Source organism: Ursus americanus, chromosome 20, assembly GCF_024610735.1.
Source record: "Ursus americanus isolate L20-20 chromosome 20, mUrsAme1.1.p, whole genome shotgun sequence".
Lineage (NCBI taxonomy): Eukaryota > Metazoa > Chordata > Mammalia > Carnivora > Ursidae > Ursus > Ursus americanus.
This window is the reverse complement of record NC_142146.1, coordinates 36,964,087-37,099,745: the sequence shown is the minus strand read 5'-3', so window position 1 is coordinate 37,099,745 and position 135,659 is coordinate 36,964,087. Positions and strand designations below refer to the sequence as shown.

At 42.7% G+C, this 135,659-nt stretch overlaps 1 long non-coding RNA gene across 1 annotated transcript; it reads left to right on the top strand.

Annotated features, from left to right (window-relative positions):
• The first annotated feature begins 28,636 nt into the window (after positions 1-28,636).
• Positions 28,637-121,183, top strand: LOC123788496 (uncharacterized). The gene is made up of 4 exons (XR_006778515.2): positions 28,637-28,765; positions 34,223-34,378; positions 119,356-119,425; positions 120,819-121,183. It is a non-coding gene; the product is annotated as an uncharacterized LOC123788496 (long non-coding RNA).
• Positions 121,184-135,659: the final 14,476 nt, after the last annotated feature.

Sequence of the window (135,659 nt, the reverse complement as noted above, 5' to 3'; positions counted from 1 at the left end):
TAAAGTTGCTCACAGTTTAGTGGAATGGACAGACGAGTAAATAGGCATAACAAAGCACGGCTGTGATAAAGGGAAGCCCGGAGTGGGGAGGAAGAGTGGGGTCCTAGAAGGCAGAAGAGCTCAGTGAGCTGCGATCGGGGGAGATTCCTGCAGGAGGTGATGTTGGAGCCCAGCCCTGGAAGGCAGACAGGGAGACAGGGAGGGGTAGACACCTGCACAGAAGAAATACCCTGTGTGGAAGCATGGAACAGGGGGCGAGCTTTGGGACCCGGAGACAGGAGGATGACACAACTCATTTCCTCTTTTGGGCCGTGTTGATCAGGATGACCTTGTTTACCTGATTGCTATGGCCCGCCCTATCTTTTATTAGCTCTCTATGGTCTAATATAGAATTCAGCAGCTCACCACAGGAAATCTTCGTTATCTGATGCAGTTCCTGAGGTCAGGAATTGGAAGCAGCTTGGCTTCCGGTGCTTCTGACTCGGGATCTCTGATGAAGTTGCTGTGAAGCCGTCTCCTAGGCCAGAGTCATCTTAAGGCTTGACTCAGGTTGTAGAGTATGCTTCTCAGCTCACGAAGAAGGTTGTTGTCAAGCTTCTCACCGTGTGGCCTCTCCATAGGGATGCTTGTAACATGGTAGCCGACTTCAGAGAGAGAGGGAGAGAAAAGAAGGAGGAAGAGAAGGAGGGGGAGGGAGAGGAGGAGGAAAGGGGAAGGAAGAAGAGAGCCCATAGAAGCCAGTTTTGTGTAATCTAATCTCAGAAGTGGCATCCCATCACTTCTATCACATGCTGTTGTGACACAGACCAGCCATGGTGCATTACAGGAAGAGACTACACAAGAGTCCAGGAGGTGGGATCATTGGGGCTATTTTGGAGGCTGGGTACCACATATCCTGTGGTTAAACTGGATTATGTCACCTGTGATCCAAGGTGTCATACTACGCAGACTTGGTCTCTCAGGCAGCCAGTTGGCTTCATTGGGGCCCCTCATCTTTACCTGGAGTTTCTTAGCACTGGGTCACCTTTCTTAGAAAGGTAGACATTTCCTTGCCTCTTCCTACTTGGGTAGTAGGAGTTTTCCTTTTGGCCTCTCAAATCTTTTGTTTCTAGTTTGTAGAAGTCCCTTACTTCTCACCCCACTCCTAAGGGATTTGGGACACACTCTGAGCCAGATGAATGACCAGGTCTTCTCTGACTCAGCTAACATTATGGGGTGCCTGGGTGGCTCAGTCAGTTAAGCGTCTGCCCTTGGCTCAGATCATGATCTCAGAGTCTTGGGATTGAGTCCCACATCAGGCTCCCTGCTCAGCGGGGAGTCTGCCTCTCCCGCTGGCTGCCCACCCCCCCGCTTCTCTCTCTTTCTCTCACTCTCTTTCTCTCTCTCAAATAAATAAGCAAAATCTTAAAAAACAAACAAACAGGTTTACCTTCTGAGAGTCTAGGTGTAGCCAGGGGATGGCTCTTCTTGAACCTTATTACTCAAGTTTCATAATTCCAAAATATTAAAAGAATTTTCAGGAAGAGAAGAGAAAGAGTGCTGTTGCTCACATCTTGGGGAGGTGGTATATGTGGTGTGGTGAAAATAACATGGGCTTAGGTTGCAGACAAACCTGATTCCATCATTGACCAAGGTCTTTAAACTCTCTGAACCTCAGTTTCCTCATCTGTGAAATGGGTTGCTCTGAAGATTAAATGAGATAATTCATACAAAGAAAGCATTTGCTGGAAATACATTGTAAAAGTTGAGACTTTATTTATTGACTTAATATTTTTTCCCCTCTTCATGGTACTGGTTTTAGTATTATCACTACTATCTTCTTTCAAGATCCAACTTGATCCTTACCTCATTTCTATCACATTAATCTAACCAACATTGCCATCTCTGTTCTCTAAACTCAAATTGCACTCTGAGTCAGAACTTCATCATTTACTACTTAATTACCTATCATCTTCTGTTCCCTTCTACTTACTTTGTGTCAGTCTTGCCTTGGCAGTTAGATTTTAGTCTTTTCCTCTAGTAAAGCCCAACCCAGCAGTAACTCCGTAATTGATTGACAGTTGTTCAAGATACCACGTATCCTTGCGGGGCTGGCTGCAATGTGAATCGCCTGCTGTGAACTCCAAAACTTTCAGGAGAAGAAAAGGGAAGGAGGAGGGAGCAAAGTAGCTAAGTACAGATGCTATCAAGAACCTTTGCATATGAAATTTCGTGTCACTTCACTTGCTCTGATTTTGTCGAGTTTCCAAATGAACTGCTAAAACCCTCAGTTCAGCTAGCAACCAGCAGGGAAGCCATCAAACCAGATGGGATTCATTTCTTTAAAACAGTGTGAATTAATCTTACTTCTGCAGAGGAAAACAGGCTCTCACCCTTTAAAATGCTTCTTAAAATATACCAGCCTAATATTAATCTGAAAATATAATGTAAATAGTTCTTCCTGAAAGACAGCAGTGCTACTATTTAAAAAAAAAACCCCAAACCCATGTTTCTTTGCCACAGTTGACAACATGTTTATCAAGGTGGAGACTGTTTCATAATAAGGGAAGAATGGTTCCATTAAGGCATCAGCTTTATGGAATCCAGTGGCTGGCTTCAAGTGCTATTTTAGAGCCTTTATGACATGTATAAATGTCAGTGTTGACAGCTCTAGCTTCCTGTTACCAAATGTGAATAAAATTAGTCCTCATTTTAAAAAGTAACATATTATATAGAGAAAGTTGAACTACAGGGTTGGTTCATTAATGCACCCATTCCCTTTCTAGAACCTGCCATCGCAAACGGGAAGGACTTCCAGCACAGCATGTAGTATTGGAAGTTTTGCAGAAGAATAATATAGTAGCAGTGCTCTGGTAATGAGCTAAGCAGTGGGTTATTTTGTGGGTATCTGGTGAAGCCAAGGAAAGACTATTCCCCAGAAAAATTCATAGTCATAAATAAAAACATGAAAGAATTTCATTGATTTCTTCCAGAAGCCAATGAATCCTAGGTTAAGAAACTCTAGGGTGAAGTTGAGCAAGGAGATTGGGGTTTTAGAAGAGGCTGGAAAATCAGGGATGGCCTGAAGGGTATAGCCAGCGGTGTCTCCTTGGCTCCCTAGAAACTGGCATGGAGTGCTCGGGGAATGTTTGAAAGACCCACGGTTAGAGCTGATGTCTCTCCAAGCTCATGACACAGTCCGACAAGTCAGTGGCTTTGTTACAGGATTATAGGGTTCTTGTCTCATGGAGTCGAAGAATGAATCTCACGGACACAAAAAGGTGAAGTGAAGTGAAAGTTTATTAAGTGAAGGTGAGGGCAGAAAGCAAAGCAGCAGCTCTCTAGAGTGAGAGGAATCCTGAATGCGTTGCCACTGAGGGGGCTTTTCGGGCAGTCTATTCAGACCTGACTGGGAAGCGTGTGGCCTTGAGTTTCTTGGGCTGTCTTGGTTTGAGCACGGACTATTGATAACGCCCTTAATGACTTAATTCTTTGAGGTTTGGCATTTTCTGTGATACACTGCAGCCACCAAACAAAAAACTCCCTAACATTTAGGGCCAGGTGGTCTGTTTCCTTATCTCTTGTTCACTCTGGCTTAGCGGCTTCTGCCTGCCAGGAATAGTTTCAGAGCCCAGCCAGGGGCCCCCTACTTCTCCCTGCCTGTACCTTAACCCTTTCCTTATTCAGCTTTAGGGAAGAGCACCAGACAACCTCATATGTAATCTCTTTTGTCCTTGCTCGTGTTTGTCCTTCTGCGGAGCAAACTTAGCTTTAGGATTACCGGTGGGTAACAGCTAGAGGGGCTGTGCCCTCCCCTGACCTCTGATCCTGTTTGTGTGGGGAGAGAACCTAGACGCAGCCAGAAGGCGAAACAATGTCCTTTGGCTGGTGGTTCTGGTTCTACTCTAGGAATTCCCATGCCCTAAGGTGCTCAGTCTCCTACGAGGGCCCACTTTGCAAGTCTCACCTTTTCCACACGGCATTTGGCAGCCTACTAGTATTTTCCTTTTCTTCTTGGCAACATGCCCACATCTTTGGTCCTGTGATCTCAGGAGGCAATCTGATAAATGAATTCACACCGGCCAGCCAATGTATAAGAACTCAGCTGTTCCTGAAAGGGATGATTCTGTTGGTGTGCTACTTTGATTGCCAGGACAGGCCAGTGGGGGAGGCGTCTTGTCAGTGGAATAGGCCCGCCCAGGGTAGTGACATCCTCCAATGAGCACTGTATGAGATTTTGGAGCTTTGGTCTGGGTTTGGGTCCTGGCTCCCCCACTAGCCAGCTGTGGGATCAAAGCCAAGTCATGTTAATTTCCCTTTCTCTAAAGTGGGGAAATAACTCTTCCAGCCCTCACAGAGTGGTGGGAAAGAATAGCTGAGTGTGTAAATGTAAAAAGACCGCTGGGCATTTGGTAAACATTTAAATAAATATCATGTGTGGACTAGTCTTGTCACAGTTGGGGAATAAAGGTTGTGGTGTTGTGGAAATAAATCCAAATAATCCCTGAAATTACTGAAATTCTGGTATCTAGAGGTGAGGTTTAGAGATAAGTTTCAGAAATGCTTGAACTCTGTGGGGCTTCCCTACCTCCTAAACCCTGCCTCCACTAACCCACATGGGCCTCAAGGCCTGCCAGCTGTACCCGGGAGGCCACCCAGAGAACCTCTTTGGACATTCTTGAACGCCTCCTCGGGGCCTGGGCACCACAAAAGCAGGAGTCCATGTGGGGAGGAAAAAGGGAAGAAGCGTGGAACGAGACTTGCTCTTTGTTCCCTTTCTTGTCTGGAAAGTGGCTGGGAAGAGCAGAGGCTCCATGTGTCTTGGGCATTTGTGAAGGAGAATTGTGAACAGACAACTTGATGTCCATGTCAGATCACATTCAGTTAGCCCCCGAGGATGTCCAGTGCAGGGCCTTGTCTTTGAGAGGCCCCCAAGTAGGGGCAGCTTGAGGGAGGCCCTTGCTGACTTGCCTTAAAGTCTAGGGATGCAACCCATGCATTCCAGATAGTTCTCTTAGCTGTCTGTTACAGAAATGGATCTTGTTGAGAAGCATGGGGGGAGAAGCAAGTGGAGTTCATGTCAGACATAGTGGGAGGTTTAAGTGGAAGGATCCTACAGGCAGCTGACAGTGCTCCCAGGGGAGAGAGAGATTTGGAGGCCACCAGCCAGGAGGTGGTCGGTGAAGCTGTGGAGTGGCTAAGCCCATCTGGGAAATATGCTGAGTGAGGGGAGGGACTCCTACATGAGTCAAAGCCAGGGCGGCAGGAGCCGGGGTGCAGGGTGCAGGAATGAAGGGGAGCAGATAATTCTGTGTAGTATGTGTAGGTAATATCAGAACAGTAACAACACTGACTCATTGTCAGACAGCTGCTTATGATGATGGTTCAGGTGCAGGTGATTCTAAACAGTATCAATGATCAAATTCTTCCTTCTGATGGGGCAGAGCACTCCCACCACCCCATCCTTGGTACATCACCACCTGTGTCCCCTTGCACCTGTTCACTCCTTGCTTCGAGAATGACTTCCCACATGGCACACCACTCTCCGGGTGTGCTCTGACCATGTGCTGGGCCTGGGTTTGCCAGAAAGGCTTGAGCAGAATTACAACATGGCAATCTCAGAAGAAAGAAGACAAGACCTTCTAGAGATGGAGACAGGTTCCTGCACCCAGATCCAGTCATGCCTGATGATTTCCCTAAAATGTTCCTTTAAGAAACCATCAAATTTCCTCTCATGCTTAGTTTGATTTGAGTTTTTGACACCTGCAACAGAAAGAATTCCAGGTATATAAATACCATGTTAGTAACTATAAGCACAGGAAATTGCAAAAGCATTTGGTCGTATGCAGGTGTTTTGCTTTTCACCTAGTGACAGGGGTAGAGGCTATGATTTCTAAGTTTTTCCCGGGTTTGGTGACTCCTGATCCAGTAAGCAAACAAACACACTGGCAGGTCACAGAAATACCTTTCTGTACACACCAGAACTCAGTAAAAACCCGCTTGGACCCCATCCAAGGCAATTATTGACAGAAGCTCCCAAAGCACATAATTATAGGACCACGGTGCTGGGACCTGCGCCATGGGGGCAGCTCCTGAGTGTAACCCGAGTGTAACACAAAAAATCACTGAACTAGTTGAACCTGAATTTAGGGTCTTAAAAATGTCCATTGCATAAGCTTAGAGGGAGGAGATCTGAATCAACAACATTTCACATGAGAAAGCTTTGAAGATATAATTTTTAAAAGAAGCAGAAGAAGCTGTCTTAGGGTTTTTAATTTATCCCAGGTCCAACACTAGCCAGTAGTTGATATGGTGACTAAAAAAAACCAAACCTTTTCTCCTGAAGTAGAAGGATGATTCCAGCACCTTCAGACTTACTGGGTCCTTATGGCTCATGATCTCTTCAAGGAAGAGATTCTTTTTATGCCCAGCAATTCCCCCAAATGGCTGTGACTAGGCCTGCTTGTTTGGTTCCTCTGCCTAACCCCCCATGGAGTAGGAGGCCACATGTTCCCGGAACAACAGCTCCACATAATCCCATGGATTAGTAGTGCTAGGCAGTTCCACGAAAACTGGAGGTGGGTTGGTAGAAGGTACCAAATGTCCATAAGAATCCTGTGAGTTCAAAACTTCTCATTGCTGCTCCCTTTTTTTTTTTTTTAAGAATTTATTTATTTTGGGGGGAGGGGCAGAGGGAGAAGGGGAGGGGCAGAGGAAGAGGGGCAGAGGAAGAGGGGGAAGGGCATAGGAGAAGGGTAGAGAGAGAGGGGTAGAGGGAGAGGGGGGAGGGCAGAGGGAGAGGGGGAAGCAGGCTCCCTGCTGAGCTGGGAGCCAGATTTGGAACTCCCTCCCAGGACCCTGCGATCATGACCTGAGCCAAAGGCAGAGACTTAACCAACTGAGTTACCCAGGTGCCCTCCCTTCTTTTTGACTGCTATAAAGACCTGTAAGTTGGATAGAATCTGTTGTCCAATCAGGTTGCCCCCCTCTTCTCTAGGCTGGAAGTCTGCAAACTACATTTCCCAAAATCCTTTCTCAGCTTTCTTCTGTTAGGATCTTCCAACAGAAAGCGCTGGCCAGAGATTGGAAGGTGGGAGAAAATGAGAAGCCAGTTCATCCCCACATTTCTGGAAGTACCCCTGGGTACAACTATTTGGGGCAGAAGCTGGGGCCAACCAGTGCAGGCTCCTGGGTATGGCGGCCTCAGAGATGCATGTTCCTGGACTCCGGGTGACAACACTATTTTCTCTTCCACTTCTTCAGCTCCAGGGTTAGTAGCTGCTTTCCGCAGTTGTTAATTTTTTGGTGATTTCCCTCTTTGGTCCTTCCAACACCTTGTAACCAATTCTTGGTATTAACTTCTCTTTGTTTAAAATCTCTATGATAAGACAGAAATACTCTGTTTTCCTAAGTGTACTGATATGGTTTTCATTTTATTTTGTTATTAAAAATTCTTTATTTTTCTGAGGTGCCTGCGTGGCTCAGTCTGTTGAGCACCCGACTCTTGGTTTCGGCTCAGGTCATGACCTCAGGGTTATGAGATCAAGCTCTGTGCTCAGCGTGGAGTCTGCTTGGGATTCTTTCCCACTTCCTCTCCCATCCCCCTCTGCCCCTCTCTCTGCTCGCACGCACACATGTGTGCTCTCTCTCTCAAATAAATACATAAATCTAAAAAAAAAAAAGAAATTATTTTTCATTTAAAAAATTTAACATTGAACATTACATTCAAAAGATTAACATTTTTTAAAGTGTACGGTTTAGTGACATGAAGGTCATTGACATTGTTGTGCAACCATCACCACCATCCCATCCATCTCCAGAACTTTTCCATCATCCCAAATGGAAACTCTGTACCCATTAGACAGCACTTCCCCGCTGCTAACAACCCAGCCTCTAGCAATCACCATTTTACTTCTTGCCTCTATAATTTGGACTACAAGTACAATCTATGATATTTGTCCTTTTGAGACTGTCTTATTTCACTGACCTTAATGTCTTCAAGGTTCATCCATGTTGTAGCATGTGTCAGAATTTCCTTCCTTTTAAGGCTGAATAATATTCCATCATATGTATCTACCACATGTGGATTATTCATTCATCTGTCAATGCACACGTGGTTGTATGACAGCTTGCTAGGGCTGCCATAACAAAGTACTACAGACTGGGGGGCTTCAACAAGAAAATCTATTTTCTCACAGTTCTGGAGCTAGAAGTCCAAGATTAAGGTGTTAGCAGGGTTGATTTCTTCTGAGTCCTCTCCTTGGCTTGTAGATGCTGTCCTCTGCCTGTATCTTGGTATTTCTTCTGTGTGTGTTTGTCCTAATTTCTTGCTCTTATAAGGACAACAGTTGTATAGTGACCTCATCCAACCTTAATTACCTCTTTAAAGGCCCTGTCTCCAAATATGGTCACATTCTGAAGTACTGGGGGTTAGGACTTCGACATGTAAATTGGTTAGTTGGGAGGCACAATTCAGTCCATAACAGGTTGCTTCTGCTATGTGGCTATTCTGGATAATCCTGCTATGAACATATACAAGCATTTATTTGAGTCTCTTCGGTATATATGCTAGAGTGTACGGTAATTTTATGTTCAATCTTTTGAGGAACTGCCATGCTGTTTTTCACAGCAGCTGTACCATTATACATTCTCACCAGCAATGCACAGGGTTCCAATTTTTCCACATCCTGTCTCACTTGTTATGTTATGTGTTGTTTTGTTTTGTTTATAATAGCCATTCATCTTTATGGGTGCAAAGTGGTATCTCATTGTGTGTTTTTTTGTTAAAGATTTATTTATTCATTCATTTGAGCGGGGGGGAGATTGAGAGCCAGCAAGCATGAGTGGGAGGGGCAAAGGCAGAGGGAGAGAGAATCTTAAGCAGACTCTACGCCAAGCGCAGAACCTGATGTGGGACTGACTAGATTGCATGACCATGAGCTGAAACCAAAAGTCAGGCGCTTAACCAACTGCGCCGCCCAGGCACTCCTCTCATTGTGGTTTTGATTTGCATTTTCCTAATGATTAGTGACGTTGAACACCTTTTATGTGCTTACTGGTCATTTGTATATTTTCTTTGGAGAAATGTCTACTCGAGTCCTTTGCCGACTTTTATACATTTTTAAAGAAATTTTATTGGGGCTCTTGGGTGGCTCAGTTGGTTGAGCGTCTGACCCTTGATTTCAGCTCAGGTCATGATCCTGGGGTTGTGGAATCAAGCCCCACATCTGGCTCCACACTCAGTTCAGAGCCTGCTTGTACCTCTCCTTCCCTCCTCCTCCCCCCCCATCTCCCTTCCCCTAAGTCCCTCTCCCTGTGCACGTGCACACACTGTCTCTAATAAACGAAAAAAACTTTAAAAAATAGCATTTTTGGGGGTTTCTGGGTGGCTCAGTAGGTTGGGCAACCGACTCTTGGTTTCTGCTCAGGTCATGATCTCATGAGTGAAGGGATGGAGCCTGGCATGGGGCTTCAAGCTCACTGGGGAGTCTGCTTGAAGATTCTCTCCCTCTGCCCCTCCCCCCACTCATGTGCATGTGCGTGCTCCTGCACACGTGTGTTCTCTCTCTCGGACTCCTAAAATAAATAAATACTTAAAATAAAATACCATTCTTCAGCTTAAATTCAAATACCACGGAGCAGTCTCCCTGACCGCCTCTCTATTTAAAGCTGCCCGCACCAGTTACTCTCATTGGTATGATTTCTTTCCTTACCACAATTCATAAATCATCTTCTTCCTTCATGTGTTCCCTTGTTTTACTAGAGGAGAAGCACCGTGATTCATCTCAACACAGCGGTACAGGCCACCACCACTGGATGAGAGTTGGTACAAAAGATAAGCCTGTTCACCTTTGTAGGTGGAGAGCAAGGGTGACTCAGTGAGGGAGGTAGCAGGGCAGCACAAGGGCATTCTGTGAAGGCATTTGGTGGCTCCCAAAGACAGACCTCCTTTAAGTCAGACTTTGACACATTCTAGCCCTTGTGGGCCTCTGGCCAGGATCATCTACCAGGCTGATTTTGTTCTTCTTATCAATGTTGCCTGAGTTCTGAGAGTTGCTGTGTGAAAATTGTCCCAGTCTCAGAGATAACTCTGGGGACTTGGGGGTCTTTGAAGAACGACTAAGAATGGCTAGTGTTTTCATTCATTTTTTTTTAAGTGTTTTCATTCATAAACAGAAAATGGAATTGAATTAGGTTTTCTTCCTTCTGAATTGTGCATGCCAAATCTTCAGAGATCCAGGCTCACTGCTAAAAAAAAAAAAAAAAGTTTAATCTTCAAAGTTGGAATTAAGGGCTATAAAAAGCAAAATTGTGAGGGAGTCCAAGAAGCAAGAAGTACTATTTTATTATCATTTCCTTAGTTTTTAATAAAATCTTAAATTCTAAGAAAAAATGCTGTGTATTAATCAGAAAACAGGCCCCTTGCAAACAGCTGTGGAAAAGGCTGAATTGAGAAGGGTGAAGAAGCTTTATACCATATGTGAATCTCTCAATGCAAGAAATGTGTAAAATTACTGCAGGGCAACAAGACATGATAGCTTATTTATTTAATTGAGTCGAGAGAATCATAATTTTCTTTAAGCCTCTGAGCAAAATATAATGTATTCTAGCACTCAAGAATAATATGCAAAGAGGCCACAGGGCAGAAAAGAGTATTGGAATGAGAATGGGGTCCCCTACTTCCTGGGATGGTGGAGCGGAGGGCAAAGGGAAGGTTGGGGCAGCCTCTATGATCCTTGTTCTCCATCTCTCAGCGCCATTCTCTTCTGGGCTCCGGGTCCCAGTGGCAGGACCTCCCCACCATCCTCACTCCTTGTTCTCTGGCATCAGTTGGGTCCAGCCAATGGGAAACACTAGCAGAGGCCTGGGAGGTGGAGGGGGAGAGAGGTCCGGTATTTATACTGCCCTCCCCCTCCCCACTGTGGTCTGTTCCTCCATGGCCGTGAGAGTGGGCATCGCTTCAACAGCAGCTGCACAACACGGGAGCTGGTTAGAAATGCAAGTTCTTGGCTCCTTGGTTCCAGGGGGCCCCAGCAGGCTGTATTTTAGCAAGCCCTCCAAGGTGATTTTGATTCTCTCTGAAGGGTGAGAGCTGCTGATGTATGACCACGGTTCCTGGTGGGCAGACCTTCCTCTGCAGTCCCTGCGTTTACTAGACTCTAGTAATTCTGTCGCCTTCCTCTGTCTTTTGGGTCTGGGGGTAGAAAGGGCTTCTCTGCACGGCTAGTACTTCAGTAGCCCTTGTCAGTTACCTTATCCCTGCCTGTTAGTGCCTTTGTAAAATCGCTTCAGCGAAATCGTTTGAGTGCACTGCCCGTCTCCTGCTGGGAATGTGACTGATACCCAGGGACACCAGCTGTGGGCAAAGGCTGGAAACCAAAGTGTCCACGGATAACAGTGGCGTGGTCAGATTAGGACAGCGGAGCAGGGATGCCCGGGAGTGAGCCCCTACCTCGTGCCAAGCATTTGCCCATTTAATGCACACAAGCGTCCTAGAGGTAGGTATCTTTTGTGTTTGACTGAGTCAACTGAGGCTAATAGGGAGGATGGCTGTGTGCCTGGGAAATGCTAATACAGAGGAGAAGCCCCCAATGGCTGGAGAGAGGAGCTGTGTTATGGGGAGATCAGAAGAAGAAGAAGCGGGGACTCCTGGTTGGGATCAGGGTGCTGTCTTTCCCTCTTGCCTGGGAGTGTCTTGCTGGCAGGTATAGTTTCTGATATACAGTAACTCTTGTGAGATGGGGAATCACACACAAAAGCCCCACCCTGTGGTTCCTCTGCTTGCCTTGTCTATGGGGCTCAGTCCTGCATCACAGCTTTGACCACTGCTCTTTCCCAGCTCAGGAGGTGTTGCAGGAATCTAAAACAAGTGGGTTCAGAAATCGAAATGTTTTAGAAATCTTAGTCGAATAGGGATGCATTTGACTGGCACAGTGTTTGGCGGACATGTTGGCAAGGGCAGGGATGCTGAATACCCTGCAAAGCCTGGGATAGCCTGGCTCAGGGGGAAAGTGCACATGACTCCCAGGTGCCCTGCCTGACCTTCAAGTCGGTGCAAGATTTCTTTATAATGCTCTGAGCTGAAAGCCTCCTCCTGTTTTATATGTAAGCACAAAAGTATTTTCTGCTGAATTTTAATAAACACTGAATTTTCCAGGGGTGCAACTATTGTGTAAATCAAAGAAGAATGTAGTTTGTTTTGTTTGGAACTTTGCCAAGGTTGTGGAAGGTGTTGGAAATCATGTCGCTGTTGGCAACACTGTTGGACTTGATGCTCAATTCAGCTCGCCTTAATGATCTACATTTACAACTGCTGCCCTCGTATTTATTTAATCCTGATTTTTAAATGCCAAAAATAAAGAAAAAGTGTTGACAGTATGTATGTTTTAAAGCAAACACAGTGGAGATTATGCCCAGTTGCTAAGGAGAGGTGGGCAGTGAGGTAAGAATTTATGGATGGGAGCTTGGGAGCTCTTTTAGGTAGAGAGGTCAAGGAATCCTTTCTGTGGAGGTGATGGGTGCTGAAGCTGAAGGGGTACCAAGATCCAGCTGTGCAAAGGCCCTGAGGTCGATATAGCTGGGCATGTCCTAGGAGCTGTCAGAACACCATGTACAAATGAGTGGTGAGAGAGACCAGCAGGGAGCGAGACTTGAGAAGTGAAAAGGGGCCTTGAAACTGCAGTAAGGATCTTATTCTCTGAGGAGTTATTGAGGGGTATGAACCAGGGGGTGACCTGGCCAAAATGATCATTTAAAAAAGGTGAGGCCGCAGGCCTGGGCCAGGGATAGTAGAAGATGAGCCTGAAATATTTTGCAGTGCCAGAAGGCAAAGAAGTATTCAGGAAGAGATGGGAATGTTTCAAAAGAGCACAGGAGCCATCTGGAAAGAGCTCCCAATGACCAAATCCGAGACAATTGATACAACAAAATAAGGAGTAATAATAATGAATTATATCTCATATAATAAAATAAATACCTATGTGTTTATACTAAATAAATCAATAAATCAATAAATGGAACAGCTCTTCCTTACAGGAGATTAACTAATTCAGAAGAAACGATGGATGTAGAAAATCATCATTTGACAAACACCACGGTGATAATCTGTGCACACAAGAACGAAGTTTAGTGGGCAAAAGTATGATGAGAAAGAGGACTGTTTGCATGGTCTCATAGTATCTCCCACAAGATTCTTTTTACAAAGGGAAAACTCGTGAATTTATAGAGAAGAAACCTGGAGATACCCCTTTAACCAGGTGATCACTGGTAGCTTTTGAAAGCTACCTGTGTCCTCTCCCAGCTGAATCATCTGTCTCTGCACTGTATATATGTATATACATATATATGTATATATAATGTATATGATATATAATATATATAATGTATATGATATAATAATATAATAACATGTATATATATATAATTGTATATATTTATTATATATAATATCCAATGCCAGTTACTACATTGTCTTTATTACTGCAGCTTTGTAGTAGGTTTTAAAATTGGGGATTGTGAGTCCTCCAACTAAATTTTATATTTTAAAGACAAAGGCAACAAGACTTATTTATGAATATGATGGGGAGTATGGAAATATTACAACCTATGGGACTTTCTGGAACCTTAGCCCTTTGGAAACTGTGTTGGCCAAAAAAGACTCTACTTGCTTTCTGGTGGCTCTTTGGGGGTCACAGGAGATCAGCCATTTTCTCTAAGTGGATGACCCAGAGGAGGGTCACCTTGGCAAGCAGCCAACATAGAGAAATTATAGATTTTGTGTCCCTGTTGTTTAGAGAGCTTAACAGGAGAGAACAAGTGTAATATTTTAGTGTTGCCCCGTTGTTGCTAGAAACCAATCCCAGAGAACAATGTGTGGCAGTTCTGTGTTGTGGATTTAGGCGGAGCTGGTCTGCTCAGTGTGGTAGTCCCTAGCCATGGTAAGTACTGAGCACCTAAAATGTGGTGAATACAACCGAAGAACCGAATTTTAATTTCAATATATATATATATATATATATATATATATTTATTATTTTTTTAAAAAGATTGTATTTATTTATTTGACAGAGATAGAGACAGCCAGAGAGAGAGGGAACACAAGCAGGGGGAGTGGGAGAGGAAGAAGCAGGCTCATAGCGGAGGAGCCTGATGTGGGGCTTGATCCCAGAACGCCGGGATCACGCCCTGAGACGAAGGCAGACGCTTAACCGCTGTGCCACCCAGGTGCCCCTAATTTCAATTTATATTTAAACACCGAAACTTTATTAGAAAATGTTTAAGTATGTTTAGAAGAATTTGAGTATATAATTCACTTTTTCAACTGTGTGTTTCATAAAATCTACAGACCAAGTATTTCTAATAAAAATTGGTGATGAGATTTTCAGGTTGAGATTTTCAGGTAGTTTGAAATATCCACCAGATTTCAAAGACTTAAAATGAAAAAGGAATACAGAATATCACACTGATAATTTTTTTTTTTAAGATTTTATTTATTTATTTGACAGAGATAGAGACAGCCAGCGAGAGAGGGAACACAAGCAGGGGGAGTGGGAGAGGAAGAAGCAGGCTCATAGCGGAGGAGCCTGATGTGGGGCTTGATCCCAGAACGCCGGGATCACGCCCTGAGCCGAAGGCAGACGCTTAACCGCTGTGCCACCCAGGCGCCCCCACACTGATAATTTTATATTGCTTACATGTTGAGTTGATAATAATTTAGATATATTGGATCAAATAAGATACTTTATTAATATCATTGCTTCTTTTTACTTTTTTTAAATGAAGCTACTAGAAAATTTAAAATTATATTCCGGCTTACATTGTATTTCTAGTAGACAGCACTGCTCTAGATGTTTTCTCTTTTTTTTAGGATTTTATTCATTTATTTGATGGGGGTGGGGGAGACAGAGAGAGAGAGGCAACAAGCAGGGGGGAGAGGCAGGCAGAGGGAGAATCAAGCCTCCAGCTGAGCAAGGAGCCCCAGTGGGGCTCCATCCCAGGACCCAGGGATCATGACCTGAGCTAAACGCAGACGCTTAACCAACTATACCACCCAGGCATCCCGCTCTAGATGTTTTAATGATGAGAGCCCATTGCCATCTTCAACTACAAAGATAATCACACAGCAAAGGAACTGCAGTGACTTTGCCATTGAGATCTAATGTTCCAATTAAGTGGAGGCTATAAATGGGAGAAACAAAGGCAAAGCCTGGCCTGGGTGCTAGAGGGCACCATGCCCACTTCTCCTTCCTCCTGTCCTCAGGTGTCCTCTCGGCAGGCCCTGGCTGCCCGTTTACCGCTTCTCTTTTCTAAGGGAAAGGAGGTAAAGCTCTGCAGCTTGTCTGGTCCACTTCTGGTCTCCCCTTTTCCTTGTCCCCTCCCAGCCCTTCCTACTCTACCACCTATCTCCTCTGGAGAAGCATAGGAAAGAAACTTCCAACTCTAACAGAGGGGTTGGCAAGCTTTTTCTGTAAAGGATCAAGGAGTGAATAGTTTAGACTCTGGCCAGAGTCTCCGGCACAACCACCCAGTTCTGCTGTTGTAGTGCAAAAATAGCCATAAACAAATGGGTAGGGCTGTGTTCCTATAAAATTTTATTTATGGACAGTGAAATTAGAATTTCATGTAGTTTCCCCATGTCATGAAATATTCCTCTTCTTTTGATTTTTTTTCAACTCTTGCAAAATATAAAATCCATTCTAAGCTCATGGGCGATACAAAAACAGCTTGGCAGGATTTGGCCCTCGGGTCTGGATGTGCTGACCCTTCTCTAAAGTGTAAGTGAAGACTCAAATATAATGAATTACCCTTTGGGGAATATTGGGGCAGAACGATCTTTTCATTCATTCATCTTACAGCTCAGTCCCAGTCAATAGGAACTGCTCAGTTCTCTGCCTGAGTGATTGAAATTTCAGGAATCCTGTCGAGGTAGGAATGTTAAACATGAAAATCATAAGAAGACCTGCACATCAGGAGGGACTTCTGTGTGGTAGTTGGTAATCGCTCTCAGGCCTGGGAGTGAGGGCTCCCTGCCCTGAATCCTGTACTTTAAGGGGCCTGCTTGGGCCCTAGTCTGGCTTTGCCCTCCCCAAGAGTTGAAGAATCCACAAGGCAATGAGGACATGCCTACTTTCCATGCTTCAGGTCTTGGGACCCCATAATCCATGCCCAAAAAGTGACCTCAAGTCCACTTTTACGCTGGTGTGGCCCCTGCCCTGGGGCTGTTCTCCTGTGCACAGATCACGTTGTCAATGTGCTAACACACCTGGGCCCAAGGGATGGCCAAGGGACAGCTGCTTGCAAGGCGCAACAGGGCTTGGAAGCACGAGGTAGGGCTTGTGTGTGCTGGGGGTGAGTGAGAAGGAAAGAGGGTGGACCTGGGATATAGGGTCAGGGACAGCTTCTTCTCTTTGGCCATATGAGGCATAGAATTCTAAATTTAAACCTGACTTCTGTTATGGCAGCAGGATAAGACATATTTTAATTAACAGTGTGTTCGTTTGATTTATAACTTAAATATTGAGACATAAAATATACGGACCTCCATTTGTACCCTTACCCTAAGGGTGCAGATGTTAGAGTAGGTCTGTTTCTACAGTGAATTTAACTTTGAAATGGAAGTAGAGGGCGGGGGCAAGTCAGTAGTCATAAGCTGGCTTGTTCTGGCTGGTGAGAGCCCTGTTGTGTATTTTTCGCAACTCTGTTCTGTGATACCATGTGGGTACCTTGAAGTCGGCCAAAGAGGGGTATTTATATCGTGGAAATGGCAAATGCTACAAATCAGAACTTTTTTGTTTGTTTTGAGAACTGGTTGTTAAACATTTACCAGCACACGTCACACTGTGTAACTGCCACCAGTCTGGGACAGAGCTTCGTTGTCCCTTCCTTGCCCCATATAGAATCTCTCCTCATTTCCTATCCTGAGGACAGCAGACGTGGAGAGATTCCCTTCAAGAGATGTGTTCAGCGATCAGGTGTGACTGTGAGGGAGCATACGGAATCATTCATTCATTTGTAAAGATTTCTGAAACACGCCAAGTTCCTGCTTGTCCTGAGCCACAGGTATGAGCAGAGCCAGGCTCCGAGTCTCGGAGCTTCATGCCTGTAGACCTCTCACTTCGAACTGCTGCCGATTTTTAATCAGCTATAGCAAGACATGAGCATTCCCACCCGCATACCTTATGTTTGCAAAACATTTCTAAATTCAGATAAATGTATAACATTTTCGTGGTTAAAATTCAATAGACATAGTTTGCATCGTTCATCCCTGGATTCCTTTCCCTGAAAGGAGCAAAAACTATGGTTTTCTCCTCTTATTTTGCATGCCTGCCCTCTGATGGTGAATTGGGAGAAATACATGCAGATTCTCCTCAATGTCGTAGTTTCTGGAAGACGGGTTCATAAACTCAGCCACCTGCTGGCTCAGGCAGGAAACGCGGAATGAAGGCCGGATGTGATAAGAACAGGGAGGTGTGGGGTAGCCTGGAAGACTCAGGCGTCATCTAAAGGGGAATGAGGCTACTCTTTCAGGGTCAAAGGATACCTCTAAGACTTGGAGTCTAGAACACAGTTCACAGTCTAGCAGCCGACAGACAGATGCCTTTCGTTTGGCCTTCAGAGTATTTCAAAGCAGTTGCATACGTTAAAAAAATGTTATTTCCAGCTTTTTGATAAAAATCTGAATATTGGGCAACCCCAAGTTCACGCTGCCACATGGCAACAATCCAGTGTTATAATGATTGTTAAGAGAAATTTTGAAGATGGCAAATGACATTCAAGAAAGAGCAAGTTACTGTGATTTTCCCAAAGCAAGAATTATCTCTACAACACCCCCCAAAAGTTATGGCCTTGTATTTTATGTTTTACAAGTTCTAGAAATAGGTAATCCATTATTTTTTATTTGCTTTCAATTTTTTATTATGTGGTATTTCATGCAAACAGAATCACACATACGCATATTATAAGGTATATAGAATAATGAAATAAACGGCCTTTTCTCTGCCATCTATCTTAAGAAATAGAAGAGTACCAATACTTTTGAAAGCTACCTGTGTCCTCTCCCAGCTGAATCATCTGTCTCTGCACCGAGGGTAGATACCACTCTGTTGACTCTATTCTTGCTAAATTCTTAGTTATTCTGAGAATTATTTTAATAGTTCATTTATTGTCACTTGGGTTTTTTTCTATTCAATCATTTCATTTGAGAAAATTAAGTCTTATTTTTTCCTTTCCAATCCTTAAATCTTTTATTTTTCTTGAATTATTGTACAGATTAAGTTCTTTGATTCAATGTCGCCAAGAAGTGGTAATAGTAGGGGCATCCTTATTTTATTCTTGATTTTTGAAAATGCTTCTGTTTCATTATTAACTATGATGCTTGCTATAGGTTTTGGTAGGCACCCTTTAGTAGGTTAAATAAATCTTTCCTATTTCTAGTTTGCTAAGAATCACGATTAGGAATGGGTATTGAATGTGATCCAACGAGCCTTTTCTGCAACCATTAGGGTGATCATAGATTTATCTTTAACTTTTTATTAGAGGGATTTTCAAACTACACAGAAACAGAGAGAATGTTATCATGAGTTGTCATGACTCATCACCCAGCTTCAATAATGATCAATTTCCTGCCATTCTTACACAGTCTCTTCTCCCGACTTTTTTTGGTTTGAGTGTTTGAAAGTAATTCCCAGGCGTCATGTCATTTAATCTGTGAGTACATTAGTGTGTACCTCTAACAGAGAAGGACTTTCAAGAACACCCATGATGAGCCTCCCTAATAATAATTCCTTAGTATCACCTAATATTCAGGCTGAGTTCAATTTTTCCTGATTTTCCAAACTATTGTAATTTTATTGTTGGTTCATTTAACTAGGATGCAAAAACGTGCGTAATTTCATTTGGTTAATGTTCCTTTTCTTTTTTTTCTTTTCCTTTTGCCTCGAAGAACGAATGTTCTTCCCTTTTTCAAACACTAGTTCCATAGTTAATATGTTTCTTAAATCTCTTTTAGGATCAAAGTTTTCTCTTCTTTTTAAAAATGCTATTTATTTGATGAAAACAATCATTTGGACTATAGAATTTCTTGTCCTCTGTATTTATGATTTAATTTTTGAACCCTCATTTTACATGTTTTTCCATCCCTTGTATTTCTGAAAAGTAATGATCAGAACGAGGGACTTCGTTAGATTTAGGCTTTTCCTTTTTAAAAATGGTTAAGAATTTGAAATATTTATTTGGCAAAATTCCTCTATAGGTGGTGCTGTGTACTTTCTATTATATCACATCAGGAGATAAATAGAATCTGATTGTCTCACTTCTAGTGTCTTCATACTGATCATCTGGTTCCATTCTGATGGTGCCAGCCTAACCCATCTGTTCTAAAGTTTCCCACCTACCTTTCACCCAGTGCGCTTGGCAGTCATTGTGGATCATTATCTGTGTCAGTGATTTCATTAGGGATCGCAAAATAGTGATTTTCTAAGTCATTAACTCTTCCTACATTTATTAGCTGTGATTCTTTTATAAAGAAGAATTTTCATCAATTATTTGGCTACCCTGAAAAACAGTCTAAATAGGAAAGAAAGGTTAAATGCTTCATTCTTATCTTTTATGTATCAACTTCAGAATGAGTTGGCATTGTAGTAATCTTCAAAGACATTAATGATGGCATAAAATTATCATTATAAATCCATGAATTTTTATATATTTGTTGTGTTTTTTAAAGTATATTTTTACATATTTGGTGTGTCTCAACCTACTGAAATCATTATTATTTTTGATGCTCAAATTACCCCATCTTTGGGAATTCCTTCAAGTTGGCTCCAATGTGCTACGGATGTGCACCCAGTAGCCTTTAAGTTCCTTGATTTCTTTTTTTTTAAAATTTTTTAGAAGTTCTATTATTTTCTTCCCTTTCTCTCTCTCTTTCTTTCTTTTTTTTTTTTTTAAGATTTTTATCTATTTGTCAGAGAATGAGAAAGAGAGAGAGGACACAAGCAGGGGGAATGGAAGGCAGAGGAAGAAGCAGGCTCCCTGCTGAGCAAGGAGCCTGATGCGGGACTGGATCCCAGGACCCTGGGATCCTGACCTGAGCCAAATGCAGACGCTTAACCGACTCAGCCACCCGGGCGTCCCAAGTTCCTTGATTTCTGTTTGACAAGATGGACCAGGCTGTTTTTGTATATTTCCTTCCACAGATGTGGGACAAGTTATTTGTCCAAAAAGTTTTGATTCTTTTTAAAGGGTAATAATATTTAGAGACCATAGTCTTGGGGTTAGAGTTGTGTTTATCAATTCTACATCTTTTAAAAATAGCAATACCGAGATTACAACGAACAACAAGACACCTGAATGCAGTTTTGGTTACTTTTGATTTTTTTTTTTGACCTTATAGTCTATCCTACTGAGGATATACAGTCAAAGTATTATGTTTAAAGTCACTTGGAATAATTCTGTGTGGTTATGCTACCAACTTCATATAGAGTTAGATTGCTTTGTTTTAGTTTTTAATTTTGGGGGATTGCTTCTTATTTTTCTATTCAATTTTGTGTTTTAATTATATAAAACATTACATGATTCCAAAGTTAAACCAATGTTAAAAAACAGAATTTGACTCAGTAAATTTTAAAGATCTTATTGGCTTTATTCAATGATTCATGAATTGAGTAGCATTCAATCTCGCAGATAGTAAGGAGCTCTGAGGAGGTGTGCAAAATGAAAGACTTTTGCAGGCAGAAAGGAACAGGAACAAGGATGTTATAGTTGACCAAAAAAGTGGATTGGTGATTGCAAGATTCCTTTCCTCTAGCAGTTGGCTTGGGTCTATCAGGCAGATGACTTAACTAGTGCTGATGGGGTGGTGCCTGAATGATTGGTTTAAGATTCCACTCCTGGAAGAGTCAAAATTATAATTAAGGTAAGTCACTGTTTGGTGATATGGGGCTTAGCATAAGTGACTCCAATTTCTGGTGTTGTCTTCTTTTTAACACCACAAAACAAGGTACCTTCAGAGAAGTCTAGCTGCCAGCTCATTTCAGCCCATCTGTTCTCTTCGTCCCTTTTTATGTGCCCATTTATTATTAGTTTTAGTTTATCTTCTCATTGCTGTAATGATTTCTGACACTAAGTACCGGAGTTAGACCAAACTTCATAGGTTAAGAGTACAGTACTCCACAGACTGGCCCTACTTTGGACACCAGCCACAAGCTTGGGAGTTTCCAAGGCCACCCCCACTTCCGAATAACTGGCTAAGACTTGGGGGTTTTCATAACCTGCACAGTTTTGATAATTTGCTAGAGTGACTCACAGAGCTCAGGAAGTGCTATATTTACAATTACAATTTTATTATGGCAAAAAGGATACAAATCAGAATCAGTCAAAAGAAGAGATGCATAGGGTGATGGCAGGGAGGGTCTCAAATGGCAAGCTTGTGATGTCCTGTCCTTGTGGAGTGAGGAAAAGTCACACTACCAGCACACTGATGTGTAGCAATATGCAGAGTGTTGCCAACCAGGGAAGCACACCCAAGTTACACTTTATTGAGTTTTTGTTGGGATTTCATTTCATAGTCATGGTTGATTCAATTATTGGCCATGTGATTAAATTCAGTTTTTTTTGTGGCATTTCTCCCCATCCCTGACCCCCCCCCCCCCAAGATTTGGTTGATATCACCTTGTTCAAAGCATTAACCCTTTAATTACTGGGTTGGTCTTTCTGCGTAGCCAGCCCCCATACTGAATCATCATCTTAGCATAAGCTCCTAAACTCATGGCCCACCATGAGTCATCTTGTAAGCATAAACTCAGAGGGGGTCTGAGGGGCCAGCATGAGTAACAAAGACCCTCCTAGCACTTAGGAAACTCTCAGGGTTTAGAGGCTACTTCCCAGCAATGGGAGACAAAGGCCAGCCAGATTCTTAACTAAACAGACATTACTTATTCATTTTGAAACTATAAGAAATTATATTTTTCCTTTTATATTTTAATTTAATGATTATATTAATGCCTTTTGAACGTTAAATATACTTAGAATTCATAGAATAGATTCAACTTGGTAATGAATATGTTATATTTTTCATGGATTTCTGGATTCAGTTTGCCAATATTTTGTTTGTAATTTTTTTATCTGTGTTAACCTTGATTATTTTATTAATGCATACTTTTTTTTTTAAGATTTTATTTATTTATTCGACAGAGAGAGACAGCCAGCGAGAGAGGGAACACAAGCAGGGGGAGTGGGAGAGGAAGAAGCAGGCTCATAGCAGAGGAGCCTGATGTGGGGCTCCATCCCGTAACGCCGGGATCACGCCCTGAGCCGAAGGCAGACGCTTAACCGCTGTGCCACCCAGGTGCCCCCATACTTTTTTTTTTTAAAGCAGGTTTTTGTTTTGTTTTGTTTTTTGTTTTTTTGTTTTTTTTTTTTTGAGAGAGAGAGAACGCATACAGGCATGGGTGCACATGTATGGTAGGGAGGGGGAGAGGGAGAGGGAGAGAATCGTTTGGATTTTTTTTTTTTAAGATTTTATTTATTTATTTGACAGAGAGAGAGAGAGACAGCCAGCGAGAGAGGGAACACAAGCAGGGGGAGTGGGAGAGGAAGAAGCAGGCTCCCAGGGGAGGAGCCCGATGTGGGACTTGATCCCAGGACCCTGGGATCACGCCCTGGGCTGAAGGCAGACGCTTAATGACTGAGCCACCCAGGCGCCCCTAATGTATACTTTTGATATCAAGGTTACAATAGCTTCAAAGAATAAAAATGGAGAATTTGAAATGCCTCTTCTCTTAGAGCTCACCTGTCACTCTATCATCTGGTCTCGTGTGGTATTTAATTTGGGGGAACATTTTAAACTACTGGCTTAATTTCTTTAATTATTGTAAATCTATTTAAACTTTACAAAAAAAAAAAACCTTTCTAACTGAGTCAGTTTTATCAGGATAGATTTGTTGACACAAAATAAACAAACGTTTTAGAATCTCTAAAAGTAAGAGAGAGAGTTTTATTTGAGCCCACGTTAGGACAGCTGCCTCTTCACAGGGAAGCAAAAAACTCTGGAACATGAACAGTTTTTACAGGGTTATATACTTTTCTACATCTTGTAAAACCTCAAAAGGTTAACACAGGAATGACAAGTTTCAACATCAAGGAATGTAGGGAGTAGGAGCATTAATCAATATCTTAAGGACAAGGGTTTTCCTTTAGGCTACTCATTTGCGAAGCAGGTGTATGAAGTATGCGTGGTGGGCCAGAAATCAGGCTTTTGATTTAAACAAAGTTTATGTATAGTCACGGTGACTTAGAAAGAAATCTAAACTGGCTTCCCTTATATCTCAGGCCTTTAGAGAGTTTTTTCTTCCATCAGATTTTTCTGGGAATTTATTAATTTCACTTATATTTTAAAATTTACTCATATAATGTTGATCAAAATATGTTTTTATTCCTTTATTTTTAAAGTTTAGTTAAATTTTTATTTTTTGAAATAATTTCAAACTTACAGAAAAACTTAAGTTTATACAAAAGAACTATATCCTTCACTTATATTTGCCTACTGTTAATATTTTGCCACATTTACTTCATCATTTCTCTTTCTCTCTCTCTCTTTTAAAAGATTCTATTTATTTATTTGTCAGAGAGAGAGAGAGAGGGAGGGAGGGAGGGAGAGCGCACGATCAGGGGGAGCGGCAGGTAGAGGAAGAAGGAGGCTCTCCGCTGAGTAAGGAGCCTGATGTGGAACTTGATCCCAGGACTCCAGGATCATGACCTGAGTCAAAGGCAGATGTTTAACTGACTGAGCCACATGGGTGTCCCTCTCTTTTTCTTTCTATATATATATATATTTTTTTCTTTTTTTCCCCTTGAATAATTTCAGAATAAGTTGTACATATCATGCCCCTTCAAACCTTAGCACTTCAGTACTTATAATTCCTAAGAAGAAGGGCACTCTCCAACATAATTACAGGAAATTTAATGAACTCAGGAAATTTAATATTTATTGAAGTTTTAAACAATTTGGCATTATCTAACATATAGTTCACATTCTACTTTTGCTAGTTGTCCCAATAATGTCTTCTATAGTGAAGGGGAGCAGAATTTGTCTCCCCAAAATTGACCTCTTTGCTATTAGGATTATTTTATTTTTATTTATTTTAAAGATTCTATTTATTTATATGACAGAGAGAGTGTGCACACGCATGCAGGGGAGGAGGAGGGAGAGGGAGAGGGAGAAGAGGACTCCCTGCTGAGCAGTGAGCTCCATACTCCACAAGGGGTTCAGGGCTCAATGGAGGGGGTGGGGGGATGGTTCGTCTAGGGACTCTGAGCTCCATCCCAGGACCCTGAGATCATGACCTGAGCCCGTCAGATGCTTAACCAACTGAGCCACCCAGGCACCTGGTATAAGAATTATTTTAGACTGATTATGTTTCTCTTAAGCAGACAAGGAAAAGCTTTGAAAACTGAGATGTTATCCTTTTGTAAGAGACATTTACATTTATAAGGGAAATCTGTATTTGTAAGGGAAGGATGACTGAAAATCTCTAGAAGGTCTTACCAGTGGAGAAGGCAATGACTTAAGTTTGCATAACCACCTTACCCTCATCTACTGTACTTTTCCTGGTAACTTCCCATAACTGGCTCCCCCTACTTACCCCCAACATCCTTTTGTCTTTAGCCGGCAATGGAATTTAATAAGGTGGTGGTCTGGGCCATTTCTTCAGGGAGTTACTCAGTTTTCTTAGGAATCTCCCATGTGTACAAGAGGTATAAATGTTACTAAATGTCTTGTTTTCCTCCTGTTAATCTGTCCTATTACAGAGAGTCTCAGCCAAGAATCTAGAAAGGTAGAGGGAAAATTAATTTTCCTCCCCTACAATAGCATTATTTTCTGGTCTTTGATGTAACTTAAGGTTGCATTTTGTTGTCATCCTTCTTAGATTTCCTTTAACCTGGAACAACCTCACAGATTCCTGGGTCTTTCAGGACATTTCCATTTTGGAGAGTACATGGTAGTTGTTTTGTAGATGTCTCATGCTGAGTGTCTATGTTTCCTCATGGTAAAATCTGAGTTATGCATGTTATAGGAGTACTACATAATATTGTTTGCTTCTTAGTGTATAACATTGTAACGAAACCCAAGTTCCCATGCTTGATGAACCAGTCTCACTGAGACATCAAGTGAGCAGCAAGGAAAGAGTTTATTTGAAAGGCTGCCTCCCCAAGAGGGAGAGTCAGGGATATTTAAAGGCAAGCTGAATAGGGACTGGTAAAGGGGAGAGGAGATACCTGACTCAAGATCAGACAAAGGAAGTTGCTAAGTGGGGCCAGGTCAATTTCATTTCGCTGTGCTCTAAGAGGAGGTGAATCTTGAGTTCCTGCAAAACTACTAAATTAACACTTGGTTATCGGGTACCAAGCATGAACATCACCTTGTAGAAACAATGTGGCAGATGGCATTCCCAGAATAAGCAGATTTGGGAAACAGAGTTGCAGCTGTGCTTATCTGCCCTGTTTACCCTTTCTTTGGTTACTGGTTTCAACATCACAAGTCAACTGATGTTGATTTGTGATGTTAACTTTGATCACTTGGTTAAGGTGATGTCCAACAGTTTTTTCCGCTGTAAAGTTGCTATTATGCTGTCTGTATTAAATAACTAATTTGCAGGAGGTACTTTGAAGCAGTGGAAATACTCTATTTCTCATCAAACTTTCACACATGTGTTTTAGCGTTCATTATTGATTCTTGCCTGCACCAGGCCTTACTATGATGGTTGCAATATAGTGATTTTCTAACACCTTCATTCCTTCTATATTTATTTACTTGGCATTCTCTTGTAAGGAAGAATTTCTCCTTCTCCTCCAGTAATTTATCTTAGTCTTTTTATATCTCAACAGCATCCATAGTATTTCTTCTTTTTTATTTGCAATATTGTTTATTTTTTCTTCCTCCAATCTTGCCAGCATACTGTGTATTTTATTAGACCTTTCAAAGAACCAGCTTTTTGATTTGTTGATGCCTCAGGTTTGGTTCCCCCAGAAGCAGACTATCTGTGGCTTGCAGGCAGTTGGGCTGGCCAACTATGCACTATGAGCAGAGAAGGCAAACCCATAATTAGAATATGTATTATTTCTAGTAAGGATGGATTGTTTCTCTCAGGTAGAAGAGATCCAAGATAATGAACTTGCCATCAAATAGTTGCTTATGTCCTTGAGGGATTGTACCATATCAAGGGCTCAGCATTAGTCTGTACAGCTGATGGTTAGGCACTCAGCTGTGCTGATAGCTAGATTAGCCTTGGTGAAAGGGAGCTTATGACATCAGACTACCATGACTAATCCATTCATTCATGGGCTCCTTTGTAAGGATTGAGATGGCTGAGGACAGAGGCATTCACTGGCATTCACTGGATGAGTCATCCTGTCTACCGGCTTAGTCAGTGCTTCTTCTGCACACATGCTTTCTGGGGGGGGTGTTGATGTGGGGTGCAAAGATCCACAGTCCATGCTCTTATTCCCATAGCTCCATCCACCTGCGTTTTCCTCAGACATCCTTGTTCCCAAGCTTCCAGTCTTGCTCCTTCCAGACCCTTGACCAAGCAGCCAAGCCATTTGCCATTACTTGGAAGTCTGTGTATATCCTACGTCAGGTCACTTCTTTCCCACACAAAGGCCATGGCCAATTGCACTTTAAACTCTGCCCACTGGGAGGATGTCTCTCACCACTCTTTCTCAGAGCCCTTCTGCATGGCAGCAGTCCATGTCTGGCTTATGCCAACACATTGTGTGGACCTAACCATTATCAGGCCTTTTATTTTATTTTTCTCCTCTATCAGCTGGTTGTAGATGTGGGCTGATGGTGAGCTGCAGTGCAAGAGAGGCAGGGTACATCAGGTGCCTACACCCTGTTGTATACCCTACAAACAGGTGTAGACAACCTGTTCACCCAATTTGCGTGTTTCCTCCATACCTGCTTGAGCCTGATTCCAAATGTATTACTTTCATTTCAGAACAGGTTGCAATTTTGCCTGTCTCAGCTTATGATTTGGTGGGTCTGATAACTGTGCCAGCTTATGATGTTCTACAGTCACTCATTTTCTCCCAGGGTCCAGTATTGTGCCAGAAGATGTTTTTTGAGTATCAGATCGTTCTCTGCTGTAGACAGCATGGCCTTTCTCCAGAACCATATGGGTCTGGGCTCAACCCTTCTCTAAGGGCTTGCTGAAGACTTACTCCATAGAGTGTCCTTTACGGCCACAGATGCCTCTAACATCACTGGATTGGCCAGACCATATGCCCGCAGTAGGGCTGCTTGTACTGCAGCCCGAGTCCACTGCAAATCTCCCTCTTGCTCTGGGTCCCACTCAAAACTGGCAGCCTTCTGTGTCACCTGAGATGGGTATTCCCAAGTATAATATATGCTATATCCAAAGTCTGAATCAAGCATTGTGTTTTTTTCCGAGTGGTCGGTGGCACAAAGTTCGGTAGCTTGTACTTTACTTTGGAGAAGATGTTTTGGCATGTTCCAGACTATGGGCTCCTAAAAACTTCACCAATTGAGGCAGGGGTCTGAACCTTTGTTAGGGCTTATTTCCTACTCTCTGATGTGAATGTGTCTTTCTGGGATGTTCAGAGTGCTTGTCACTTCCTAGTCACCATGTCTAGTTAATGTGATATCATCAATATAGTGGACCAACCTCAGAATATCAGGATGGTTAAGATTCTTCCAGATTTTATATTGTGACAGAACAAGAGAGTTAGTAGAGCCCAAGAGCAAGATTGTGAATGTATACTGTTGTCCATCCCAGGTGAATGGGGAGTCATTTGATCCTCCTTCCGGATGGGGCCAGACCAATAGATGTATTCCAAGTACTAGAAGCTGTGCTCATCTGTTCTAATAAAGATACTTGCAAATGGGGCTGTCTGTAGTTAAGTTTACAGTGGTCTACCATCACCCGCTATGATCCATGTGGTTTTGCAGGGATTACAGAATGAATGAAAAGGGGTGTTACGTATCCTTTAAGTCTTTGAGAGTGGCACTGATCTCTGTCATTCTGTCTGGCACTTTAGGCACCCTGGCATCAGTGTCACCTCACAACTTGTATACAACAGCACTCAAAAGGTTTGGTGTTCCCCCTACCCCAGCGTATAGCTACTCTGGTAAATGATGGAGGTCCTTTTAGGGGAAGAATTAGGATAAATGCTACTATCCTTACTGTGCAGGCTTCTATGGGATCTGGCTTCCCCTTTCCTAGTTGTGGTCTGGGATTGAGCAGTGTCTGCCTTCTGTTCACTAGCCCTTGGTCAGTTTTAGTTCTGTAAGTGAAGCAAGTGTCCTTTTTTTAGTGGTTTCCTTACAGACGTTGTCATTTAATATAACGAAGCCAGAGTTACTCATCTCTCCTCCTAAATCTTAGTTCATTCACTGTAACATTAATCTCCTTCATTCAGTTTACATCTATTTTTGTTTGCTATTTTAAATCTATTTTGTATTATTTTGTTAACCCCACAAATTAGACATTATTTATTATTCTTTTACATAATTGATGCTTGTTTAGAGCCATCCAGGTACCCCTCTTCTTTGTTCCATAAATATTCAGCTGTTTCTCATGGGCCCCTGGTTTACTCAAGTTTGTTAATCCCTGTCTTGATGCATGGTTCCAGGCTCTACATGTGGCCTGACCCAGAGAAGAGTGGGAATATTTTTTGTTATGAGTTGGACTCCGCACCTGCTTCCACATGCCATCTGTCTGCATTACATTGTTGTTCGTGTCGAGTTTATAGACAGCCAGCCCCTTTCTGGGTATGTATATATATTTTTTTCCATAAAAACTTTTGCCTACTTTATTTTATTTCTGTAGACCTGAGTGGATGTCTTCATATTTACTCTTGCAAAAATTTATAGTCTGTTGTCTTTTTGGACCACTCCTTCCTCATAGGGAGAAGCATTGAGCCTTGATTTGAGTTTTAGCCTGGGAGGAAGGAGGAGCCAAGAAATAGTGAATTCAGGTAGCCTGGGTTCCAATTTCAGTGATGTGACAGAGAGCAAGTTACTTAACTTTACTGAGCCTCCCCCACCATCCTTCTTGCTTATAGAATGTAAACTCAATGTAAACTTCCAATTCCAATATTCTCAGTGCCTTTCATAGTGATTGACACATAGTAGGTGTTCAACAAATGCTTGCTGGCTATATGATTGAATGAAGTAAAATACCTACTTTGCAGGGGTGTTGTGAGGTTTAGATAACATGTCAAGTGCCTAATAGAGGCTAGGGTATGGGAGGTGCTCAACCAAAGGCAAAAATTCTTATCAAAAAATGGTTGTCTAGGCCAAGGTGCCTTGCAGCTTTCTACACCTTCCAGGATGAGAAAAAGCACAAACCATCATTTTGGGTTCTGTCGGATTACCAGGCTTAAACTGTCACACAGTTCACATTTTCTATGAAGTCCCACTCTACCTGGAGTGCGTCTGGACTGCCTAGCATTGCACTATCCAATACAGTAGCCACTGGCCACGTGTGCCTATTTCAACTAAATCAGTTAGAACAACAACAACAACAAATCACAAGACTCAATCAGAGTTGTCACATTTTATTTTATTTTTTAAAAAGGTTTTATTTATTTATTTGAGAGAGAGAGAGAGGGAGAGCACAAGAGGGGTGAAGGGCAGAGGGAGAAGCAGACTCCCCGCTCAGCAGGGAGCCCGATGCAGGACTCGATCCTTGGATCCTGGGATCATGACCTGAGCTGAAGGCAGATGCTTAACTGACTGAGCCACCCAGGCGCCCTTAGAGTTGTCACATTTTAATGCTCAGTAGGCACATGTGGCTAGTGGCCGGCACATTAGACAAAGCTCCTCTAGAATATTTTCATCATCGCAGGAAGTTCTGTTGGATAGAGGTGGTCTAGAGTCTGCGGGGAAGAGAGGAATGTGATAGAGTATGGGGCAAGACCATAAATTAGGAGGCTGAATACAACTGTGATATGACAAGCTCCTGAACTTCAGAAAATGGAGAGGAAGGGCAAGCCGTTGGGATATTTTGAATAAAGCATGGGCAGAACCTAGTGGCAGAGTGGAGAAGGCAGATGGCACAAAGGCTCTGGAGCTGGGCAGGGTTGAAATCCTGGCCCCATAGCTCACCAGCTGTACTGACTAGCCTCATCTCCAAGCCCACTTTCTCATTTGTGAGATGGGAGGAATAGTATTTGCACAAGGTGGCTGAGAACATTAAGTTAGGAGGACTTGATTATACAGAAAGGCTTAGCACAGGGAGTCGTAAGGAAGGCGCAGTAAGTGGTAGTCGGACTGCTATTAAAGTTCTGGTTTGGGCATCTGGGTGAAGTGGTGTTGATTGAGAATCATTTCTTACTGCACAATTCCTTTCTGCTCTTCCCCAGAAACTCCAGTGCTCTCTTTCTCCAGAGGCCGCAGTGCTATAGATTTCTATATGACTCTCCCTGGCAAGGTCCTAAACATTGGGCAATTTTCACCTGTCAATATAAAATTCGACCTATCTTGGGTTCTATTCCCAAATCTGCAAGATGACTTAAAATCTTGGAGTTAAGTTCAGGTGGGAAAAGACCAAAATGGTTATGTATCTCCCCTCCTCCCCTCAACCTGATTTTTTTAAAAAAGATTTTAATTATTCATTTGAGACAGAGATACAGAGAGGGAGAGCATGAGCAGGGGGAGAGGCAGAGGGAGAGGGAGAAGCAGGCTCCCCACTGAGCCAGGAGCCTGACGTGGGTCTCAATCCCAGGACCCTGGGATCATGGCCTGAGCCGAAGGCAGACGCTTAACCATCTGAGCAACCCAGGTGCCCCCATCAATCTGATGTTTGAAACCCTTCTACAATAAGATTATCTACCACGATCCCACAATTCTAATAATAACGTCCATATCTGAAGGTCTTCGGTGGGCTAGCACTGTGCCAGCCACTTTACAGGAGCTGTCTCATGGCTGTATGTTGCCCCTCTTCCCAGGGGAGGAAGTTGGGGTTCAGTGAGATGCAAACAGTCTGTTGTTACCATCTCAGAGGTAAGAGTTGGAAGATTTCTTCAGCTTGATCATTCCCGTCTGTCCTTTCTGCGGCTCCCTGTTTCCTTGTGGTTCTCGGCTAGTCAGATCTCAGTACATTTCACTGGAAGTGTGAGAAGGGGGACAATGGGGAAACCCTTGCCCTTGAGGCAGCCAGGCTGAAGGTGGAGGTCATGGGGCAGAGAGGGGGCAGCTAACCCTCTGTAGGGAAGAAAGTGAGAGCAGGGAGTGTTCCTGCTTGGGGTGCGGTTGTGGGGCTCTGTGCATTCCCTCCTGTCCTGGGCCTTAAAGAGGAAGCAAATCCTCCCAGCGCAGGCAGCGACGGAGGTGGCTCTAGGTTCAGTGCTGCTTTCTGGCCACTCTAACTCCAACTCCCATTGTATTGCTCTCTACACAACTGATAACTTTTATTCCCCTTAGCAACTGTGAGTTAGGTATTATCTCCACTTTATGGCTGTTAAAAACAAAGCCCAAAGAAGTGAAGTGATTTTTCCACATAATAAATGGCGGAGCTGAGATATGAACTCCTGACTCTCCGAGGTTGCGCTCCTCTCTAGTTTTTTAACGAAACTAATAACATTCTTTCTATAATGTGTTACTCTAATTTGGTCTTTTGTAAATTCAAGAAAGTTCCCTGTAACTGTTACTACTTTTTTTTTTTTTTTTTTTAAGATTTTGTCTCTTTGAACATTTTGTTGAATCAGCTGCATTGAAGAAATCTTGCCAGCAGGTAGCGACACGAAACCAGTAACTCAGGATACTAGTTCCTGCTGTCTGAGGTGGGGGGGGGGGGGTGAGGGCATGGTATTTGCCGCTGTGTCCTTGGCAGGGTGGGTGTCTGGCTTCCTCTTGTGATTTCCGGGCTACTGGGTTTTCCACGCCTGCTACCTGGGGCTCAGCCTGGTTTCCTAAGACTGTCAGGACAAATTCTTCACCTTTAGCTTTACCCAGACCCTCCTGGGCTGCTGAATGTTTGAGTCCCTGCTTCTTTTGCTCTTCTACTCCCTGCCTCCTAATCTTCTCAAATGAGTTAATGCTCCTTACTCTACCCATAATGCTCTTCCATATTCCATGCCTTTGTCCCTGCTGGTCACTCTGCCTGGAGGACCCTTTCTTCCCTCCCCCGCTGGTTAATCCCTTCTCATCCTTGGGGCCCACTCTGCTCCCCTTCCCCCATGTCCAGGCTGGGTGGGGTCCCTTCTTCATGCTTCTGGCTGTCACAACACTGGTGGCCCTAGGTCGTACTCTTTTTTGCTTGGCTGCCTTTCCCCTAGTGCCCCATGAGGGTAGAAACTATGTCCCATCCTTCTCGGGTTATTTCTACTGCTGGACAATGGAAGAGGTACAGAAAAAATTGTTGATGAGTGAATGAACAAATGAGTGCTTACAGAGAGCCAGTGACCTGTCAGGGGCAATTCTATGCAAGGGCCTTTGTGGAGCCCCAAAGTGCTGAGTGTCTTGTGGACAAGAGCAGTCATCACCAGGGAGGGTGGCTCTTCTTGGCCTGCAGGGTAGATGGTATTTGTTTTCTGTGGGGGGCATTTCTGGCTTCATGGCGACAGCCTCTTTGCATCTCCTTAAATACCTCCAAGGAAGGATGCATTTTCTCAAGATGTAAGGAGGAGTAATTTAAGTAAGTGGAAGGAAAATGCATTTTAATTGCATTATTATACTAATTTATGTTTCCTGCCCCCCTTGAAAAAGTGCTTTTTCACAGTGTGGAAGCACATTAGGGTTGGGAGTTGAGACTAATTGTTTCAGATGGCTGCTGAGAGACAACGGGCTTTGTTTTTACAGCTCTCAAAGCAGGTGGGTAAACAGGCCCATTCATTCCTCTGCAAGGCCAGATCAGGCTTCAGGACTCAGGGACCACACCTGCAATGTCTGCACTCCCAGCACAGTGCCGGGCACATAGTAGGTGTTCAGGAACAATTTGCTCAGTGGATACATGAACGAGTAATAGAGAAACAGGGCTGGATACACAACTGAGGAGGATTCAGCATGATTGGGTCTCTTCCATAGTATGGTCCTGTGAGATCTGGTTGTAGGGAGGAGGAAGTGACTGGAGAAACATCTCCTGGGGTCCTATGTGCTGTTTGATGCAAGGCAGCCACTGGACACTTTTTCTCAATCTTCAAAACCACCTGTGAGGTAAGCCCGGTTTACAGATTAGCAAGGTGAGGCCCAGACCAGTTAAGTCACTTGTCCCAGGTCTCAGTGTCAGAGAGGGGCCAGTATGGGGACCAGGTGTGCTGGATTCCAGCACTCAGGCTTTCCCCTCTTCCTGAGTCAGGCTTTTGCAAATAATAGCTATGGCATATTGAACACCTCCCAGCCCTGAGGGTAGACCTTGGGGCTGTGCTTTCCACAGTGGTCGGGATACTCTGCAGGGGGACCACTTGGGGCCAGCTCCCAGTGCCCAGGCCAGGCCCACTGGAGTGGACTCCAGGGCCCTCTCAGTGCCTCAGGCCAGATTCCTCCATCCACCAAACCTTCACTTCTCTGTTTTTGTCTGGTTGTTGTCTTGATTAAGCTACCATTGTTTGTTTGTTTCTTTAAAAAAATTTTTTTAAAAGGTTATTTATTTATTTATTTTTTATTTATTTATGAGAGAGAGAGAAAGGAAGAGGAGCAGAAGGAGAGGGACAAGCAGACTCCCCACTGAGAAGAGTCTGATGCTTAAGGGATTGAGCTACCCAGGCACTCCTTGGTTTTTCCTCTTCCTCTTCTTCTTCTTCTTTTTTTTAATATTTTATTTATTTATTTGTGTGAGAGAGAGAGCACAAGCAGGAGGAGTGACAGGCAGAGGGAGAGCGAGAAGCAGGCTTCCCACTGAGCAAGTAACCGGATTCCAGACTCAATCCCAGGACCCTGGGATCATGACCTGAGCTGAAGGCAGCTGCTTAACTGACTGAGCCACCCAGGCATCCCCCTTGTTTGTTTTTGACAACAACTTTATTGAGATATAATTCACATACCATATAATTCACCCATTTAAAGTATACAAGTCAGTGGCTTTTAATATATTCACAGAATTATGCAACCATCACAATTAATTTTAAAACTCCCTCCTCCCGCAAGGAGCCCTGCACCCTGTAGCTGTTATCCTCCAATCCTTCCAGCCCTAGGAACCACTCTTCTACTTTCTATCTGTACAGATTGACCTGTTCTGGACCTTTCATATACAGCAGACCCCTTTATCTGTGGTTTCACTTTCCGCAGTTTCAGTTACCCGCGGTTGCAAAGCAGATGACCCTTCTTCTGACGAATCTGCCGAAGGTCAATAGTAGCCTAATGTACTACGTCAGGGCGCCTGCGCCACTCGCCTCACGTCATCTCCTCACGTAGGCTTTTTATCGTCCCACATTATGACGAAGGGTGAGTACGTATAATGCGGTACTCTGAGAGACCACATTCACGTTACTTTTATTACGGTATTCTGTCATAATTGTTCTATTTTATTTTTAGTTATTGTTATTAATCTCTTACCTTGACCAATTTGTAAATTAAACTTTATTATACGTATGTATGTATAGGAAAAGACATAGTGTGTGTATACATAGTGTGTACATATATGTGTGTGTATATATATAACTATATAAAACTACATATATATAAAACTATATATATATAAAACTATATATATATATATATAGTTTGGGACTATCTGTGGTTTCAGGCATAGGCATCTGCTGGGGGTCCTGGAACGTAACCCTTTGATAATGGGGGTGACTACTGAAAATGGAATAGTATGCGGTCTTTGTGACTGGCTTCTTTTATTTGGCATGATGTTTTCAATGTTTACCCATTTTGTAGCATCGGTATTTCATCTCTTTTTATGGCTGAATAATATTCCATCATTTAGATACGTAACAATTATCAGTTAATGGACATTTGGGTTGTTTTGACTTTTTAGGTATTATGAATAATGCTGCTATGAACATCGGCATTCAGGTTTTTGTATGGTCATGTCTTCATTCTCTTGGATATGATATCCCTAGGAATGGAATTTCTGGTCAGATGGTAGTTCTATGTTTAACATTTTGGCAAACCGCTGCACTCTTTCCCAAAGTAGCTACACCATTTTACATTCTTGCCAGCAGCAAATGAGGGTTCTGATTTCTCTGCATCCTTGCTAACAGTTGTGATTATCTGAAGTTTTTATTCTAATGGGTATGAGGTGGGTGTCACCAATTGTTGGAGCATCTCAACTACTGGAGTGTGAAGATAACTTTTTCTAATAACTGCCCTCCAGCTGTGCTATGTTGATCTCCCCTTTCTTCCAGTTGGCAATAGCTGTCCCATCATCAACATCTGGACCAGATTATACAAGTTTTCAACTATTTCCAGTTATTAGAAGTGTTTCATTCCAGTATTAAAGACCGAATCCTATTCACTTAAAAAATGCAATCTCATATCTAAATCAAGGCTTTCTCGGGACACCTCCATGGCTCAGTCAGTTAAGCCTCTGCCTTGGGCTCAGGTCGTGATCCTGGGGGTCCTGGGATCGAGTCCTGCATTGGGCTCAGGGAGCCTGCTTCTCCCTCTCCCTGCTGTTTCCTCTGCTTATGCACTCTCTTGCTCTCTCTCTGACAAATAAATAAATAAAATAAAATCTTTTTGAAAAAAAGAGATTTATTAAAAAAAAAGACTTTCTCTCCCAGAACTGTGTCTCTGAATTTTTTTTTTTTTAAGATTTACTTATTTATTTATTTGACAGAGAGAGAGCACAAGCAGGGGGAGCAGCAGAGAAGAGGGAGAAGCAGGCTCCCCCCTGAACAGAGAACTCGATGTGGGGCTTGATTTCAGGACCCCGGGATCATGACCTGAGCTGAAGGCAGATGCTTAACCAACTGAGTCACCTAGGCGCCTGTCTAAATGTTTTTTCTTTTTCTTTTTCTTTTTTTTTTTTTTTTTGAGGGGAGATGGGGGAGTGGCTCTGTCATTAGTCACCCTGTCTTCTTTTCTTTCCTAAGTTCTGGCTCCTCTGTTAGGGAATGACAAGGCACCTGTCTCCTTATTTGGTGGGAAGATGCTGTTGGTCAGTGCTGCTTCTCCAGTCCCACTCAGCTGGCTGTTAGTGCCCTCTGTGTGGAGAACACCCAAATGCAGCTTGTCTTTGGGGATATTTCATTGAGTTCCTTGGGGGCCCTGTGGGAGCTCCTCACCACACAACTCTCTCTGATGTTGGAGTCCTTGTTCCACCTGATGTCTCCCTCCACCAACCCTGAGACCATGCTTGGGCAGCCCCCCTCACAGACCCTCCCAGTAAATGTCTCCAGCTTGAATCTCCACTCTAAATGGGTCTCAGCGGGGGAGAGGGGCTCAAGGGCTGGGGTGGGAATAGCCTTTCCCTGCGGTCACTGTGTGCCTCCAAAAGCTGAGGAACCCACACCTCTCATTCATTTCTCTTCTCCCACTGACTGCAGTGGGTGAGAGTGGCAGGAGGAGGTGAGTATTGGGACAGAAACCCCTCAGAAGGCCCTGTGAGGAGTACTGTCCCCACCACTGGGGACTTTCTGAACTGCTGAATGTAGGGGATTTCATTGCCTTTCCCCCTGGACTTTGGACCTAAACAAGGATACCAAAAAAAGGAAAGAATCCCACCTTCCCTCATTACTTTCTGTTCTGTGGGGGCAGGGAGGAGGCTCTCCAGTGTACCTGGGTGGGGTGAGGAAAGGCCCCTTCTCAGGAAACTCAGATGAGGCAGATAATTGGTGATTTCCATGGTTGTAAATTCCAATGACATTCCAGTGAAAATGTACGAAAAGCATTTCTGAGGTGGGGGTCACAATTGCGGAAGCATATGTAAGTAGAGGCACAGGCGATTGAGAAAGCCCTCCAGAGCAGCCCAACATGCTCATCTTACCCCTTCTCAACACTTGCACACCCAGCCTGGATGGGGTCAGTTTGCATCTGCTGTTTCCTAGGCCCTTTCTCAGGGTCCTAGCATGCTGACTAAGAGCCTGCAACTAGATTCACACTGCCTAGCTTCAAATCCCTGGCTGTGGGACCTACAGAGACTCGTTGAACATTTCTAGCCTTTGGGGTTCTCATCTGTCCAATGGGAATATTAATGTTGTCTACCTCACAGGCTTGTGGGCACTGAATGCATATGTGTCTTAGTCTGTCAGACTGTTAGAACAAACTACGATAGTCTGGGTGGCTTATAAACAGCAGAAATGTATTTCTCATAGTTCTGGAGTCTGGAAGTCCACAATCCAGGTGTCAGCAGGTTCATTGTCTGGTGAGGGCTCTCCAACTTCTTCTTGGTGGCCATTTCTTGCTATGTCCTCGCATGGTGGAAGAGACAAGAGAGATCTCTGAGGGCTCTTTCATAAAGGCACTACTCTCATTCATGAGTGCTCCACCCTCACAACCTAATCACCTCCCAAGGGCCAACCTCCTGATACTGTCCCATAGAGGGTTAGGATTTAACATTGGAATTTTGGGAGAATGCAGACATTGAGCCGCAATGTGCTTTATTTGGAGTCTGTACAAGTTAAGCACTCAATTCTTCCTCCCCTAACTCCATCACAATTTGCTCTTAATGAATAATTTAATATATGAATTTAAATCATTACCTTCACCAATTGCAGAATGAAAAACTGTTTCCTGGTTTAGAGAAAGCCAGTAAGAGGGGAGAGAAGCTGTGTGGAGAGGTATGGCAGCGACCTGTCTACCTTTCCCACCATCTCACCAGGGCTGCTCTCTGCCCATGCCCTCCACCTGATCACATGGACACAGACAGAGTATAGATGCAAGAAGAGGTCTCATGCTTGAAGATGCCTGGTCTAGAGCTGTATTACAGAATTCAAATCCAGCCTGATTGAGGTGGTATGACAGTAACAAGAAGGAAATTTTTTAAAAAGCTCTGCATTGTATTTAGATATAGAAAATAGTGGAAACACTTTTAATTTGGTTTAAACTTAGTATAAATTTCTTCAGAAGGGAAATCAAATTATAATTAATTGCCCATTACAAAAAGGGAGACCGCTGGGATTGTATGAGGCAGGAAAACAATTTTAAAATGTTCATTTTGAGTTAACATCTCAATAAGTCATAAATACCATTAATGAACTATGAGTATCTCCTACTCTTATCAAGTTTTATGACCTTCTACAATTTTCTTAAACAACTTTCACACTTAGACATTTATACAAATAATGGGATATCATTTAGATGAGTAAAAATGAGCTCTGTAACAAGAAAATAACATACGAAAGGGAATCTGACATCTTCCTTAGGACCTTCACCTCTGTTGGTCATCCAGCTAACTAAAACCTCTTTGCTTAGTTCAGAAACTTGAATATTTAGTTGTCTTATCATTTTATATCTTTATTTTAAAAGTGCTTCTGGGGGCGCCTGGGTGGCACAGTGGTTAAGCGTCTGCCCTCGGCTCAGGGCGTGATCCCGGCGTTCTGGGATCGAGCCCCACATCAGGCTCCTCCTCTATGAGCCTGCTTCTTCCTCTCCCACTCCCCCTGCTTGTGTTCCCTCTCTCGCTGGCTGTCTCTATCTCTGTCAAATAAATAAATAAAAAACCTTTAAAAAAAAAATAAAAGTGCTTCTGGGTCCAAAGAAATGGTTTCCATAGTTTCCTCTTAGATAGGTAGGGTTTTTGTATCAGAGTGAGGGATAAGTTCTCATTTACTCGATCTGCCTTGTCCTATTTCATCCCAGCAGGCTATAGCAAGCTCTCAACCACTGGCATGTAGCTTTACCTCGCTAGAATCTGGGAGAGGGCATCAGATCAGGCTATCAAAAATTCTGGCTGCTTTATATGTAAGGACTGAAGTCAGTCTCTGATGCCTCAGTGGCATCAGTGCCTCAGTGTGTCTCCTGCATCCACATCCCTTTGTGATATATCCAGATGTCCACCTGCCTATCTTGCCTGTTAGAGCAGCCTTCTTTGTCATCTTTGTTCTACGAGAGCTGAGGGAGTTACGAATTATGCTCCAGTTAGGAATTACGTTGCGTAGGGCCTGTCCTTTCCCCCATACTGCATCCTGCCAACTTCTACTTAGGCAGTGCCTGGCTCTGTCCCTATGTTGACTTCTGTTTCTCGGCAGCGTGAAATGGTTTGACTTTTCCCCATACCCCACTCACGTATCTGCTTATAGTCTCTGAAGCCATACCACTTTACCATGACATATTTAATTGTCAGTGTCTGGCCTGAAAGGGGATGGGTTGCCCAAATGTATTAATAATCGTATATTTCTTGTGCTTTCTCTTTCTCTACACACACACACACACACACACACACACACACACACACACCTTAATCTTCAATATAAAGCTTTATAAATGCATGGGAAAATATAATTATTTATTGTATCTTCTTTCTGTGTTTACTTTCCTTCATCTTTAGTAGTTTTTCCCATTTTTTGTTTTTTTTTTTGTTTTCCCCAGGTTGGGTTTGAAGTGGTAAACTCAGTCCTTATTTGTTTGAAGTAATCTCACTGTGAAATACTAATTTAGCTGAGCACAGTGTTATAGGTTGACAAGAGTATTTTCTCAGCATTTTGAAGCTATTTTCCCATAATCTTCTGACCTTTGTTGATGGTATTGTTGATGCTGTACCAGCCTAATTATCATTATTTTGTAGGAAATCTGTTTTGTGAAGTCTATATTAGTCTAATTGCTATTATTTTGTCAGAAATTTGTTTTCTTATCTCTTGTTGCTTATAAGATTTTCTCTATGTCTTGGGTATTCTGTAATTTTGCTATGTGTATAGGTTTACATTTGTTTAGATTTTCTTTTCTTCATACTCACTATAGTTCTTAAATCTGAGAATCCATGTCTTCATCAATTCTGGAAAATTCTCAGCTATTATATCTTATCATTTCTTCAAATATTACCTCCCTCATTCATATCTTTTCCTTCTGGAAATCCTACTAGATATAGGTGGGCATTGTCATTCTATCCTCAGCCCTCTTAAATGTTCTTACATATTTTTATCTCTCTTTATCTCTTTGTCCTGAGTCTGTGGAATTTCCTCAAGTTCATATTTCAGTTCACTGCTTCTCCATTTGGCTTTGTCTAGTACTATTTTGCTAAACCTGTCTCAAGTTTTTAAAACCTTATTTTGATGGGTGAACTTTTTAAAAAGCTGTATTGAGATGTAGTTCATATATCACACAATTACCCATTCAAAGTGTACAATTCAATGGTTTTTATTATAAATGGCTGAATTTTTAATGTCCATGAATTCCATTTGTTTATTTGAAAAACTTGCCCGCTTTTTTTTTTTTAAATAATACCTTGTTCTTCTCTTATAATCCCAATTTTTAAAGTTTGGGTTATTATTTTAAACACATTTATAATCTTGGGGCACCTGGGTGGCTCAGTCTGTTAAGTTTCTGCCTTTGGCTCAGGTCGTGATCTCGGGGTCCTGGAATTGAGCCCCTGATCGGGCTCCCCACTCAGCAGGGAGCCTGCTTCTCCCTCTCCCTCTGCCCCTCTCCACCTCTGCTCATGCACTCTCTCTCTTTCTCATAATAAATAAAATCTTTAAAAAACCACATTTATAATCTTTATTATATTGCCTTGTTATCTGAAGTTCTTGTGAGTGTAAGCATTATTTTTTTCCTTTAAGTGGTGTTTGTTGGTGCGCCTGGGTGGCTCGGTTGGTTAAGAATCTGCCTTTGGCTCAGGTCGTGATCTCGGGGTCCTGGAATCAAGCCCCTCATCAGGTTTTCCACTCAGCAGGGAGTCAGCTTCTCTCTCTCCCTCTGCTCTCCCCTTGCTCATGCTCTCTCTTGCTCACTCTCTCCCTCTCTCTTTCAAATAAATAAAATCTTTAAAAAAATTGTGTTTGCTGAGTCTCAGGTTGGGTTTGTTCATCATTTGCCTTGTAATTTTGGGCTTATCTTCAGTGGACATTTATCTGTTAGAATCATCTACAGTGTGGGATGAAATTGTGTCGTTCTATAATAGTTTTTCATTCACTTCTATCAGGGGCCCTAGGGATAGTGCCAGCTTGTAACAAACTTCTATGCTAATTTATCAGTTTGTGTTTTTCTGTACTATACTGATCATGGAAATTTTAACTCTAAAGCTATGTGAGGTATGGGCCTGTGATTATAAATTCCCAGGGAAGATTTTTTTCCTACCCAGTTCTCAGAGGTAGATAGGTATCCTCTTTTCTCCCTGTACTTAGGGGTAGATTTTTTTTTTTCGTAACATACTATCCCAAGAGTTTAGTCCTTTGATGGTCCTAGCTTCATGTGGGCTTCTAAGCTTCATCTCCTTACTTTCTTAGGCTGATGGTCTCATCTCACAGTGTCCTCAGATGGCATTCAAACCGCAGCCCTACATATGTCTCCCGGAAGACATATACAAGTGTTCACAGCAGCTTTATTCATAATAGTCTTGAACTGGAAACAACACAAATGCCCATTAACCATGGAAGTGATAAGTAAATAGTGGATTATTTTTACAGTGGAATGCTACACAGTAATGAAAACAAACTGCTGGTACACTCAATAACATGAATGAATGTCATAGACATACTATATAATAAAAGAAGCCAGGCAAGAAAAGAATAGTCAATGTATGATTCCATTCCTGTAGAATACTAAAGCAGGCAAACTATTCTTTGGTAATGAGTCAGAATAGTGGTTACACTTGAGGGGAGATATTAACTAAAGGGGGGCTTGAGGAAGCCTGTGGATATATTTTTTAAAAAAATTATTTTAGGGAGAGAGAAAGAGAGTGAGGGGAGGGGCGGAAGGAGAGGGACAAGCAGATTCCACACTGAGTGTAGAGCCTGTTGCAGGGCTTGATCCCACGACCCTGAGATCATGACCTGAGCTGAAGCCAAGAGGCAGATGCTTAACCGACTGAGCCACCCAGGCACCCCTTCCGTGGATATATTCTATATTCTGATCTGGGTGAAGGTTACATGGTTGTACACATATGTAAAAATACATTAATCTCTACACTTAAGAATTGTACATTTTACTGTATGCTAATTGTGCTTTAATAAAAAAGTAAATAAAAACTAACACTCCATGACCCCAAACAGCCATAAGGTAGCTAACATGCCTCTCTGGTTTTGAGTTCCTTTCAATTTCTGGGCCTTGGAGAGGCCCCCTTCTTTTCTGTGCATTCAGCTGAGAAGGTAAAAGAATATTTGTGATGTATTCTCTAGAATTCCTGCTGTTTCTTTGAGGATGGCTCACAAGAGTCCACCATATTGCAGACCTAGAAGTCTTGGGTTTCCTTCTGACTTAAATCACTTTTGCATGCATGTAGCAGATGCATCCAACAGAGTACGAAGTATTTTTAGCATAGGCATTTCCCTCTCTAGGTGTTCACAACAAATCACTTTGGGGCAGATTTGTGTTCAGGAAAAGCCCTGGTGTGGGCTCTTTTGGTTAGATATAGTGGAAGTCTCCCGGTGATCTGGTGAAAGGACAGAATAGGACCTGATGTGGCCTGATGGAGATGAACCCTATCAATGATTCTTGCATTTAAAGCTGATTTGGGGAGAAAAGCTGTGCAGATTTGCATAAAGGTCAAGGAGTTTCCTGTGGGGGAAGGCATTGAGATTCTGATTCTCTCCATTAAGAGGTTCAGCTGTACTAGACCTTCTCTGAGGGATTGCAATGATCTAGTCTGAGGTCTTCCAGTAAGAAAACAGACATCCTCTGGGGAGTCTGGAGTGGTGACCCAGGCTCAAAACTGAGGTCTAATGGATCATGGAGGGGCAATTTCTGACACAATGTATGGCTGAGGCGGGAAGCCCTTTATGACCCAGACCCCCTTCCGCTAGAGTTAAAATTGAGAAATACTGGCTGTGTGTGTCATGTAACCTGAATGACTGCAACATAAGAACCAAGCATGAGAGCCTGCATGGCCTGTACAGGGAACTGGAACAATAACAGTGTCACCTCTGCCGTGGACAGAGTATCAACCGATTGTGCAGGACAAGTTGTTTATAGCAACCCTGCAAGGCAGAAACACACTCAGTGATGGATGAAAACTGGGGCTTCCTTATGGATACGTGAGACTTTCTAGTTCTCACGTCACCTGACTTTGAGAAGTAGAACTGGACTTCTCAGGATGAATATACTCCAGCGATGTGGCAGACTCAGGGGCTTGGTTAACCCCAAAAAACCATCTACAACTTCCTCCTCCCTTGCTTTTCTCTACAAAGAGGGTGATGAACTTACTCAACTTCCCAGCTTCCCTTGCAGCTATGGTTGTATGATCAATCTAGTTCTAGCCAATAGGATGTAGGCAGAGTTCCCATTCCAGGTGAAAAGACAAAATCTCTTTGCCCTTTGCTCTTGCCCCCTCTTCCCACCCAGAGGCATAGCAGCCTTCCTGTGACCACCAGAGTGAATGACAAACTGAGGATGCTGAGCCAGGAGCCTGGATCCTTGAGGACATCTTCAAGCAGTGGTTCAATTCTGGGCTGCCTAACTGGATTTCTTATAATGGGAGGAAAATACACCCCTTTTGTGTAAGGCACAAAATTAATTGGATTTCCTGATACTTACAGTAGAACCCATTCTTAAGGCCTAAGGGGGCAGACACTGTATTGCTTCATAACAAGGGCTTGCCACTGCTTGAGTGATTAATTGGAAAAACGAAAGAAACATGCTCATGTTTGTAACCTCAGCTGGTTATGTGGATCATGTAGGCATTATCTCATCATTCCCAAAATAGCACTATGACAGAAGCAAGGCAGGCCCAATCCACACTTGATACCCTTGGACACTAAAGCCCAGAGATATTCAGTGAGGGATTTTCTAATTATAAAGTAATACAGGTTCATTGTACACTCAGTGGAAAACATAGAAAAGTATAGGAACAAATTACTTGAAATCCCTTTCCGCCCCCCACAGAACATTTTATTCTGGTCTTTTTCTTTTGTGCAAGCACACATCAATACACAGACTTTTGGATTTTTTGTTTTTTTCTCAAGTGACATTCCAAAGGTCACACAGATTGCCACTGTGGAAACCAGGATGGAAGCTGGGATTATGGTGTCAGGACTAAGCACAACCATTTTGCTTAAGAGATAGTAGACTATGGTATAACTTATTGGTGTTCACTCTTCAAAGAATAAGAAGAGAGAGGATCCAGAGGCGGCCAGGGAAGGCCATCCAAGGACTGTGGTGAGCAAAGCACTGCCTTGTTTCTAGTCTTCTTTGTTTCTTACTCAGAATTTTCTTTGTGGTGACCTGGCTTTAGTGGAGCACAGTGACCATTGTACAAAGGTTGTCTTGTTCTCCAGGATGGGCCAGTGGTCAAGGTCTTCTGACAGGCCTTGGGGGAATGGTCAGCAGAGTGGGGGCACCTCTGCCCCTTCCTGCCAATTGGAGTCCTGGAGCCCCAGAAGGCTTAGAGGAGAAGGAAGGAGGAGGTGGTAGAAAGGGATGGTCAGAGGAGAGAAAAGGAGGGAGGAGAAAAAGGAATAACAGTCATAGAAAAGGCAGAGCTCTGTAGACCCCTGATAGATGGGTTTCTTTCATTCCTATACCCCAGTCATGCTCTCCTGGGCCTGCATTTCTGTCCCAACATGATATTAGCAAAACACACACAGCCCTGGTTTCAACTTTTTCTGCTATTACCCGATGTGACTTTGGCAGATTCTTTAAATTCCTTGAGATTCTGTTCCCTTCTGTGTGTCATGGGATGACAGATGAGGCTACCGCAGCAGTTAACCGGGGGCGAGGTGGTGGTGAGAACCTGACACTTGCCTCTCCCTGGGTAGCGATGCCTGGTGGGAAGCAATAGGGTGCCCTAGCCTGCCTCAGAAGTGGGCAGAGGTGGTCTGTGCTTGCTGAATTCTTTACTCAGAGTATGCAGATTCTGTCTTCTAATCTGATTGGCACAATTCATATGGGGGAGGGAGATAGGTCTCTCTAAGGCTCTCATTTACATATGGTAAAGGCTGGTTAGGAGAGAAGGCCAGCATTTCAAATCCTCCCACAGTTCCTGCTGCTAGAAGGCAAGAGCCAGGGAGATGGACTCGAAGAACAGGGATGTGGCTGGGCTCCAGGAACTCCAAAGCCAGTGTCTCAGACATTTGCCATCACACCCACTCTCTCTCTTTCTCTTCATCTCTTCTTTTTTTCCTCTTGCCGCCTTTTTGCAAGTATGCTTCCTTTTCTTCCTGCAAAAAGGCTTTCTTCACCTGCTAAAACATGGCACCTCCAGAGGGTTACACGTTACAGCCTCAGTGACCAGAGAGGGCTGACCTGATTTCCTCTCTGGTCCCAATTCTAAAAATTCTAGGAAAAGGTCTCACTGGCTGAACATGGATTGGATGGCCACACTTTGACCAATCACCTAGGGTCATGTAAAAACTCTGTAGTCCCTTAGGATCCAAATGGATGGACAAAGGAGTGGGGATTTAGATTAAGAGGTGCTAGAAGGCAATTCCATAAGTGTTCACTAGGGGAATTCACACGTAGGGAGTGTTTTGGGGGATAGGAGAAGTCTCCAGAAAAAGCTGGTTAATGAGAAGCTCCCAGAGGCACCCAAACAAAGATATGTTGAACAAGGAAGTCTGATAGTCAATCCTAAGCTGTTTTCTTTGTTGGGATGTAAAACTACTCAGTATCCTCAAACACACTGCAAAATCTGCCCTATGCTTTTTAATGCTTATATGAGTGATTTGGGTGAAATAAGTGTCTGCATCTTACATACTGATTGGTGCCTAGTAGAAGGGAGAGAGAAGTTGCAGGATGTGGGTATGGTAAGGTAAGTGTGCTTGGAACTAGAATTTGCTTCAAGAATATGAACTCCCTTGAAAATAGCAATGGATTTTCCATAGAATGAGGGGAGCTGCTTGAGCCAACTTTATGTAAGTACCAGTGGCCTGGGCACTCAGCTGACATTTGTGTTAGTAGGCTAAATGGGGGTAGACGCTATATCACAAATAAAAAATAAATAATGTAACATGTACAGAGTTTAGTGTTTAATAAATGTGCAGTAAACAGTAGTTTCTGCCTCCCTCACCCATCCTACTCCCAATATTCAGGGACATGATTTTAAATGCTTTCTAAGATTTACTTTTGTGTGAAAGAAAATATTTTTGAAAGGGTAAGGGTTTTGGAAGTAGACCTAGATTTTCATCCATTTTTGTCTCTTACTGAGTAGTTTCTACGATTTACGTAACCTCTGAGATATCTCTCTCTGCATCTGCATCATGGGGGTAATGATGCCACCTTCAGGGTATGGGTGTAGCAGTTAGGTGAAAGCATGCAAAGCACTCCAGTGCCTGATGCACACATTGGTGCCCACTAAACAGCGATTCTATCCACTTCCCATGTTTCTTTCTCATTTCCCCAATTTTGCTACAAGCTCCTCTAGGGCAGAAGCCATGTTTAATAATAACATGGAGTTGTTTTATTTTTAATCCCATATTTCTCATATGATTCTTCTAGTGGTCCTGTAAAGAAGGCAGAACAGTCTTATTTCTCCCACTTTAAGAAGGAGCTGACAGAGGTGTGCTTAGCATACAGCCTAGCACATGTCAGTTGCTTAATGTTTGTTGAGTGAATGTTGAACGTGTAGGCACCCTGTGACTACTTATTGAATGCATCCACTTCTTTATTCATTCATCAAATATTTATTGAGCACCTGCTATGTGCCTATCTGTGAACAATAGCAAAAGTCCTTGCCCTTGTGGTGCCCACTTTATAGAGAAGTAAATTAGTAAATTAATGACTAAATGAATTGAGAAGATAAGGAAGAGTTTTTGCTTGGATTACAGCTGGTATAGACTGAATGTTTGTGCCCTCCAGAATTTCTATTGAAACCTGATCCCCAATGCGATAGTTTAGGATGAGGGGACTTCAGGAGGTGATTAGGTCATGAAGATGGAGCCCTCATGAATGGAATTAGTGCCCTTATAAAAGAGACCCCAGGGATCTCTCTGGCCCCTTCAACCATATGAGGCACTGTCTATGAACCAGGAAGACAGCCCACACTCAACACCAAATCTGCTGGCACCTTGATCTTGGACTTCCAGGCTCCACAACTGTGAGAAATGAATGTTTTATTGTTTAAGCTACCCAGTGTAGGGTAGTTTGTTATAGCAGCCAGAATGCACTAAGATACCAGTCCTGGATATTTTATTTCTGAACTTTGAAAAAGGAATGCTTGCAGAATTTTAGAATGACAGATATAGAAGGGACTTTGGGGTAACATCTAGTCCAAATATGCTTTTTAAAGCCTGAGAACACTGTGTTCTATTGAGAACTTACTACAGACAGCCAATTTCTTTCTTTTTTTTTTAAAAAGATTTTATCTATCTATCTATCTATCTATCTATCTATCTATCTATCTATTTATAGCATGAGCAGGGGAAGGGGCAGACGGAGAGGGAGAGAGAATCTCCAGCAGATTGCACGCAGAGCCTATCTCCTGAGATCAGGACCCGAGCTGAAACTGAGTCAGACACTCAACCGATTGAGCCACCCCGGTGTCCCTACAGACAGCCAGTTTCTAAAGCAGATACAAGAAGTACTTCTTTGTATCTCCAATTCCTCAAAAATATTCATTGGCTCCCAATCTCTTTCTAGCTACCATTCTACTTCTCTACTTCTAAGACTTGAGGGAAATATTATATATATATATATATATATATATATATATATATATATATATATATATATATATATATACCCTGTCTCCATTCTCTATGCTCCCACTCCCTCTCCAGCCCACCCCTGTCCTGATAGCACACCTATCTTGCATCAGAACTGCTCTGGGCACAGTTGTCCATGGCGCTCTTCTGTTCTCATTGTAATTGACCTCTCGGCAGCTGTGACACAACTACTTCTTCGTAGAAACACATTTCCCTTTGGTGTCTATGGGAACATTCTGTCTTCCCAATTTGTCTGATCTTTCTCCATCTTCTCTGTTGGCTCTTCTCTTCTACATTTTGAGTTTCCTTATGAGTCAGTCTTTAGGTCTTCTTCTTATTTACCTCCATAGATGCTTCCTAAGTAATCTCATTGATGCTCTCAGTTTTAAATAGCATCTATATTTTGAGATCTTCTAAATTTCTATCACCAACCCAAATTTCTAATGAATTTGGACTTAAATATCCAAATGCCTGCTTACCACTATAATTTCTCACAGTAACTCAATTAGTTACCCAGAGTGAGTTCTCTATCTCTACCATATTCAATTGTTTAACTCCAATTTGCCCTCTCAGTAAATGAGCCCCCCTGCCCTATGCAGCCACCAGCTCAGTCCCGGGGATGCCCTGTGACTCATCCCTCTCCCTCAAACCAAGCACCCACTCCTCCAAGCCCATCCAGTTTGTCCATTTCCACAGCCATTTCTTGCTTTCAGCCCCATCAACTTGCTAGATCACTGCACTGAGCCCCTTACCCAATTTCTCTGTTTCTACTCTATTAAAATACAAATAATTTCATAGTATGCTGAGGTTTAAGGATCTTTCAGTGCCCTTGCAGGGCCTCATTGTAAAATTTGAACTCCTTTCCAGGGTGTGGCAGGCCTTCTCTCTGGGTGAGGATCTCTCACCGTGCCCACTATACCCTAGTCATACCAACTTCTCTTGGTCTCCCACACAGGACAGAGTCTTCCCAGTTTCAGAGCCACTGCAAGCACAGCTTGCTCCGCAAGTCTGGGACCTTCTCCTCCTTACTCCCCCTGGCTAGGTCCTTGTCATTCTTGGTTATGGCAAAGTGGCTCCTCCTCTGAGAACCTTCTCTAAACATCCTATCTGAATAACTGCCTAATTTTCCTTGTTACTTCACCCTGTTGGTTTCCTTCATGGCATTTGTTACAGTTGTAGTTATTTATCTGTTTATGGGTTTATCGTTTGCCTCTCTTACTAGATTGTGTGCCCACAAGGATAGGGGCCACTTCTGCTTTGGTTATTGCAAAGTACCTAATGTAATATATACTTGTTGAATCAATAATAATGGATGACGTCTGAGCCAGCGGGTTGGCCTTCTGGCCTCGGTTTGTTGTCGCCTTCCTATCACTGTGTGTAGAGGCTACTGTTTTGGTTGCCCAGCACCTGTCCTTCTTATTTAGTCTGGAAACATACCCAAGGGGGAGTAAATGAAGCATGTTTACCTGTTTGGGCCAGCAGTAGTTCTCCATGGCCTGGGAATGGGTGTGTGACCCAAGTCTGGTTAACCTGACTGCTTCCAAGGTTCGGCTAACTGAGGCTGGCAGGAAAAGACTTTCTTGCCTCATTAGTTGTGAGGCTGTAAGGATGTTAATTTGGAGCTACGGAGACAGCTTGCCTCAGAGAACAAAGCCAGAGATACAGAGACAAGAGGCAGAGAGTGAGGGAATCCTGACTGTGTCCCTGTCATGGGCAGCTCCTTGAGTATGCGCAAACCCTGGAATGACCGTGTACCGCTAGCTCATTACCCCTGACATTTCCCGTCCTTGACACACACGCTCATGAAAACTGTGAATATCGAGAAGCAAGATTCTTCTGGATAAGCATCAAAGCCTTTTATTTTCAATATTTTTTTTTTCTTTGAGCTGCCGGGAGACTTTCTTCTTCATTACCAGTGTCACACAGAGAGCTTGTATGCCACGGGCTTTGATCTAAATCTGTTGAAAGTGAAAGCAGCTGCTTTTGCTGAGCAGTCTCAACCCAGGTGCCCCCCCTTCCCTCAACATGCCTGGATAATGAAATGCAAATGGTTTGGCCAGGGCTCTGCTGGTGGAGGATGCCCTGCCTGCCTCAGCAAATACCGGGCTATCTGTCCAAGCCTGCCCCTCACCACTTCTCCAAATGGTCTTTCCTACCTCCAGCCACCCCCTTTCTGCCATTCCAAGCACCTGAGACCTTGAATGTCCACATGAACTTGAATTTTTCCCCTTGTCGTTATATGCGTTTAAACCTTCACTGTCATTTCACTTCTTTACTGTGCCCATTCTTCTCCCGGGGGCTTGGTGCTCGGTGCCTCCCAGTCACCTGGTGATTGCTGCCTGAGTAAGTTACACCTTCCAAGCTCCAGCTCCTCATTCTCTCTTTCTAGTCCCTTAGTCTCAGCAGCCTTCTGTCACATTGAAGACTACCAGGTTTAAGGTGAGGGTCCTTTTGCCACCTCCCCAGTTCCTTGTCCAGACTCTATTTCCTGCAGCGCCCTGTCCTTCTGTCTTGATCCCAGGCTGTGACCTTCAGACTCATCTTGACTTTTCTTTTAACTTGCTCTATAGATCCAGGCAGCAGCCCTGTCCTGGCAATTGTTGATTGATTGTTTCATTCAATCCAATTACCAAGGACTCTCTGTCAGGTCTTGTGTAGGCGCCAGGGAGACAGAAAATAGAGCTGCTGTCTCTCAGTCTATCGCTTGGACCGTTGAGGCAGAACAGCTGTGCCCCTAGCCCAAGGCTATATTACAGCTCCCTAAACTGCTTTTTTTTTTTTTTTTTGGTGTATTTCGCTTTTCTGGCAAAAATTCATCACGGCTCTCTGTTGTCTGTAGAATGAAGTCCAACTTTAGTCTAGGGCTGTGCTGTCCAATGTGGTACCCGCTGGCTGCATGTAGCTATTGAGCACCTGAAATATGTCCACTCTGAACTGAGATGTGTGGTAAGTGTACAATACATACAGAATTTCAAAGACCTAGTACAAAAGAAAAAAGAATATAAAATGCCTCATTAAGTTGTTAATTAATTACATGTTGAAATAATATTTTGGATACATAGGGTTAAAGTATTATTAAAATTAATAACTTTTACTTAAACATTTTAATGGGGCTATTACATAATCTAAAATTAACATGTGGCTTGATTTTCATATTTCTGTTGTCAGTACAGGTCCAGAATATGAGACTTTCCCTAATCTGACTCCTAGTGACTTAATATTATTATTATGTTATCCTCACAATAGGGAGATGTGGTTTTTATTTTTACATTATTTTACTGATGAAGAAAGTGAGGTTCAGAGATGTATGAGTGACTAGATAAATGGATGTGAAAGTCAGCATCAGGAACGTATGTCTGAAGTCCAGCAAGCCTCAGGAGAGCCCTTAGTAGCATCCCACCCATGATGTCTGCATGCCGCTGTCCTATTGCCTCCTTCCTGCCATTCTCCAGTGGGTAAGATATGGAAAAGGGGCAATAAATTCCTAAAAACCCTGACTGGACAGAGCTGATGCTGGAGGAGGGCTGACTGTGCAATATGTACATAGAATCACATGCTAGGTGAGCTCAAGAAGAGTAGTTGGGATCCATCCACTGGGGATACCACTTGGTTAGCCTCCCATCATGAATGGCCATGATGTGATTGGCCACCATGATGAACAGATAAAGTGAACCTTGGTATCAGTCCAAGTTGGTGGTCTCTGGTGGCAGATTTCTGGGGCTTTGGAGATTGCTCCTTGTTTTATTTATTTATTTATTTATTTATTTATTTATTTATTTATTTTTCAGTTAACCAGCATATAGTATATCATTAGTTTTTGATGTAGTGTTCTTGTTTTAGAAGCTGGTGGGTGAGCAACTGAGTTGATCAAGAATGACCCCAGGGCCTGCAGGAGTCAATGGGAAGCAGGGCCATGTAGCTTAAGAGGACCTCCCAATAAGCAAAAGACTTGGGGCAGCCAACCAGCTGTTAGGAGGTGGGGACGGGTACTCACCAGCACACTGCACTGCCTTCCAGAGAACACTTCTCACCTTCTGTGAACCTCTAGTACCAAGGATACTTCCATGCATATAGTGGGGCTCTGTGTGACACATCAGGGAGTTGCAATTTAACTTCAAGACACGGGGAGCCATTGGAGAGTGCCGAGTAGGGGAGTCGGCTGGGGGGTTTTAAAGCCAGAATCTAAATGAGAAATTAAGCATACCTGGAACATGAATTGAACAGGGCTGCCCAAAGCCCATTTGCATGGTGCCTTTAGAGATTCTTGAATAAATTTATTTGAGGGGAAAAAGGAGCCAGTCATGGTGACCTGGACTCTTGGTTTCTGGAAGCATGGAACAATTCCTGTGCATTATGGTCTCTTCCATTCATACCAAAGGATGTGCAGTACCTGACACTCCTGCTTGTGTTGAATTAGCTGGCAAATGTCCAATGGTGATGGCTGGCAGGTAGGTGCCTGCTGGATGTGGGTAGGGGAGGAATGGTGTCTGCCAGTAGTCAACTGCCTCTGCTGTTGAGAAGCACATATGATACAGCCCCTGGAAGAACCAGACCTGGTCAAGGGTAACTTTGCTGATGACTGGAGTTCCTGCCTGAGAAGGCTGGGTGTGGCAGGAGCCAGTGAAGTTTGAGGCATTTTTGTTTATGTGGCTCCATCTGCCCCCATAAGCTCAGGAAATTTGGAGATTCTGAGTTTCCAGTGCTTGGAGCACCCTTAATTGTATTTTAATATCCAAGGTGGTGGGGGCAGGAAGGGAGCTGTGACATGGCTCAGTGTTGGTGGCTAATTTCCTCGGGAACCCATGGAGGAATTCCTGATTCTAGGAGTCTTTCAGGACCTTTTCCTCTTTCTCCGATCACAAGGCAGCTTCTCAGTTTTGACAGATAAACGTATTCGAAGAACCGCCTATTCAGAATTAATCTTCCGGTTGGCCTGACCCTGCTCCGAAGCCTGGCGTAATCTCTTCTGTGGCATACCACCCAGGAATGGATAAATGGACAGTCAGGGGCAAATAGCTTCATAGTTAACTGAGTGTAACTTAAAATTTTTTTAAAATTTTTTGCATTTGAGACAAAAATGGAATCACACTGGCCAGTGCTAACTCAGTGACATTTACTTTTTTTATTTTTATTTTTTTGCATTTGAGACAAAAATGGAGTGGCACTGGGCGGTGATAACTCAGTGTCATTTCTCTGTACTCTTTGTTCAGGAGGCTCCCTTTCAGTTTCTCACCCAGGCAACCACTCAGTCCAAACACTTTGGCTTATCTATAGGGGTCAGTAAAAAGGTAATAATGTTGATTACTCTTCTGTAGTCAGTCTTTGAATTGGGAAAATTTAGGCAGACAGAGATCTCTGAGATTCCCTGATCCTATACCCAGATGTGGAAACTGAGGCTCAGGGAAGGATATGATTTATATAATGGAGAGCGCTACTAGCAAAAGGTGATCAATGTCTCCCTACATAGGCATTTGGCTCATGAGGGGATACCTTGGCTATTTTGGGTATTATGGAGGGGTATCCCGTAACCTGCTGTAGTGAGTCCTGTTCCTGCATTTCATTTGACCCTTGTCACCCAGGCGAGCAGCATAGTGGTATGGGAAAAGGCTCTTCAAGGGACATCAGGAGCACTGAGTTCCAGACCTCTCTCCATCTTATCAGGCTGGGTGGCCTGGGCCACACTATCTGAATACCAGCTCTGTACTTTTCTTACCACTTCACTGGGTTCAGATAAGATGTCTCTTGAGCGTGAAACACAAAAATTCCCAAATGATCCAAAGCTTGCATGGATTAACTAATACAGACTGTCAGTTTGGGCTGCTATAACAAAGTACTATAGACTGGGTGGCTTAAACAACAGTTACTTCTTAGGAGTCTGGTAAACCCAAGATCAAGGTGCCAACAGATTTGGTTCCTGGTGAAAGGCCTCTTTCTGGCTTGCTGAGTCCCTTCATGGTGGAGAGAGCAAGTTCAAGTCTCTCTTCTCCCCTTTGAGGATTATCTCTAGCCAGTGTTAAATCTAAGCTTGTGTGATGGGCCACCTGCTGTGACCAAAATTATTTTAGTATTAGTTTGAGTCATGTAATTGAGAATGTAAGATTTTTAAAAAATCATCCATTCAGCATTAGGCTAAAAGTAGGTTTTTCCCTCCCCCTGTACCCCCACTTACCATATTCCTCTGCTAAACCTCTGTCTTGCTTATCTGCAAGCTAATGTTAGCGATTCCACTATTTTCACAACATTCTGATGACTTGAAACTATTCACAAAGCATCTGGAGTGGTCCCATTTAGTTGAATAATACTTCTACCGTATCCCCACTTTCAAGCTCCATATTATTGTTATTTTTAGTAATAGCTCTTTTGAGATATAATACACATCTCCTATAATTCACTCCAAGTGTACAATTTAATGGTTTTTAGATATTCACAGATTTGTGCAACCATTACCACCCTCAATTTTAGAACATCTTCCTCACCACAAAAAGAAACCCCCATACCCATTAGCTGTAAATTCCCATTTCCCCCCCAACCTCCTCATCACCCAGCAACCACTAATCTACTTTCTGTCTCTGTGGATTTGCCTATTTGGACATTTCATATAAATGGAGTCATACCGTAAGTGGTCTTTTATAAGTGGCTTTTTTCACTTAATATAATGTTGTCAAGGTTCATCCATGTATTAAGTATTTAATTTCTTTGAATTGCCCAGTACGATTCCAGTGCATGGATACACCACATTTTATTTACCCATTCATCACTTGATGGACTTTTGTTGTTCCCACTTTTTGACTATTATGTATAAAGCTGTTATAAACATTTGCATACAAATTTCTGTATGAACATATGTTTCCAACATATGTTTACTTAGAAGTAGAGCTGGGTCGTATGGTAACTCTATGTTTAACCTTTTGAGGAATAGCCAGACTGTTTGAACCATTTTGCATTCTCTCAGTGTGAGGGTTCTGATTTCTCCACATCCTTATCAACACTTATTATTTATCTTTTTGATTTTAACTATCTTAGGGGTATCAAGTGGTATCTTGTTGTGGTTTAGATTTGAATTTCCTTCATGTTGGGCATCTTTACTTGTGTTTGTTGGCTGCTAGTATATCTCCTTTGGAGAAATGTCTATTGAGATTCTTTGCCTATTTAAAATTTTTTGGTCTTTTTGTTGTTGAATTTTAAGGTATATATGTGCACGTGTGTGTATAGATAGGAGGCCCTTATCAGATATGTGGTTTGCAAACTTTTCCTCTTGCTCTGTGGGTGATCTTTTCACTTTCTCGGTAGCATTCTTTGAAGCATAAAGGTTTTAAATTTTGATGATGTCCAACTTAAGCTATCTTTTCTTTGTTGCTTGTGCTTTTATTCTTTTCTAAGAAACCACTGTTCAATCCAGGTCACAAAGATGTATGCCTTTGTTTTCTTCTAAGACTTGAATAGTCTTAGTTCTTACATTTAGGTCTTTGATATATTTTATGTTGGTTTTGTATGTGATGTGAGGTAGGGGTCACAGGAATTGATTTTCAGATTCATCTCTTGGTCTACTTTCTTCTTTTCAAAGTCAATTTCAGCTTTTTAATCTTTAATCACTTCACTTTTTTCTTTCTTTACATTTTTTTTAAAGATTTTATTTATTTATTTGAGAGAGAGAAAGAGAGACAGTGAGAAAGAGCACACATGGGGAAGAGAGGGAGAAGCAGGTTCCCTGAGAGCAGGGAGCCTGACTCAGGGCTCCATCCCAGGATCCTGGGATCATGACCTGAGCCCAAGGCAGATGCTTAACTGACTGAGCCACCCAGCCGCCCCTTATTTTTTTTTTTTAATTTTAAAATTATTTAAGTGAGATGCTTAATTCATTTTGATTTTTGTATTCTATTTGTAGAATAATTTAAATATTTGAATTGCTCCAAATTAATTGATTAAATTAATTTTATCCCATAGGTGCCAGTGTGTAAAGATTTTATACATTTTGTTTTCTAGAAATTCTGAAAATTGTTTCATCCCTTCTTTGAACTAACAATTGAGAGTAAAAATTTTTTAAAAAATCTACTGTTTTCTAATATTCTTGCTTTATAATTCTATCATATTGTGATTACAAAGTATTGTCTGCTCATTTCTATGTGTTAGAATCTAGCCCAGTTTTTTTTTGTGTGACTTAAATTGTGACTGGTTTTCATGTGTATTCTAAGCATTTCAGGGTAGCTCTGCTGATTTTTATGTTATTTAAGTCATCTACATACTGATTTAATATTCTTAGTGGACCTGTTGTAGATTAAGAGGAATTAGAATCTTCCATCCACCAATCTGTTTTTTTAAGCTATTTCTCCTTGTAAGTGCTATAATTACTATTTTTTGTTGCTTCTATGTTCCTTGTTGCATAAGTATTCATAAGTGTTATATATTCATTGCAAGTTGTACCCGTTAGCCTTGTAAACAATGTCTTTCTTTGTTTTTTTTTTGTATTGTTTAATGCCTTATCCTCTGAACTTAATCTTGTGTGATATTTAGGTTATGTCCTCTGCTTTTTGTTGTTCGTTTGCATTTTCCTGTTATACCTTTGCCCATCCTTTTCTTTAAACTTTTTCTGAACTACTTTGTTTATCGTGTATCTTTTTTTATATAACTTGGGGTTTAGCTTTGCTTTGTGATCGTACCTGAAATATATTTTTAAATAATAAGTTAATCGTAGTTTTTACATCCTTTAATATGACAGCTACATTTTTGATTTTACTATGGTATATTATTTTATGTTGTGTTTCTATTTAACTGTTTATTAGCAAGTTTTTACATAATGAATTTTCTTTGCCTCTTAAAACAATTGCAGTTTCAGGAGGATTTGTATTTTTGTTCTCATGGCTACCTTTATAATTATAACTATATTTGTTAGTGCTTTATTTCTCTAGACAGTACTGATTTTTAGTTCCTTTGTATCAACAATGACAAAATTAATATGCCTCATTTTCCTACCTTCTCTGTTCTCTTACATGACTCAATTTTCATGATCTTACTGTTTACCACTGTCATGTTAAAAATATTTACAAGTACTCCTTGCTCTGAATCATATATTTTGGCTTCCACTATTACAAATGCAGTGATCTGTAGAACTACTCTACTTTTCATCTTTTCTACTCCTCCCCTTTTTGATTTTTTATTAGTTGTGTCATTATGTATTTAGGACATACAACATTTACATTCTGTCACCCCAATCCCCAGATTTGTTTAATCTGGATTTTGTGGTTGTGTTATATAATGCACATCACCTGTTTTGGGCTATAGTTTGTCTCTTCTATTATCTCTTGGTTGGGTGATATTTGATCTCTTAAAGATTCCTCAAGAAAGGTTCATGGGACAGTATTACATAAGTTTAAAATTTCAAAATTGTTAGTAGCTCTGTTTGCTTTTGCAAGGACATTCTTTGCTGGATATAGAATCGTTGGTTCACAAGTCTTTCTTTGGCTGTCTTGTAGATGTTAACTACATCATCTTCTTGTTTTGAATGTTGCTTTGGAGAAATCTGAGGCATGTTTGAATTTCCTCCTATTTAATGTCTTATCTCTTTGCCTGGATGCACAAAAGATTCTTTCCCTCCTTCCCTTCCTTCATCCTCCCTTCCCTACTTTTCCCCTGTGTTCTTTCTGCTTTTCTCTCCCCTGTTTCTCTTTCTATTTCACTCTCTCCAACCTTACAGAATATGTCTCATAGTTGACTGAAGATTGATTGATTGACTTATCAGAGAGAGAGAGGGAGAGCACAAGAGCAAGAGAGAGAGAGAGCACGCATAAGTAGGGGGAGCAGCAGGCAGAGGGCAGAGGGAAGCAGCAGGCAGAAGGAGAAGCAGACTCCCTGCTGAGCAAGGAGCCTGACTCGGGGCTCGATCCCAGGACCCTGGGATCATGACCTGAGCTGAAGGCAGATGCTTAAATGACTGAGCCACCTAGGTGTCCCAAGTTTTGTTTAATATATTCAGTTTCTTTTGTTTCCCTTGCTTTTGGAGACATGCCTTGAAAGAAGTTACTGTGGACGATATTGAAGAGGTTACTGCCTACATTCTCCTCTAGGATTTTGATGGGTTCCTGTCTCACATTGAGGTCTTTCATCCATTTTGAGTTTATCTTTGTGTATAGTGCAAGGGAATGGTCCTTTGCACAGCAAAAGAAACAGTCAACAAAGCTAAGAGGCAGCCCACGGAATGGGAGAAGATTTTTGCAAATGACATTACAGATAAAGGGCTGATATCCAAGATCTATAAAGAACTTCTCAAACTCAACACTCAAAAAACAAGTAACCCAGTCAAAAAATGGGCAGAAGACATGAACAGACACTTCTCCAAAGAAGACATCCAAATGGCTAACAGACACATGAAAAAATGCTCAACATCACTAGCCACCAGGGAAATACAAATCAAAGCCACAATGAGATACCACCTTACACCAATTAGAATGACAAAAATTAACAAAACAGGAAACAACAAATGTTGGAGAGGGGATGTGGAGAAAGGAGAACCCTCTTACATTGTTGGTGGGAACGTAAGCTGGTATAGCCACTCTGGAAAACAGTATGGAGGTTCCTCAAGATGTTACAAATAGAGCTACCCTAAGACCCAGCAATTGCATTACTAGGTATTTACCCCAAAGATACAGATGTAATAAAAAGAAAGGGCACATGCATCCCAATGTTCATGGCAGTAATGTCCACAATAATCAAACTGTGGAAGGAGCCAATGAATGGATAAAGAAGATGTGGTGTGTATATATATATATATATATATATATATATATATATATATATATATATATGTATATATACACATATATACACATATATATGATGGAATATTACTCAGCCATCAGAAAGGATGAATACGCACCATTTGCATTGACATGGATGGAACTGGAGGGGATTATGCTAAGTGAAGTAAGTCAAGCAGAGAAAGACGATTATCATATGGTTTCACTCATATATGGAACATAAGGAATAGTGTTGAGGACCATAGGGGAAGGGAGGGAAATCTGAAGGGTAAGAAATCAGAGAGGGAGTCAAACCATGAGAGACTATGGACCCCGGGGAAACAAACTGAGGGTTTCAGAGGGGAGGCCGGTGGGGGAGGATGGGGTAACAGGGTGATGGATATTAAGGAGGGCACGTGTTGTGATGAGCACTGGGTGTTATATGTAACTAATGAATCATTGAACACTACATCAAAAGCTAATGATGTACTATATATTGGCTAACTGAACATAAAAAATTATCATTTTCACAAAAAAATAATACGTGCTATGATACCAATAATATGTGCCATGATAAAAAATAATATATTCCGTTTCACAGTTTCTATTTTCTTCCTTATGGACTCTAAATAAATTATGTGTATGTTAGATTGCCTTTGCCTGTTGTGGCTATATCATTTTCTCTCTAATCCCCTTTAATTTTGTGTTTCAAAATTAAAATTTCAAAATGTGCTTTTGTCCTTTATATCCTTCAACATCTTTTCTACAATGTATAGTCTATCTTCATTTCTCCAGTGGCATTGTTTGTTTCTTGTGTTTTTACTTTTTGTCAGTTACTTTCTAGGATTCTGGAAGTTCACAGTTCGTTTCCTCTTATTTTCTTGTTACAAGTTCCCTGAATGCTGGCATTTCTATTTTGTGGTATTCTTTTAGAGGGATGGTCGGTTTATTACTTTTTAAAAAATCATGGTGAAATATTTATGTACTTTTCTTTTGTTTCATGGCAGTTTTTTTTTTTTAATGAATGTAGTTCATCTTTTGGCACATTTTGCTACTCTTGTTAAATTTTTACCTTACAGTAACTTGGTATACATGCTATGCCAGTTTATTTTTAAAAAATCACTTTTCATTAAATGTGTTGAATTTTTCAGTTCCAGTTATTACACAAGGTTTCTGATGCAACGCTTTACAACTCAAAGTATTCTCTTTCTTTGCTGTTCTCAAAGAAAGACTGATTTCTGGAAATATGGTTTGACTGTTATTCTTTGTGTGGATGTATCTCCTCTGTTTTTCTAAATTCCAAGGGGAATCCCTCTGTGGTTTCTGCTTTCCTCAGTTCCTGCACTTTGCTGCAAATAGGGTCTGTAGCTTACACAGTTCATGGTGAGTTCTTGCCTTCGGGAGTTTTATCTCTGCTGGCACTTTTGAGATCTGCCATCATTGAGTTTTCTCACAACTCAATTTTCTTCTTTCCTCTTTCTTCCCATGTGGTTTCTGTCTGATTTCAGTTGCTTTTGTCAACCATTAAGCATATTTTGGAGTCTGCAGATTGTATTTGCCTTCTAGTTTCACTAAAAATGGAGTTTGTGGCAATTTTTTTCCATTCTCTTTGCTCCTTTCACATGATTTTATGGAGAGAATGGACAAAGAAGCTCATACATGCAGCCATGTTACTACAGAAGTCCCTACGAAGATCTTAAGGTTATCTGTCATCATGGACTTTTCTTGTCATGAAACGCTGAAGAACTGATATTTGAAAGTCTTTGGAAGACTTTCTCTTCTGCTCCCCCAACTTAGTAACATATGAAATTATAGATTTAAACAACCTGCATGACCTTTGCTATCCAGAAAGTTAAGGAATACATTCTTTGCTAAATCTGAGTTAAAACTTTAGGCACTAAACTTTTTCATTTGAACCATTTTGGAAGGAGATCTTTTTAAATTTTTTTTTTATTTTTTAAAGATTTTATTTATTTATTTCACAGAGAGAAAGAACACAAGCAGGGGGAGTGGCAGGCAGAGGGAGAGGGAGAAGCATACTCCCCGCTGAGCGAGGAGCCTGATGCAGGACTTGGAAGGAGGTTTTTCTAAGCACTAACATATTTTTTGCTTTCTTGGAGCTTACAAAAACTACTCTGTGTGGGTAATTAGATACTAAGGGTTATTATGACTGTATTGTACTAAAACATGGCTATTTCATTGAAGGAGGTGTTCATTTCCATAAGAAGAGGCTCCAAAATGTATGTTTGCGTTTTTTTTTTTTTTGGTCATATATAGTTTTTTTTCTTGTGAGTATATTTTTCTTAGGTGCCTTTTCTTATAGCTGTTATTGTGTCTGCCTATCATAACCCTTCTTTGAATTTGATGAAGGCTCAGAATTCAGACAACAAAAGTGGCTGGAATTATATGAAGTATATATATATCATATAAATATATAATATAAAAATAAATAAGCATATATATTATATATTATAACATACTATATATTTATACACATACATATTGCTGGAATTATAGAAAGTATATAAAATGAAAGTAAATATACTTTGGATATGACATGAAGGACTCTCCCATGAGTAAAGTGATACTCAGTGCACAGACCTTGTAATACCTGCTTTAGTTTCTTGGAGATCCCTTGTTTCTTAAATCTTAGCAGCCCCACTCCTAGAAGAAGAGAATTCTTGTGGGAACAGCTCATCAAAATGGCAGATGGAAAAGTGAATAATACAATACAGCTGGATAGGCAGGTGTTGTAGGCTGCACACAGACCAGCCGACCAGATTTTGCCAGCTAGATTTTGTGTGTGGATACTGGTAGGACCAAAATCAGTTTGCTGACATTTGGTAGGGATATAAAACAAAAGGAAAAGGAAGTTGAATAGTTATATTTCTGACACATCAGGTGTTTTTGTAGTTTTGATTTTATATATGCTTAATGATATTCTTATAATTGAACATTGTTACTCTAACTTAAAAGGCCACCATCATATAAACTCTTCTATTTGGAAATATCATGAAAAGTCTAAGGAAAACATTTGCCATAGCATTCCATTGCTTTACAGAGAAGGGTGTTTTTGTGTTCTCAATGCCCAGTTGTCCTAGCATCTGGGGGAGGCGCAGACGTTTGCTATGCAGTCCAAGTACACAGGGAAGGTTCTAAAGTTGTTAAGTGCAAACTGCAAGATTCTAAGATTAATTGTGCTTCACTCTTCAGTGAGATTATTGTATTATAAATCATAGAGGCATATCCCATCAATCTGGCGCCTGGATGCAGGGAACATGATAACCCTTAACTCAGCAGAAACGTACCTTCCATCCATTATGGCTTCTCTCCTAGAATAAACCATGCACTCCTCAGATAGGGCCAGGGCAACAGACAGCATCTTAAAGACATCTTTGAGATAGCATCCTTTTACTTACAACAGGGAAACCATTTCTATGACTCCTTGGTTTTATTTTATAATAACTTTAAACAAGACAGGTTTAAGGAAGTATTTTCTGGGTACTTAGTTTTTTTCAGTCCTGGAGTAAGTTCTCTGAGGGTTCAAAAGAAGGAAAATATATGATACGACCCTTGATGAGCCTACTGTTTAGTTGGGAAAAGCCGTATTAATTTTAATTATGTGATGTTGATACTAATTGCTGTTGTTTATCTAACACTAACTATATGCATACCAATAGGATGTACTAAGAAATCATTCATATAACATATTTCAAAATAAATGCTGACAAGGTCAGAGAAAGGAGAGATATGTATGGCTGGATCAGCCTGGAAGGTCTCCACAGAGGGTAGGCCTGTGCCGGGTCTTGTCGGTGGGAAGGCTTTAGGGAGATGAGACAGGCTGCATTTCCTCAGTTTGGGGATATTGATTACAGAAGAGAAATGAGGTTAGATAGGTAGTGAGTGAGTACAAGAGGTGTACTCACAGGTGACCCGCAGAACTACAGAATGTGCAAGAGTCTTGCTGTGCACCTCTTCACCCTCCTACATTCCCTCTGTCATCAGTCAATCCTATTCCTCTTTGGGGTACCCTCCTGAGAGAAAGCAAATTCTTATAGGAACATCTCATCAGAATAGCATGTGGAAAAGTGAATTTGATAAGTTAGATATATAGGTGTTGTAGGCTACTTGGAGAAGGTCATTTGACCAGATTATGCCAGCGAGTTTGTATGTGCAGACACTGCTACACCAAAGTTAGTTTGCTGACTCATGGCAGGGACACTAAACAGATTCCTTTCCTCCCTCTGTCTTTCGTGTCTCTTTTCCTCCCTCTTTCTTCCTCTCTCCCTCTTTCCCTTTCTCATTTCTTATTATGAAACACTCCAAGCTTATCAATCCATCCCTGCTCCTTTCAGTTCCTCCACTTCTTGATTCTAAGCTCAGTTCTCTTAGCTGTGACTTTGTGGTCACACACTGTTCACTCAACTTCATCTATTCATTCAACAGGTTTTTATTGGAGAATTCCGTGTGCATCTTCAGAAAATATAATCTTATAAGGAAGATAAAAGTACAATATGATGTGACAAGTATCTTGAAATGAGAAATATAGGGTGCTATGGGAACAGATAGCCCAGGTACTTCATCTTATTGAGGGGAGAAATGAAAAGAAATGTCAGAAAAGAAATGACATATAAGCTGAGACCTAAAAGTATGAGTGGAGATGTTCTAAACCCTCTCTAAGGCTGTTGAGGGCTACCCCATCTGATCTGGGGAGCTGTCAGGCCTTAAGGTTCTTGGTTGCTGTTGGCTGCCACTACCATCACACACAGGATATCAATTTATTTATTCAATCAATATTTCTTGAGCAGTTCTATGATTTAAACAGTTTTCCAGGCTCTGTAAAGCAAACAACTCTAAACCAAATGGGCAAAGCACCTGATCTCATAGAGCTTACATTCCAGTCAGAATGAGCAGACAATGAATAAATAAATAAAAATATATAATATATTGGGTATTATGGAAAAAAGAGAAAGAGTAAGATGATAGAATGTATGTTTTTGTATGTGTGTGTGAATGTGGACTATTTTAAATAGGGTGGTCTGGGCTTCTCTGTTAAGGTGACATTTGAACAAAAACTGATGAATTGAACGAGTGAGTGAGTCATGTGGCTATCTGCGTGGCTGGGTGCGGGGGGGCAGTATTCTAGGCAGAGGGAGCAAATAGAGCAATGGCTCCCATGGAAGCTGTGTGTGAGGGCTGTTTGCGGGAACTGCAGAAAGGCCAGGTGGCTAGAGCTCTAGGAAGAGAGCAGAGGTTGTGAAGGTACTTGTTGGCCGCATAAAACAGAGTCTTGTCCCATACAAGATTTACATTTAAGAAGATCCTTTTGGCTGCAGTGTGGAGATCTGATAGTAGAGGGGCAAGAGTGGAAGGGAGATCAATTAGGAGACTATTGCAATTGTCCAGGCAGGAGATGATGGTAGCTTGCCAGGTGGAAGAGGGAGAAGTGGTTGGGGCAGGGAGGGGTGGTGCACACGGCAGAGAAATGAGACTATAGCTGGTGGGAGAAGTGGGGTCAAGAGAGGTATTTCCAAGTGGAAGAAAAGTAGCATGTGTGTGTGCTCCTGGGAATGATCCAGTAGAGAGGGAAAATGATGACGATGGCACAGGAAAGTGACAGCTGTGGGAGCCAGGCTGGGTGGGTAAGAGACATGGGATCCAGTGAACAAATGGCCGGGAGCAGGGGCAGCTCACTTCTGCAACAGCAGGGCAGGTGGCCCAGGCTGCGGGAGGTTACTCAGGAAGTCTCTTCTGACAGCTTTCATTCTCTCAGTGCAGTGAGAAGCTCAATTCTCACATGCAATTGAGGATGGGGAGATGTCAGTGTGGGGAGAGAAGAGAGGCGAGGTGGCTGTCTGGGAGAGTGGGAAAGCATGGACCAGGTTGTGAGACATGACTGTCAGGCATCACTAAGGGCTTTGGTGGAGCAGTCATGAATTTAAAAGTGGCCCAGTCAGAATGGTTCAGGACAGCATTTAACTGCCTAAATTAGATCTTGGGCTTATTAAACCCTTGCAGTGCATATTTTTGAAGGTTTCTCAAGATGGTGTTGAAGTCCATTGCTGTCAGCTTCATGTCTGGAGAGCAGGGTTACATCAGGCTCAGGGGACTTTACATGGGCAGGTAGGACCCAAATGATGGCCACATATGGTCATTGCATGATTCCCCCTGTTTCCTTTAACTACTGGTGGAGGCGTGGTGGAAGATTACAGGAAAATCATGCAAGCATTGAGTGGTTTGTTAAAATAGACAGAAGGATTTGGGGCAAAGATGAGTCAGCTGACCCAACAGAGCTTTTTAGTGCACAAGGAGGTGGCCAGGCAGAGAAGAGGGGAAGGAATTCCAGACAGAGGGACTGCACAGTCAAAGGCTTGATGGTAGGGGGAGCACCGAGGGGCTCCCTCCGTGAGCAATGGGAGGGAATGGAAGGTGTTTGGAAATGTTGGAGTGTATGTGTTCTGGGCAGCTGTCCTCTTCACGGTCCTCCATCCTGCCTTGTTCATTTCAGTCTCTCAGCCTTTAATTATGCTGGTTTCTGTGCCAGAAACGCCTTCCATCTCTCAGGGTCACTGGGTTGCACAACTCCAGGTTGTACCATTACCAGTGTACTTTTATGCTTCCTTCCAGCAACAGCTCAACTTCTGTCTCTTTCATGACAGCCCCTTCCTCAGCTCCAAGCCATGCTCATTCTCCCTTACCTGAATTCCTCTTATATCTAGAGGGTAGGGTTACAGATTCAGCTAACAGAAATACAGCATGTCAGTTAAATATTATATGGGACATACATTAAACAATGATTAGTTGTTTATCTGAAATTCAAGTTTAATGAGGCACCCTGCATTTTACCTAACAACCCAGTTAGAGCCTGAAACATAGCTAAACATTCATTCAGTAAGCCCTTCTAGAGAAGGAACATTCGAGGCCCTCAACTGGGCACAGGGGAAATAGCAGTGGTGGGCATGGACCCTACTGTCAGAGCTGGGAGGCATCAAACCAGATAAGTAGTATTGTAGAAAAAAATGTTGCAAAAGATTCAGCTAGAATTAACTCCTCCAGAATTTTGCAATCATCATTTCTAGAGAAAACTATTTTAAATCAGTATACATGAACATTTTATGATTTTCACTGAGTACCATAATTTTAATTTTAATGATGTATAGGATGGAGGCGTAGTTATCTTTTCATGCTGAAGACATCTAAAAGTCGTCTGTAAGACTTGTCTGTCTATGAAGAATTAGTTATCTGTCCGTTTCATCTTCATCATCACCACCATTAGTGTTGATCAGAAGTGGCAGCTGCTAGGTGGAGACAGGATGACCCAGGGCTGAGAGCATGCATCTCGCTGTGCCATCTATTAGCTGAGATCTTGGGAAGTGATTTGATCTCTCTGTCTCACTCTTTCCCCACCTGTAAAATGAAATATAATAATAATACCTACTTCCGAGGGTTGATGAGAAGGTTAAAAAGTCGAGAATTGTTCAGAACAGTGCTTGGTATATGCTAAGTGCTAGATAAATGTTGGTTAATATAATTAAAAAAATTTTTAAACACACACTGTAATTGATGTATGTACTCGTGCTATGGGAACCTAGTGGAGGCAGTGGCTGAGTGTTCCTGAAATGTGAATTGACTCTATTGGCATTGATCTTATATTCCCAGCCTCCTTCAAGTTGGGCATCACACTGCCCGTATCTTTGTATCCATCCTTCATCTCCTCTCACCTCCCCCTAAATGGTGTGATAGAGGCTCTGAAAATGTTTGTTGGTGGGTATATTAATGCTATTGCCAGCCTAAAGAAATGTTAATGACATTCATGGATCATGTTTACCCAAGGTTGCTGAGTTCCAAAATAATCTAACTACCTATATTTTCACTATTCCTGATTTATTTGTTAAGACTAGGCAAGTATATTTAATTTAGGAAACTTGAGGTGAACTTTATAAATGCTCTAGGAATGAAAGCAAATTGAGAACTCATTTACCATTCACATCTAAATGCACATTAGTACACTATGAGTGAATGAATGACATGAATAATAGTTTCAATTGATGGAGCATTTAATAAATGATCAACATTGTTTTAACCACTTAACATATACAATACAACCAAATTCCCCAAACCTTTTTGAGAGTTAGGTGTTATTACCCTAACATTACATACGAAGAAGTAGAAGTATGGAGCAGTTAAGAAATTTGCCCAAGTCACATAACTAGTAATTAGTTGGTCCTTGGTTGAGGTTCAGGATTGTCAGATTTCAGAGCACATGTTCAAAGTGAATATGTATGTTTTTCAACATAAAAAGCTAGTGGAGAGCAAAGAGGAGACCTGAGACCATTTGTTCATTCATTCATTCATTCATTCAACCATTCATTCAAGTGTGGCACCTGCAGAAGTGCGAAGGGCAAGGGTCTGCCCTCAGGAAGGTCATGGTCATAAGGGACTGGATATAGAGAATGTGGTTAAGTGCTTTTATAGAGGTTCTCATAAAGTGCCAAGGTAACACAGAGAGGGCAGAGCTAATGATACCTAAGAAAGGTGCTATGGCTGGAGAAGGCATCAGAGAGGAGGTGACATTCTGTTGCATCATGCAGACCAAGTAAGAGAAAAGTGCTTATCAGACAAAGTAAGAGAGTACTTCTTTAGGTCTTATTTGTCATTTAATGAATACTATGTAAGATTTGCAACTGATACCACTTCACCAACATTACATAAATAATAAGGAAACAAGTATTTTTGAAAGTCTACTTGGTTCAAAGTCCTGTGCAAGGCTCAGAGTGGTTGAAATTTGCTGAAAGTGGGAAGTTATTATTTATTTAACAAATTCAATTTTCGATTTATTCATTTAATAAGCATTGGTTGAGCCCCTATCCTGTGTCAGGCAATGTGGTTGATTGCTGAATAACAATGGCGAACCTGCCCCCATATATATATTTTAGGAAAACAATGCATCCTTTGAAATGAAGTTTCAAATGGGAGTGATTGGGGAACACCCTAGAATCTACAATTGGGATTGTCCTCTGGCCTCTCCCTTACCAGCCTGTGCCCAGGTTACAAGGAGAGGTACCTTCAGTCAAAATTAATATAACATTTTATATTAATTATGCATCAATTAAAAAACATTAAAGCCCTCCAGTGCAGCTCTACTGAGCACACTGCTATGGACTGTTGTGCTCTGTGTCTACAGGGAGCACCGCAGGGAACCAGAGCAGAGAAAAGCAACAGGGCAGACTCCAAAGGGTGACTGAGGAGACTTTTCATGCACATGCGTGAGACACCCTGGGGGGTGCTGCGAAGGGAGTTTGTGGTGTTGGCAGCTCCATATGGGAGAGAAATCTGAGCTGAGAAATGCAATTTTGTGGTCTAATTCTGATATAGGTTTTACTCTTCGGTTTTTACAAAGGTCAGTGTTAGGGGGAGCAGCTTCCAGGAGGGTGAAGAGCAGGGCTGCCATGTTGATTCAGACCATGGCACTCCAGAGTTATGTAATTATATTCTTGTGGACCTGTGGTGACCCTGGGTGGGTGGGGTGTGAAATGTGCTCTTACCTGCGGAGAAGCAGGATGAAAGCCCTGGGCATCAGGAAGGCTCAGAGACAGCTTCAGTGTTCCCTAAGACCAACTTCTTCCCCTTACTACTTTGAGAAGGCCTGATCCTGGGAGGCATGTTATTCATAGTAACAAATGATGATTTCTTTTTCAGCTTAAGGTTTTTGATCACAAGAAGAAACAGATCTTCTCTAATATAATCAATTCATTGAGGAATTTCAGTTCACTGAGATATAAATATCAAATGTTTTATTTCATCCAACTGTACCTGTGGTTCTCCAACTTTCATGTGTTTATGAATCACCATGTTAAAATGCAGATTCTGGTTCGGCTGGTTTGGGCTAGGGGCAGGAATTCTGCTTTTCTAACAAGCCAAGTTTGCTGGTCTGTGGACCACACTTGGAGTATCAAGGAAATCTACTTCTTGGAGTGTTCCTTGTCCCTTTTTGAATCTGTAAATATGGTCTTTGTCCTATTCTAACACTTGCAGGTTCTATTCATTTTAGAAGTCAAGCTTATTCCTATTTATTATTTTAAAAACTTTGGTCTCAGTCTTTTCAGACAGATTCTTCTCTTTCTCCAGTGCAGGTTAGAGCTGTGGCCCTGCCTTTTTAGATTGAGGAGCGGGTGTGTGATTTGGTCCTACGATTACCCCCCTTCCCCCAAGTGCATTTTATCAGGGGTTTGGGGACAGGGGAGAGATTTGGAGAGCCGAAGTCTCCCTCCTTAGCTTCCTTCATGTATGCCATGGTTAGTGTCACAGACTCTACTCTGTTTCAGGCTAGCTCCAGTCATTGCTAAGGCCTTTAGTGGTTGTCTTGGTGACAGTGCTGTGTGCGCTTTTAGGGCAATGCTCATGTGGCCCCTCCATCTCTTGGGAACCTGTCAGAGAGGTAGGTTTCCTCCCTTTGGCTCCTGAAGGTATATCCCAGTGATCCTTTCACCAGGCTGGGCATCCTCTCACATGGCCCTGGAACCATCTGTCCTATTTCTGTGGAACTAGCCTCTGTGTCTGGTGCTGGGTCTTGGCTTCAGGGATAGTTTAGGAGAGTGTCCATTTCTACTTCTTCCACTCATGCAGAAACCCCTTTGGGGAGATACATGCTTGGGTCCTGGCCCCAGTCCAGCAAGTATCCCTCTGCAGCCTTCCAGGAATAGGTGGGAAATGGGCTGAGCCTCCTCATAAAGCTGACTGCAGTTGTCCCAGTCCCTCCCTGGAAGCCAGTCTCTTCTGTCCTGCTTCTGGGAACCACCACCCTCAGAATTCAGTCAACACATCTGGCTTAATGCTCATGTTTCTCTTTGATGCTTTCCATCCCAGGTGAACCAATCTCAGTGAGAAGAGAGGAAGGAAGAGCTAAGTGCCACAACACAATCTTTACTATGCTGGTGCTGATAGTTTCCTCTCACAGGTGTCTTACTTCTTTTTGGCCCACGGTGGGCTGGGTATTTGGATATTCATTGCATGGCACCAAGTAGCCATGTTTATGGCAACCATGGACAGAGGCCTGGTTGTTGGGCAGAGAGGCTCATGGAGGGAAGTATTTTTGACATCCTGTTTTGGGCTGTCAGCTGTGCTCTTTCTACAGGATCTGGCACCATGCTTGTCACCATTGTCCCTCAACAGGAAACTCTCAGAGAGTCATCTGGAGAGACTGCAAACCCGAGCCATTAAAAAGCAGACAGATCTTTGTATTTGTGAAAGCTCACAATTAATATTTCATGGAGAAAGGATTAATAAAACATCATGCAATTAGCTGCTTCCCTTCAGCAATCACATCTCATTAAGGGTGGTAGGAGGCAACCAACAGGACTCCAGAGCAAGCAGCTGGCCTGAGCCCTGACTTGCAGAACAGGCCTGCTGCTTTAGGTGAGTGACAACCCCAGTTCCGTCTTGTCTGGAGAAGAATCTTCTCTGGTAAGTGCTGTGATAAATGGGGTTGGCTTTCAGCAGGATATCTTTCAGCAACTACATCTTTATCTGTATCCCCAGAATTCTCCCTTCATTTGCTCATTTATTGTCTTGTATATGCCAGGTGCTATGCTTGGTGATGGGAAAGGAACAGTGGCCGGTATCTCTCCTTCTGGAAGTCCTGCCGGCCCCCATCAAAGACTTGTGCTTTTCCCTCCATGCTCCTTCCTGTCTGGCACTGCTTTGCATGCCTTCTGCTACCCTGCTTGCCTGCTGTACTCTCCTCCAGCTTTCTCCCAGTGAATACACTGAGGCTCATCCCACACTTTGTGCCTTTGTTCCCCTCCTGAAGCAGGCCCCACCAGCCTTCCTTCCTTGGACCCCAACGCTGTACAGAGACACCCTCTCTCATCCCCACTTCATGAAGAACAACATGGAAAGGCAGTGATGGGGCCATTAACACCCTTTACATTGCCTCCTTCTTGCCCAGGCTAAGAAGAATCACATGGACCTAGTTCTTCTCATCTGAGCCTTTCTGTTTCCTCTTCTGTTTTGTTTTCTTTTCTCAGGCATAGAATGGTGAGAAGAAAAAAATAGGTTTGAATGTGAATCTCCATTCCTAGGGGAGCTAGCAGGTGGCTTCAACTCTCCAAGTCTCAGATTTCCACCCTGTGAAAAGGGAACAGCACCCACTGCATGATATGACACAAGGATTCAGGAAATACACTTTATAAAAGGGAAGCTGTGATTGTTAAAATTTGGGCAGTGTTATGTAGGCATTTGATGTCAGAGATGCTGGGCTGAGTGGCCAACTCTCTCAGCCCTCAGGAGGCAGGTTTGTCCCCCCTGATGCAGGGTACCGGCACTTTTCTGCATGGCATGCTGACACCTCTAAATGATGGCTCTGCGTGCCCGAAACTGTCTGCTTTTAGCATGATGCCCCTGTGCAAGGCTGTAGAATCATCATGTTGATATGGTCCTGAGGCCCCAGAGATGGGAGCTGACAGTACCTTCTGATTTCCATCAGACTGCATTAGCTCCCATCCTCCTGAGAAGTCTCTGATCATGATGAAGCCCAGTTAGATATGTGGGATAAAAGAATATTGGGCTGGGATGTCACGCCTAGTAGCCTGATGGGTCCATTCATGTGTCAGGCCACCTTCTCCAAGTCCATCAGGCTGGAAGCAAGAAAACAGGGCCTCGGTGACAGCATCTTCAGAGTCAAAGTGACAGAGGAGGGAATACTCTCATCAGCTTTGTTTGATCGATTCCACGCAAGGCGGTTTGGATCACTCTAAAATGAATGGCTTAAGAAATGGAATTATCTGGCCGATTGCTTCCACTCACTAGCCTACTTCACCTCTGTCAATGAGAGAGACAGAGAGAGAGGAGACAGAGACAGAGATATTAGGAGGTTGATTTGATTTGGCTGAGACCGTGGTGGTCTTACATGAAGATGGAGAGTTAGGGTCATATGTCCCCGCCCCAGCCCAGTGCAGTTGGAGTCATCTGACAGTTTTAATCAAAGACATGATGAAATCAAGTAAGTTTGTTGGGAGGGTCACTGTAGTGGATGCCATTGGTGCCTTGCACAAGTCTCTTTCTCATGCTCATGCCCTTGAAATTAGGGATCAGGATCAAGCTTAGACCATATCCTCGCTTAGTTCCTTCCTTTGCCCTATCCTGCATTCCTCATCTCCCTTCTTTGAGAGTATTCCCCCAGTAAATCACTTGAACAAGAATTTCTGTATTAGGGTCTAGGAAACCTGACCTAAGACAGTCATTGTGCACAGGAGTATGAGGACCTGGTGCTGGGAACATGGCATAGTGGGCTCTACAGTTGTTCAGGCATAAGTTCATATGGTCATGACCAGGGGAAGTGGTAATGAAAAAGCAAGGAAGACAGAGGTGCCAGAGGTATCAGGATGGAAGATCCACCAGGACCCCATATCTGCCTGAGTAAGGGGTGAAGAAGGAAGTCTTTTAAGTTGAGGTGAGTGAGGGCTCATGTGGTGATGTCACTGGTTAATGGAAGGGAAGAATTTTCACTCTGTCCTTTTCTATCTCTGGCTCACTTCTCCTGTCCTCCCTGGGCCTGCCTCTGCAGCTGCTGTGGATATGCACTGACACATCCTTATCACCCAAAGTCTATTCTTTACATTGGGGTTCACTCTCAGTGTTGTATATTCTCTGAGTTTGGATGAATGTATAAAGACATGTATACACCATGACACAGTATCATGCAGAGTAGTTTTGCTACAATAAATATCCTTTGTCCTCCTCCTATTCATCTTTTCCTCCCTCCAAACTCTTGGCAACCACTAATCTTTTTGCCATCTCCACAGATTTTCCTTTTCCAGAATGTCATATAGTTGTAATCATATAGTATGTAGCCTCTTAAGATAGGCTTTTTCTACTTAGTAAGATGTATTTATGGTTCCTCCATGTCTTTTCATGGCTCGATAGCTCATTTCTTATAGTACCAAATAATATTCCATTGTCTGGATGTACCAGTTTATTTATCCCTTCACCTACTAAGGACATCTTGGTTGCTTTCAAGTTTTGACAAATATGAATATAGCTGCTATAAACATCTATGTGCAGGTTTTGTGTGGACATGTTTTCAGTTCCTCTGGGTAAATACCAAGGAGTGCAATTGCTGAATCATATGGTAAAAGTATGTTTCCTCTTTTTTTTTTTAAGGAACTGCCAAATTGGCAGAAGCTTCACAGTTAGAGGAGACAAATTCATATCCAAAATATATACCTAGTCTAGTGAGGACATACTGCTCCCACTCAATGATGAAATAGGTGCAGTGTAATCAACTTGCCACTGGGTGGCTGGCTAGTCCCCTTAGGGAATTATGCCATACCAGGCGCTCAGGGTTGGGCTCTGCTGTTGGCAAGTTAGACCTCTGGTAGCTAAGTCAGCCTTGGTGAGGGGGAGTCTATGTTGTTGAGCCTGTTTAGAGCCCCATCTCTGCCAGCATGCCCAGTTTGTACATCTATTGAGCTAACATTGGGGTGACTCATATCCACAGAGCATTTCATCTTGTCTATGTGATGAAGAGTCTCCTCCATAGTGGATGTTCTTTGGTGAGCATTCACATGAACCATAAATATCGTTCCATCCTGTGCCATTTCACAGACGTTTGTTTCTGTATCTTTCACAAAATTTAGTAAGTTTTTGGTCATTAATTCTTCAAATATATTTTTTTTCTGCTTCAAATATATATATTCTTTCTCTTCTAATTCTGGCACTCTGATGTTACAAATGTTAGACCTTCTGCTACTGTCTTACAGGTTCCTGAGGCCATATTCATTTTTTAAGGAATTTTATTTTTTGGTTGTTTAGATCAGGTAATCTCAATGGATCTATTTTTAAGTTTGTTGACTCTTTTTTCTGTCATCTTCACTCTGCTTCTGAGCTCATTCAGGGACTTTTAGATTTCACGTATTCCTATTATCTTTTTTAGTTCTAGAATTTTCATTTTAAAAATAGTTCTTATTTTTCTGCTAAGAATGTCTACCTTTCCATTTCAAGAGTGTTTACCTTTATGTCATGGAACATGTTTATAATGGTTCTTTTAAAGGTATTTGTTTGATGATACCAAAATCTGGATCATCTCAGAGCTGGCATCTGTTGATTGCATTTTCTTTTGAGAAGTGGTCACATTGTCTCAATTCTTTGTATGTTGAGTATTTTTAATTGTATTTTGGACATTTGAAACACTACATTGTGAATCTTTGGGTCCTTTTAAATTCTCTGGAGAATATTGATTTCATTGTTTTAGCAGGCAATCAGTCTGACTGGGCGCAAACTACAAGTTCTCTCTTGTCATCTGGGGACAGTGGTTGCAATGTTAATCTGGTTTTCAAAGCGTTTGTTAAGCTGCTTTGGATCTATTCCAGGCATGTGCCTCTCTGGAACATGGGCAGTGGATGATACTGAATTTCAGATTTCAGTCTTTGGTATGTGCTTTGGTTTGATCTTTGTGCATGTACAGCTTAGAGGTGACCCTGGGACTTGAAACAGAATAAAGTGATCCCCTTCTCCAACACTCTCTTCTCATAAGATTTTCTCCATACTATTTTAGCTCCCAGGGACCCTTATCTGGGTCCTCTGCTCTGGTTTTCTCTTTCTGCTTTAGGATCCCTGTTTGCTACACAGTTCTGCTCTGGGACCACCCTTTGGTCAAAGTCAGAAGAAAAATGAGGAAAAAGCTAGGGAACTCATCTCCTGATGTGGATCACTCTTTAAATGTTGGCTCCCTTCTGTAATCTACTTAGTTTTGTCAACTTTCCAGAGTCTGCAAGTGGTTGCTTTTTGTATTTTGTCTGAATTTTTAGCTGTAACCAGTGAGAGAGGGGGTTGAGGTAGACCTAATTCATTTTGGTGGGCACTGGAATTTTCAGACAACTATGATTTTAGAGACGTTTCTAGGGCCTGAGAGTTGAGTGCCTTGATTTGTTTTTCTGCTGGTGAACAGAACATGCCCATGAGTTTGACCCTGAGTAGAGTGTGCCACACAGAAATAGGGGGGCCTGATTTCCACAAAAAGGACTAGAAGTGATTTCCTTGATCATTTATAAGCAAATTTATATTTGTTTCTGGAACATGCTATGTATGTCATTTGCTACCAAATACTTTAGAAAGATGAGATTTTTGCTTAAATCATGACATCTGCTGAGGTGTAAATGGCAGTTTGTGCTAGTAGTAGCCAAAGGCTATTGCTAGTATTATGTGAGCTCTTTAGTTGACTCCCAGAATGGGACCTGAAACTCTTGGTATGGCTATCTATGATTTTTCCTTCTTATAAGAGCATATAGTATTCATAATTTTATTTTATTTTATTTTAAAAATTTATTTATTTTAGGGAGAGAGAGAATGGGGGGGGCAGAGGGAGAGGGAGAGAGAGAATCTCAAGCCAACCTACCCGCTGAGTGTGGAGATCTACTCGGGGCTTGATCCCATGATCCTGGGATCATGGCCTGAGCTGAAATCAACAGTTGGATGCTCAACTGTTGAGCTCAACTGACTGAGTCACTCACGCTCTCCTAGTATTAATAATTTTAAACTCCTATTCTCCTCCCGATCTTCCTAGTTCTTATGTTCCACAGATGAGAGAAACCATATGATAATTGTCTTTCTCTGCTTGACTTATTTCACTTAGCATTATCTCCTCCGGTACTGTATGGTGACTAACATAATATAATAAAAAAACATTAAAAAAATAAAGATAATGTGAATTGTTAAAAAAATAAATAAATAAACTCCTGTCCTTAGATAAGGTAGGCCAAAGCTCTTGTTCCCTAGCTCAGAAAGTTTGCTGCATGTCTACACTGGGGGAGGAAGAATATCATTCTCACTCTCCTGCTTAAAGATCCTTTGTTTAGAAATCCTACCTATTTAACCTTTTGATATATATGTTTATATCAAAGTTTGTATCAAAAGGAATTTGTATTTGACTTTTATTGCTCTACAGCAAGTAATAAATAAATTAAAGAGAAATGTGTTCTTTTGACTTCCAAGTAAAGCAAAAGAAAGTTGCAACTGGAGTTTGTCTTTAACCCACAGTTTTTGCCCAGAAAAAGTAATACAAAATGTCATGACAGGGGTGTCTGGGTGGCTCAGTCCTTTGAGTGTCTGTCTTTGGCTCGGGTGGTGATCTCGGGGTTCTGGGATTGAGCCCCTTGTCCAGCTCCCTGCTCAGTGGGGAACCTGCTTCTCTCTCTGCCTGCTGCTCCCCTTGCTTTTGCTCTCTCTCTCTCTGTCAAATTAATAAATAAGATCTTTTTTTTAAAAAAAAGGGGGCATTCAAGTCCACCTTTTCCTGAAACAATTTGCTTGGGCTTATGAGGCTTTAGCTGTAGATTGTAGGTAACCCCTTTGTTACTGGCTTTTGGCACTCAGAGAGAAATGTCAGATCTGGGGTCAAAAACTTTTTAGATCAGGGAATACTCTGCTATTTAAGGAAATTGTTGGGCAGGATGCAGGTTATAGCAAGATATTGCTTAGATTTTGCATTTGACAGAACTAAAAGGCATGTGATACTCTTTGGCCAGTCTCTGTTGCCTAGAGTTTTGAAAACTTTCTTATTATCCTAATTAAAAATAATTGGATTATCATTTAGTCCAGGGAGAGGGGTAGCCCCAGGGTTGGTGGACCCTAAAGCAATAGCATATCTAACCCTCACAAACTTTACAGTCTCTCCCTGGAGTTCCTCCTGAGGCAACACTTTCTTGTGGTAATCCTTCTGACTGAGGCCTCAAGTTTAAAGAAGAGTCATAATGAGTGTTTGGAGGAGGAAGTTAAGAAAAGCTGCATTTATGCCTTTTTTTCTGACTAAGCAGTTTACTAATTAAGGTCCCCAGACAGCATGACTCAAGCCATTTGGCAAAATCTCACCTATAAAAGCCAGAGTGCCAAGCAGGGGAGCCAGTACTAGGAGGGGCTTCTTGTAGTGGTCTCAGGTAGAAAGAACCAGTGTCCAGTGTCTGAGTCAAAGCCAAAATCAACACCAAGACTATGGTAGAGGGGAAGGAATGTAAAAGGGGGTGTGAACTGACAATCAGGAGTCAGACTGGACGTGAAAGAAACAGGAGTGGTTCTGGAACAGTGAAATGGTCATAGGTGGTTGCTGGTCAGCGTTGGTGCACATGAAGTTTATATTTGTTGAATAGGGTGGAGAGGAGGAGTGATGAAGATAGACTTGTTAGGTGGCCCTAAAGGTACAAGATCAAATCAAACACTATTTAAGGGATCTCCTGGTGTTTATTTCCCTTTCCCTTTGTCATGGTTATGGCTATACAGTCAGTTGTAAATAAACAACATTTTCAATTTGTTTATTTCTCCCTTTTGTAGCTATAAGTATTATTTTAAAATATTTTATTATAAAGATAAAATGTGCCGAATGGTTAAAAAAAAAAAAACACCCAACAACTTGGGAAGCACAAAAAAGAATTAAGAGGAAAATAAAAATGCACCAGTAATTAGACCACCCAGAGAGAACTGTAATTACTAACATTTTGGTTAATTTTGATCCTGGCATTTTTATTGTAGATAAACAGTTGTTGATTTTGTACTTTCAGCCAGCTGAGCTGGCCAGGTTAAGCCATGCCAGATAGGCGAATCACATCAGCCAGGTGAACCACCATTCAAAGCAGGGACCTCCAGTTGGGGTGTTGATTGGAGAAAACTTCAGACACATCTGCCCTCTGTAGGTGTATCCTGTTAGCAATCCGGCATTGTTTTGTCAATATCTTTGGCATGTGGGGCGCCTGGGTGGCATAGCGGTTAAGCGTCTGCCTTCGGCTCAGGGCGTGATCCCGGCGTTATGGGATCGAGCCCCACATCAGGCTCTTCCGCTATGAGCCTGCTTCTTCCTCTCCCACTCCCCCTGCTTGTGTTCCCTCTCTCGCTGGCTGTCTCTATCTCTGTCGAATAAATAAATAAAATCTTTAAAAAAAAATATCTTTGGCATGTTTCATCATGTGTAGCATCTGATACCACTCAGATACAAGACCTGGCAAAGTAAAGCTCAGAACGATCCAGTTAAGGTAATAGCTCTGCTGCTCGTGCAAGTTTAAGGAGGCCCATTTTCAAGTCAGTGTCATTACAGTCACTCAGTGGGGGAGCATAATATTCTGAGCATCTTCTGCACTAAGACCTTATTATGGTGATGGGTGTAAAGAAATATCCATGAGACATGCACATCAGAGGATAACGAGAACCCCAAACCATGACATGTCCAATGAACTGTTTAATTGGAAAGGATTTTATTGGAGACGGCAGCCGCCCTCCTGACTCTCCAACTATGATGGGAAGTTATGGGGTGTTGATCATCATCAACGCTGCCCACGAAATGGCAGAATGAAATCATATAAATGCAAATTGTGCTGTAATTAAAGAGGAAAGAGGCAAGAAGCAAAAGTATTTAGCTGAGCATGGCCTTCAGCGTCCTCTTTTGCCTTTGAGAGTCCAGCAGGCTCTGAGGATTTGCCTTGAAATCACCCTCTTACACTGTTGACAGGGACAGGAGGTTAATGAGGAAGGAGTTGCGGGGACGGATTTGAGGGGGTTGGCACACTGCTATTTCAGACTGACCGTCGCTCAGAGGGTGTTGGATTGGTGGGAATCCGACCTCTCATACAGGGAGAAGGGCAAGCTCGCTGTTTACTGTTTCTTCTCACTGCTGTTAATGATCATCTTTCAGGGACCCAGCACTGTGGTGTGATGGAAAAGGACGAAAGAACAGGGGCGTTCTTCATGTGGGGAGGCAGTGCTAAGACTTTCCATTGGCTGCAATGACATCTGTTTTTTAATTCAGTTTTTTGAGTAGTTCTAAAATTCAGTTATAAAATAAAATAACATAAAATAAAATAAAAACAAGTGAAACTCTCCTTTCCACCATTAGCCCCTGCCAAGTCTCCCCATGTTCCAACTTCAACCATAGGAACAAACCACTGTTATTAGATTTCTGGGTGTCTTTCCGAAGTGTCTTTGTGCTTATATAAGCAAACATTAACATACATTGTAATTTCTCTCCATTTTTATGTGAAAGGTAACATACTGTATTCTGTACCTTGCTTTTTTCATTTAATATATCATGGATCCCTTCCCATACCACGACATCGAAAGCATCTTTATCCTTTTCTATAGCAGCTTTTAGGACTCCACGGAGATACCATACTGTATTGATCCCCTATTCATGGACATTTATTTTATTTCCAATATTTTGTTACTACAAACAAGTGCCATTGATTGCTATGTCTGTTTTCCCTGCTGGGTCCTGAGCTTTAGGAGTACTGTGTCCCGGGCCTTATTTGTAATACATAATAAAGTCTCCAATACATAGTGGGTGCTCAGTAAATGTGAATGGAATTCAGTTAAACTGAGCACTGTAGAATTCCATACAGGCAGCTGTGGTGAATGCAGCCATGGTGAGCACAGTTGCTGGGCTGCCCGTGTTGGATGGCTTCAGTAGGCCTGTTTAGACATTCATTCCCTCCCACACTCAACTCCAAATCTTTTCAGACTCTCTGGATCATACCCCAAACCCCTTTATTCCTTTCATCCCTTTAGCTTCCTGCTTTCCCTTGTTAAAGAGCAAAAGCTCTGCTCTGGTGTTTGCCACTCACCTTTCAGTAGGGGCTTCAGACCTCACTTCTCTCAGCCACATCACATATTCTGACCATAAAGGACAGTCACCTACAGCCAAGTCAAGTCATAACTGACCGTCATTCAGACTGCCAGGTGATCACTTACTCTATTGGTTCAGGACCTCAGAGTGGAGACTCTGGGCTCAAATCCCAGCTCTGCCACTTGCTAGTGTGTGGCACTGAGCAGGTCACTTAATCTCCGTGTCTCCATTTCTTTACCTGTAAAATAGAGATGCTTACACGCACACCTACTTCGTAGGATTGTGGAAGGGATCAGTGAGCTAACATGTGGAGTACTTAGAACAGTGCCTGGTATGGAGTAAGTGCTGTGTAAGGGTTCGCTGTTATTGCTGTTGGTCTGCAGGTGGGCAGCAGAGTGAGTCTTGCTGTGAGTCTCTGCTGGTACTCCTGGACAATCATCTTAAAGCTGGGAGGGGCTGGCACTCTCCTTATTGCTTTTTTGGGGCAGAAATTTTGTGCAGCTGGTGATATTCAGTTGACATGCTCCCACTTCCTTTAACACTAGACAAAGGGGGATGTTGACACTAGACTGTGTCAACATTACATGCTCCTTTTCTGTAGTGCATTTGCCTTGTCTCTTGGGAATGAGTACACAGATCTTTGATGAGTTTTGCTTAAGAGCAGTAAAAAGTAGCCACAGCCTGTTAATCCCATTGATTTCAAGTTAGAAGGAAAAAGCATGGCATGGTGATAGCATAGGGTCCTATAGTGAGATTTGATTGAGAGTTTCCTGTAACTGTGGTTTTCGTAGACAAGAAAGGGGGTGAGAGACAGGGCCTGACTTGGGAGGTGGGGTGTTGAGGCATGGACCACCAACTTCCCATGAAGCCGACCATGAGAGAGAAAAAAAGATGTAAAAGTTGTAGGCCTTCTTCCCATGAGAATTCTGGCATTTGCAGTGTATGAAACAGCAAAAGATAGGCACAGGCCATGTGAAACCAAGGTCAGTGGCCCTGCAGGCCTGGGCCTCATCTATGTCTCTGCCAGGTTTCTGGCTACTTAACTATTTATGTTCTGTGAACATAGGGTCCCCTGAGCACACAAGCATATTTCTGTGACTCTGTACCTTTGCCTATGCTGTGAGTTTGACCTGGAATGCCTTTGCTGCCTTTACAGAATAACTTCTGTATTTCTTTTGAGATTCAGCTCAGGCACTGCTTCTTTTGAGAATTCCTCCCCGTGAGCCGACTGTCCCTCCTCTGTGCTCCCAGAATGCCCACGCTTATCTCTATAAATGGAATGAAAACATTTTGCAGAATTAATTATACATGTACCCGTCTGGTTTTCCATGAAGTGTCATACAGCACCCATTATTTAAACAGAGGAGAGGGCTGTCCTTAGTGGGAGTTGTATAGATACATATGGTTAGAGCTTATGCTGTGCTTTCCAGACTTTCTAATAAGAGTCATCTGGGGTCCTTGCTAAAATACAGATTCCTAGGTACCACCAGAGAGATGATTCAGTGGGTCTGGGGTGAGGTATGGAGATCTGTATTTTTACTTTGGGTCCCAGGGGATTCTCACACTCTGGCAATCTAGGGAACATTTGCAGAGTAGTTAAGAGCTTAGGCTCTGGTCAGACTTGAGTTTGAATCTATACTCTTTCACTTTTTTGCTGCGGGACACTGAGTAAGTTACTTCGTCTAAACTGCATTCTTCTCAACAGCTAGACAGGGATTATAATAGCACATACCTCAAAGGTTGTTGTAAGTTTAAATGAGAAAATGGATGAGGAATAATAAGCACTGCCCCTAACACATAACACATTCTACAAATAACAACTTGTTTAATCTGCAGAATGATGCTGAGGGCTAGTCATTATTAAGTTTATCCTCATTTTGCAGAGGAGAAAACTGATACACAGACAGGCTAAGTAAGAAGCTAGCCAAGATCACATGACCAGGACGTGGAAGAGTTAGGCTTAATACCCAAGCAGTTTCTGCTGCAGTGGCCCAATACAGGCTTGGCACCACAGCATTGGGAGAGAATGGAGTGAGGTTGGGATATATGCATTGCACGTGAATGCAATGAGTTTCTTATAATGAGTTAGGAGTCTGAAACTGCATCCTAATAGATTAGAGGGTTTTCCTGAAAGACTGAAAGGGATAAACTTAGAATGGGGAGAAGTCTTCTTAGAATGGAAAAAATTCAAGGAATCCATTATTTCAAGCCAGTAATAGAAATAATCCTTTTTTTCTTCCAAACTTTTATTTAAATTCTAACTAGTTAATATATAGTGTAATACTGGTTTCAGGAGTAAAATTTAGTGATTCGTACTTACATATTACACCCAGTACTCATCATAACAAGTGCCCTCCTTAATACCCATCACCCATTTAGCCCTCCCCTTTCTCCATCAACCCTCAGTTTGTTCTCTATTGTTAAGAGTCTCTTCCTTCTCTCATTTCCCCCCTTCCCGTATGTTCATCTGTTTTGTTTCCTAAATTCCACATATGAGTGAAATCATATGGTATTTGTCTTTCTCTGACTTACTTCACTTAGCATAATACACTCTAGCTCCATTCATGTTGTTGCAAATGTCAAGATTTTATTCTTTTTGATGGCTGAATAATATTCATATATATATGAATACACACACATACACACACACACACACACACACACACACACACACACACACCACATCTTCTTTATCTATTCATCAGTTGATGGACACTTGGGCTCTTTCCATAGTTTGGCTATTGTTGATAATGCTGCTGTGAACATTGGGCTGCATGGACCCCTTCAAATCTGTATTTTTGTATTCTTTGGGTAAATACCTAGTAGTGCAGTTGTTGGATTATAGGGTATTTTTATTTTTAACTTTTTGAGGAGCTGCCATACTATTTTCCAGAGTGGCTGCACCAGTTTGCATTCTTACCAACAGTACAAGAGGGTTCCCCTTTCTCTGCATCCTCGCCAACACCTTTTTCTTCCTCTGTTAATTTTAGCCGTTCTGATAGGTGTGAGGTGGTATCTTATCATGGTTTTGATTCGTATTTCTCTGATGATGAGTGATGCTGAGTATTTTTTCATGTGTATGTTAGTCATCTGTACGTCTTTTCTGGAAAAATTTCTATTCATGTCTTCTGCTCATTTCTTAACTGGATTATTTGGTTTTTGGGTGCTAAGTTTGTTAAGTTCTTTAAAGATTTTGGATACTAACCTTTTATCAAATATGTCATTTGCAAATATCTTCTCCCATTCTCTAGGCTGCCTTTTAGTTTTGTTGATTGTTTCCCTCACTGTGCAGAAGCTTTTTATCTCAATGAAGTCCCAAAAGTTCATTTTTGCTTTTGTTTCCCTTGCTTCTGGCAGTGTGTTTAGTAAGAAATTGCTATGGCTGAGGTCGAAGAGGTTGCTGCCTGTGTTCTTCTCTAGGATTTTGATGATTTCCTGTCTCACATTAGGTATTTCATCTGTTTTGAACTTATATTTGTGTATGGTGTAAGAAGGTAGTCCAGTTTCATTCTTTTGCATGTTGCTGTCCAGTTTTCCCAACACCATTTGTTGATGAGACTCTCTTGTTTCCATTGGATATTCTTTCCTGTTTTGTTGAAGAGTAGTTGACCATATAGTTGTGGGTTCATTTCTGGGTTTTCTGTTCTATTCCATTGATCTATGTGTCTGTTTTTGTGCCAGTACCATACTGTCTTGATGATTACAGCTTTGTAATATAGCTTGAAGTCTGGGATTGTGATGCTTCCAGCTTTGCCTTTTTTTTTTTTTTTTCAGGATCTCTTTGGCTATTTGGGATCTTTTATGGTTTGATACAAATTTTAGGATTGTTTGTTCTAGCTCTGTGAAAATCCTGGTGGTATTCTGATAGGGATTGAATTAAATGTGTAGATTGCTTTGGGTAGTATTGACATTTTAACAATGTTTGCTATTTCAGTCCATGATCATGGATTTTTTTCTCCATTTCTTTGTGTCCTCTTTAATTTCTTTCATTAAGTGTTCTATAGTTTTCAGAGTACAGATCTTTTACCTCTCTGGTTAGGTTTATTCCTAGATATCTTATTGTTTTTGGTGCAATTGTAAATGAGATCAATTCCTTGATTTCTTTTTCTACTGCTTCATTATTGGTGTATAGAAAATGCAACAGATTTCTGTACATTAATTTTATATCTTGCGACTTTGCTGAATTCATGTATTAGTTCTAGCAGTTTTTTAGTGGAGTCTTTCAGTTTTTCTACATTGAGTGTCATGTTGTCTTCAAGTAGTGAAAGTTTGATTTCTTCCTTGCCAATCTGGATGCCTTTTATTTCTTTTTGTGGTTTTATTGCTGAGTCTAAGACTTGCAGTACTATGTTAAATAGTAATGGTGGGAGTGGACATCTCTGTCTTGTTCCTGACGGTAAAGGAAAAGCTTTCAGTTTTTCCCCTATTGAGGATGATATTAACTGTGGGTCTTTTGTATATGGCTTTTATGATGTTAAGGTATATTCTACCTATCCCTACTTTGTTGAGGGTTTTTTTTTTAAATCAGGAATGGATGCTGTATTTTGTCAAATGCTTTTTCTGCATCTATTGAGAGGATCATATGGTTCTTATCCTTCCTTTTATTAATGTGGTGTATCATGCTGATTGATTTGCAAATATTGATTCACCCCTGCAGCCCAGAAATAAATCCCACTTGACTGTGGTGAATAATTCTTTTAATATACTGTTGGATTTGATTTGCTAGTATCTTGTTGAGAATTTTTGCATCCATGTTCATCAGGGATATTGGCCTATAATTCTCCTTATTAGTGGGGTCTTTGTCTGGGTTTGAAATCAGTGTAATTCTGGCCTCGTAGAATGAGTTTGGAAGTTTTCCTTTCATTCCTATTTTGGAACAGCTTGAGAAGAGTAGATATTAACTCTTCTTTAAATGTCTGGTAGAATTCCCCTGGGAAGCCAACTGGCCCTGGACTCTTGTTCATTGGCAGATTTTTGATTACTGATTTAATTTCTTTGCTGGTTATGGGTCTGTTCAAGTTTTCTATTTCTTCCTGTTTCAGTTTTGGTAGATTGTATGTTTCTAGGAATTTGTCCATTTCTTCCAGATTGCCCAGTTTGTTGGCATATAATGTTTCATAATATTCTCTTATAATTGTTTGTATTTCTGTGGTGCTGGTTGTGATCTCTCTTGTTTCATTCATGATTTTATTTATTTGTGTCTTTTCTCTTTTCTTTTTGATAAGTATGGCTAGAGGTTTATCAATTTTATTAATTCTTTTAAAGAACTAGCTCTTAGTTTCAATTATCTCTTCTACTGTTTCTGTTTGTTTGTTTATTTTGTTTTGTTTTTTGGTTTGCTTCTAATCTCATTACCCTTCTTCTGCTAGCTTTAGGCTTTATTCACTGTTCCATTTCTAGTTCCTTTAGGTGTAAGGTTAGGTTGTATATTTGAGACTTTTCTTGCATCTTGAGGTAGGCCTGTATTGCAGTATACTTCCCTCTTAGGACTGCCTTTACTGCATCCCAAAGGTTTTGGACTGTTGTGTTTTCATTTTCATTTACTTCATGTGTTTCAAAAAATTTCTTCTTTAATTTCCTGGTTAACCCATTCATTATTTATTAGTTAGTAGGATGTTCTTTATTTTCCATGTATTTGTAGTTTTTCCCAAATTTTTCTTGTGGTTGACTTCAGGTTTCATAGTCTGTAGTCTGAAAATTGCATGGTATTATCTCAGTCTTTTTGCACTTGTTAAGGGCTGATTTGTGAGCCAGTATGTGATTTATTCTGGAGAATGTTCTATGTGCACTTGAAAAGAATATGTGTTCTGTTGCTTTAGGATGAAGTATTCTGAATATGTCTGTTAAGTCCATCTGGTTGATTGTGTCATTCAAAGCCATTGTTTCCTTGTTGATTTTATGCTTAGATGATCTTTCCATTGCTGTAATGGGGTGTTAAAGTCCCCTACTATTATTGTATTATTATCAGTGAGTGTATTATTATCAATGAGTTTCCTTATGTTTGTTATTAATTGATATAAATATATATATTTGGGTGCTCCCAAGTTGGGGGCATAAATATTTACAATTATTAGATCTTCTTGATGGGTAAACCCCTTAATTATGATATAATGCCCTTCATCTCTCGTTACAGTCTTTGGTTTAAAATCTAGTTTGTCTGATATAAGTATGGCTACTCAGGCTTTCTTTTGGCTTTTCATCCCCTCACTTTCAATCTGCAGATGCCTTAGGTCCAAAGTGAGTCTCATAAAGACAGCATATAGGTGGGTCTTGTTTTTTTTTTTTTAATCCATTCTGATACCCTATGTCTTTTGATTGGAGCATTTAGTCCATTTACATTCAGAGTGATTATTGATAGATATGAATTTAGTGCCATTGTGTTACCTATAAAGTTGGTGTTTCTGGTGATGTTCTCTGTTCCTTTCTAGTCTTTGTTGCTTTTGGTCTTCCCTCCCCCCACCCCCCGCCCAACTCAAATGGTCCCCTTTAATATTTCTTGCAGGGCTGGTTTAGTGGTCACAAACTCCTTTAGTTTTCGTTTGTCTGGGAAACTATCTCTCCTTTTATTCCGAATGACAGCCTTGCTGGATAAAGTATTCTTGGCTGCTTATTTTTCTCATTCAGAATGTTGAATGTATCATGCACTGTCTTCTGGCTTGCCAAGTGTCTGTGGACAGATCTGCTCTGAACCTGATCTGTCTTCCCTTGTAGGTGAAGGACTTTTTTCCCCCCTTGCTGCTTTCAGGATTCTTTCCTTGTCTGAGCATTTTGTGAATTTGACTATGATATGTCTTGGTGATGGCCGGTTTTTGTTGGGTTTAATGGGAGTTCTCTGTGCTTCTTGGATTTTGATGTCTGTTTCCTTCCCCAGATTAGGGAAGTTTTCAGCTATAAATTGCTCAAATAAACCTTCTGCTCCCTTTTCTTTCTCTTTTTCTTCTGGGACTCCTATAATATGAATGTTAATACACTTTGGGGAGTCACTGAGATCCCTAAATCTACATTCGTGATCCAATACCTTTCTTTCCTTCTTTTTCTTCAGCTTGATTATTTTCCATAATTTTATCTTCTGTGTCACTGATTCATTCCTCTTTTGTCCATTCTTGTTGTCATTGCATCCATTCAGTTTTGCATCTCAGTTACAACATTTTTTTTTATTTCAGCTTGACTAGTTTTTAGTTCCTTTATCTCTATAGTAAGGAATTCTCTTGTGTCTTCTATGCTTTTCTCAAGCCCAGCTAGTATCCTTCTGATTATTGTTTTAAATTCTGGTTCAAACATCTTACTTGTATCTGTATTGACTAAATTCCTGGCCATGACTTCTTCCTGTTCTTTCTTTTGGGGTGAATTCCTCTGTCTTGTCATTCTGTCTGGGTTACTGTTTTTTTTTTTTTTTTAATGATTGTTAGGAAAGCCTGTTGTATTCCTGGTCCTGAGAGTAATGGCTATATTAAGGAGAGGTAAAAAAAAAAAGAGGAAGCTAGATCCTAGGTGTGTTTTGGTGTACTTGTTGAAAGTGGCTAGATCCAAAAAGAAAAAAAAAAAAAAAAAAAAGAAAGCTAGATTCTACTTCTCCCAGAGCTGAAGCTTTGCATCACTCTATGATCAGTAGACTTGGTGCAGGCAAGAGGTTTGTGCTGGCCTTCTGGGGGTGGGGCCTGCTGAGCTAATTCTCAGGCTGACTTGCCCTAGCAGAGATGCACCTGCAGGGCATAGGGGGTGGGGCTTGATATAAGTGGCTCCAGCCTCCACTGGGTGGTACTGTTTTACTCATTGAGGTCCATCAGTGCTGATGGGTGAGGAATGGCATAGAACAGCTCTCTCATCCCTACAGTGGGAAGTTTGTGCCTGTCACTCTTTAGGAAGCCCTCACAGAAGAGCATACAATCACCTGTCTTGTATCCCCAGCTTCTGCCAGATCCCTGCCTTCACCCTGCCTGCATCCAAGCTGTCCACCTGCCAGGTGGCACAATACTCCTGTGTTTTATCTCAGGCATGTGGCTGGGTTCCAGAATTCCAAATTTTATTATTATTATTTTACTTTTTAATAATATTTTTTATTATATTATGTTAGTCACCATACAGTACATCCCTAGTTTTTGATGTAAAATTCCATGATTCTTACTGCGTATAACACCCAGTGCACCATGCAGTATGTGCCCTCCTTAATACCCATCACCAGCCTATCCCATTCCCCCAAGATCTGCACGGGCAGGACCTGCACTAATCCTCTGGGGGAGAGTCTTGCTGTGCTGTGGCCAGTGCCAGTTTGTCCCAGAAATTGGTCTCCCGGCCATGCAATGTTTCGGAGTTTATTGTAAAGTGCATCCAAAACCCGGCACCAAAGTTTGCTGCCCTCAGCTGGTGTCTTTGTTCCTGTGCTTGGGAATAGGGCATCATGTTGGTGACACCAGTTCTTTTGTCCCTGGAGAGGCGGTGTTGTCATTCCCAAATGCACTCTAAGCAGGGGAACTGTTTCTCCCTGTGCGACCCAGTGGATCCTCAGACCACACTGTCTGCTCCTAGATCTCTGCCCTCCTTCACCACAGAAGCCAAGCATGACCTTGGTGATGGCGTGGACCTCCAAAACTTCAGACTCTGTGCTCTGCCACTCATAAAAACTTGTGGTGGTCAGCTCCTCTTCTCCCAGTCAGTGGTTTTGGGGAAGAGTTCTTCCTGTGCAATTCTCTGCATGTGCTTTCACTCTTTCTCTCTCTTTCTCCCTCACTTCTATCTCCACAATCAGGGCTCCCTCCCCTTCACAGCTCCCGCAGTTCTTTTCTCTCCCAAATCAACTCTCCGCAGCTCCTACCTTCCACGATGTGGCTGCTTTCTACCTCCAATTGTGCAGTTTTGTTCTCTCAGTCCTCAGATCGATTTTATGTTTGTTCAAAATGATTTGATATTTATCCAGCTGTATCTGAGGGACAAGGCAAGCTCAGGGTCCCCCTACTCCTTCACCATCTTAACTTCTCCTCAGAAATAATCTTAAAAGAAGTAAAATTCCAGTGTAACAGACCCCTGAGAGGTCACTGAGGGTGAGTGCTGGGCTGAGGCATTGGCATCACTGAAGACGGCCAAACTTCTTGGGGCATGAACTTCCTCATCATGACTCCAGCCTTGTGCTTTCAGAGGTTATATCCTCTTCACCTAAATGATATTTTAGGACACTATCCTAAGACAAATTCCAGAAACTTTTCCATGGTAATGGCAGTGGGAAAAAAAGGTAAGGAAGAATGTACATAACATTTTACAGCGAAAATGAACAGGATGGAGATTTTTGTTTCTGATTGGTCTGATGAAGGTGAGAAAGACCCTCATTAACACTGTTAAAGAAATCACTGGATAAGCCAAAGAATGATTTATATCTTTAAAGCCATCAGAGATCTGTGGGTGCAAAGAAATTTAAAATAACTAAATCCCAAAGAGATCAGTCCTTCTAGGTGAGCAAAGGACCAAGGAAACTTTCATACCTGGGTTCCGTTGCTGAGGTTAGGGGAGTTGTGGGCAAAAGAGCAAGACTGCTAGATAAATAGAGTCTTTGCTAGGATGAGGATAAACAGCCAAAATTTTGACAAATCTATGGTTGGCATTTGGATTTGAATCTGGAAAAATCTAAAATGTGAAGAAAATTTGCCTAGTAATTCTCTCACATAGAAATTCTGTGGAGTAAACAGAGGCTGCAGGCAGGGCTGGAAAGCAGAGAGATCTTGGGTGATTTTGCAGTCTTGCAATTTCAAATTTTGTCATCTTGAGGTCATGTCCTCTCAGTCTGGTGGTCTTGAGGTTTCCTGGCCCTGAGATTCTAAGTTCCCATAGTATCATGCTGTGCCCTCTCACAGTCTTGTGATTTCACAGCCCTGAGTCTAGTAGCTTTATGGTGCTTTAGGGAGAGACCTGAACTTATCTTCAAAGTATTTGAAGACAGATGTGAACTAAGCCTGATTAAAACTGTAATCAAATATTCACCCTGAACAAATAACACACTTTCTGATGAGATCAATGGACCTTGGCTGTCCTAGAAGATAGATGCTGGGATCAAAAGCAAAGAGTTATTTTCATAGACTGCTGGTGTTTCAGTTCCAAAGCCCTGCTAGAGGGAGTAAAGCTGCAATGTCACCTCAAACTAGTTCAACTACTAATGAGCTCAAACTGATCAGACCTTTACATCAGACCTCCTAGCTGCCTAACAAAAGCACACATTTAATATACTTTAGCTTAATATACTTTATACTGTTATTTTAGAAGCAGTATCTGGTATATAATAAAAAATTATAAAACATGAAGAAGCAGGAGAAAGCCATAGACAATAGAAAAATTAGTCAGTAGAAACAGATCAACAAATGACTCAGATGTTGGAATAGTAGACAGGAACTTCAAAATAACTATAAAAATATGTTAAAGAAGTTACAGGAAAAGATAGACATGGTGAGTAAAGAGATGGGAGGATTTCAGAGAAGATGTAAAAGCTGTAAAAAAGAACCAAGTGAAAATAATAAAATAAAAAAAATACATATACCTGAAAAACACTTCACTAGATTGAACAGTTGATTGGTACATAACTGAAGAAAGGACCAATGAATATAAAGACATATCAATAAAAATCATCTCCACAGAAGCAGTGTATAAAAGGGTGGAAAAATTTTAAACAGAAACACAGTGACCTGTGGGATAGCAGCAAGTGGTCTAAAATATACCTAACTGTAGTTCCAGAAAGAAAGGAGACAGAATGGGTCAGGAAATTTTTTTGAAGAGTGGTGACTGAAAATTTGTCAAAGTTGATAAAAAGAAGCAGTTGCAAATCCAGGAAGCTCAGCAAACTCTAGGCAAGATAAATACAACGAAAATCATGCCCAGACACATCATTGTCAAACTGCTAAAAACGAAAAATAAAGAAAAAACCTTGAAAGTGTCTAGAGAAAGAAGATTCAGTATATATGGGGTAACAATGATTCACTGACTTACCCTCAGAAAACAATGGAGGCCAGAAGATAGTAGAACAAATCTTTAAAGAAAAAAATCCGTCAACATAGAATTCTAAGTCCATCAAAAAATATCCTTCAAGAATGAAGGCAAAATATAGGCACTTTCAGATTATAAACACACAGACATACACCTAAGAGGACTGGTTGATAGCAGGCCCGCACTACACAAAATGCTAAAAGAGGTTCTTTAGACTGCAGGGAAAGGATACTAAATGGAAACTCAGATATTTAGAAAGGAATGAAGAACATCAGAATGGTAAATAAAAAATACTATCTTCCTCTCAATTAAAAATAGTTATCACAGTTTATTTTTTATTTTTTAAAAAAATTTAAAAGACTTTATATATTTATTTGACACAGAAAGAGAGAGAGGCAGAGGGAGAGGGAGACTCGATGTGGGACTTAATCCCAGAACCCTGGGATCATGACTGGAGCCGAAGGCAGACACTTAACTGACTGGACCACCTAGGCACCCAGTTATCACAGTTTAAAGTAAAAATTATAACATTGTCTTGTGGGGTTTATAATATATGTCAATGTAATATGTATGAAAACTATCAGATAAAGGGTAGAGGATGGGTGTATCAGTTTTCCATTGCTGTATAACAAATTATTACAAATGCAGTGACTTAAAGCAACTAAAGTTTTTAGCTCACAGTTTTGTAGGTCAGAAATCCAGCATGGCTGAGCTGGATTCTCTGCTCTGGAGTCTCACAAGTCTAAAATCCAGGTGTTGGTTCGGCTGGGCTTATATTTGGGGGCTCTAGAGAAGAATCCACTTCCAAGCTCATTCAGTTTGTTGGTGAAATTCAGTTTCTTGCAGTTGTAGGCTTAAGTTCCAGTTTCTTGGCTGGCTGTCAGTTTTCGTTTTTTTTTTTTTTGTTTGTTTGTTTGTTTGTTTTTAGGATTTTATTTACTTATTTGAGAGAGAGAGAGAACGAGGCACAGAGAGAGAGTGAGAGAGAGAAGCAGACTCCCTGGTGAGCAGAGAGCCCAATGAGGGGCTTGATCCCAGGACCCAGAGAACATGACCTAAGCTGAAGGCAGATGCTTAACTCGCTGAGCCACCCAGGCACCCCTGTTAGCTGTCAGTTCCTAAAGGCTGTCCACATTCCTTGGTACATGGCCCTCTCCATATTAAAACTAGCAATGACATTTCAAATGCCCCTCTCTACTATCATATTTATTTCTTTCTCCTCTGCTCCCAGAGAACACACTCTGCTTTTAAAAGTCTCACCTGAGTGGGTCAAGCCCACATGGCTAATCTCTATATCTTTTTTTTTGAATTTTCTATTTTTATTTTACAAATTTTTGTACCTTCTTGACAATGGTAATGCCTTAGTTTTTATTTCACTTTTTTGTGTCAAAATTGTATTGTCAGAGATTTCCTTTTCTTTTTTTTCTTTTTTTATAATAATTTTTTATTATGTTATGTTAGTCACCATACAGTATATCCTTAGTTTTTGATGTAATGTTCCACGATTCATTATTTGCGTATAACACCCAGTGCACCATGCAATATGTGCCCTCCTTAATACCCATCACCGGCCTATCCCAGTCCCCCACCCTCCTCCCCTCTGAATCCCTCAGTTTGTTTCCCAGAGTCCACAGTCTCTCATGGTTCATTCTCCCTTCTGTTTACCCCCCTTCATTCTTCCCTTCCTTCTACTACTGATCTTCCTACTTCTTATGTTCCATAAATGAGTGAAACCATATGATAATTGTCTTTCTCTACTTGACTTATTTCATTCACTTAGCATAATCTCCTCCAGTCCCGTCCATGTTGCTGCAAATGTTGGGTAATTGTTCTTTCTGATGGCTGAGTAATATTCCATTGTATATATGGACCACATCTTCTTAATCCAGTCATCTCTTGAAGGGCATCTCGGCTCCTTCCACGATTTAGCTATTGTGGACAATGCTGCTATGAACATTGGGGTGCATATGGCCCTTCTCTTCACTACGTCTGTATCTTTGGGGTAAATATCCAGTAGTGCAATTGCTGGATCATAGGGTAGCTCGATTTTTGACTTTTTAAGGGACCTCCACACTGTTTTCCAGAGTGGCTGTACCAACTTGCATTCCCACCAACAATGTAGGAGGGATCCCCTTTCTCCACATCCTCTCCAACATTTGTTGTTTCCTGCCTTGTCAGTTTTTGTATTCTAACTGGCGTAAGGTGGTATCTCAGTGTGGTTTTGATTTGAATTTCCCTGATGGCTAATGATTTTGAACATTTTTTCATGTGTCTGTTAGCCATTTGTATGTCTTCATTGGAAGAGTGTCTGTTCATATCTTCTGCCCATTTTATGATTTGTTTATTTGTTTCTCATGTATTTAGTTTGAGAAGTTCTTTGTAGATCTTGGATACCAGTCTTTTATCTGTAGTGTCATTTGCAAATATCTTCTCTCTGTATCTTAAAGTGAACTGACTTGGAACTTCAGTGACATCTGTAAAATCTCATGGCAATACCTGTATTAGTTTTTGATTCAACAACTGAGGGATGGGAATCTTGGGGGGACATCTTTAAAATTTGCCTACTACAGTAAATGAGGGGACATGTATTGTTGCAAAGTTTGTACATTTTTAAAAAATATTTATTTATTTATTTGAAGGGGGAGGGGCAGAGGGAGAGAGAGAATCTTCAAGCAGACTCCCCACTGAGTGTGGAGCCTGACATGGGGCTTGATCTTAGGACCCTGAGATCATGACCTGAGCCAAAATCAAGAGTTGGATGCTTAACTGACTGAGCCACTCAAGTTCCCTAAAGTTTGTACATTTTACATGAAATGGCACAATGTTAACTCTAAGTAGAATGTAAAAAATTAAGGGTGTATATTGTAATCCCTACAGCACCCACTAAAAAATATATGCAGAGAGACATAGGTAAAAGGTCAAAGAAAAATTCTAAAAGTTATTCAGTTAATCTAAAACAAAATAAGAAAGGAGGAATAGAGAAACAATAAATGGGATACAAACAAAAATCACATAAAAATGGTCAGCTTTTCTAGAGGAGAGGAGTTAAGATGGCGGAGGAATAGGGGTCCATCTGGAAAACCCACAGAATCAGCCTGAGATGCAGGAAGATACATCTGGATCTCTACAAATGAACATCTCCAGCACTGAGTATTGAGGTAGGAAGTGGGGAGCCGTGAATTCGCGCACAGATATTGGAAGAGAAATGGAAGGGGGAGGGAGCCTCCGCGCTTGGGAGCTGGGAAGCGGTAGCCACCTGCACTGGGGAGCGGCAGGACTTGCCAACGGGCACCCACGAGAGAACAGACTGAGACCGTGAGCCTGGGAATGCGTGCACGTCCAAACTGAAAACCGGCGCTCCGGTGCACTCACTGCTCGACTGAGACTGGAAAACAGACTGAAAAACTGTGCTCTGGAGTGCGCGTGAACCACAAGGAGCTCAGGAGCGCGCCGGGGGGGGGGGGGGCGGCTGGCGGTGTTAGAAACACAAAGGACAGAGACGTGCCAGCCCTGGAAGTGAGGGCTGGGATGCCAGCTGCAGGGTTTTTAGCAGCACCAACAGAAACAGAGTTAAAGAGGCCAGAAGAGCTCAGTGGAGAGTGGACTGTGATCTCTGTTCTGAGACAGAGGCTAGGATACGGCCACTGCTGCTCTGACCCTCAGAAGAGTCACAGAAAACCGCCAGGGAAAGCCACCAGAAAACAAAAGCATGGAAATACCAGCTCACATTGTGCCAATCCCCATTCCCCCTCGCAGGGGGCAGAGAGACTCTACCCAAACAGGATTGCATGAATATCAGCACGGCAGGCCCCTCCCCCAGAAACCAGGCTGAAAAATCAAGAAGCTCACATCCCTAAGGTCCCTATAAAACAAGAGCACACTGCCTGGGTCCTGGTCAATAATTTGGGCTCTGGGCAACCTCGCAACCTTTCCTCATCAGAATGACAAGAAGGAGAAATTACCCCCCCCCCCAGCAAAGTAAAGATAATGAGTCTGTGGCCTCTGGCACAGAACTGATGGATATGGATATAACCAAATTATCAGAAATGGAGTTCAGAGTAACAATGGTCAAGATGATGTGTAGACTTGAAAAAAATATTAACGAAAATATTAACGAGGATATAGAATCTCTAAGGGCGGAAATGAGAGCGAATCTGGCAGAAATTAAAAATGCTATGAATCAAATGCAGTCAAAACTAGATACTCTGACAGCGAGGGTAAATGAGGCAGAAAAACGAATTAGTGAATTGGAGGATGGGATGGTAGAAGAGAAAGCTAAAACAGAAACTTGGCTCAAAAAAATCCAATCTCAAGAATATAGGTTATGGGAGATTACTGACCCAACAAAACGCTCCAATGTCAGAATCATCAGCATCCCTGAGGGGGTGGAGAAAGAGAGAGGTTTAGAAGAGATATTTGAACAAATTGTAGCTGAAAACTTCCCCAATCTAGCAAAGGAAACAAGCATTCGTATCCAAGAGGCAGAGAGGACCCCTCCCAAATTCAACCATGACAAACCTACGCCACGTCACGACATAGTGCAATTAGCAAATATTAGACCCAAGGATACAGTATTGAAAGTGGCCAGGGCAAGTAAATTTCTCACGTACAAAGGCAAAGATATTAGGATTACGTCAGACCTGTCTACGCAGACCTGGAATGAGAGAAAGGGTTGGGGGGGTGTATTTTTAAAGCTCTTTCAGAGAAAAACATGCAGCCAAGGATCCTTTATCCAGCAAGGCTGTCATTCAGAATTGATGGAGATATAAGGACCTTCCAGAATCGCCAGTCACTGACCAATTTCGTAACCACGAAACCAGCCCTACAGGAGATATTAAGGGGCGGTTCTATAAAAGTAAAAAGGCCCCAAGAGTGATACAGAACAGAAAGTCACAATCTATAGAAACAAAGACTTTACAGGCAACATGACATCATTAAAATCATATTTCTCAATAATCACTCTCAATATGAGTGGCCTAAATGCTCCCATAAATGCCACAGGGTGGCAGATTGGATAAAAAGAAATGACCCATCCATTTGCTGTCTACAACAGACTCATTTTGAACCTAAAGATACATCCAGACTGAAAGTGAAGGGATGGAAAACCATTTTTCATGCCAATGGACCTTAAAAGAAAGCTGGAGTAGCATTTCTCATATCAGACAGATTGGATTTTAAACTAAAGACTGTAGTTAGAGATACAAAAGGACACTATATTATTCTTAAAGGATGTATCCAACAAGTGGATATGACAATTATAAATATCTACACCCCAGCAGGGGAGCAGCAAGATACACAAGCCAACTCTTAACCAGAATAAAGAGACATATAGATAAAATTACGTTAATAGTAGGGGACCTCAAGACTCCATTATCAGCAATAGACAGATCACCTAAGCAGAAAATCAACAAAGAAACAGGAGCTTTGAATGCCATACTAGACCAGATGGACCTTATAGATATATATAGAACACTACACTCCAGAACAAAAGAATACTCATTCTATTTGAATGCACATGGAACGTTCTCCAGAATAGATCATATGCTGGGTCACAAAACAGGTCTCAACCGATACCAAAAGACTGAAATTATTCTCTGCATATTCTCAGACCACAATGCTTTGAAATTGGAACTCAATCACAAGGAAAAATTTGGAAGAAACTCAAACACTTGGAAACTAAGAACCATCCTGCTCAAGAATGATTCAATAAACCAGGAAATCAAAAATCAATTTAAACAATTTATGGAGACCAACGAGAATGAAAACACAATGGTCCAAAACCTTTGGGATACTGCAAAGGCAGTCCTAAGGGGGAAATACATAGCCATCCAAGCCTCACTCAAAAGAATAGAAAAATCTAAAATGCAGTTTTTCTATTCTCACCTCAAGAAGCTGGAACAGGAACAGAAGAATAGGCCTAATCCCACGCACGAGGAAGCAGTTGATCAAGATTAGAGCAGAGATCAATGAATTAGAATCCAGGAGCACAGTAGAGCAGATCAACAGAACTAGAAGCTGGTTCTTTGAAAGAATAAATAAAATAGACAAACCACTGGCAAGGCTTATTCAAAAGAATAGAGAAAGGACCCAAATTAACAAAATTATGAATGAAAAGGGAGAGGTCACAACCAACACCAATGAAATAGGAAGGATCATTAGAAACTTTTATCAACAGCTTTATGCCAATAAATTAAACAACCTGGAAGAAATGGATGCCTTCCTGGAAACCTATAAACTACCAAGACTGAAACAGGAAGAAATTGATTTTTTAAACAGACCGATTAATTATACAAGAGATTGAAGCAGTTTTCAAAAACCTCCCGAAAAACAAGACTCCAGGGCCTGATGGATTCCCTGGGGAATTCTACCAAACATTCAAAGAAGAAATAATACCTATTCTCCTGAAGCTATTTCAAAAAATGGAAACAGAAGGAAAACTACCAAATTCATTCTATGAGGCCAGTAATACCTTGATCCCCAAACCAGGCAAAGACCCCATCAAAAAGGAGAATTACAGACCGATATCCCTGATGAATATGGATGCCAAAATTCTCAACAAGATTCTAGCTAATAGGATCCAACAGTACATTAAAAGGATTATCCATCATGACCAAGTGGGATTCATCCCTGGGATGCAAGGGTGGTTCAACATTCGCAAATCGATCAGTGTGACAGATCATATCAACAAGAAAAGAGTTAAGAACCATATGATCCTCTCAATAGATGCAGAAAAAGCATTTGACAAAATACAGCATCCTTTCCTGATTAAAACACTTCAGAGTGTAGGGATAGAGGGCACGTTCCTCAATTTCATAAAAACCATCTATGAAAAGCCTACAGCAAATATCATTCTCAATGGGGAAAAGCTGGAAGCCTTTCCCTTGAGATCAGGAACACGACAAGGATGCCCACTCTTGCTGTTATTACTCAACATAGTACTAGAAGTCCTTGCAACAGCAATCAGACAACAAAAAGGGATAAAAGGTACCCAAATTGGCAAAGAAGAAGTCAAACTGTCTCTCTTCGCAGATGACATGATACTCGATATGGAAAACCCAAAAGAATCCACCCCCAAACTACTAGAAGCTATAGAGCAATTCAGTAATGTGGCAGGATACAAAATCAATGCTCAGAAATCAGTTGCATTTCTATACACGAACAATGAGACTGAAGAAAGAGAAATTAGAGAATCCATTCCATTTACAATAGCACCAAAAATCATACGTTATCTTGGAATTAACTTAACCAGAGACGTAAAGGATCTATATTCTAGAAACTACAAATCACTCTTGAAAGACATTGAAGAAGACAGAAAAAGATGGAAAAATATTCCATGCTCATGGAGCGGAAGAATTAACATAGTTAAAATGTCCATGCTACCCAGAGCAATCTACACTTTCATTGCCGTCCCAATCAAAATACCAATGACACTTTTCAAAGAACTGGAACAAACAGCCCTTAAATTTGTGTGGAACAAGAAAAGGCCCCGAATCACCAAGGAATTATTGAAAAGGAAAAACAAAGCTGGGGGCATCACATTGCCAGATTTTAAGCTATACTACAAAGCTGTGATCACCAAGACAGCATGGTACTGGCACAAAAACAGACATATAGACCGATGGAACAGAATAGAGAACCCAGAAATGAACCCTCGGCTCTTTGGGCAACTAATCTTTGACAAAGCAGGAAAAAACACCCAATGGAATAAAGACAGTCTCTTTAATAAATGGTGCTGGGAAAATTGGACAGCTCCATGCAAAAGAATAAAACTTGACCACTCTCTCACACCATACACAAAGATAAACTCCAAGTGGTTGAAAGACCTCGATGTGAGACAGGAATCCATCAAAATCCTAGGGGAGAACATAGGCAGCAACCTCTTTGACATCGGCCACAGCAACTTTTTTTGTGACACATCTCCAAAGGCAAGAGAAACAAAAGAAAAAGTGAACTTGTGGGACTTTATCAAAATAAAAAGCTTCTGCACAGCCAAGGAAACAGTCAAAAAAACTAAGAGGCAGCCCACAGAATGGGAGAAGATATTTGCAAATGACACTACAGATAAAAGACTGGTATCCAAGATCTACAAAGAACTTCTCAAACTAAATACACGAGAAACAAATAAACAAATCATAAAATGGGCAGAAGATATGAACAGACACTTTTCCAATGAAGACATACAAATGGCTAACAGACACATGAAAAAATGTTCAAAATCATTAGCCATCAGGGAAATTCAAATCAAAATCACACTGAGATACCACCTTATGCCAGTTAGAATACAAAAACTGACAAGGCAGGAAACAACAAATGTTGGAGAGGATGTGGAGAAAGGGGATCCCTCCTACATTGTTGGTGGGAATGCAAATTGGTACAGCCACTCTGGAAAACAGTGTGGAGGTCCCTTAAAAAGTCAAAAATTGAGCTACCCTATGATCCAGCAATTGCACTACTGGATATTTACCCCAAAGATACAGACATAGTGAAGAGAAGGGCCATATGCACCCCAATGTTCATAGCAGCATTGTCCACAATAGCTAAATCGTGGAAGGAGCCGAGATGCCCTTCAACAGATGACTGGATTAAGAAGATGTGGTCATGTATACAATGGAATATTACTCAGCCATCAGAAAGAATGATTTCTCAACATTTACAGCAACATGGACAGGACTGGAGGAGATTATGCTAAGTGAATGAAATAAGTCAAGTAGAGAAAGACAATTATCATATGGTTTCACTCATTTATGGAACATAAGAAGTAGGAAGATCACTAGGAGAAGAAAGGGAAGAAGAAAGGGGGGTAAAAAGAAGGGGAAATGAACCATGAGAGACTATGGACTCTGGGAAACAAACTTAGGGCTTCATGAGGGGGGGATGGGATAGACTGGTGATGGGTATTAAGGAGGGCACGTATTGGATGGTGCACTGGGTGTTATACGCAAGTAATGAATCATGGAACTTTACATCAAAAACTAGGGATGTACTGTATGGTGACTAATATAATATAATAAAAATATTATTATAAAAAAACAAAATAAAGGACGTGTATAATATTAATTACAGACTATGATAAAGGTGCATATTTTAATTATGACAGCAACCATAAAACATAAATGAGTTATAGCTAAATAGTCAATGGAGGACACAGAATGTAGAACTAAAAAATGTTTGATTAACTCAAAGGAAGAACAAAGGAAGAGAGAACATGTTAGATAAGTAGAAAATAAGAATCAGATTAGATATAAATGGATTAAACATTCTGTTCAAAACACAGAGAGTCTTAGCCTGGATAGGAAAGTAAGACCCAAACTTATGCTGTTTAAGAGAGACATACTTGAAATACAAAGACACAAGCAGGTGGATGTAAAAGGAAGAAAAACATATGCCCTGCAAACACTAAGCATAAGAAAACTGATGTGGCTCTATTAATATCACATGAGGAGCATTATCACAAATTAAAAGGGTCTTTTCTTAGTGAGGGGCTGCATTTTGGTTCAGACATCTTACAAAGGACTCTGAATTTAGTCAGGTTGGTAAACTATTTGCCTAAATCAGCTGTTTTGTATTTGGGTTCTGTATTTTTTATCTCTCTTCCTTTCAGCTCTCATCTATCTCCTTCCTCTCTACTATCATTCATTTGCCATAAAGTACTTTTTCCATTTTTAATTCTTAAAAAAATTGATTTGCAAAAATAAAATAAGTTTTGAAGAATTGCCCATAGTTTCACCATCCTAACAATACATCTGCTTTCTCTTTATCTTGTTCTTCTGTGGTCCTGGTGCATCTGCATATGTAATTTTTATAGCTGAAGTTATAGCATGGATATAATTTTGTGTTCTCGTTGTCCTCTCATATCAGTAAAACACCTTGTTTATGTCGCTTGTAATTAAGACAGGGTTTGTCAACCTTGGCATTATTGACATTTTGTGCTGGATCATTGTTTGTTGTGGGGAGCTGTCCTGCACACTGTAAGATACTTAGCAACACTCCTGACCTCTACTAACTGGATTCTAGCAGACCCCAGACCCCCAGTTGTGACAATCAAAAATGACTCCAGACATTGCCAAATATTCTCTGGAAGGCAAAATTAACCCTGGTTGAGAATAACTGAGTTCTGGAAAGCATTTTTTTAAAAAAGGTTTTTATTTATTTGAGAGAGAGCGAGAGAGCACACACACACGAGAGGGCAGGAGGCGCAGAGTGACAGTGAGAGGGAGAAGCAGACTCCGTGCTGAGCGGGGAGCCTGACGCAGGACTTGATCCCAGGACCCTGAGATCGTGACTTGAGCCAAAGGCAGATGCTTAACCGACTGAGCCACCCAGGCACCCCTGGAAAACATTTTTATTTGCTGCCTAACATTACATACATTTAGTTGGAGACTCATACTTCACCAAATTATTTTTTATTACAGGACATCTATATTATTTCCAACATTTTGCCATTCTGAATTGCACTACAAGAGGCATGCTCATAGCCATTTCTTTCTTCTAGACTATTTATTTCCTTTAGGGTAAATTCCTAAAGTGTGTGGGTTTGTGGGCATTTGACCACCTTCCTCTTGGGGCCTTTGAGAAAAGTAATCCTCAGAGTGATCGAAAGCTGGGGCTTTCCATGGTTTCATGCCCTGAATTAGTCCCCTGCCAATATAAATCACCCAAATCATTTAGGACCCATCTATTCACTGAGAAAAGTGCTAGGTGACTTATACATTTTGGTGCTGGGTCGACGAATTAGTTATCTGAGCTATAAATTACTGCTATGATCCATAAATCAGAACTGTATTATATAAATCAAAAGACACGGATGTACAATGGGAATTTAAGAATACTAATTTATAAAACGCATGATGATAGATTGGGACATGCAATAAAGGAAAACTGTGGCACATCCATCAATGCCTCTTCACCTGAGGAGATATTAGACGCCCCGACTGGCAGGGAGGGTGCCAGGAAGTCATTTAAAGTCGGCAGACTCTGCATGGAAGAGGAATGTGGAAAAATGTTAGTAGTTCCTGTAAAACGATGTACATTTCAGCTTTTAAGAAAATTCTAAAGTGCAGTTTTCCTTTTGTACGCTTTTTTTTTTTTTTTCCTCCAGCGTGTCTGGTGCCACTGGGTTTGGGTATTGAAACATGGGTTTGGAATATAGTCAAGCTTTTTCCTGCCTCTTGTGCGTGCTGCTTTTTCAACCTGGAATTCCCTCTGGTTCCCTCTCTTCTCCACTACTTTATATTCTTTCTCCAGTTCTCAGTTTGAAGGTCCCTTCCTCAGGGACACCTCTGACAACCCCGATGGGATCAAGCCATCCTGTTAGGGGTTCCATGGCTCCCAGCTGTCCTCATTGCTTATGTCTTCATTCCCATTCATCGTTCCTGTGCACTGTCGTCCTCTCTCACTAGGGCATATGCTCCAGAAGGAAAACAGCAGAGTCTGCCTTGTCCTCTGCTGTGTCTCCAGCCCGTAGCACATTGCTGCAGAGTACACACGCTAGTGTTTCTGCAATAAATGAATGAACAGGAGGAGGGCCCCACAGCTGGGGACCGGGAAGAGCTGTCTCTGGCAGATGCCGGGTCAGTGATGCTTAGGGTCGTATTTTCTAAACTTCCTCAGCTCTTTCTTGAGAACTTATTAAGGATTCTAACGAAAGGAATGTTTGGGGGGTAGGTAAGTTGGAAAAAGTCACATATTTCATTTCGCTCCAAGAGAGTTGAGATGCACAGTACCTGGGTAAAGGCTCCGCAGGGTCTTCTAATTAATTGTTACATATTGTTCAGCTGAGGTCAAGGTATCCAAATTGGGGCTGGAGGAGGCTTTCTGGGTTGTGAGTTCTGCTGAATCCTATCCCCATCCCCTGATCAACACAGATTTCTTAGGCATTTCATGGGCTCCCCATGCTGGACAAGGTGATGCCAGAGAGAAGGCTACATAATCCTTTCACCAAGACAGAATATTTTGTTGGGGATACTCATCTTAACTGGAGTCTCAGTCTGAACTCTCTGGGACACAAAACAAAAATTTATTTTTTTCCAACCACAGCCTTCAACCATGCTCTGTTGTATTTCCCTTTCCCACCTCTTGAGAGTAGCTCTGCAGACCCCATAATTCTGTGGTCCCTTTAACTATAGGAAGGGTCATCTTGACAAGACTCAAAAGACTCACATTCAGGTGGCTGCAAGTCCCTCTCAGCCTCTCTCCCATCCAAAGTTTCTCCCACCCCTAGCTCAGCTGTGGCCTGTGACTCACGCTTCAGCTTTTTTTTTGAGTGGGCAGGAGGAAGGAGAATTAAAGAAAAGGGCCAAAGCCTTCTTGCTTATTGGGCTCTGCTTTGTTCCCTTTTGGCTATAGACAGGCAGGGTCTCTTGCAGGTAACTGTGTGGGCTTTTCAGAAGCCCCTCAGGAGGGGCTCTTCACTGCCCAGGTCCCTGACCTCTTGTTACATTCCTGCCCTTCACACAGGCTCTTCCTGCTGGGGCCCCTTGCCCTGATGATTCACCCCCTGGGGGGTGCCAGTCGATTTCCTCCCATGGCAGTGGCTTGGCCCCTGGGATCTCCAAACTGTGTGGCTCTCTCACTTCGTGGGGCTGCCATGGGCTGTTCTGGTTAGCCTTCCATTGGTAGAGTTCTCCAGGTGACACCAGGAGAATGTTGCCCCTCTCTCCCAAGGTCCAGGTAACTCGTAGCCAGGCTTCCCAAGAATGTTCTCCCTATATTCTGTGCTGAGCAGCCTCATGGCAGGCATCTGGCTGGAGAGGGGTGGTCAGGCTCCCTTTTGGTGGTATCCCTACCTTTCTGAGTGCAGCCCCGTGATCCCTTTTCACCTGGCCTGGGTTGGACCAGAATGCCCCCTCCCTCTTCATAGCCGTCTCCCCCAGTAACTCCCTCCTTGGTGGAGTGGTGGGATCTGGGTTATGGGACTATTAGGTTGTTTCTTAACAAACACCTTGGTGCTTTGTTCATAATTAAAGGCACTTAATACCAAAGACCCTCAGCCATGGTGCTGTGATTCTGAGCTGAGCAGGAAAATCTCATTCACTCTTCTGTTCAGGTGCAGATGAACGAGGAGTACACATGGTAATGTACTTGGCTGGGGGTGTCCACTCTGCTTAAGGGATGTTCAGACATAGGAGAGGACAACAGATCTGGCATTCGAAAGAGGTTTCCTGCAGGAGTTGGGGCCTGACTTAAGCTTTGAGGGATTTTTTTTTTAACTTATAAATTGCATTATAAAAATTGCATATGCTTCTTATAAAAAACCCAACAAAATAAAATAAAACTCCCTTCCTTCCAGTCTCACTTCCCCAGGATAACCTCTAATAACAGCTCTGTATCCTTCTAGGCTAAATATACATATAAACACACACATTCAAACCACTCACAAAGCAGAGATGATTTTTTTCCCCCTAAGATCATCCCATGTATATTGGCTTTAAGGATTTTGAACAGTCATTCATCAAGTATTTGTGTGCGTCTGTGGCTTGGTGTGATACTGTACCTGGCCTAGAGAAGCAGGCTGCTGGGTATGGTCATGCATCTGTGTTCCTCCAAGAGCACCTGCCTGTGTCCTGTTCCCCAAGCGCATGCCCTGGCTGCATGCAACCAGGGAAGGGGCCCTGGAGGGAGGGATGCCTTTTCCTAATTACAGCAAAGGCATTTGCTTCCTGAGAAAGTTCCAGCTTACTATTGGAACTAGAGAAAGGAATAGACTACTCTAATCCTGGAGTGAGGGTGGAGGGTAACCCAAGGCCATATATGCAAGGAGAGAGAACTCAACACCAAAGGAGTGTGAGCTGTGGGGCCCGGACCTCTGGGAACACAGATAAATACCTGGCTCCTGCTTCTGGGAGCAGATACTCCCCTGCAGAGAAATTATACACCTGAGATAAATGTAAACAAGTGACCAAATGGACAAGGATGACGTGCTGGAGTGTGGGACACAGCTGGTATTTTAGATGTTGGGCTCTGTCTGGGGACATGCTTGGTTAGGCTTTCTGACAGTATCACTTCTCTGCTCAAAACCCTTCCCTGGGTCTGTCTCTGGTCACCTTCAGGAGAAAGAAAACCTAACTGTTTTGCAGGGCACAAAAAGAGTACCCTTTGAGATCTGACCACTGCCCATCCTTGCAGCCCCATTTGCTAGCCCTGGGGTGCTCCAGGCCCCTCCACCCTCATGGAGCCTTGGAGTCCTGGAAGCCTTGTGCCCTCAGGGCTCTGTTGTCTCTCAGCCTGGATGCCCTCATGTGCCCTCCTGCTGACTTGTACACCACTGCCCCCTCTCTGTCTAGCTGACTCTCACATGGTTCCTGACTGCAGCAATGCCCATGGGGTTGGAGATTTCCTCCCAAAGACCACCTTTCATCTTTCTTTTAGTTGAAGTGAATTGGGAGCAGTCCTCCTGGTTACATAATTTCTCCTACTCTGTCATTCATTCCTAAAACTTCATAGGCAGAGAGAGGAGAGGGGAGGTCCACATTACCCAGCGTGGGGCTCAGAGAGGGAAGACATATTGAGCCTTTGTACAAATTAAACTTTACGTGCAGCGACAAACCATTACATGCTCTGCTGAGGTAGAAAATGGCATTTTTCTTTAAGCTCCGTTATGTTTGAATGTTATTTGAATAATAGTATACTTCTACATCCAAATCAATTCCTTCTTAGAATTACTCTATACTTTTGAAACATAGTCTTTTAGGCCACACATATTTAATCTTGGTGGGATATCATTCCATTTGCTGACACCATTCAGCTTCAGTGTTCGGTTGTAGCCAGAATTAACATGAGTGAGCTCCTAATTGTGTTTTGTGAATCAAAACCTAGAAAAGAACTAAAAAATTTGCCTCAAAAAGAAAATAGACTTCTTATATATAGTGCCTTCTGGGTACCCTCGAAAGCCTGAGATTTTGCTTCAATTGACTGAACAGGTTAGGCCATTTGTGCCAGTGTTCACTCTAAGTGATGGATGCATTTTCCTTCCTGGGCATGAGGGAAGGTGGAGGATGAAAAATGGTGACCCCGGCTGCTTGCATGGGACCCTTTTATCTGTTCCTTTTGTTCCCCTTTCCTGCCATGAAATTCATTAGGTGTGCACTGTTCTAATAGCTGCTACAACCCAAACAGTAAAAACCTAGTAAGTCAGATCATGGGGAGCTATCTACTTGCATTGAATTGTGTTGACATCCTACTAACGTGCTTTTTCTGCCTTGCTCTTAAGAGGCTTCCTTTGATGGATGATGTAAGAAACGGATGGGTGAAATCCTCCAGGGTATTTATCGTAGCTTGTTGGTGAGGATATTGTCCACTAAATCAGTGGACCTTGTTTGAAGAGCCACGTGAAAAATTTAAGGCTTGAGTACGAGAAAGGCATTGTTTCATCTGGAAAACTACTATGCTTTATTTTTTGTGGACAGATTCAATTTTGTAATTGATTGTCTTGCTTTGGCTGCCAGGAAACTCAGAGACATATTTGCAGTCCAATTTTTTACCAGTGTTTGACCCTGTGAACCCCATATTTATGTATGCTGTCTCTGATTCATCTTTCTGTTGTATTTACACTTCTTTTTTTTTCTGGTTTTATCTGATATGTGCATATATTCATATCCCTAGCTCGAGCTCCTTCTGTCAAGCACACAGAATGGGTGGAACCCAATTAGGATGCTGGCAGGAGACAAGTATTTACATATACTTATTCTTTTCTGCCACTGTCCCATCAGACCTGCTCTGTGAACCATAGTTCCCTGTGCCTTTGATGAAATTGCTATGAAGTCCATAGCTTTTCTTGTCACTGTTAGGGACAAACAGCCTTTGTTGACATTCAATCACAAGAACAGTCTCATCTTAATAATTACAACGTTCATTCCAGAGCAGTAACCAAAATTTAGAACTTTCTTCCAGGTTAGACTTCTTCAGCTTTGAGCCTGCTTTAGGATGGGAACCTTGTTGGGGGGTGTGGAGTAGGGGTACAGCCAGCATCTACAGTCAGCATCTCTTTTTCCCTGAATTACTTTTCTAACCACCCTCACCCTCCTCCCCAGATTGCCTCTTGCTCCTCCTGAGTTGGATGGAAGGTAAGGGATAGGAAAACTTACCTGAAAGTTTTTGCCCACGGAGATTGCCTTGTCCTGAGATAGAAAGCGGTTTTGGTCTTTTCAAAGTGACCCATTCAGCTTTCATAATGAAGCCCAGCAGGTAAAATACAACACACATTTGCTCCACTGTTGGTGGAGGGCAATCTGCCTCCTGGCTGCTTCAAGCCAAGTCTCTCATACACTTCTTTAATATGTCACACTTATCTTGGTACCTGTCACACACCAGTGGCACAGGTCAGCCTGCCCAAATGGTTCCTGTGATGCCCTCTTTGGATTTTTTCAACTTCACAATTTGGTTGTGTGCCCTTAGAGTGCAACTCTAAGGTTTAATGAAGGGCCTATGGACAGAGGTGTGGCAGGGTAAGGACAAAAGATGGCAAGGCTTCTGGATACCAGCACTGTGCCCCGAAGGAGTAGAGGAGGAATAGTGTACTTCCGAAACACAGCCTGCTGGAAAGATATGATGGCTAAGAGGAACCAGCCACAGCCAGAGCAGTGGCCAGGTGGGGGTTATGTTATGGGTTGAATTGTGCCCCCCCAAAAGATATGTTGAAGTCCTAACCCCTAGCACCTGTAAATGTGACCTTATTTGGAAATAGGGCCTCTAAAGATGAAATCAGGATGAGATCATTAGGGTAAGCCTTAATCCAGTATGTCTAGTGTCCTTATAAAACGAGGAGACACAGAGGTGCCTGCAAGGCTCAGCTGGTGAAGTGTCTGCCTTCAACTCAGGTCATGAGCTCAGGGTTCTGGAATTGAGCCCCGCATCGGGCTCCCTGCTTAGCGGGAAGTCTGCTTCTCCCTCTCCCTCTACCCCTCCCTGCTGCTTGTGCTCTCTTTCTCTCAAATAAATAAAATATTGAAAAAAAAGAAGAGGAGACCCAGAGTGAGACCCAGAGAGGATAATGCCACATGAAGATGGAGACAGAGATAGGATGTGTTTACAAGCCAAGGAGCAGGGTGTGTCTACAAGCCAAGGATGTGTCAACAAGCCAAGGATGGCAGGGACCGCCAGCAGTAGGAGAGAAGCATGGAACAGGTTCTCCTGTAGAGCCTCCAGTGGGAATCAACCCACTGACACCTTGATTTGGGTTTCCATCTTCCAGAACTGTGACAGGATACATTTTTGTTGATTTAAGGCATTCCAGTTTGTGGTAGTTTGTTATTGCAGCCCTAGGGAACCAATGCAGGGTGGGATGGAAAAATTCCGTCGGCTCTGTCCTCCTGCCTTCTTCTCTCATGACGGTGCCTCTCACTGGCCAGATCCACCTGGAAACTGGAGAGTGAAGGAACAGCTGTGTGGTCCCTTGGGTCAGCCTCCGGGCACAGGGCAGGGCAGGGAGTGCAGGGAGGGGGGTTGTAAATGGGGAATAATCAGCACAGCCAGCTCAACCTTTGGCTTCAGTCTTCTTCAAGTTCAGAGTTGGGGGTTGCAGGGGATCAATCCTGGAAGCACTGCAGAAACTGCTGTCTTGACCTCTTTTTCTGCCCTTTGAATTTGGTTCTTTTGTGAGCACAAGCAGGCTTGGAACACAGCTGGCTGCTCAAAACTGCATCTTGGCTTAGAAGTCGGCTTTCCCAGGAGAACAATGTTACAAACAGGCAAGGAGTGGTGTATGCATGCTGAGGAAGGCAATGATGTACAGGGTAAAAGGCTGGGGAACAATAAACACGAAACGCTGTTCAGCCTCATTTGTAAGCAGACAAACCCAAGTCAAAACAGCACCAAGATGAATCCATTTTCACCCTTCACTTTGGCTGGCTCCAGTGCTGGCAAGGGCGGGGGAAAATCTATCCCTTCAGTGCCACTTGTCAGGCTGCCTGCAGATTCAGTGTGGTGCGGAGACCCAGCTCAGTGCTGGCACATAGTAGGTGCTCAGCAAGTATGACTCCCTTTCTCTTACTGCCGAGCACTGTTCTCCGACCCCCCACCCCCACTGGCCCTGTGAAGAATATGACATTGAACACTCAAGGCGCAGCATCAGTGCGTCCATGCTAAGGACTTCTTTGCACACATGTTCACCTTTACTGATGGAAACCCCTGGAGCTTTCACACTGAGTGTTCTCAGCAGTACAGACAGCTGGGGCAGAGTGAGCACTCTGTGGGAAAACTGAATACGATCACGCGGGTCTTGAGGGAAGTAGAAGGGCAGGGTGGGAGCTGATAGTTAAGAACAACATTTGCACTTTATGACAGCTGCCCCAGAATTGTGATCCCACTGAGGAAGCCCATTCAAGTTTGACAGGTATAGCTGCAGTGGGTGCTCTGCCTCTGTCTCCTCAGATGCTTTCACCATTTCCACCTGTGCCAGCCAGTGCCTGCCTCTTTGTTGATGCTTTCCCTGAGAGTACTGGAATCCTCTTGTCCTTGTGCACAGCTGGTTGGAAATGCCTATGAATTAACTTCCTCCTAGGGTCAGCCCTTAACCACGAGCTGGTGAGTGTTTAGGCAAGAGTCTTCCAGTCCCCTGGAGCCTTGGCCAGATAATCCTGAGCCATATATTTATGTTATTTTTCAGTTTCCCTACGGGGTTAAGCAATAACCTTCCATTGTGGTAGTTGGCTTAATAACGTGCCTTTACCTGTTGTCCTTGTCTCCCATACTACTTGCCCTCTCTCCTACCCCTGTTCCGTCCACCCCCCTATAGACAATTTATCTTCTAATGCTTGGTTTAGGCCGTCTTCTGGGACAAGCCAAACTAAGACAGGTAGCAAGCTTAGCCTCCTGAACCCCAGATAGTGTCTCTTCTAGTGAGGGATTGGGCTAACTTTGGCCACTTGCTCCTTGCTTTTTTGTGTTGATTCACCAACATTTGCATAGCTCACTCATAACCTCAACATGATGGAAACATACATCTTGCACTTATATACCAGGCACTATTCTGAGCATTTTATGTAAACTTATTACTAAATCCTCATAGAAGTCCTAGGAGGTAAGTATTCTTGTTGTCCTATCACAAGTGAGACAATGGGACCCAACAAAAGACTTACCCAAAGACACAGGGCAAGCAACTGGCTGAGCGGGGCTCCAACCCAGTCTTGTAGCTTTAGCTCATGCTCTTCCCAGTGTACATTTACACTCTGTGAGATGCATTTTTTTTGTTTCTGTGTATTTTTGCTAGCTTTCACGAGAATTCAGGGTTTAGTAATTGAGTCCTTTTGTGGAGGTTATTATCCCCCCATGCAGGAGTTGGGGAGAAAAGGAAGATAAAGGGAAGGTATTATGGACTAAATGTTTGTGTTCCCCCCAAACTCATATGTTGAAGCTTTAACCTCAATGTGATGATATTTGGAGGTGGGGCCTTTGGGGATAACTGGGTTTAGATGAGGGCATGAGGGTAAGGCCCCCATGATGGGATTAGTGTCCTTAAAAGAAGAGGAAGAGAGACCAGAGCTCTTGTTCTCTCCACCATGTGCAAACACAGCAAGCACGTGGCCATCTGCAAGCCAGGAAGAAGGCTCTTACCAGGAGCCAAATATGCCAGCATCTCGATCTCAGACTTACCAGTCTTTAGAACTGTGTGAAATAAATGTCTGTTGTTAAAGGCACCCAGTCTATGACATTTTGTTATAGCAGCCTGAGCTAAGACAGAAGGGAATAGCCAGCCATGAAATTATAGGGAAGATAAAGGATGCTGAGAGGAGAGTAAATCCCAGCCATTGAGCAAGAGTGGGTCTGTTAGCTGCCAGGATGGGTCAGGGGTGAGGTGATCAAGGTTTGACAACTCTGGGCTTTGGGGGCGAGGGTCAAAGAAAAAAACCTCTCAAAAGGATCAGGTAAAGGTTTCTCCAAGGCTCCTTCCTTCTTTTGCTTTCATGGTGGTTCTGGGTTTCTGGGGCCTCTGAAGAGTCCAGAAGTGTAGAGTTAGCCCCCTGAACCACCACTGGGTGCTGGAGGAGGACCACCAAACCAGGTCCTTCATGGTGTGCACATTCCATTCTGCAGAGCTAGCAGAGCTGCCAATATCTTTTTGATACTGCTGGGAAGGGAGGCCTGGGGATGCTCTAGCAAGGGTTGGTAGGTATAAGTTATTAACAATTATTAAGTGCTATTATTATTTTCGTTTAACTGTAGTGGAAAATGGGACTAAGAGATTAGGTAGCTTAGGAGGATCACACAGTAAGTGAAGGAGCCAGACCTCAAACCCAGTGCCTGTATCCCAAACCCCTGAAATGCTCCCCATACTGTGTCCTTCATAGGACAGCACCTCCTCTACTATTTTGTGTCAAGTGTTACAACCATTCTTCTTATGTGGTCTTTTGTTTCATGCAAGTGAACATAAAAGTAAGCATAAAGGCTCATGGGGATGTGGGTGGCCAAATGAAGGGGAGGCTAACTGGGTGGAGGTCTCTGAAGTTCCCATCCCTAGTCAACCAAGAAATTTCACATTCTTTTGCATTTATGTGAGTTCTCCGTAAGACGCCAGCAGGGTTGGGTGGGGGGTGGTATTTGGGAACCACCAATGTAGTAGGAGATGACTAGATCTGCATTTTTTAAAACTGATTTTTAGCGTACTTATCCTGTTTCATTGGCATGTAGAATGCACCAGATGTGCATTTTAAGAATGGGTGCACTGAAGTGCAGAGAAGGATTTTTTTGGGTGGGTCTGGCGGAGTAAGAGGGTCAGTGAGAGGCCAATGGAAGTGCAGGAGATGGTGGTAGCTTGGACCAGGGACCAGAGGATGTGCAGACTGAGAGAAGCTGGGAGGTTTAAGACATATTTGGGAGGTAACATTTCAAACTCAGCACTTCCTTTTAAATTTGAGTTCCCTACCTTGTTATCTAATTGTGTGCCCCTGCTTTTAGTTTAAGGCTTATAGGCTTCAGGTAATTTATGATATAGTTTGTTGATCAAAGGGAGAAAGTTCTGTTACAAAAATGTTTGTTTCGATTGGGGGTGGGAAGAGAGTGGGTCTCTGTCCCTCAAAGTGGATTGGATTGTCCCAAGATTCTACCATTGCACGGGGCAGACTTTTCTCCCCTTGCCATCCTGCTGTCATTCTTAGGGACTTCAGTCTGCTCATGGGTGGTCTGTTCCTTGCTCTGCCTCCTCAGAGTCTTGGTCTCCATAATTCAAGAAGGCTTCCTCTCCTCTCCATTTTGGCTGTCTGTTCTCATGGCCATGCCCATATTTTCCCTTGGATTTCCTCCACTCTGATGTCCTGAACTATGGTTACTCTTGGATCATCCCTTCTCTCTCTCTCTCTCCCCCTCTGGGTGCCTCCCGCAGCATCTGCTCTCCATTCCTGCTGAGATTTCTACCTCCTTCAAACTCCTAAGTTCTTTCTATTTTCACCTTTCATTTAGTCACCTGTATCCCAATCTACCCCGACACAGTGTCTCTTTTGCCAGCATCTCCCCTCCCTTTACCTAACTTGCTTCTCAGTGCCACACGACAAGCATCCTTCACACAGGGTTAGTCTGGCTCTTGATCTTCTCTATTCCATTGCTAGGCTGCCAAGCACTGTCAGTCGGTACAGTTACACAATTTTGCTGATTGGGCCACGAGAAATTTCTGGTCTGCTACCTGAGTTAGGTGCTCACATCTGCATGGGAAGATCATGTTTCCCTGGCAATGATCTTCTCTCTTCCTCTCAGAGGCTCATTCACACATTTTCCTCTCTCTTCAAACCCTCTATGTCAATACCTCTCCCATCACCTTTGGGAATTGACTTGGCCTCCCACTGAGCTGAGAAAGTAGATGCTCAGAAGGAGGTTCTTGCTCTGCCTTCCAAAATTACCTGCACCCCCACCAGTTTTGTCTTTTTTCTTCTGGTCTCATGGGAAAAAGTGATGTAGGGCTATTCTTTCCAGCTGGGTCTGTTTCCTGTGTTTGTGTATTGTTCCCTCTACCTGACCAAAACCATTCATTCTTTTCCACCCCTTGGAAGGATCCTTTGATCATCGTCAGCCCCTCATTTCCTCAGTAGCTGGCCCCTTAGTTTCCCCATCTTTAAGGTCCCCAACCCCTATCTTATATGACTTCAGAGCTCAAGGCACGAGGCCAGTGGGGGCTAGGGCTGGGGTGTGCTGAGTCTTCCCAGCAATCCATTTCAGTCTTGCGCCAGGTTGGAACTGCACCAAATTTCTACCAGGTGTGCCTTAGAAACTTGGCACCTGAGGAGAAATTGAATTTCTGAATTGTTATCAACACTGACCTTAAAAAAAAAGTCCAGTAAGAAGCCAAGAGGATTTATCAGTTTCAACCTGGTGAACTTCAGTTCGAGAATTGTGTTTTGGGAGCTTGTTCTTTGTAAGCTTATTACAAAAATAATACAGCTACATAATTGCAGGAGGAAAATGAAATTTTATTCTCTTTCTTTGATAACCTTGAGGGAAAATAGAAGCACACAGAAAATTCTATACTTAGGAAAAATAACCAGAACCTTCCAAAAATGCTATGTAATTTAGTTGTGAGGTGCTTTGGAAAAAAATAAAAGTCTATTTATCTTAAGCCCCTAAAGAAATATCTTCATGGAGAGATTATCCCACTGAAATTTATTTTAAGGAATTATTTAAAAAACATTGGTCTTCACCACCCATTAATCAGATTTCATTTGATCTTACTTTGGTTTCTCTTTAGTTATGGGTAATTATTTTAAGACTGCTGATTGCCTGCTATAAATTTGGGTTTTTATGTTATAAAAACATTTCAAATGATCTATTGGCCTGAACACTGTCAAGGAGGACTGGGAGAGTTCTGGGAGGCAAATCACTTTAAAGTCGATTGGGCTTGGTCTGGGTTGTGACAGAGAAGAATGAAAATGGTGTTGCTCTGGAGGTTTGCTTCAGAGGCAGACTATTCCTCCAGTGTGGCAGAGGTCTGAAAGGCAGCAGTGGATTGGAATGAATCTCCAAGCCCACTTTTGGGGAGGCTTAAAGCCATAGCTGGCCGGAGAGGACAGTGGGCCTCCTGCACCATCAGCTTCTTAGGGCCTTTGTACAGTGTCCTTCCCAGGGCCCTAGAAGGAGCCCCGTTGGACAAATCCTTACATGCCCCAGTGTTTTTCTCTGGAGGGAATCATGCCTCTGGCTTTCCTAAAGTCAAACATCAAGGCTATCTTGAAGTGCAAGCAGACAGGAGCACGGTGACCCATGTGGTGTAGACAGTCATAAGCGTGTAGTCACTCTGATCCAACACAGTGGTGGAACCTCTAAAAAGTTGCTCAGATGTTCCAGGTCTCTATGTTTTCTCACTTGTACAATGGGAGAAGGAAGAACGCTTGAATATCATAAAGTTGTCACAAAGAATCAATGAGATGAGGCACATAAAGTACTCAACCCAGTGTATGGCCCATAATAGGTACTCAGTGCACATCATTATCCTTAGTACTGTTAACCAGGCTAATAATATCTTGGAGGTTGTTGTGACAACTAAATGACATAACCCAGGTGAAGGGCTTACAGTGTTGGCCACACAACAAGCACTTAATATAGAAGAGTCATTAATGTAAGTAATGTAATTGTGTTCAACCTGTCCCCCCATCATCTCTGACCCTCTCATTTTCACTTGTGGCACCAGGGCCACGCTGGCCTCCGTCTGTTCCCCAAATGTCCAAGTCCATTACCTCCTCTCCTGTCCCTTGCATCTGCACTTGGTGGCTTCTCTTCATCACTCAGTTCTCAAGTCTAAAGTCATTTCTGCAAAGCCTCTCAGATTCAAGAGCCTCCCTGGCCCCCACCATGACCATTGTCTATCCCATATGAGGCAGCACATGCCAGCATTTATTTATTCATTATCTATTCCCTCCAGCTGGACTGCAAGTTCCATGAGAATTGGGATCTCTCTTATCTACTGCAGTTCCCAGGGCACAGGACAATGTCTGACACAGATTAGGGGCTCAAAAAAATACCTTCCCCAGCTTCAGTCCATCAAGTGCCCCTTGGGAGCCCCTTGAGGGAATTCATTTTGGAGTCAACATCTTGGAGCCTTGAAAATGCTGAGTGTTCTCTGGAATAGGCTACATAAGAAACCTCACAGCACTAGGCACTAAGAATGTTCAGGGAAATAAAACTCCCCAGTGAAAAAAATAAGCTTATTACATTGGAAACCGGGGATGTACTGTATGGTGACTAACATAATATAATAAAAAATCATTAAAAAAAAAAAAGAAAAAAAAAGAAAAAAATAAGCTTAGTCTGCAAGTAGGGTTTGGATACACTGGGCTGAGTAGAAAAGAAAATTCTATCTTCCAGGAGGGAGGTAGTGGCAGCGAGATCCTCCTGGGGTACCCTTCTGCCCAGGGAGGTAGGAGAGGAAGACCCACTGACTTCCTGGGAGTGAGTGTTGTGGGAAGAGGGTCTGACTCCCAGGGCTTGGCTCCCTTGGCAGAGTAGGAGATGGGAAAGAGGGGTAGAGGCCCAGGCCACATCTGTGGACGGGCAGTGCATGGGCCCCAGCAGTGATTTAATCTAGAAGATGTGAATCGACTCAGGGATAACCCAGAGGGTGTGGGAGAGGCAGGAGAGAAGTGCAGAGAAATGGTCAAAACAGAAGGAGCAGGGGACAGGGGGCTGAATCTCCGTGTCTAACGGGTTTAGGAAATTCATCTATCCATCCCTCCAAATCATTATCCCTTCCTCCCTCCCTCCTTTTTTTCTCTATCGCTGCCTACTTTCTTCCCTCTTTCTGCCTTTCCTTTCTGCCCTTCCTCTGTCCATAAACCAGTCCAAGAGCCAGTCACCTGCTGGTTGCTGGGGGCACTAAATAATACCCAATCCAAACTCAATGAATTCACAGTCAACTTAGGGAGGGGGGAGGCAAGCAGGGTCACTGCTACAGCATAAGGCTCTGAAAACTTTAAAAAGCCTCTACTTCTTTATGAAGGGAAAGGTGCTTTGTTTTTCCTTAAGTAAAAAAGAAAAATCAATTAAGTTTATACACTGTTCCACCTGAATGGCGGTGTCTGGCAACTGTGTCTCTACCTGGGGGAGCTTTCTGGCACCTGGGGCCGCAGTTTCACACATGCCCACCTACCACCCTAGATGTCAAGATCCCTGCCTGTCCCCTACCCCTCAGTAGGCAACTGAGTCAGGATCAGAGTCTGAAATAGAGATGCTGGGAGTAGAACTGTGTCTCCCAGAGCAATGGATGGGCAAGAGGAATGATGTAAAGAGAGGCCTGAAGTGCTATCCGGAATAAGACACTGCTGCACAAATATGGATGAGCCAGGGGAGTGTGTACAAGACTGGCGGGTTTAAGTGGGAGGCGGCTCATGGCTATTGTCCCAGCACACATATGGATAGGAGGTCTGTAGTCTACACCCTGAGTGTATGTCTAGATTTCAATGGCAATCCTTAGGTGTGCTGCCCTTGTACAGTGCACAGTCTGATCATCATAAATAGCAGTCCTGCAGACAAGTAAAGGCATAATATAAACAGCAGGATGCACTGAGACAGAGGAGAGCACAGCCGTGAGAGGAGAGCCCCAGCCCAAGGCTTTCAGATTCTGTAAAGAGCACCTCAGATGGTCAGGAATGGCCAGCTCCTCTCTCCTCCATCCATAGGGCCTGACTTGGCCCCATCTGCCTTTGTGGCTTGGTCCAGTGCCTTGCCTGGCTTGTTGGGGTGAGGTCCTGGCTTTGGCCTAGCAGTCCTTTGGCAGCCTCTCAGGTCCTTGCACCACATGCAAGGACAGGGACAGGAAGTGCTGAACAACTGCTCCTGCTCAGGCCCCAGCACCCCAATCCTGCTTGTCAGGGCAGGACAGGGATGATAGCCCCTCAGCCCTTGGTCCAGGAGCACAGCAAGGAGGGGCAGCAGGTCCTGTGCTTCCAACGGCCATCTCAGCTCTCCTTCCCCAGTGTGCTGCCCTGGGAGGCAGTCACAGCATCTAGGAGGGGCTAATGGTCTTAGGGCTGGAGGTGGGAGAAGCTGGAATTGATGGGGCGAGGAAAACACTGTGATTTAACAACCCCACAAAGTGGATTGTGCCAGCATTTGCACCAACCAACACATCACAGAACAAGCTCTTGAGGGATTCTGAGTCTTCTGTGTTTGATTTATAAAAGTTTACTACAAAAAATTGATTGGGGCTGGCAGTGGATTGCCGCTGCTGGATTATCTTAATGTCTTCCTGGAGAAACTCTGTGCAGGTTATTCTTCTTGCTAATAAGAATCACGTATCTATTTATCTATCTGCCTGGGAACAAAAATTCGACACTGCCAGGGAACATTGTCCTTGCTGGAGAAAATCCTGTCTTTTCTGAGATGTATGCATGTGCTTTCTGGGTGACTTATCGTGGGTCTTCCTGGGCCCTGATGTTCTGTCTGGGTGAGAGCTTAAATGGGACAGCCCCCAGTGTTTGCCAGGACTGTCTGCAGGGACTTAGCTGCCTCCACAGCTGAGGGAGATGCAGTTCTGTGGATCCTCTCCCCACCTGCAGATCACGGCTTACTCTCAATTTCCAAATGCTTTCAAACAAAGTATTTCTACCAACATCTGTACATATATGAGAAGGTGAAGGGGACTAGTGGGGAAAACAAAACAAAAGGGGAAACATGCATTCTGAGATCAAGGCTTGGGTTTGAATCCCAAAAATATTTGCCCCAGTAGTAGTGTAATTTGACCTTTGTGGTAGACAGAATAATGGCCCTCAAAGAATGCATGCCCTAATTCTAGGAACCTTTGAATATGTTATCTCACATGGCAGAAGGGATTTAGCTGATGTGATTAAGTGAAGAATTGTGAGATGGGAAGATGATCTTGGATTATCCAGGTGGGTGCAATGTAATCACAAGGGTCCTTATAAGGAGAAAAGAGAAGGAAATGGAATGATAGAAGCAGAGGGGAGGCAGGGAGGAAGAGAGAGAATGAGAATACTGGAAAATGTTATGCTGCTGGCTTTGAAGATGGATGAAGAAGTTGTGAGCCAAAGAATGCAAAAAGCCTGTAGTTGCTGGAAAGGGCAAGGAAATGAATTTCCCTCCTAGAACCTCTGAGGGAGTGTGGCCCTGCTGACATCTTGATTTTAGCCCAGTGAAACCCATTTAGACTCTCTGACTTCCAGAACCACGAGATAATACACTTGTATAGCTTTAAGCCACTAAGTTTGTGGTACTTTGTTATAGCAGCAACAGGAACCTCATACCGGCACATTGCTTCCTCTCTCTTAACTTCAGTTAGCTCATTTTCAATAAGAGAAGGGAAGGCAAGCTATGACTTGCTTCCCCTGTAAGGTTGTTGTGTGGGTGAAATGAGATAGTGACTTTGCAGTGGTTGGATAGGTGGAAGAGAGAGAGGAGGGTGCAGAGGATGGCCTTCAGCAGCAGGCATTCTGGAAAGTGTTTGTCAAACTGTCTGTGGTGAAGGTCCCCTCCCCCCATTTTTAATAAATTTCAATCCTTTGTGGATCAATACTTTTATAAAATACAATAAAAATGAATCATTAGAAAAAATGAAATAAAGGGCACACAAAATCCAAGCCCTATTTTTTTATTATTAGATTTAACAGCCATAAAATTGTTCTGTGTAATTGCTCTGAAAGTTTCTAAATGCTTACTCTCACTTTCTGTACTTGCCTCACTTTCTGTTCATGGGTAACAAACAGTTTGGGACCGTCCCTGGTTGAGGCCTATGCTCTGAATCGGTTGTTATCCGGAGGTGAGTATAAGTTGCTCTCGAGGCCTGGGGAAGTCAGATTGCTTTATAGATGAGGCAGTGGCCGGACTGAATTTTGAAGGGCAAAAGGGTCTTATGAGGAAGAAAAGAGCAAAATACAAAGCAAGGGGAACAGCATGTCAAAAGCGTGGAGGTGTGCAGGGCACCATACCTCCAATATTAATTTACCTGATGGTGTCTTTGAGAGACACCTGTTCTAGGACTTTCATAAAGAGGAGAACGTAACATGCTACAGTGTTAATGGTAAGAACACGACCTCTCAACTTAAAGCCTCCCAGAATCTTCTCCTTGCTCTTAGGATCAAGCAACAGCTCTCAGTGGAGCCCACAGAGGCTGGTGAGCCTTGGGGCTGTTCCCTCGTCCAGCTACACCTCACCACGCTCCAGTCCCCCAACCCCACGCCATGCTCCAGGCCAACCAGACTCCTTTCCCATTCTTATAGCCATGTCCTGCCCCAGGACCCTGGCATAGTGTTCCTCAGACTGGCATGTCTTCCCCATCTTCTTGTCAGGTGAACTTTTGTCTATTCTTCAGGTCTCAGCTTAAGTGACATTTCCCTGGGGGATCATCTCCTACCTCCCAGCTTTTGTCTTGATATGTGTTCCAATAAGCACCTAAGATAAGGTTTTGCATGTCTTAGTGCTCAGTAAGTATCTAGAGGACAGATGAAATAAACTTGCTACATTTCTCTCTCCCCAGCATGTACCACAGTTGCAGTGAAAATTTTTGTGTATACATCTGTTTAGAGTTGATATTCCCACTGAACTATAAGCTATATGAGGTCAGGGATTATGTTGTTTTGCCCTATATAGGGCCTCATACATAGCAGATGCTCAATAAATACATGACGAATGAGTATTTGAGTGAGAGGATGAGTGGTGGAAGTTGGGTGGATTGGTGGGGTAAACCCTAGGGAAAGAGTTTGGTTGTCCTCCTTGGAGTTGCCTAAAAGCATTGGCAACAGCAATAGGTGACATTCAGAGAGAGAGAGAGAGAGATAGCCTGTTGATTATGTTTCTTTGGAGAGACCTGATTAATACAGCACAGTCACAGAGTAGAGTGATCAACATGGTGGCAGAGATCCGAGTGCTCTATCACAAAGGTTCTGCTAAGACAGGAAGGATGGCCTTTGATTTCATTGCTTGGGAATCCTTGGGGCATTGAACCTCTCCTTGGCATAGATCAGGCCCCACAAGGGCAGCATCCCCTCGCCTGACACATTCCTGGAAACATGGCTTCCACAGGGCTCCAAGCTTTGAGGGGTACTGGCAGGTGCATGGGATTGTTCATTCAGCAACTGTGCATTGAACGTCATTTATGGGATGGATCTTGTTCTAGGAATACAGTCATGAAGAATGCAGGTTTACAAGTCCCTCCTCTTATGGGGCCTTTGTTGTATCAGTGTGGGAGAACAGACAGTAAGGAAATAGAATAAGTTGTGTGAAGACAATGAGGCATTGTGCTGGCTTCTTGCGGCAGTAATGTTAGGTGAGAAGTATGTTCTAGGCAGAGGAAAGAGCTAAGGCAAACATGGGTGCAGAAAGGAGAGTGATGGGGCTGAGCCTAGTGAGCATATCAGGGTGGTCTATAGTGAGACTGGAAAACTGGGCTGGGGCCCCAAACAGGTAGGGCCTGTAGGCCACAGAAAAGAGCTTAGATTTATTCCAAGTGGGAAGAAAAATCCTCAGGGGGTCTCAAGTAGGGGAACATTCTGATTTATCATGGAATATGATGTCCATCTGTTGCAGTTGTCCAAATGAGAGCTGATGGTAGCCTGGACTGGAGTGCTGGCAGAGAAGGGGACAGGCATGGACAAAGGTGGGTATGTTTTGGAGGTAGAAGTGAGATGAGTTGCTGATGAGTGCTGGGGGAAGGGTATGAAAGAAGGAATGGATTCAAGGGAAATGCCCTGATCTTGTCCCACCAGTTGGGCCAGAACCATCTCTGGAAGCACATCAGATCACTAAGGAAACATGGGGCTCTTGTCTGCTTCTTGTATCTTCAGCCTTGCCTACCATTTGGGAGACCCCTGTCTCTCAGGGCAGAGATGACCCTTAGTCCCTGGGTCTCACAAATGCCGGGCACAGGTCACTGCATGCCCCTGGGTGAGCATGGGTAGGTGGAGAGCTGCCTGTTAGACATGCCCAGTGTGCCAGGCTCCTCACACTTGTACCCTTTCTTGCTCATGCTGCTCTTGGGCCTGGAAGACTTTCCCCTCTGCTTTTTTTTTTTTTAAGTTATGCAAAGTTGTGCATTAGATTACTTTTTTAAATTTTTAAAGATTTTGTTTATTTATTTGAGAGAGAGAGGCAAAGAGTGTGTGTGTGTGAGAGAGAGAGAGAGAGCATGAGCAGTGGGGAGGGGCAGAAGGAGAGGGAGAAGCAGACTCCCCTGCTGAGCAGGGAGCCTGACTCAGGGCTCGATCCCAGGATCCTGGGATCTTGACCTGAGCCAAAGGCAGACGCTTAATGACGAGCCCACCCAGGCATCCCTGACCTTCCCCCTCTTCTGAGGACTAACGTTGCTCATCCCTGGAGCCTTTCTTGGGCAGCCCCACCCACCCCATGCCTCTCCTCTATGTGCCCACAGCCTTGTGGTTAAAGTTAATTGTCTTTCTCCTTAAGGGTCATCTTTCATGAGCTGGTGAATTCCTGAGGGCAGGGACCGTGTCTCATTTATATTCCCAGCCCCCAGTCCAGGGGTCTCAGTCATTGTTTGAATTGATACAGCAAAACGAATCCATTGCTGGCCACAGCAGTAGTGGGCTGGGGAGAGAAACTTGCCTTTTCCAGAAGTGTCTGGCTTCTCTTTCACAAGCGATACTTCACACACCAGCAGAACAATGATAATAGACTCCAGCTTTATCTTTGTTTCCCTGATTAGGAAGACCTAGTTTTAAGTTAAGTTTGTAAATGAGGTGCTGTGACTATTTTTTCAATAAAAGACCCAAATTTGCTTGAATTTGAGTGGTAAGTATTTTACATTTATTAAGACATGTTTGGCATTATGTTCAAAGTGGAATACATCAGCTGATCTATAATACAGGCTCAGTGTTAGGCTAAAATTCAAATATGCTCACGCTAATGGGAAGAAGTCTAGGGGCTTTAATCACAGCTTGTGATTCAGCATGATTGACAGTGTTTCCATTTTTCAAAGTCCCTGTTTTTCATGTAGAATGAGTGACTCCTTTTTCATTTTGTTCCTGTAATAGGAAACATTCTCATTGTGGAGGGAAATTTCTACAAGCAGCCCATTAAATAGTAAAATGTTACTGCTGTGCCTGAGTGAAATTATCATCCGGGGGAAGCGCCAGCTCTTCAGGTATACAATACCCGGAGTGGGTTTTCCCAGACTGCTGAGCTTGGAGGCAGTTTGTTCCATCATCTGGGGTTATACACATTCAACATTATTGTCCCTCCTCTCCAACAAATGAAACCTTGCTTTGCTTGAGTTGGGCCTCTTCTGGATGTCAGCTCTGGAAACTCACTCCAGGTACTTCAAGTGCAAAAGGACTTGGAAGACTCTCAGGTGTGTTGCTGAATTCAACGTCAGAGGTAAAAGCCAGGCGGTGGGACTGGAGCTGGCCTGGAATTTTATTCCAGGCTGGGGATCTTCACTCTGTGTATTTACTCATGTTGCTCTTTGTTCTTCCGTCTTGCTGTGACCCAGGCTTCTTGCTTCCCAGTTCTGGGAAGAAAATAGACACCCAGAAAGAGTCTGACCTCTTCCCCAAATGCAATGCCCTTCCCTAGACCAGTCCATGGTAAGCAGGGGCAGGGGGTTGCACGATCACATCAAACTTCTGCTACAACCCTATGGATGGGGTGACGAAGGCTCAATTTCTAGAAAGGTGTTACATTGCTAGCAAGAGTCCAAATTCACCCAATAAAAGGATAACAAGCTTAGTGGCTCCTGCCACATTGGAATTCTGACAATGAAGCCCATAAATATCTACTTTTGGAAAGAGGATTGTGAAGGACAGAGATCATGTATTTCTGATTCTTTGTGGATCTGTGACCAGATCTCAGACCCAGATGCTTGCCACCTCATTCTTAGACCTTATGCTGTTGATTTAGTCTTGGGGACATCACCCCTTCCTCCAAACCCAGTTCCCTTTCCCCTCCTTGGACCAGATCCTCACTAGATAGTATTCACCATAAACCAAAGGCTTCCAGCCACAATGATGACACTGTTGTCCATCAAAAACAGTGTTTCTATACATTATCTCTCAGCCTCTTAGCAACCCCGCCTTACAGAAGTGGAATTGAGGCTTACAAAGGTTGAGCAATTTGCTAAGGCTATGTAGACAGTACAAAGGGGAACTGGGACTGGCATCCCCATGTTTCTAGCTCTAAAGCCTTTATTGATTTCATAATATCACACTAGTCCCTTCACATAGCAACACATCTCAAGATGAGGTTGTCAGCAAGAATAAAACAGAAAGGATAGATAAGAAAATGGGCCCAGAATTTCTACATCTGAGAAAGGCGGTACAAATGCATGGGTGGATCAGATATCTGCTGGGATTCTTGGCTGCTAGGATCTTGGATTGGCTTAGAATCTGTTCTGTGCCTTGTAGAAGCTCATAGCCCACCTCTGGATGTTGTGAATTTCCAGGGGGCTTATGTGCCCCTTGTCTCCTTGTCACTCAGGTTCTTGGGCCTGTGGGTGCTTTCTCCATGTGACACAGCATTGACCCAGACATGGAAACACATTTCTTAGGTAATGCCTGGATTATAAATCAAACCTATTCACACAGTGTTTTCATTGAATATGTAGTTGCCTTCCTGTGGAGGATTTGGAGGTGAGTAGAAGATGGGTTTCCATCTGGTTACACAGATAGTCTAGGGTTTGACATGAGCCACTCCCACACTTACACTATCTATGGTCATCACATCCAGGGACACTTGCACTCACTCTGCACCCTGCAGCGTCCCCTCACCATCTGCCCCTTGTTCCCTTTCTTACCCTTTCTTGAGTTTCAGGGTAAAACACACAGTCCTCCCTTTTTTTTTTCATGCTTAGTAGCTTCTGGATGCAAACCCTCTCATTATTCTTGGCTCCTCACATAGTCCCTGGGTGGAGCTAGAGCCTTAGTCTGTGAGACACCCCCTTCCCTCTCTGTCCCTGGGGCTGCTGCCTTTGTTCTCTGCAGGTACACCTGGAGCTGCAGCCTGTTTGCAGCCACTCATGTCAGTATCTGCTGTTGGAAGTCATTTTCTCCTAGCTTGGCCCTCCCCAGAGCCTTCAGAACAACCATCCTTGAGGAGAGAGCAAAGATATTTCCTCCATGTGGAGAGCTGAGTAAGGGTGTGGTGGCAGTGCTGGGCCCAGGTATAAAGGAACAGCAGGGGAGGGGGCAGAGGGAATGTTGTGTTGGGAACATGGAATGGAAGGTGATGCAGGGCTTTGCTAGTTTGGGAGAGGGCTCCAAGGTTCTTGCAGGGGACCGTGGGAGGGCCTGTCTTTATCTCTTTGGCAGCGTATGGAAGGTAGGGGCTGGTCCTTAAACATTCATATGTCTTAGCCCTAAGCGTAGTGTCTGGTTCATGGAGTCAGATGATAAATAGATGCTGAAAGAATGAGTAGGCACAGAACAGGTTTTGTCAACTGTGAATGAGACTTAAGGCATTAAAGAGCAGGTGGGTCCAAGGGGCCATTTTATAATTGCTGAAATCTCACTCTGTAAATGTCCACCTCAAGGAGCAGCTCTGGGGTTCAGGTGGTCCAGCTCATGCTGCCCATCAGGCAGTCCCTGGGCCCACAGTTGATGGAGTCCATGGGATCTGGACTGCTGAGCCCCAACGTGCAAGCCCCTTGAGGGAGTTAGCCTACTTTAGTTATACTTGCATTTCTGGCCCCAGCACACACAAGGCCTCAGGAGTTGAAACGTGCCCGAATAGAAACCCTTTCAAAGGGAGACCATTGTGGCCACTAGGTGGCGCCATTGTTCCAGCCAAAGACCACAGAGCCTGTTGGGGAGCCCTCATGCTTGGAACTTTGAGTTGAATCCAGACTCCTCCAACCTATCTGTCAGGCTCTAATCTCAATGCAGTAATACATTCTAATCCCATAACAAGGGGATTAACAACACCACTGTAGCTAATTTGAATTGAGAAAATCTGTTTCAGAAAGCAAATTCCAAGATGATTCCTTCCCTCAGCTGGCTAAGAAGGGCCCGGCATGTTGGGAAGAGTAGTTTCTGCACAAATTGGCAAATCAGCTTGCAGGCTGAGTTTCTCACACAGCTCACTGCAGTGCTGATTTACAGTACTGCAGAGCTCACTGAGCACCCCAGCCCCTGTGCCATTTTGGCGGCTGATAGGAAGCTAGGGACAAATAGAGAAAGGGTCCTCAACCTCAATTCCCAAGGTTCCTTCCCTTTTGCACCAAGGTCTTGATGTAGGACGCCTCTACTCTTCTCCGCATGTTCATGTCCTACTCCTTCTTTAAGACCCAAGTCCCGGAGGCCTTTTGTGTACATCGTGCCCCTAGGACTAAGACCTGTGAATTGTGGAAGCTCTTTTGACTCAATGAGCACTGAGGAATGTGACTCGATCCACCTTTTCTGCGCCTATTGTTTCATGACTCTTCATGGAAGTGGTAATTCTCTTGAGCGCAAACTCAATACCTTGAGCTTATTGTGTTTTCTGCACACAGCAAGCCCTTGGTGGATATTTGTGAATGTTGAAGAGCAAAGTAAAGCATTGCTCCATATCCAAAGGGCTGAGAGATGTTTAATAGCAAATCATAAAAAAAGAGAGTTCTGTGGGTCATTACTCTTGTTCTCAGATAGCTATAGATCATGATTTTAGATTATAATCTATAAACTAGCAGCATGACTTTATTTTAATATTATTATAAATAACATTAAGAATAGGTACATTTATTGAGTGCCTGATTTATAGTAGTCACTGTGTTATGCATCTTACATATGTATTTCAATAGTTTCCCAAAACCTCTAAGAGGCATTATTCCCAGATTTCACATGTGAAAAAGTAAGGCTCAGGAAGATTAAGTAACCTGGTCAAGTTTCTAAGTTAGTGCTGGCCAAGTTCTGCAGGGTTGACTGGGTTTGGAAAACCCAAACCACTTTCTTGGACCCGTACCCATAGGGACCAGGTTCCACAGTCCCTATGGGACTCATAGGAACTCATATGCTGAGGCCATGCATAGCTACACAGATCTGACTCTGGAAGGGCTCAATGGCATGGAGAGCAATGTGGCTAGAGAATTGACCTGGTGGATGGCCAGAAGCAATGCGTCTTGGGAACCTTGAGTGAAGTGAATTCCTTGATTGACCTTCAATAAAAACAGACAAGGCCTAAAGGACAATGTATTTGCCCAGTAGAACACATGCAAAGAAGGGGTATCATTGTCTATTTGGTATGATTTAGGGGTCACCTGGGAGACTTCTATGACTTGAAATATTTCCCTCTCTGGCCTGTTTTGGTTCCCCAGATGTTGCTATTAATTCTTATTTTCTTTGAGTTTTAAGTGCTTTTCAGTTTCTCAACCTTCTCCATGATCTATCAAACATGGCAAGGAATGAGTTAAGAGCCATTTGGCAGGAGGATGGGTGTCTGGACGTGGCAGGGGTTTATTTATTTATTTTTTAAAAAAGATTTCACGTATTTATTTGTCAGAGAGACAAAGAGAGAAACTGAGCAAGCAGGGGGAGGGGCAGAGGGAGAAGCAGGCTCCCTGCTAAACAAGGAGCCCAATGCGGAACTCGATCCCCGGACCGTGGGATCATGACCTGAGGCAAAGCAGATGATTAACCAATTGAGCCACCAGGTGTCCTGTGGCAGGACTTTAGGATGAGCTTTGGTTCTTCCCTTCTGCCTTTAGGCTGGGGATGAGGCCAAGAGGCAGGCAGAAAGCCACCAATGGAGCCCCTCTGAGGCAAGAAGAGTCGAGATTTTGGACCACAAAGTTTTCAGGACCTTGTTTTATACCTGTCCTCTTTACCTTGGCTCTCCAAGGCTGCCACTCCTACAGGTGGAGTCTCAGATACCATGGTTTGTTAAGCAAGCATAGCAGGTGTTGCCAGCAACAAGGGATGGAGGAGAGAAGACACGTCTTCAGCAGAATCTTCACTCAGCTAAAGATGCCTGCAATGAAAATACATTTTCTGGAGGAAAGAAGCCTCTGGTTGACACTGAGCATTTCCTTTGTGAGAAAAAAAGCTAAAAGGGCCTCACTGGCTGCCTGCATGAGCAGTAGGAAGCCTTCAGTTTGTCTCTGATGCTGGAAATTCCTTCTACAGAGGATAAAGTCTTTCATCTTACGATTAAAAACTAAGTTAAGGCTTCAAATCTTCAATAGTAAATTCCTGGTAGCCCTTTCTCCTGATAGTCCATTGCTATAGTAGAGGCGAATAAGAGAATTGAAATGTGAGAACTCTGAGCATCTGGGGAGAGGAGACAGATGAGACAAGGCAGACTGAGGCATCAGGGATGTCTTTGCACTTTGCTGATTTCATGAGAGTATTGTGAGGTGGTCTCCCTTCTGCAGCTCTAAAGTGTGTGCATGTGACTGAGTAGCCTTGATTATTTAGTAGTTTTCTGGCTTACTTTTCTAGAGTGGCTCCAAACTTGGTTGGCTTTGTTTGGCTTCAGAAAGCCATACAGATTTCCCCTGAACTGTGCTGTGGAGGGCTGAATAATGGCCCCCAAAGAGATCCAGGCCCTAATCCCTGGAAACTGTGAATGTTACCTTATATCTGGAAAAAGGGTCTTTGCAGATGTGATTAAGGATATTGAAATGGAGAGATTATCCTGGATTGTCCAGGTGGCCCTTAAACATAATCACAAGTTTACTTAGAACTTAGAAGGAAGTTCTACTTAGAAGGAAGAGGGAGACTTGCCTACAAACAGAAGGGAGGAAGCACAGGGAAGCAGAGTCAGAGAAGATACTGGCTTTAAAGATGGAGGAAGGGATCATAAGCCAAGGAATGCAAGAAATGCAGCTGTAGAGGCTGGAAAAGGCAAGAAGAGGAGTTCTCCCTAGAGTTTCTGGAGGGAATGTGGCACTGCCAACACCTTGGTTTTGGCTAGTGAAGTCATTTTGAACTTCTGACCTCCAGAACTGTAAGAGAATAAATGTGTGTTGTTTTAAGCCACCCAGTTTGTGGTAATTTATTACAGCAGCTATAGGAAACTAATACTTGGGCTAAGGTTGAGAATTTTCATCTATGGGATCCTGGCCTTTAATAGGCTTTCAATTTAGGAGGTGAAATGAGAGCTGCAGGAATCTTTGAAAGCTAACTGTGCACGGTGTTTTTTCCCTGGTGGGACTTAGTTAGCAGTGGAGTGGGGCAGTGGGAAGCAAATGAGTTTAGGCTCAGAGAAACCAGTAAAGGCTGGTGCTGCCATTTTTCATCAGATCAACTTTGAGAATGTCACTTGAACTCTTGAATTCCAGGGGCCATACTATACAAGGGGGTTAAGAATACAGGCTGCTGTGAACGTTAAGTAAAATAGGGGCTACAACAGAGTCATGGCTAGCTCAGTACCTAGTCCAGTAATCTGAAATCCCTTATTCTTCTCCCGGCAGGTATACCAGCTATCAATGTAACTGGGGAAATTATTGTGAATTAGTAAGAAATTTGAGTTATAGTTGCTTTGGGGGAAAACCCCTCATTTTATAGGTGGAGAAACGGAGGCTCAGAGAAATCATGTGACTTGCTGGGGTCATAAAGAAGTGAGAGCCTGGCTAGAGCTCTAGCCCTGCCAGTTGAGTGCTCCTTACCATTAGTAAGATGTACTGTGGTATGATCTAAAGCTCCTCTCCTATTCTGTTAATACCAAACCCATGACTGGTTCTTTGGCCTTTAGCTCTCCTCCCTCCCAGAGATGGGAAGAGACAGAGCTGAGGATTAGACACAGATAGAGACATTTTTGAAAGATTGTTCTTCAATGAGTGTGGCATGGGCTTTACTGACATTGGTTAAGTGGATGGATTTTTAGTGATGTAATTGAAGAATAAGTAATAATGGTGTCTAAAATCAGGGCCTGGCTGAGGCTGAAAGGACAAATACTTCATTTTCCTTCATGACTGTTGAATTTCTTTAGGCAGATAAAAAACCTCAAACCCTGAAGGGTCCATGTTGGAGTGTGCAGTGTAGGTGAACATGTGTGTGCAACACCTGTGTGAGCTGGCGTATGTACCATTTCTTCTGTTAGCTTGGACTAGGAAGCCTCAGAAAGCAGAGCCCAAGACCAGAGTTTTCGTGCAGGTAGTTTATTTTGGTAAGTGATTCCAGGGAACAGGAGTGGGGGGACGGAGAGAAATAAAACAGAAGTTGAAATAAATCAAGCAGAGAAAGACAATTATCATATGGTTTCACTCATTTATGGAACATAAGAAATAGCGGGAAGATCGGTAGGAGAAGGAAGGGAAGAATGAAGGGGAGGTAAACAGAACGGGGAATGAACCATGAGAGACTGTGGACTCTGGGAAACAAACTGAGGGCTTCAGGGGGGGTGTGTGGGGGAATGGGATAGGCCGGTGGTGGGTATTAAGGAGGGCACATATTGCATGGTGCACTGGGTGTTATACGCAAATAATGAATCATGGAACATTACATCAAAAACTAAGGATATACTGTATGGTGACTAACATAACATAATAAAAAATTATTATTAAAAAAGAAGTTGAAAAAGCCAATCCAAGGGCATGTTATCAAGCTGGTGACTACTGTGGACAGAGGGCTTAAGCCTGCTGGAACCCTCTATGGAGTTGTGCAGGATGTGCCTCAGAGTGGTCCACCTGAGGTATGGGAGAGGGAATTCTTATCAGGCAGTGCTGGCAACCTTCTCCCTTCTCACGTGGCTCATGCTTCAAAGTAGCCGACCATGTTGCCATGAGTGGCTCACAGGCAAGAGCGGGAAGGCTGGAGGCAGCAGAGGGGGATATACATAAAGCTAAGGAGACAGGTGCTTGGAGCTGGGTTGCTGGTTTCTGTTGGGTGGAGTAAAAGTAAGTAAAAAGGCAAAAAGGCTGTGAGAGAAAGCACAGGAGGTATCTGATACTTCCTCCTACCAGAATGTTCTTTGTTGGTATTGAAACCTCAGTTCTGTGTTGTAATGAAAAGCATTTTTCATACATTGGAGACCACAAGTAGAGACCTGATGGGTTTTGCCCAAGTTTAGGGAACTGTTTAGAACCTTTCTGATATAACTGACCTATCAAAGGAGTGACATCAAACAAGGACCTGTGATGTGTCATACACTGTGCTAGAAGGAAAGATGAGGAGATGAATGTAACACGAATTCCTGCCATAAGAAGGTGTCATAGCAGCGGCGGGGGAGGGGGGGAGGATGCTAGCTTGTGACAATCCCAAGGGGGTTAACATGTTACTCCTCAGCTGCTTAGCCAGGTGGACCTGGGAGTGCTACACTGCTTCTCCAGTTTCCTCCTTTGTGAGGTGGGGATAATGACCTCTCCAGAGGTATGCTATCAGAAGTAAGTGACATGATGACTGCAAACTGCTTAACACAATCCCTGGCACATTATACATCCTTAAAAATGGTGGTGAAAAGAAGCTCACTTTCAGGTGGGGAGATATGAGTACACTGATGGTTCCTGTGCACTGTACTAAGTGCCATCTCTTAGCACTTAGAGTGAGAGCTGAGTGAAGGCTTCCTGGAGAAGGCTACATAAAGATAAATAGTTGATACAACAACACAAGAAAAGATGAAATAAAAGTAGGTATTTTTAACATCAAATTTAGTCAAGTCAGTTGAGAAACGATTTGAACTGATAGAAAGTTCAGAAGTCTGAATGCTGAGGAGTAAACCCAACAAGAGATCATGTGGCAGAGGTTTGAAATAACTGACATACATACTGTGTTTCTAGATGAGAGGAGACAATATCTTAAAAATGGCAATTCTCCTCAAATTATGTTGCAGATTCAATAATTCACACTCATTGTTAGTGTGAGATTCGTTGCTACCTCATTATTGGAAAGAAATTTGGCAATATCTACCGTATCACAACTTTTGACCTAGCAATTCAGTTTTTAGGAAAGTATCCTCTGGCAATACTTAACCAAGCACAAACATGTCCAGGGTTCATTGCAATAGTTTATGTTAATAGTGAATTGGAACCCATTTAATGGTTCTTCAGAAGGGAATGATTGCATTCAGAAATGCAACGTAATGGCGAATAAAACTTCTGTCAATCTGTATGTATTGACAGGGAGATTTTCTAAGACATTAAGTCACAGAATAATATGTAGAGTATGATTTCAATTATGTGGAAAACAGTGTGTGTGTGTATATGTGTGTGTGTGTGTGTGTGTGTGTGTGTGTGTGTGTGTGAATGAAGAAATGAGCCTGGAGGTCCAGTAATTCCCCTGGGAGCCAGGGCAAGATTAGAGAGGGACTTAATTTTTTTTTTTCAAATGAAAGAATATTCTGTATGTTAATGTAAAAAAAAAGTGAAAAGAAGTAACAGAGACATTTATTTTTTATATGAACAGTCCTAATATAGTTTTGATATATAATTGTTCCAAAATTTGATTCTTAAGTGATACTACTAATTTCATGAAAATAGCATAGTCATCAAGTAAAAAGCCTAAATGAGGTTATTCATTCCTTTTTTTCTTGATTTATAGCTCAGTATTTAAAATATAGCTTTTAGGCATGATCATTGAATATCGATTTTTTCCATTTTCTTATACTTTTAGATTAATTTCCCTATTCATGTAAAAATCAATGTTTGGGTGACTTATTAAAGTTTCATATTCTTTAATATTCCTTGATCCTTCCATAATTTTTTTCTTTTTACATAAATAATCCTGAACACACTATTTTTACATTTCACTCTACATCCAGCTTGGATAGATTTGTTTGTAACCTCCCAGCTATGCCACGACATCTGTGAGTCTTGGTCTTAATGGATGAAGGCCACACTCAGGATTCCAGGACATTGATGCAAATTCTCTCCCCACTGTCCTCACGGAGTCACTGATGAGTCTGTCAGGTTTGTCACAGTGGGTGTTCAGGAGCCCCCTCCTGCCTCAGACTTTCCTTCCTTTTTGCCATCTTCTATGGCATCACACCCTTCCTGGAGGTCCTGCTGGAGAACCTTGGGTTGAGTGACCCACAGGAAGCTTAGAGCTTTCAGGGGTCTTTCAGGGAACCCCACAAGACAAGCAAGACTTTTTCTTCCTAGTGTCCGTGGCCTTTCCTAGCATTGCTTTGACGGGCTATCGTGATCTGTTCAAGAAGTGGGTAAGTGGGAAGGAAAGAAGGCCAAAAGAGAAGTACCGTCCTTCTGCCACAGCCTATGCGAATGGAAAGCAAAGGTGAACAGGAGTTTGCCAGACTGAAGAGGGGGATGGTGGTCCAGGCAGAGAAGATTGCTACAGAGAGGGAATGATTTAAGGAGGCCAGGGCTGCTCCTTTCACTCCATATCCCCCTGCCTCAACAAAAAGCTTAGCAAAAGTCTGTCAGGGGTTACCTTGCAAAGGCCGTAGATCTTGACTTCACAGAGTTTCTCTCTTTGCCTCAGTTTCTTCATCTATAAAATGGGGCTAATGCTAATGTATATCTCACAGGGTTGTTGTGAGGTAATTTAGTGAGTTCATATTTATGAAGTGCTTAAAACAAGGTTTGGTGAGCTGTAAAGGCCATATATATGTATGTGTTATTATTATGAACAGTCGATGGCCTTGAATTCTTTTTGCCATTTCCTTACATGAGTTATCTGTTTTTAAATTTTCTTTAGAAAATTTTCTTTTCAGTTCATGGAGAGAAAAGAAGCTGTCAACTTTGTACATTTGAACAACAAAGTGGTTTTATTTCAGAAACAGTCCCTATTATGCTGTCCTGGTCAAAAGCTTTTTGGCAGTTCTTTTTCACTTGGGTTCATCTGATCCGATAAAAGATTGACTGGCCTCTGAGCACATGTTCTTTTTGCTGGTTTTTCCTCTTGTTGGAAAAAATCAATGGCAGCTGGCCATCAGTGGGCCTCTGGGTGGCCCCATGTAACCTGTTGAAAAAACTGTTTAGTACAGAGGAAAGCTGTGCTTTAAGCCCCTTGTTCCTCACAATGGCCAGCCTCCTGCCTCTATGCACCCAGGTTGGGCCTGGATGGGTAGGATGGTGAAGAAGTGTAGCCTGCCAGCCAGAGTGTGCTGGTAAACTGGCTCCACGGGATGGGGCTTTGATTTTTGGCATTGCTGATTACTGTAAGGTAAATCCTCCCACTATGGCCAATTTCAGACTACCTATATGAGGTCATTGAACGCAGAGTTGGGAAGAGATGAGAACAACCAGTCATGGATGGGACAGAAGAAACCTTACTCCTACAGCAAAGGGGCCGGTGTGGGCAAGGTTGAGACTGCTCCTGTGGGGATTTCTTTCCCAGCAGGAAATGTTGGACGGACTAGAAGAGAATTAACATTTGCGGAGCATCTTCTGAGTACATTGTGAGCTAGGTGCTTTGTAGACATTATCTCATCTGATCTTTGTAATGACATCGTGAGTCAGCTAACTTCAACCCCATTTTCATTTGAGGAGGGGAACCTCAGAGCTGGTAAGGTACTTGCCCAAGGTGACACAGTGGTAGAGCAGGGACTGAGACCAGTACAGGTGAATCTTAATGATTCCTGGGATCGAAGTAGCAGAGAATAACGCTAATGAAAAAAATTATAGTTAATTCTCTATGGGTGAATCCATTTTAACTTCACTCCATCACTCTGACATAAAAATCATGGCTTTAAGACCTGGGAGGAGCCTTTATTTAATTCAATCTCTCATCAAGAAGATGAGGAAAGTGAGCTAGAACAGCTTAATTTTAGCATAAAATAGGGATAATATGAGTACATACGCTCTTACAGTTAGGAAGGTGCTCTGTGCTCTTGAGAGAAAGATGCTGGGAAGGGCAATTTTACTTCCCCAAGGCCCTGCCACCAGGGCAATGGCATTAGTGCCCTAATTTGGGGTAAAACAGAGTGATTCCTGGAACCAGAATTGCACATGAGCCCATGGGTGGTTGTGCATCCTTTCTTCAGGGACGGGGACACAAACCCAAGGAGAGGAACACTGTTTGAGGATACTGATGACTTTAAACCCCCAGGTAGACTGTTTAGCTCAGACACATGCTCCCCAGTCTCTACCCAAGGAGAGCTGCCTTTGTGAGTTGTCCTTCGTATTGTGGTGCTTCTTGTTTTGGCTATCACTTCTGTGCACAGGGGATGGGAAAAGCTCTGGCCCTCTTCTCACATATCAGCCTTTGCCTATTAGGGAGGAACTGAGGGGGGACATTTCAAACCCACTCTCCATCCTGCTTTGATTTCCTCTGCTAGAGTGATTAATTAGCACGTGGGTCAGAGGGGCCATACTAGTAGGGTCAGGGCCACCATGCCTTAGAGGGCCTGCAGGCATTCCTCTTTGTCACATCTTGTGTCCAAAGACAGGGGTCCCTCTCTGCCTATGGCCCATGTACAAGCTCACCTGAGCAGAGCCTGCATGCTCAGGTCCTGGCCACCACCATCTTTTCTCCACTCCGGACAGTCAAGTGGGTAAGATCATTCTTTTTTTTTTTTTTTTTTTTAGTTTTTAAAAAGATATTTTATTTATTTATTTGACAGAGAGAGAGAGAATGCACAAGCGGAGGGAGTGGGAGGCAGGTGAAGGAGCAGACTCCCTGTGAAGCAGGGAGCCTGATGCGGGGCTCTGTCCCAGGACCCTGGGATCATGGCCTGAGACAAAGGCAGACACTTAACCGACTGAGCCACCCAGGCACCCCAGGTAAGATCATTCTAATGGTAGAGGCATAAAATAGCTGCTTGATTGAAATGAACAGAATTAGTTTTTTTCCTACCCTAATGCCTTCCAGGGGTGTTTCATATACTCCTTTAAAATCTGCTGTTGTGCCGGGGTGCCTGGGTGGCTCAGTTGGTTAAGCATCTGACTCTTGATTTCAGTTCAGGTCTTGATTTCTTGTAAGATCAAGCCCCACGTTGGGCTCTGTGCTGGGCATGGAGCGTGCTTAAGATTCTTTTTCTCTCTCTCTCTCTCTGCCCCTCTCCCAGTTGCTCTTTCTCTTTCTCTCAAAAAAAAAAAATAAAATAAAATCTGCTGTTGTGCTATATAAGGTTCATTCATTCATTCATTCATTGTTTCATGCATTTATTAACAGGTATTTGTTTTTTTTAAATGTTTTTTTATTACATTATGTTAGTCACCATACAGTACATCCCTGGTTTCTGATGCAAGTTTCGATGATTCATTAGTTGCGTATAACACCCAGTGCACCATGCAATATGTGCCCTCCTTACTACCCATCACCAGTCTATCCCATTCCCCCACCCCCCTCCCCTCTGAAGCCCTCAGTTTGTTTCTCAGAGTCCATAGTCTCCCATGCTTCACTCCCCCTTCTGATTACCCCCCTTTCTTTATCTCTTTCTTCCCCTACCGATCTTCCTAATTCCTATGTTCCATAGATGAGAGAAATCATATGATAATTGTCTTTCTCTGCTTGACTTATTTCACTTAGTATTATCTCCTCCAGTGCCGTCCATGTTGCAGCAAATGTTGAGAACTCGTTCTTTCTGATAGCTGAGTAATATTCCATTGTATATATGGACCACAGCTTAATCCAGTCATCTGTTGAAGGGCATCTCAGTTCCTTCCACGATTTAGCTATTGTGGATAATGCTATTAACAGGTATTTGTAAGTCAGGACTCTACTGAATTCTTAAATATCTTAGAGGGAGGGCTCTTGACTCTTCTTTTGGGTCTCCCACAGGCCTTACTCACAGCTGGTTATATAGGAATACTTGGCAGAGTTATGGTGTGTCCTGGTCTTCAGCTCTTGGGGTCCCTTGGAGTTAACTCCATCCACCCAGGGGGTCTCATATTCCCAGTTAAAAGCTTTGAATCTGTAATGTCAGATCATGTGTATTTCCCCCCTTACCCATTGCAGACATAAGATTGGGCTATGAATCTCTGGGATTTCAAAAGATTCAGGCTTAATGACCCAGCTCTGGCTTATGTCTATAAAAGTCAGGAAACCTTAGTGAAGCCAGTTGGCATAGCAGGCTGGGAGATCCATGGAGAAATGGGGGCTTGGAGTAGCAGGGGGAAGAGGAAAGTTGGGGAGAACCAAGGAGGAAGGCTTCCTCTGCTCCTGGCTGTCCCAGGGGTCTGAGCTAATGCAGCAGTAAGGGGGCAGGCGAGTCAGACCTCAGTGATGGATGGGCCTCACTGTCTCCATGGGCAGAGCAGGGGGCCGGGGGCTTTCCCAGACGGAGCCAGAAGTCATTTTCCTTTCCAGTGAAAGGGCAACTTGTTCAAGTGGAAAGGAGATGGGAATTATCAGCTTGTAAAGTCTTCAGTTTCTTGAGGCAAAAAGGCCAGAAATGGTTGCTGGGGGGAATCCCTGTAGCCCAGGCTGATCTAAGGAGAGCTATAGGCTTGGAAGCCCACAGACTTGAGTTCAGACTCTGGCTTGGCCACTCTGTGGTTTTGTGACCCTAGGTAAACACATAATCTCTCTGAACCTCAGTTGCCTTTTCTTTAAAATGCGAGAGGGGGCAAGAACACCTTTCTGGGTTGTTGTGAGGACTATATAAGGTGATATTTTTGAAAGGCCCAGCATAAAGCAGCCTCTTGATAAATGCTGATTTTCCTCTTGTCATCCTTAATTAACATTTATTTCTGTGGTAATTGGTCTCCAAAGATAACTCCCCATGAGCAAGTCCTCCTGACATTCATACCTAGCATCTGGGCTGGCTGTCACTAGCTCTTGACCAGCAGAGTGCAGTGGAAGTGATACCATGTGATTTCCAAGGCTAGGTTCCCAGAAGCTGGAGCCTTGCAGCTTCCCCTGGGCCTCCTGAAGGGCTTGCTCTTGGGTTGCAGGCTCTCAGAATCCAGCTATCATCATTATATGGAGAGGGTATGTGTAGTCACTCCAGATGACAGCTCCAGCTGAGCTTCTAGGCAAAGCCAGCATCAACTACCAGCCATGTGAGTGAGCCATCTTGCATATCCAGCCCAGTCAAGCCTTCAGATGGCTCCAGCCCCAGCTACT